The 144179-nt window shown below is 39.0% G+C and overlaps 1 protein-coding gene across 2 annotated transcripts; it reads right to left on the bottom strand.

Moving 5' to 3' along the window:
* Positions 1-24405: 24405 nt before the first annotated feature.
* On the bottom strand, positions 24406-109026 carry LOC149206249 (protein decapping 5-like). 2 transcript variants are annotated; one of them, XM_089395371.1, is made up of 8 exons: positions 108629-109024; positions 81406-81506; positions 76694-76771; positions 75639-76550; positions 47524-47589; positions 25814-26008; positions 25578-25682; positions 24406-25413 (listed from the first exon to the last, which is right to left on the bottom strand). In XM_089395371.1, the coding sequence occupies exons 1-8, from the start codon at positions 108804-108806 to the stop codon at positions 25270-25272; spliced, it is 1779 nt and encodes a 592-aa protein (XP_089251497.1). In that variant the 5' UTR covers positions 108807-109024; the 3' UTR covers positions 24406-25269. The 2 variants fall into 2 exon arrangements, with proteins under 2 accessions (XP_089251497.1, XP_089251498.1); XM_089395372.1 differs by lacking the exon at positions 47524-47589 and having other exon boundaries at positions 108629-109026.
* Between the last annotated feature and the right edge of the window lie 35153 nt (positions 109027-144179).

Below are 144179 nucleotides of genomic sequence, written 5' to 3'. Positions count from 1 at the left end.
GGAAGGAAAAGAACTTCTTCCCTACCAGGCCATCTAACACTTGATCTATGAAAGGCAAAGGGAAATGGTCCTTCTTGGTGGCCTTGTTGAGTTCTCAATAATCTACACAGATTCTCCACTTCCTGTTTTTCTTTGGCACTAGCACCAAAGGAGAAACCCATTCGCTGTCAGAGATGGGGTAGATGAATCCTGCATCCAGCAACTTTTGCAGTTCTTCTTTGACAATGTCCTTAAGGGCTGGATTCATCCTCCTTTGAGGCTACCTGACTGGTTTACAATATTATTTAATGTAAATGTGATGAGTACAGACTGAAGGGTGGACTCCCTTTATCTCCTTATAGCTCCAAGCAAAAGAATCCAAATGGTTGTTCAATAAGCTACACAGTTCTTTCTCCTAAGAGGTGGAAAGGGATGACATGATCTTCAAGGTTCTTTCTGGGCCAAATTCCACATTCTTAACTCGGAGAGAGGTTGGATCAGCCACACAGAGATCAACTAAAGCATTGGCTTGGGTTTCTTCCACCAACTCTTCTAATGGCAACACACTGGGGGGTGGATTTTGAATCAAATTCTCAATAAGATCATCCTCAGTTTGAGGACCCCCCTTGGTAGCTTCCACTATACACAATGGTGTGGAGTAGACTTCATCCTCATCTTCCTCCTCCAACCAGAGAGGTAAGTCATGTTCTAGCAAAGGTTGGGCAGGAGGATATAGGACTAGTTGTTTGGACATATGCCCATTCTTGATGGTCATGCTCCCAGCTCGACAACTGATGTAAGCATCTGCAATAGCTAACCAAGGTCTTCCCAAGATGAGAGGATACCCAATGAGCTTTGCCTTTGGCTGAAGAACCAAGAAGTCAGCAGGGTACTCCCAGGAATCAATGGAGACCATGACATCTTCCATAATCCCCTCAGGGGTCACGGTGGAGCGGTCTGCCAATTGCAATATTGTTGTGGTCTTTCTTAGGGAACCCTGAAGATTAAGTTTGAGCATAGTGTCCTTGGTCATTACATTAATGGCAGCCCCTAGATCAATAAAGGTGTGCGGGATTATGGTGCCATTGATGTGGACATCGACTACAGGACTTCTAGGGTCCAGATATTTCGGATAGATTACCTACCCCAACATCAGGTCGGACAGTTGTCCTATGACATTGATAGTTGGGGCATCCCTCTTGCACCTGCCTGGGTGCCTGAAGCACTTCTCTTTGATCAAATTGTTGTAGATTGGTACATCTTTTATGGCCTGGAGAAGTGGTATTTTTACACATAACTGTTTTAGTTCTCCCAGAAGTTCAATTTCTTCTGGGGTTGGTTGTGTGGTTCCAGTTAGTCTCTCAGGAAAGGGTGGAATGGTTTTTGGTTCACTTTCCTATTTCTCTTCCTCGTCCTCTTTAGGAGGAGGTTGGCTATCTGGGAGCACCTTCCCAGATCGTAGGTTGATCTCCTGAATCTCCACAGCATAGGTAGGACATGTTGTTTCTCCAGTATATACCTGTTGGGCCTGTCTGTTATTAGGGTTCGGGTTTGGTTGAGCAGGTATTTGGGGTTGTCTTGGAGGAGCAGGAGGTAATGGTTGTGGTTGAGTAGGTGGTGGAGGCAAAAGAGTGGGAGGAGAGTTGTATTGGGGCCTCCACCCCTGATGAGGTGCATTCCACTGAGGTTGTGGCTGAGCATGAGAATGAAACAAATGAGCAGCTGGTTGAGTATGGTATTGAGATGGATACGACCAAGGAGGGGGTGTGGACCAGGAAGGATGAGCAGAGGGACCCTAAGAAGGCATGGAAGTGGCTTGATTGGGGTTGTAATAAGTCTGGGATGTCCCTTGCATTCCCTGCTGGTAAGGTTTGGGTCCATGTGGCCTCCTTTGGTTCATGAAGTAGAGTGGTTCAGTGGCTCCTTCAGCCCCTTGGTACATAGCTTTAAATCTGGGTAAGGAAGGGCACTGATTTGTAGGATGGTCTTCTTCACAGAAAAAACACACTTCTACGAAGTGCAATGGACATTCGTTCCTAGGATGCTTTCTAGTGCACCTGGGACAAAAGATGGCCAAAGCCCTCTCAGCTTCCTCTTGCTTCTTTTGGATTCGCAAGGTATCCATTTGCATGGCAATAGTCTATCTCATCTCACTTTTGAAATCTTCCATCTGATTTGAAAATTTGTTTTTAAGGAATGAACTGGATAAGGGGGTACTGGCTAAAGGTTGACTTCCCCTACCTCTCTTTCTGGCTGCCCTAGAATGGTTTCTAAACACAGTCTTTATGTCATCATAAGGTAGCTGGTAAATGTCTCCCCCAGCCAGCAAATGGAGGGTATCTAGAAGGTCTTCAGGGACTCCTCTGAGCAGAACCAACTTCAGAGATTCGGGATCAAGTGTGCACCTAACCCTTTTATAACTAAGTTGAAACCTCTCTTCATAGTCTTCTAAAGATTCATCACTTCTCATGGTCATTCAGAATATTTCTTCCTTGGTGTCCTTTGACCTACAGTAGTTCGGTACTTGTTGTTAAAGGCTTGTTGCATCTGATACCAAGTTGTGATACTGTTTCCAGGTAACCCCATGAACCAGCGTAATGTTGCATCCTTGAGGGTAGAGGGAAAGAGTTTCAACTTCTCCTCATCTTCTGCACAGTCATAGGTTCGACAGAGAACATCAAACTCAAACAAGAAGGTATCAAGGTCTTCGGTAGTCAATCCATGGAAGTGAGGTAAGGCTGAGGGACTTATGTTTTTCATATTTGTGTCTCCATTGGTCTTTCGGATAGGAAAGGCACCTTCTATTCTCTCCCCATTTCCTCTAACGTTTATGTTTTCAGCCATGGTCTCAGGAGGAATGGTTTCTTGTTCTTCTTCTATTTTAGGATCTTCATATAACTGTGGAGGTTCACCTATAGGTGCTTCTGAATCACTGCCACCAAAGAAGAGAGAATGGTGACTTAGTGATGTGGTGGGGGTGTTGGGTAGGAATTTTCCTGAATTGTCTATGTTCCTATGAGGCATGAAAGGAAATCTCCCTTCTTTTTTTGGGTGATTTTTTTGTTTCTTTTTCTGCTTGTACCTGCAAAAACTGAAATGGATTAAACAGCAAATTGCAAATAACTAAAATAAACCTTACTGAAATGAAAATTGCAAAATTGAAAGGAAAGCAGGAAATGACTAATCTATTTTGCTAAAATGAAATTGCAGAATTGAAATGAAAGCAGGAAATGACTAAGTTATTTTGTTGAAATGAAATTGCAGAATTGAAATCAAAGAAGGAAATATCTAATTTATGCTTGTTGAAATGAAATTGCAGAATGGAAATGAAAGCAGGAAATGTCTAATTTACGCTTGCTGAAATGAAGTTGCAGAATTGAAATTGCAAAATTGAAATGAAACAACTACTCTACTCTTGTTGAAATAAACTACTTAGCAGAATGTTACAGTGGAAAAAATAGAAGAAAAGCAGTAATCACAAAATACTTTGATGCTTCCCTGGAAACGGCACCAAAAATATGGTGAACTACACTATTGTATCAATAATGCTACAACTCCTGGGGCTCCCTACTTTACTTTCATCAACCCAGTAGTTCGTAACAAACTTGGAAGCGATAGTGCTATATGCACAAGTACTAGCTCTTACTGCAAGCTATCACTTGATTAGCTAGCACAAGTTTGCTAGGAGCTTAAGCCAACTTCTATGAGTTCTCAGAAGAAGCTTTTAACTATTATGGAAGAAAGCTAACTCAAAAGAGGCTATTCTACTTGCAGAAAGAAGATGAAAACTGAAAGGAAACGCAAACCCTAGTAAACCCTAGTTTTACCCACTAACCCTACTTTTGCAAGAAAAGAGATGGAAACTACTGAAATGGATGCCATTGACTACTGAAAAGGTAAAATGCATGTATTCAAGCTACTTCTGAAGGAAAAAGGGAAAAAAATCATATTTTTGTACTTTTGAGCATTTTCATGTAGAATTATTATGCTTGTGTTTTAACTAGTTGTGACTGTGCAGAGGTTTGGTGGCGAAGGGAGATGGAGTTGGCTTTTTCAGGAGGTGGGGAAGGTGTGGAGAGGTCCTAAGAAGTCCCTAGTACCCTTCTAGAGACTTCCATTGTGATCAAACTTCGAAAAATCACTCGCATGAACTTCTACAAGAGGCTGCAGGGGATCTACAGGATGTTCTACAGGAGGATCTACAAGAGGAGGCCGAAAGTGGTTTTTGGAGGTTTGAAGGTGGAAAAACAGTGGGAGAAGGGAAATGAAGGCTGGATGGAGATGTTAAGGGGTCTAGGACTTTGTAAATGAAGATCAGGAATGAAGGAGATGGTTGGATTTGTTCAAAGGTCAAGAAAGCAATTTTGCACAAAAACGCAGAAATTAGGGCAGTTTGGGAAAGTATGGTGAATGAGTGGGGGAAAGCTTGAGAGATGGACTGGAGCAGGTTGTGTGATGGGAGAATGATAAGCTGGAGTGTTCTACAAGTGAGTTGCACACTTACTTTTCAAAACTGTCCCAAGCAAGAACTAAAAAATAGAGTTTTACCTATTTTAACCTAATTCTGACCTAAAAACCAAAAAAGTGTTGAACAGAACTTTATGGATAGGAAGTTATGCAAGAAAGCCATGGAAACTAAACAAGAAAGGATCTAAGCATGTGAGTCCAATTGATATCAACTTCTCCAACTTGAAATCTCACACTAGCAATTGCATTGGAAAGCAAAAACAGTGTTTTTGGTGGCAGCAATAGTGCCTTGATCTCAAATCATGGTCCCAAGGAGGAAGAAAGGAGATCAGGGCCTACTTGGTAGCCTTTTTGGATCTTTTTCTATTATTGAAGCAAACTATCTAATCAACCTGAAGCAAGAGCAATTATTCTAACCATCAAAAGCAACCTAAGTAACAAAGCAAGATTTAACCTAAACCATAGAAATTATTTCATGAATGCAAGAAAAATCATATAAATACACAAAGGAGGTGTTGGGCACTTGGGTTGGGCCCAAACCCAAGAGCTACAGCCCCCTAGGAAAGATCAATGCTGGTTCAAAGCTGGATTCATCTTCATTGATCAAAAAAATAATAGTTACATCACAAAGTTGTCTGCATAAAGAGCTCAAAAATGCGTTGAGTACAGGGCTGCACTAAAGTGTGAAAATAGACTATCAAATGGCTAACCTACTGAGGCTTGAAGCCTTCTTATTTATACAAGTGAGGACTCCCAACAGTCCTCCTAAACTTTAGGAACTCAGCTGCCTAAAATTGCAGATAACAACAACTTCACTAGACCTGCTCGGCTACCCCTTGGAATCATCATTTGTGGGCTTTTGTACTCCGAGCTATTGATGGAGAACTCGAGGAAGGAGTCATTAATGAAGGAGACACCCCTCCTATAATTCCTCAGCCCTGTTTCCTCGAGTTTGGTTGCCAATCTTCTCATAAATGCCTAGTCTTTGTCCAAAACTGTCCAAAAATCTGCAATAAACACTCATTAGACTATGTGGCAAAGTGACTATCCCCATTCACTCTATTGACATATATATATTCAAAAACATGCACAAAACTATGGAGAATGGTGGATTAAATGAAAATAATAGGCGAAATGAGCCCATATAGTTACCCATTTCTGGGGTTCATCAGCATGTGAAGCCTGTAAGCTGGTGATGAGTTGTGGGAGTTCCTCATAGTTTTGGATCTGACTCCGGATGTGTGCCTTCAACTCCATTGCCTTTGGCTTCATCATATTTGGAAATTACAATGGGTCTCCATTGTACCTCATTTTCCATATCTGCATGTGATCGATAGCAGTGTGTATGTCTGACAAGATGTGTGCTCTCCTAGCATAGCACTGCTGCCAACCGCTAAGATGGACAATTGACCTATGCATGGTGACAAACCTAAAGTACATCCTCCACATGATTGTCTCTAGAGACGATACTTCATCAAGTATCACTTTCTTCAACTTTGCTCTAGCAGATGTTGTAGCTTGCTCTTCTCCCTACTTGGCCACTTATAGCTCCTTAGCCATGCACTTGTTCTCAACTATCAAGAATATCACACTTGAGCTGGTGGCTTTGACATATGACTTGGTATCATCAGCCAATGCAATTGGATGTCTGCACACATCAGACATGATCACTCATTCTTCAAAATTCACAGGAGATACATGGACATTCGAAATGGGCACTCTACATGACTGCATGACTCTATTTCGTGACTCGTCAAAGGATATGTGGTGCACATCTACTTCCAGATTGTCCTCAAGGATTTTCGTGTATCCTTGATTGCTTGGGACTTGCTCTACTTCTAGATCTAGTGAAGCTGGTGGGGTGACCTCTTGTTTCTTATGCATGAGGTCAATGTCCCAATGTAGCTTCGGTTGAACCACGTCTTTGTCCATCTGTTCAATCTCATGAGAAAATTACTACTCTTGCGACTGCTCACCCTTTTTGTTATTTTCCAGCTATTCGGATGAATCAATAACCTGTATGGGTGCAGTTTCATCAACATGTGCATGATGCGCCTCCTTTTTTTTCGTATTCCTATTGGGCTTCCTTCTCTGTTTTGCATAGCTCTTGTTCTTCCCTTAGTTTTTGCTTCAACTCCTGCAACTCTTTTTCTGCTTCTCCCTCTGTCTTTATGCAATCCTTTTGTCGCCTCTTTGCCTCAATTTCCAAAGCTGCTTTTAACACAAGTGGATCTACTTTGAACTTGCATCTTTGCTCCACCTTTGTGCCGTCGAAAACCTTCCTCTTGCCTTTTTCAAGCACAGTTCTGCTTCCCTTTACTAGTGTTGATGTTGTTTCTCTCTAAGATGTCATTTTCTATTACGCTGCTAACCACTCTACATCCATTCTAACCAGTTCATTAAGCCTTGAGAAGTTATAGAAATATATCCATGGGTCTTCCTCAGGCCAATGACACGCCCCATGGATCCAAGGATGATACACTCTCGTATAGTGGTCTTCTACTAAGCGATGCAAGTCATATGGATTGAAACTTCTAGTGTCGAAGGTGAATCTCTTGAATTCCTCCATATCGGCCTCAGCATGCCTAAGATTCTAGATCTCATACAACAGGATCTGTAAAGGAAGATCGGGCCAAGGTTCCTTCTTCTTCCTGTGCAGTCTTGTTAACAACTATGTCGAGATGTGGTATGAAACCTCTTGCATGACCATCTTGTCCATGGAAAACTTCAGTAAAACATGTGGAGCCTTCTCTGCATTGTACATTCAGACGAAGGTGCCAAGGGGTGAGGCATACCAATCTGCTATGTTTACCAATGCCTCCATCACTACCTGTGACATGAAAGGAGGATCCTGCTCAAAGATCATCCTGTACACCGGGGTGACGAAGTAGTCTAATAATTGTATTATAACTCCATGGAAGTTTCATTCAAAGAACAACCTGTGATAGGTGTGCACAGAGGTTTCTGAAGGTGTCCATGCCCAACCCAAGCTAGGGAGTTGCTGATAGGCACAGTTTGCATCAAGTATGTAAGCAGACATGAATAGATTTTCTTGCTGACCCTTGGGTGGATGTCGGGCATCTGTTACTTGTCCCTTTAGCTAGAGAGCCAACATGTCGGACCAATTGAAATGTCTTCCTTCGTTCTCCAGCTGATCCAACACAATCACCCAACTCTACGGGAAGGTCTTTATGCTCTCTTGGACATATTAGCGAAATGTGAAGATGACCAAGAGTTGATAAGCCTTCTGCAGTATCCTTGTCTTGTAAACTTGGTTGGGTGTTGTCCTGAACTTAGATGGATCTTTCACCTAGCTCTTCAAGATGTCTCTTGAGTTTGCACTGTTGTTGGGCCTGGTGAAGGGTGCATCCATTGTGATCACCAGCTACGGCAAGTGATACATCTCCTAAAAGTCCTTTTCCCTAAAGGTAGAAAGTTTTGTTCCACTGACACTGCTCAACACCATTGTCTCTGGATCAGTATGCGAGACAATCTAGTGGATCATGTCCATCCATGGAAATGCGAGATACTTGCATGCAATCCAGTATAAGCGAGACTTTTTTATGTTGACATAGACTCTGCAGTCCTCCAGATTCTCCTCAAATGTGCCTAAAAAGATTTCATTGATGCCCTGCCATTTTATCATGATATCTTTGTCTATGAATAGCTTAGTGTCTTCATAGATGGGCAAGCTCATAGACATTTGCTCGACCACATCTCCAGTTGCACTCTCAATGGTGTCCTTTGACCCTGCTCTCTTGGAAGCCATTGTACCTATATTATTGAGAGACTATTGAACACCTATGATACCTGGAGACAAAGAAACACTCATGGCAAGAACACTGTTAGTTGAAAACCAAAATAAACTTGAGGACTGACATGCAACACACCTGGGTGACTAACTGGAAGATTTGCACAATTTTCACTGGGAGGCTAGGAGACTGACTGTCAGAACTGCGCAGAACATGGTTTAGACTATCAGTGAGTTAACTGACTACTAAAATTGTGCAGGACATAGTCCATCTTGACTTTCTGGGACTGAAACTGCGCAATGCAACCCGGGAAAACTACATTGCACAATTCTGGGGCCAACTGAGGCATTGCCTCTCAGAATTGCGCAGAGCATACTTTGGGAGGCCAGTGTGAGGCAAGATCTATGAAATTTATGGTAGCAAGGCAAGGCCTTCCATCCTAGAAATGCGCAATGCAAGATGGGCAAGACAAGGTTCGGGCCAAGGTAGCTCAGACCCGTCGACGGGTGACTGAAAATAGTAAAGACCGAATGCATGTGTGAAATTGGGTGCAGACATGAGTGAATGAAAATTCATGCAATCAGTGAGTGCAGGATTCAATAAAATGGGAAAAACAACTAAATGTGTGAAGCGAGTCACCGCAACGGTGACCGTTAGTGCATAAACAGTGTCATGCATGCGACAACAAGGAAATGCAGTGGAAAACTTGAAACAGTGCTTCTCCAAGCTAACATTCATTAAAACGAAAGCAAACATTCAATGAAACCAAGAGAAAAACACTCACACGAGCTAAAATACAAAAAAGCAACAGAAAAGCAGCAAAAGACATGAAAAGCGGACTTACCCAGAAAAAACTTAGTTGAGTGTGTTGAAGGTTCCAAGATGTGATGGGGAATGCCAGATCTCAAAGATAAAAGTGAAGAATGAGCTCTGAAGCGTCGAATAAATATTTTTGACAAGATTGAGGGTTATGACCCACATGCCACAATTCTAGGAAAAAGTGACATTTAGCAGGAGGTTTTTAAAAAGGCTTTTGCACGTAACTCCCAACTGCTAAAAATAGATCCCTAAAATCTAGGTATGCTTTTTTTCTTTTTGATTTTTTCTTTTTTGGGAAAAAATTGCCCATGCATGTAAGAAAATATTTCTCAGTCTTAGATGGAACCGGCCAACTTGGGAGCACATGCAACGGACATCAAGCCTCTATATGACTTTTGCGCAGTTTCTAGGTTGAACGGCTTTGGCTGTCGCTCAAGCTCTGCGCAATTTCTGGACCGAAGCCAAGGCTACCAGCCACAACTGTGTAAATTCTAAGATCCAGCCCAGTGATGGGCTACTCTGCGCAATTTTCAAGGTGAAGGCAATCTGCTTGCTCTGCGCATTTCTAGAGAGCAACGGGTTGCCTTGATGCTCTGTGAAATTTTGGAGAGCAAGTTTGGTTTCCCTCCAGTTCTTTGCAATTCCCCAAGTAAGCACAAGAGTCAATTGAAGACCAATTCGCGGGATGTTAGCTTGCGGGTGAAAGGAAAACAAGTTAGCAAACACAAGTTTATAATCCAAGAACTCAACTGAAAGCATATGTGCCTAGGCAATGCAAGACATGCTGCTAAGGATGGTTGGTAGGGAGGCTCCAAAATGAAGCTAAGGAAAAATTTTGGAGGATAGTTGTAGCCACTACAACATTGGTGATACACTGGTAGAACTCCATCTCTCTAAATGGACCTTATTTCGTGAAAATAAATTCTAACTCCTCCGGAAGTATTGTTCGATTCTCTGATCATCATGGTTTCCACACTAGCTTGAGTGAAAGATGTAGCACCTGCCCTGCTCTTGATCAGTCAACACACATTCCAAGCCAAGTCAACTTAGTTTTTTCAATTGGGGATGAGGGGTATATTGGTGCACAAGTAATATGACTGTCAGAGTTTAAGTTTCATCTCTGGTGTTGCTTTGTTGCCAGCAGGCCTAGACAATACCCCGGTAGAGTCATGCAAGAACACAAGCATCGCTCTACTGCCAGCGAGCTTGATCAGTACTCCGACAGATTTACTTTCATCACCTCTCTGCGCAGGAAGCCTTTCTCTTCTTTCGCCTTATTCACTTTTTCAAAAAAAATCATTTTGTCAAAAAAATTCATTTTTTCATGTTTTCAAAGAATTGTGCATAGGCACTTATTTATTTCAGAGACGAAAGAGGGATCCCGACTTATTGAGAGCATAAGAGGTTGCCCCTTCAGAGAAGTATGTTATATATACCTCTAACATACTTGCTAAGGTTTTCCCCCTCACCTTACTCTACTTGACTGAGCTGACAAGGATTAACCCAAAATGACTAACTAGAGTAGGTGGTACTACTTAGAGTGCAAGTGTTGTGTTTTCACCAACATTCACTTCGAACCGAATGTATTTTCCATTGGTGTATCATTGACTGAAGACAACAAGTTATGCATAAAGAGAGAGGACAACAGATAACCAAGTGTTTATATTTATACAATTCCTCTTGTACTTTACCCTGCTTGTCTTTAAGAGTCGCACACGGTTTCATGCAAAACTAACCTACAGACGTAAATAATCAAACAAAACAATAAAGAAAACGGCATAAGTAAATGCGAAAGAAAAACAAGTAATAAAAGCAGGCAAGCAAACAAACAAACAAACAAAGCAAGAAATCAAGCATGCATGCAAGCAAACAATACATAAGGCAAACACTACTCCTACTCCTAAGTTAACAATGCATGGGTTTTCTCACGTGAAGTGATATTTTCAATGCAGCCATCGGCGCATTGGTTGATCCATGTTGGTGAATGCATGGTTCATGAAAAGAACAGTCAAGCGAACCAATAAACAAGAAAGATATAATGATGAAGACCAACACACTCTGAGTTTAAACACGTCCACAGAAAAGAAAAGAGTGAAAGCACAAGACAAGCATTTTATGGACTTGACATGGTGTTATGACACACTGCGTGCAAATGATAAGCATATGCACTCGCTTGACTGTGACGGAAAAGAAAACATGAGAAAGAGATACAATTTACGTCTTGCAAGTGTGCTTGTTGTGTATGATTCCTCCAATGCATGAGCGATGGGATCATGTGATTCAGGTGGAGGAAGCGAAATTTGTGTGTTGGATTGATCTTCAATGTATACAGATGAGTGATGAGGAGCCTTGGGTAGTTCAACAATTTCCTGATCAGAAATGAAACTAACCTTAGGATAGCGAGGGCCTGACATAACCATCAACTCAGGCTAAATTGCATTGACAGCCTGCGGGGTTTCAACTTCATCGATAGATATATCATCATAAACAAGTGGCTTTCAAAGATCAACAACAATAGAATCAACATGATGATCGAATATAGGAGTAAATATATCACGACAGCTACGATCAGAAAATTCAATGAGTTCATCGGCATCCTCATGGTCTGATGAATCATACAGATGGGTAGATGAGAAGCAAGAATGTTCACCCTCTACGTTTCAGGAAAAATTAGATGAAAAATCTAGTGGATTTTCAATGAAAGATTTGTCCTCTTCGTTTTCGAATGATGGACTAACATCGAGTGTGTTCTGTGAATGATCAAAAGTAGATGCACTCGTGGATGGATTTACGCAGGGAAAATTAGAGATAGAAGAATCACCAAAGATGTCAAGAAAAAGTGGAGGAGGTGCGGACAGAAGGAGGTCATCCTTCACCGCGAATTCATTCGCGGATTCCTAGTCATACTCATCGTAAATGACAGTGCAGGTTGTTTGTCCAACATCAAATCCGTCGATGGCTTGATCCTCGTTCAAAACAACTGTAGAGTCAGGAACTGAAGAACACAAGAGAGTACAATCTAGAGGATCAGCAAAACGCGGGGATGGAGGTTGAGGTAAAAAGTGCATATGACAACCCACATGCATCCCAACCAAATTTGTGCAAAAATTAAGAGTAGTGGGGGTGGGAGAATGTACCAGTTGAATAGTCTTGTGTGCACGCTCTCCCACATCACCCTGTGAGGGTAGATTTGTTTGATGAGGGGAAGGCGAACAGTCACTTGTTACAGCAATTGTGTCCGCTTGTGATATCGCAGCTCCATCACCGAAGTATGCTAAGTGGGGTTTGATATTTTTCTTCACTTTGGGACAGAGTGATTTGTGACAGACATATTCATATATGTCCATAAGATATTGGAATTTCATCTGACTTTTCGGAGCTTCAAGAAAGAGTAGACGTAAGTACTTCCAAAAATCCATAAGTGATTCATGCGGGGCCTTCCGTTCTTTTAACATTTTTTAATCAAGTTCTTCAGGATCAAATGATGAAAAACGGATTCTATTAGATCACGGAACTACTTGAATGAGTGCACACAAATGAGAGGCAGTTCGCGGCACCATAGTGATGGGAATTCGCGAAGTGTGTGTGCAAGCAGCATACTGACCTCTACTTCATCAAAACCTTCCACATTCTCCATGAATGCAAGGAATTCATGCAATTGCTCAGTCCATGCCACTTTTCCTTCACCATCATACGTGAGTTCAGAAAGTGATCAAAGAAATCCCTCATGACTTCAAAGGGATTTCCATTGGAAAAACATTGCAGAGGGTTAACTATAACAATATCCATGATAGGTGTGTGAATATTCAAAACAAGATGTGAGGACTCAGCTTATCATTTGGCCCTCCTTCTAGCACCAGAAATGTTGACAGTGATGGACCCACAAACATGTCATGGGATCTCCCCGGTAAGAAGTCCCAACTAGACCTCACACCGTTTGGAGTAGGAGTCCTAGCAGTGGGTAGTATGGTATCACCTTGACTACGGTTTCATGTAGAGGTAAGTAAGATGTCCTTGTTCGAATCAAGGGTGTGACCTTGCAGCAATTCAAGGAAGGTGCATGAAAGGCTCTAACACATGGAAGGGGAGATAAGTGTGCCCCTTAGAAGCCTATGATAGCACGCATATTGAAAGGGAACACACGAGCTGAAAGACATCACAAGATGGATAGCAGGATAGCCGACGATCTGAGGTGATTAGTTATACCAACAACACACTTCAATAAGATTCATACAAACACATGCGGAATAGTCCATACATGCATGCGTAAATTACAGCTACATACATCATTAGAGTAACTAGGATAGTCGAACTACAATAACAATATATGCATGAAACATGTTGGATATGTTATATTAAAAGAGTGAAAGATCCATTCATACATACAACCATGACAACCACTATCCTTGACAACAAAATATTACAATCATTGTCGCCTACTCCTCCAAAGAGATGTACTAGCTCTGCACTATGGAGAAGCCAAGGCTTGTTACAATACACTCCAAGCTTTCTCTAAGTTATACCTATCGGAATCTTGGCTCCCAAAATCCTGTATAATGAGTTATGAGGTTCTATATATAGCAAAGGGTGGGGTGGCCCTTGACATTCCCCTTTGTGACTCTTCAACTACCCTCATGACTCTTGAACTTACACATGATTGTTCACATTCTACTATTGACACTTGGTCTTTCACTTTACAATATGTTTACATACAATCTGCACATATGCCCATGTGAGACAAAAATGGTCTTGAGTAAGCCATACATCACTAGGACTTGGACAGCTATGGGAAGACTAACTCGTCGACATCCTCTTGGTGATCGATGCTAGTGAACGGATGCCAAGCTTGGTAGTTTGTTATGGTGTCCGTGTACTACATGGTGACATCCTTCTGAAAGCAAACTCTTGCATCTGTTGCATCCAGGTACACTGGTTTGGCACCTCTCTCCAACTCGTCAGATAGCATGTGCATCATGGTCTTGAGTACAGCCAGACCAGCAACATACTAGTGCATATTGTCTCTGTTCATCTATAAGTTTATGTTGGTGGCTACATGCATCAACTGCTTGAAGTACATGTCCAGCTCCAGTCTAACTTGGTTCTTTGCTTTTTCCTCGGTGAGTGTGCCAATGGATGGGATCACATGCACGCACACAATGACATCCATGCTCCTGAACACTCGTGCATGTGAAGCATGTAAGATGGTGATGAGTTGTGGGAGTTCCTCATAGTTCCAGATCTGACTCCAAATGCATGCCTTCAACTCCACTACCTTTGGCTTCATCTTCTTTGGAAAGTACAATGCGGATCCCTTGTACCTCATTGTCCATATCTCAATGTGATCAAAAGCATTGTGTATGCCTGACAAGATGTGTGCTCTCCTAGCATAGCATTGCTGCCAACTGTTAAGATGGACAACTAACTTGGTAGGAGATTTCTAAAAATGATTTTTACATGTAACCCCTAGCTGCTAAAAATAAATCCCTAAAATCTAAGGATGCTTTTTGCTTTTTACTTTTTGGGGAAGAATGTCCCATGCATGCAACATAAGATTGCTCAGTCCTGGAGGGAACTAGTCAACTTGGGAGCACATGTACCAGATAGCAAGCTCTGGATGACTTCTACGCAGTTTCTGGGCTAAGTGGCTCTGGCTGCCCCTCAAGCTCTGCGCAATTTCTAGACTGAAGCCAAGGCTACCAGCCAGAACTGTGCAAATTCTTAGAGCAAGCCTAGTGATGGGTTGCTCTGTGCAATTTTCAAGCGAAAGGCAGTCTCCTTGCTCTGCACATTTCTGGAGAGTAGAAGGCTACCTTGATGCTATGCACAATTCTGGAGATAAAAGTTGGTTTCCCTCCAGTTCTGTGCAATTGCTCAAGTGAGAACAAGATCCAATTGAAGACCAAGTCGCAAGATGTCAGCTTGCGGGTGAAAGGCAAACAAGTTAGCAAACACAAGTTGATAAGACAAGAACTCAACTGAAAGCATATGTGCATGGGCAGTGCAAGACATGCTACTAAGGATGGTTGTAGGGAGGCTCCAAAATGAAGCTAAAGAAAAATTTTGGAGGATTTTTGTAGTCGCTACAACACAAAGTCATAACCCAACATCCTTGTGACCCATTATTTTTTCTCTTCTGAAGATAGTCTTTACTCCAAGAAGTACTTCAGACTATCATGATATGTTTTGAATTTGAAGGGTCTTCCTAGGGCATGGACACAATTTGTTAACTATTTTTAGTATGGCCAACATTTATTTTTCATAGATGGGTCTGAGTAAGTTTTTTTCCTTTAAGTTTTCTACTTTCAAAAGCAATTTCCCTTCCTTCTTACATCAAAACTACACCAATGGCCATGGCTTGAGGCATCACACTCCATAATGAATATTTTTGTGAAGTGAGGTGTCACCAATATGGGAGTTATACACATAGCCTCTTTAAGTTTTTCAAATGCTTTGGTTTCTTCTTTAGACCAAGAAAAATGCTTCCTTGTTCAATAATTGTGTTAGAGGTATTTTAATTGGACCATAATTCTTGAAAAAAAATTGTAATATCCTAGCAATATTAAGAATCATATGAGTTTCTTTAAGCTATTTGGGATTTTATATTCCCTCGTAGCTTTGATTTTGTTAGGATCCACCTCAACACCATCAAGTGATACAATATGACTCAAATATTCCACTTAAACTCCAAAGGCACACTTGGAAGGCTTTGCATACAATTGTTTCTCTTCCAATAATGTCAAGACCCTGTCAACATGTTGTACATGCTTTTCCCAAGATTTATTGTAAATTAGTATGTCATCAAAAAATACTAGCACAAATTTTCTAACGAAGGGTTTAAAAATAGAATTCATCAATATTTGAAATGTTGAAGGTGCATTTGTGACTCGAAATGGAATAACCAAACACTCATATTGACCTCCATGTATTCTAAAGGTTTTTTGGGAATGTCACGTTTCCTCATTTTGATTTGATGGTATCCAGAACAAAGATCCAACTTATTAAAGAAAATTGCTCTATGCAATTCAGCTAACAATTCATCAATCACAAAGATTTGAAACTTATATTTGATTTTCATCTTGTTGAGTTGTCTATAGTCTGGACACATACACCACAAACCATCCTTTTTTACAACCATCACCATTGGTGAAGAGAAATCACTATGGCTAGGTTGAATGATATCTGCCTCTAGCATGTATTGAACCATACAGTGAATCTCACTCCTTTGTGCATGTGGATATATGTAAGGCCTAATGTTAGGTGGTACACTTCCAGGTTGCAAATGAATAGCATGGTCATGATCTTGGATAAGTGGAAGACCCTTGGGCATTTCTCCAAATGCGTTAGTATGATTGTTGATAACTTTTTGAAGATCCACTAGAACAGAGGATATAGATTTTTGAACATCTAATGAACACAATTCTCCAACTACACCTTGTTCCTTTTTTAGCAATTGTCATGTTATTAGAGCTTATCACTTTACAGGTTTTCCCTTGGTACAAGCTCAATTTCTTTTACTTTTGAGAAAATCCTTATGAAAATATCTTGGAAATTAAGGGCCATTATTCTAAATGATTGTAACTATTGGACCCATAATACAACATCAACACCACCCATTTAGATTGAAATCATGGGATTAACCATTAAATACTCCCCCATATTTAGTTTAATATTATTTCACTTCCCTGAACAATTTATGGGACCTCCATCTGCAATAATCACTTGAAATTTTGGTGTTGGATATACAAGGAAATTAAGAAGTTTTGTCAATTTGTAATTGATGAAGTTATGGGTACTACCTGAATCAATCATTACTGATACCCTTTGACTTTTGATATATCCTTCTATCTTATGGGTTTTTGGAGTACCGCTGTTAGCCAATGCATGACAAAATATTGTTGGAATAGTCTCTTATGTCTCTAGATCTTGTGAGATTTCCACTTCTTCATCTTCTTCATCTTCACAAACTATGTAGAATAATTTCTTATCACTACATTGATGCCCTTTTCTATACTTGTTGTCATAGTTGAAACATATTCCCTTTTCTCTTGTTTCATCCATTTGTTGAGGAGTCAGCCTTGACAATTTACAAAATGGAGCATGAATTTCTATATAGTTACTGGTGACCAATTTTATGGTGGCCATATTTTTTCTTTCAACTTTCCTTTCCAAACTGAAAACATGCTCTAGATATCTGGACATCCTACTTCTTTTAAGGTGTCAGAATCAGGGAGAGCATTTCAGGAAGGCTCTAGAATGGCCTAATTAGATCGGATTTTCCATCTTAAAATTTTCAGTAGATAGATTATACCTTTTGAAAAAATCCGATCTAATTTGGTATAGAAATGCAACTTTTTAAAATACGACGTAATTTGGGCGAATTAGATCGGATTTTTTCAAAAGGTTCAAAGGGACACACCTCATGTCTAACAAGGTCTAACAAGTTATCCTCTGTAATATTCTTTACTCTAAGACTCAACGTTTGGAATTGTTGAATGTGCTTTGTAATTGGACTTTTTTGCCAAAGATTTACCAATTGACTAAAGAATATGTTGCTCTTAATATCCCCATAATGTGCTATCAATTCCTTTGTAAAAGTAGACTGAGATATAACAAAATCCTTTTTTAATTCACAAATCCATTAATACAATACATGTTGGTCTTGTTCTAAAAACATGGATCAAATATTTACCTTTTGTAACGATTCCACTTGGTGTAGATCAAAGTATATCTCCATCTGAAATATCCATGTTACAAGATCATTACCATCAAATTTATCCATATCAATCTTTAGAATCTAGTAGTTCCTTGGTGTTGACTTGAAGTCTTAATGATGTGGATCTTGGATTGAAAATTCATGATTATGGTTCTGCAATTGAAAATTTGTGCTCTCCAACAAATTCTCAACAACATGCTTCTCCTTATGTTCACAGTTTCCTTAAATCTCCACATTCCTTTTAGGAAGCCTCTCCAAGAGAAGATTTTCCATGACAATCATGGTTTTTTGTATTTCTTCCTTATTTTCATTCATCTTCATTTATATTCCTTCCTTATTTTCATTCATCTTATTTTCCATTTCTCTTTTAATTTTTTCTTGAGAATCTAAGAAATCCGCCTTTTCAACATACTACCATCCATTTCATTAACTTTCTTCTCTAATTGAGATAACCTAAATTCTAAGTCTTCACTTTCTTCATGAGTCTAGGATGGGTCTTCAGTAGATTTACTTGGTATAGTACCTTACTTTGTAGGCATGTTGGAGAATTATAATAGCCCACATCTTTATTACAACCAAAAAAGGGGATCTTCTAATGAATAGTTAGATCACTAATAAGTTATGTACCTTAAATTGGAGGATATCATAATGGTTGAAACTTTATTGATATATCTATGATATTTGAGGCCTTTTGCATCTAAAAAATTGTTATGCAATACTTTGAATGTAATTTTTGCAATTCCACACGTGTGAACTGAATCTAATATGTAAACTAAAAGTTATATTAACATTCCCAAAACTTATTTATTTTTTTCTTCTTCCCACGAGCAAAAGTGTATAGCATGCCATGTTTCCAATTCTAGAAATATAATTCTAGAAATTGTATCTGAGGTACTTTTGTATGTCTCCTGAAATGCCTATTTGAGACTGGTTTATGGAGTGTAAATAAACCCTAACTTCCTTGGAGCATATCTCCAAACATATAGTGAACCAATATTTGTAACTTGGACCATATGTTCAACACAATTTAGCCTCAGTGTGGTCCAATTTCCATGATCTGGAGCCTTACAAAAAAAAAAAAATTATTGTGAGAATGTTGAACTAACCTAAATTGCTTAATAAATAAGCAATATTTGAGTCTCATAAAGTAACATAAATTGATTTCAAAATTGGAGTTCTCAAATTCAGCAACAATTTTATCAAGAAAGGATATATTTGAGTATGTTTTATCCATGTAGGTGCTTAATATATTCACAATTAAAATGGATATGTCCTTATTAAATATGAAGGCATGAGGAATCCAATGTCAATGAAGCCCAAGTCAAAAGAAATTTATGGATGCATGCTTTTAGCCACTAGATAATAAAAATATAACACATTCATTGTGAGTGGCTTGTTTTTTATGTATTTCATGTAGCAAAATATTAACTAAAATTATAGTGTTTGTTGACCCATTAAGTTCATTTTATAGCATTAGGCTTTTTATGCATTAGCATAGAATTTGGCATGTATATGGATTTACAATATTTGTATAATCACTTATTAACACAACGTTAATTTATATTACCCTTCTCATCTTTCTAAATATGCCATTGAATTCATATTATTTACTATACAAATCTAATGACAATGTTCGTAAATCATAATGTATGCTTTAAACTCTTTATACATGAGAGAAAAGAAAAAACTCACAAGAATGTATAAACTCATGATCATAATTTTCCATAGCAATGTCATGATCCACCTAAAATATGGGATGTATGTACTCTATCAACCAAATGAAAATCAATAGGTTCTTGCTACAAACTTAAGTAGACCCAAGGTTTCACTCAATCTGCACCAAAATACTTGAAATGAACTAAATTGTTCTCCTCCATCCCTAGTTACCTTTACATGTCCTATGAACAGTGGTTGTTGAATGCCCCTTCTGTGCATATACTTACAAGAGCTATTAGGGGGTATTTGACATTTTTAGGGTTTAAGATCATAATGTGATCATTGATTAGCAATGGCAACTTGGGGCAAGTGAGTCAAGAAGCACAAAGGCATTATATGTCAATAATGGGGTATCACGATGATCGTGAAAAGGTGATGATGCCATGGAATATGTGAGGATGAATGTGATAGAATGTGGCATACAAGAGTGAGGATAAATGGCATGGCATACTGTAGATGAGTCCTTTTCCAAGAACAAAGAGTGTTTTTTAAAGAGACTGCAGTTTGGTTCATACTGATAATTATCAACATAATCAACCTAAGTGTATCTTTTTCATTGTAAAGAGAAAGGAAAACACTGAAAATAGGATAAGAAACATAGGAATTCACATAATTGGAATAAAAGTAAATTGATTCTACAGAAAATTTGAACATTTTTCAAAATTTCATGAAGAAACCCTCAAAATCCATAGTATAATGGTTTAAAAAAATAAGTCTCAAAACCCTTACTTTATTCGAGAGGGAAAAAAGCACGAGATGATAAAAAGGACTTCTTATTTGTGGTCGCACAAACAAGCAATTATCACATCAATGATAATTGGTAATTAGATTTGGGAGAAACCATACATACCATTGGGTGTAGAAAATTGTTTCATTTAGAGCAAGGACCCTAACACCTATCCATTAACAAACTCGTCTTAAATGTGAGTTGTCAAGTACAATCCCTCATGTACATAGTTTCGCCAAAGGTACGTCAAGGTTTCATATCCAATGCTCGTTCTGATGGAACCTTGACGTACCTTTGGCAGAGCCATGAACAATGGAACCACACACTAACAACTCGCATTTAAGGTGAGTCTGTATAATGGATAGGTGTTTCCCTATGTCAATTGTTAATGAAGCAAAGAAAAAATAAAGGGAAAAGAGAATCAATTTGAAAATGTCAAATGGCCAAATCAAAAATATAAAAGATGTTATTGTGAATGTGGCATTAAAAAAAATGATATTTGTACATGATATTACCAAACAAACTTTCCTAGTGATCTTTGATGATAAGAAAGATAAAAAAAAAATATGAACCAAACCTAAAATGATCTTGTGGGAAAAGGACTAGAAGAATATATTTTGTATAGATTGGATGCAATCCCATTCATTGGAGAGATTTTAGTGGAAATTGAGCAACAAATAAACATCAAATACATAATAGCATGAAAGTTATGAGCACTGCATATCTTCAATGGTTGCATAAGATGCAAATCGTTAAGGGCTATCATGGATTAAGCTAAAAAATGCAGTCTATGAAGGATGATGTCTTACATCAAAACAATGCAAAGACCATTGCACAAGACAAGCATGGGGAGAAACAAGGTTGTTGGGCCTTATCCTTGATGACTTTTGGCCGTCAATGCCAATATAAGTAATTAGTGTCCACAAATTTCATTACAATCATTGATGCTTTTTCTAGAGCAACTCAATTTACTTCTCAAAGAATAAATCAAAAGCATTTTCATGTTTCAAGGAGATTAACAATGAAGTCAATTAGGGAAAAAAGTGTCATAAGAATCAACAGAATTGGTAAACGTGGTCTTAGTTTTTCCACATTTTGTGAAGAACATGGCGGAAAATACAGTGAATCTCACAACAAAATGAAGTGGTTGAGCAGGAAATCACATTGTAGTTAAACCAATAAGTGTATGCTTTAAGGCACAAGAACTGTAATAATGTTTGGGTTGAAATTGTCAATGCAATTGTCTATGTATTAAAGAAATCCCATAAAAGCCCTTGAGGAGATGTGGTTAGGTGAAAATATGATCTCCAATACTTGAGTGTTTGGGTTAATGTATTTATTTACATTACAAAAGAAAAGAAAAAAGGGAACAAGTTAAATATCTACAATTAATCATGTATATTTATCGATGGTTGCAAGAAGAAAAAGAATAAAGTAACATTTAATGCCAAGATCACCCAAAGTTAAAAGATCCAAAGCAAGGTTGAATCTACTTTTGACAATTTTATTTCAAATATGGAAGTTGAGAGCAAGACTCCAAATTTGTATTGTTATGTCATGTTTTTGTCTAGTAATTTTTTCAAATTGTAGTCTACAACAAATCTCCAACACTAGATTCCAATATCAAGTAAAGGTTATATAGATAATTTGTTACATTACAATGTCTAACCATTTTCAGATTTAATAATAGGATTGGAAGTAACTATGTATTGTCTAGAGTGATAGCAATGTCGTGGATTTCATAATGCAGTGGAAGCTCCCTTTTAGAGAGCAATATTACATATAAAATTATTTTCTTACAAAAAGCAATGCCCACCTTACCCATTTAACTTATTGACCAATGTGCATCCTACTAATTTTATCTCAGATAAATCTTACCTATGATCTGATAAACACATTTGAAGGAATTAAAAACGCACATCCTAATGCTACCATGGTCATAAGGGTACACACTAACAACCACAACTCCAACACAAAACCCTTCTCAAAATCACACAAAACCCTTCTCAAAATCACACTCAAATAAGAAATGGAGACAAATTGTTGATGCATATCACTCCACAATTAAAATGAATAATAATAATAATAGATATGTATTGATCCATGTAAATCTATTAGGCGAGAAGTGATCATTTATGAATGCAACAGCATAAGCATAAAAGTGGTTTTCTCCAAATTTACATAAAATAGTGAAACCATAGGATAGCTTATTATATTCACCTCCAAAGCAATGACATGATGGAGTATGACATGGAGTATAATATGATAAAGGAGCCTTTGTATTTTGGAAATTACCAGATAGCCTTACCTCATTTTCTATGAGCACATTTTTCCTCTATAATTTTTGAACTCTACATCATTTGTATCATTTATTAACTCTAACATTAATTCTAACCACATTTATTAAGCGTCAAAATGAATGAAATGCCTTCAGATGCAAACATTTTTAACAATGTAAAAGGGGTAGTAAGATTTTCAACAAAATTTCTTTCTCAAGTGTTTGTTAAACCAAAATTTAATGTTTGCCCTCTATAATTTTTGAACTCTACATCATTTGTATCATTTATTAACACTAACATTAATTCTAACCACATCTATTAAGCATCAAAATGAAGGAAATGCCTTCAGATGCAAACATTTTTAACAATGTAAAAAGGGTAGTAAGATTTTACACAAAATTTCTTTTTCAAGGATTTGTTAAACCAAAATTTAATGTGAATATAAGTCAGTCCAATAACATTAAAACATTAAATTTTTATATGACTACTTTCCTTAATATTGCATGCATTCCTGTATATGATTATTTCTATATGACTACTTTCCTTAATATTGCATGCATTCGTGTATATGATTATTTCGAAATACAGAAGTGATTGTAATGTCTATTTATGATGATAAACCAATTATATATATATATATATATATATATAATCACATTTTATTGGTCATATGAATTTTATTCTTATTATATTTATATATATATATAGTATTATTACATTTTAAATATATATATAATCACATTTTATTGGTCATATGAATTTTATTCTTATTATATTTATATATATATATAGTATTATTACATTTTATTGGTCATGTGAATTTTTTATTTTTATTCTTATTTTTATCGCATCATAAAAAGATAAATGAACATAAATTACAATCACCACTAATAAACCTTAAAATACTTCTCAAATACAAAATAAATAAAATAAAAATATCATATAATTTTCTTTACATGAAAAAAAATATATATATATATCTACATATATAAATCATATAGAGAAATTTAGATACATATATCAAATATAGTTATTTGTACCTAAATAAATTTAGATACATATAGCAATTGCAGTTATTTGTAGTTATTTGTATGTATTGAATGTCCTACTTATTTACACATGTTAGCTCTTTTGCAAAACTAGGATCCCTCTAAACTCACTGTGTCGATACTGTAGCTAAAAACTAGCCCTGAACAACAATATGAAACATACTCAAGTTCGGCAATCTTAGATTAGTCCACAAGTGTTTTGGTTTTCACTAAACTATTAAACAATTTTTCTTTTAAGTCTCACTGATCACCTAGCATCAGAGTCGCAATATATATACATATAAAATTATTTTCTGAGAAAAAAATGTGTCCGCAAGTATATTGATTTGATTTATCGTCCAGGTTATCAAATGCAAATCAATTATGGGATTTGGCAGAGAAAGCAGTTTTAACTCTTTTTATATGCTAATCTATACTTCAGGACACCCGAATGTCAGGTCAGCCTTACGAAACACAACCCGCTTAATAAGCCCACAAAAATTCATAAATGCCGTCAAATAACTCAAATCACAAAACTATTGTGAAGATTCACAAGACAAAATCAAAACAAATGCTCAATATCAAAAATCAAAATGACCTAGATGGTTCGAGAGGAGCAATAACCCATCAAGTCAAGTCCCATATAATAGGTAGATCTTTGTACAAACAGACAAAACCATAATAGCAACAATAACTGCCCAAATTAAGCTCTCTCACAAAGATTCATGGCAAATCAGAGAACACATCAAAAATAAGAGCTTCATAATGGACACATCGCAGTATATTACCTACTAACTGTTACTATTTCTAAAAGCTCGCTGATAGCAATTCTTCAATTTACAAGAGAATTTGCAAAAGGTTAGTAAGAATATCAATTACACATCTTGAATCATATCACATTCTTTTTATGTGTAGAGACAGGAGATGCGTCATCCTCAAAGAAAGCATCAACAAAACATTCAATTATTTGTTAAGTTCGTCCCAGACTAAAATGTCTGATCCACTATTCAGAGTTTATTTTTTAAGTTCATCCCAGACTAAAATGTCTGATCCACTATTCAGAGGCCCAAACTATCTAACAGGGATAGAGGCCCAAACTATCTGAGATGTATAGCCAAAATCAAAAGCCTCAGATACGGGAAAGTACAGAGATTATTGATGCACGGAATAGGGATTAATCCATTTTGCCAAGACTTACTTTTTACAGCTACAAAGCTGACACAAATCAAGCTTGAAATCCATGTGGGTCAGCACCACTTCATAGTTTTGTCAAGGAGACCAATCGTATGAAGTTGCCCTTTTTAATTCAGACTCTATTGCATTGAGCATTCACCAGGAGGGGCCAACGGATCTCATTGTGAGCTAATTAAAACGTAGCAGATGGATAGGAGAATCCCTCCATTACGTGGCCATAATAGACTTCAAGTGCCAATCTATTCCCATTATCTACATATATATGGCAAGAAAGACTCGATAAAAAAACAGAGCCTCTGCCATCAGCAATAGCACTGAAATACGCTTTGCAACAAAGCTGCCAGAAAGTGTTACCAGATATTGATCAGGATTCTGTGATTAGAAAATGGAAAGCTTTCTGGCCATGCTCAGTCTGCTACTGAAGTTAATTGGATAATAAAGGTTGCCAGTATATTCACGGGAAATTCATCTTTTCTTCAACGAAATCAAAAGTCCAAAATACTCCAAGAAAATTTAATAACACGTTTAATGCACCCACTTATCAGCACAAAACAACTAATATGTAAACTATCAAGCTTCCAGAATGTGCACTGATCTACAAGAACGTCCGTCCTCCCCCACGGCCTCTACCAATGTAGCCATTTCCTCTTCCACCATAATATGATCCTCTGAAATTTCCCCTGTAACCACCGCCTCGACCACCTCGTCCTGATCGAGACCTCGGCAAACTGCCAAATGTCTACACAACCAAAAAATTACATTAGAACGTTCATACTACACATTCACATCTAGTAGCAATAATAAAACAGTGAAGCTTTTTCCTGAAATTGAAGCGCTAGATTTTTCAAATTCGCCAACTGTGGTTTTCGAAAAATTCAAATTAATGGGAGAAAACTGATGGACCTCTGTGTCAATTTTACGTTGCTCTGAAAACCTCCTATCATTTCGAGATCGATCCAGAGCATCACAAGAAAGGGAATCAAAAAAGTCATCTTTCACATAGACAGGCTGCAGAAAGAACAACGGACAGCCATTTCAGTACAATTGAGATTTTAATAAGAAGAAAAAAATCTGAACCATCAAACTTCAGAAGCAAATTATTTGAAAATTGTGGATTGAAGATCACTGCTGTTCCTTACCTTAGCGTTAGAAGACTGTCTCGAGTTCTCTTCATCGTCACTATTTCTCTCTGTTTTCTCATCATCCTCTCCCTCCTCAACCTTATCCTTTAATTCACTTTTTCCAAGATGGCCCCATACTTCATCCTTTTTAAACTTCTCATTCATGGCTGTAAAATCAAAATCTTCTGTAAATTTTGTTGATGCATGCGGAGCCTGCACAAATAAATAAAACTAGTGTATAACAAAACAGCAATCAAGAGTCCGAGAATAAGCTCATTATAATTAAAATGTGTAACAATACTACTGAAATAATTTCAAATAATAATAAATGTAATCTAATAAGTTTCAACCCAAAAGCTTTTTCATTTTGGATTACCAAAACAAAATTCATATACAAAAAATAGCACAGTTCAAATTACTAAAACATGAAAAATTAAAAATAACACATTATAAATCCACCTATAGGGACTGAACATTAAAAATCGTTTTTGGAGCTCCCCTATTTGCAAGAATAGACACAATTTATATTTATTTTTCATCTTAAGCCTATTCCAGGTAAAGTATACAAAATGGCTACAGTAATATTTGGTAGTATATATAATGATGATGACGACAACGACAATGACAAAAGCGTTACCATCCATTGCAACCAACATTAATCTATCAGACCTTAACAAAGAAAAGTTTATTATTTTGACTTATGATGTTGCTTCTATGATCAAAAAGCTTGGAAAAAAAATTACAAAGTTCACTTTGGTTTTCATGGTTTAACACATTACAAATATCAATGGTTTTATAGATGTGTTGAAAATGAGATCTAATATTCATGTAGGATGTACATTCTAAGAGAATTATTTTCATCTTCTACTTCGTTAGAATTGCAAACTCTACAAATTCTTTCTTCCCAGGTTATTTTATGTTTTGTCCATTTCCCAGTTTCACTATGAAATTCATTGGAGTTTGCTCTTATTTTTGCAATATTTATTTTATTCTTGACATGGCCAACAGTAAAGACATAATTTTAATCTTCTAACTTGGGATTAATTAGCCTCTTTGTTATAAACCAACTATTTCTTATTATCAATCTCCTTGTAACACCACAGTTTTTCTTTAAAGTTAGTGACAATCATAGTTTTTAAAAACTGGACAGCATGAACTGTAACTGGTCAAACTGGTTAGTTTGGTACCTAACCAATACAAACCCGCACGAACCAGCTAGTCACATTTCACATGTGCAAGGGGTTGTCCAAGACCGACGGCAGTGGTTTTGGAGAAAATCAGGGGCTGTTTCCCTCCCAAAACAGCCCCCTCGGCCATAAAACCAACCCTCCCCTCCTAAACCTAAACAAAAAAAACCTAACTCAACCCTAGCAATGCTGGTAATCAATGGTAATATTAAGTTCTTAAAATAAAAAAGATGACATTCCTCATCTTTTTTTTATCCTTTTACTTTAAGTAAAAGTTGATGTTTCCTATCAACCTTTTGATAGGAAACGTCAACTTTTACTTAAAAGTTAAAAGTATAAAAAGGAAAGACAACAAATGTCAACTTTTTTACTTAAATTTTTTACATTGCTAATAATTGTTTCAGGATGTTTGAGAGTGGTTCCAACCTTATTGGACATCGTATAGAGAAACTAGAATTTCATATCCCACTCAAAAATTAGTAGACTTAACAGCTTTCAAGATTTTAGGTTTTGGTAGGATTGCAACATTTTCATTGAATTCTATCATGTATGAGAGTATGGGATTGGCTTTTAATCAAGATTGAGCCTCGTTGATTATGTATTTTGTTGGTGATATGTATTGCACTCAATGCCATTTTGATATATTCACCCTTACATGGTATATAGTTTGGCAGTATAAATGATGATGACGACGATAATGACAATGGCATTACCATCCATGCAATCAACATTGATCTATCAGACATTAATAAAGAAAAGTTTATTATTTTGATTTATTATGTTGCTTCTAAGATCAAATAGCTTGGAAATAAGATTGCCAAGTTCACTTTGGTTTTCATGGGTTAACACATTACAAATTGAAATATCAATGGTTTTACAAATGTGAAGAAAATGAGATATAATCTTCATGTAGGCTGTACATTCTAAGAGAATTATTTTCATCTTCTACTTTGTCAGAATTGCAAACTCTACAAATTCCTTCTTCCCAGGTTATTTTATGTTTTGTCCATTTCCCAGTTTGACAATGAAATTCATGGGAGTTTGCTATTATTTTTGCAATATTTATTATATTCTTGACATGGCCAACAGTAAAGATATAATTTTGATCTTCCAAATTAGGATTAAATGGCCTCTTTGTCACAAACCAACTTTTTCTTATTCTCAATCTCCTGTAGCACTGTAGTTTTTCTTTACAGTTAGTGGCAATCATAGTTTTGAAAACCGGCTAGTCTGAACCATAACTGGTCAAACTGGCCCATTGGTACCTAACCGATACAAACCAGCCCGAACGGCCAGTTAGATCTCACATGTGTAGGGGGAGCCCAAGACCTACAACAGCAGTTTTTCAGGTGGTTTTCGAGAAAACCAGGGCCTGTTTCCCTCCCAAAACAGCCCCTTGGCTATAAAACCAGCCCTCTGCTCCTAAACTTAACTCAAACCTAGCAATGTTGGCAATCAACGGTATTGCTAAATGATTTAAAGTTCACATTTCCTATATTTCCTTTTTATTCTTTTACTTTAACCCAATGTTGTTAAAAGTGCGAACGGGATTAAATCGGCGCCGGGAATGAAGCGGAAAAAATCGGAAAAAGCGGGAAAAAAGCAGAAAAATGCGGGAAAAATGCGTTTGGTACAAAAATATTCATTTTTTTTCATTTTTTTTCAATTTTTTTAATATCTAAACCATCTACAACATAAATAAATACATTGACACATAAATATGATAAGAAAACTAATATATAAGATGTTTAATATCATTTCTAGCACTAAAATCACACATAACATTGAATCATGTCCTGAATAGTAAGTCATGACCCCTGAGTCCCAGCTCAGCCTCAAAATATCAACAAAAAATATGATAATGTATCTCATCATGTCATAATGTCATAGACTCATATACAATAAAATGAAAGTCTAATCCTATTGATTTCCTCTGCCCCTCTTGCGAGAAAATGTCACAACTTTCTCTTTCCCTCTAGATGTAGACGCTAGTGCCTGTGCTGGTGGAAATGGCAATGGAGTCTGATGTGCTCTAGAAGCTGAAGAACTAGAAGTATGAGCTACAGGAGGTAGACCACGTCCTCTACTGGTCCTAGTGGTAGCCTGGGTAGGCAGTGTCACCTCCTCCTCCTGCTCCTCCTCCTCCTCCTGCTCCTCCTCCTCCCCCTCATCCTGCACTAACCAATCATCAGTAGAATCCATGAGAGGCCTCTCGGCCTCAAACCTCCATGCAGCAGTGGTGTCAATCCCATCCAATGAGATGGCATCCACATCAGGTGTCCTCTCAAGTTGCCTCACCCACAATCGAAGATTGTAGTAGACGTAGACCATGTCATTAAGTCGTTGGGACTCCAACCTATACAAAGATCATGAAATAATAATTAATAAATCCAAATTTTCATTATAAATCGTGCTGCCACGGACCCCCGAGCTTTTTTACGAAAAAAGCGCGCTTTTTTCGAAAAAAGCAACAAAAAAAAATTTAGGTGCTTTTTTCCCATAAAAAGCGCGATTAAATCGGCTTAGGGAAAAAAGCGTGATTTAATCGCGCTTTTAACAGCACTGCTTTAACCAAAAAGATAAAAAGTAAAGATAGGAAATGTCAAAATTTTTACTTAAATTTTTAGCATTACCATTAATTGTTTCAGGATGTTTGATAGTGGTTCCAACCTTATTGGACTTCGCATGGAGAAAGTAGAATTTCATATCCCACTCAAAAATCAGTAGACTTTACAGCTTTCAGGATATTAGGATTTGGTAGGATTGTGTAATATACCCCTTAAGAAAATTAACCTTAGGGCACAATTCTAATCTAGGGTTTTCAATGAATTGTGTTTCGTAACAGCATTACAACACTTATTAAGCTATGAAACAGCGGTGCTCAAAATTGGATACATGGTAATATAATGAAGAATTCAGGCAATCAACTGATTCCACAAACTAGGGCTGATTCAATACAATTACAGGCTTACAAGTTCCATAGATTACAGGATATTAGGATTTGGTAGGATTGTGTAATATACCCCTTAAGAAAATTAACCTTAGGGCACAATTCTAATCTAGGGTTTTCAATGAATTGTGTTTGGTAACAGCATTACAACACTCATTAAGCTATGAAACAGCGGTGCTCAAAATTGGATACACTGTAATATAATGAAGAATTCAGGCAATCAACTGATTCCACAAACTAGGGCTGATTCAATACAATTACAGGCTTACAAGTTCCATAGATTATAGGATATTAGGATTTGGTAGGATTGTGTAATATACCCCTTAAGAAAATTAACCTTAGGGCACAATTCTAATCTAGGGTTTTCAATGAATTGTGTTTCGTAACAGCATTACAACACCCATTAAGCTATGAAACAGCAGTGCTCAAAATTGGATACACGGTAATATAATGAAGAATTCAGGCAATCAACCGATTCCACAAACTAGGGCTGATTCAATACAATTACAGGCTTACAAGTTCCATAGATAACATTATAAGCTTAGCTAACTAAACTGTAACTAACCCTCACAGATTTAGAGTCCAACTCAACTATGCTGTCACAAATCACATTAACAGCCCTCATTGGTTTATCCGCACTATTTATTTCCCTGGCTGCCTCAGACACCAATCAGCCAGCACCCCCTTAAACTCTTGCAACCCCCTGTTTGTGCTTTTAACTACAATCCACAGCCTCAGAAATAACCCTTCCATCTTCCACCGGTACAGGGAATTGGTTCCCAGCTGTCTTCTACCCCAGAGTGGTCTGTATGGGCCTCCTGCTGCCGTAGATATAACCTCCACAGTAGTCTCCAACCTCGATGCCACAGAAGATGGGGTTTCACCCTTCTTGCTGCCTAAAAACAAAATCTGCTGACTCTCAAGGTTGGTTCCAACCTCGCTGCCTCTGGAAATAACCTTCATGTGCCTCAGAATTAACTCGCTGCCACAGATGATGCCTCAGAGATGGTCCGCTGCCACAGATAATGCCTTGGAGACAATTCGCTACCACAGATAATGCCTTGGAGACAATTCGCTGCCACAGATAACACCTCCGTGATAGCTCACTGCCACAGAACGCTGCTCAGAAGCCCTCGCTGCCACAGAATATGCTGCCTCAGGAAACCTCACTGCCACAGAATGGACAATTGCTGCCTCAGAAATTTATGCTAAGCAGAGTTCATTCCTGTAGTAAGAGGGAAGATAGAATTGGATAGGGTGGAATATTTTACCACCAAAACCAATCAAAGAAAAAGGGGTCTTAAAACCCTCCAAGAGCCTCAGCCCAAAATCAAGAAGATCAACAATCCATGATGCTCACAATGAATCTCCTCTCTCCATTTTATAGATTCCCTTTGGGGCTTCCTTCCTAAATTTAATTTTGAGTGGCTAGCAAGTTTCCCGCCCTTTGACCCAAATTTGACTTCTATTGCAAGTTTCCTTCCATTTGCCCCAAAGTATCTAATGTTACCTAAGTAACATCAAATAATGCCCTCCTCCTCCTCCCCCCATACAAATGACTATAGCCTACGGGGTTAAATAGGCTACTACGTCCTCCCTTGGGCGATTTAATAAGAAAAGGACATTACATATTGCAACATTTTCATTGGATTCTATCATGTATAAGGGTATGGGACTGCCTTTCAATCAAGATTGAGCCTCATTGATTATGTATTTTGTTGCTGATATGTATTGCACTCAGTGCCATTTTGATATATTCACCCTTATATGGCATATATATGAGCAAACTTTGCATATTTAGAATCATAAAAGAATTATTTTCTTCAAAAATTGATTGTTTTATGTACTTTTTAAAAACTAGTTCAATGAATCCAGTTCGATCTGGTTCCAGTTCAAAACCTTGTTAGATAGGTGGTTGGTTCAATGACCAGTTAATTTTTGAAGTTAAGATAGGAAGCCTCTTTTTCTTCATGTTAGCCAACTTGTACTTGTACAATAATTTCCTTGGTATAGCCTTATTCTTCAAAGTTCACAGGTGGGGGCCGGGGCACCAGCTTCTAAAATAGCGATAGATAGATAGGGTGGGGTATATTGCCTTTAATTCTGACAATGTTTATTATAAAAAGCTTCTAGATTTGTTCAATTTTCCTCCAAGTTTCCCAAGAAATATTCCAACCCCAGACTTCACAACATTACGGAATCACTGGGATAACCAGCATGTCAAAGAGGAAAAAAATGAGACAATTTCCTGGGTTACCAGATCTGTCAGGCCTAGGGGCTGGATACCCGGATGGAATATGGCAATGTTGCGAACATCGGCATCGGAATAAAACTGGCGAGGGTCCAGAAAACAAAAACAAAAAATCGTAAAAGTTGGGAAAATATCGGTAAAAATCAGCAAACATCGACAAAATTAAGATACCATAAAAATATCTTTAAAAATCACATCGGCTAGGCCAAAAAATCGTGATTTCGAGATAAAATCAGGATGTTATCGAGATGTTCGCATTGCGCAACACTGGAATATGGATCTGGATCCAGCAGGATCTGCCCAGGATTCATCCATGACAATGTCAAAACATTAATGTCAGCACCTTATGATCCAAAATGTCAAGAACAGGAAAATTGATCAAAAGTGATAACGGATTTTCTCAGGTTACTGATAATAAATGGATTGCTCAGCCAGCAAGTATTAATGGTTAAAATCGACTTTAATGCATATGCTCTGAAATATATTGAAGGTAAAGTTTATGAACAAGGACCATTTACATATTCTAATTAAAAGTAATGTTTATAAGCCCCTTATAAATACTTATAAATAATACATTGTGTGCGTGTACTCCCCGGTAAAAAAAAATACATTGTGTGTGAATTTTATTTTTAAAAATTATAAATATTAATTGATATTGTTCTTTGTCCTTTCCTTGCTGCATATCGATCCTGGCATTCCATATCCGGATACTAATCATGAAAGCCTCTTAAAAAAAGGCAATGGAAGATAAATATAGTTAAATAGTAAATAGGAAATTGTAAACCTAGCTAAACAGTGAATATTATTAATTAGTTAAAGTTTACATAATATTTCATCGAATTAAATAAATTGTTTTTCCAAAGTAATATACAAATTTTCTTAGTATTTTTCTTTCTCCACATTTTAAGGATGTTACTTATGGTCATAGTATTCAAAACCGGAACCAGTGACTAAACCAGTCCACCTATCAAACCGGAACCGGTCAAACCGCGACTGGTCAGACCTCAATGAACTAGTCTTCAAAAAGATACATGAAATAATTAATTTTTAATGAAAAAAATATGTTTTTAAGATTTCAAACCATGGTTCCAAACCAATAGAAACAAAATATGCAAAGTGTGTTCATCTATATACCATGTAAAGGTGAATATATCAAAATGGCACTGAGTGCAATACATATCAACAACAAAATACATAATCAATGAGGCTCTAGATGGCTTCTAGAGTCCAAAAACAGTGCTACAAGCTATGGGGCCACTGACCTACTACAAATCTACATATCAGTAATCAACATGATCACTCCTCATCATGTTCAAACTCATCACCACTAGTGGACATGGGATCATCAACATGAGCTGCATAAATAATCTGGCTTAGAGTTTGAGGACTCCTAAACTCCTCTGCAACCTCAGTAGTAGCAGTATTAGTAGCAGCAGCAAAACTAGACATCAAAACTACAAATCACTGATCAAAGAACACTCGTGAAAGTCATCATCTAGCTCAAAGTCTTCAAACTTGGATTGCTCAACCATATAATATGATTGAAATTGAAAAAGTTTAACATGCCTAACTAGTGATTTTGGTTTGAGTGAAGGGTTCATCTCCTCAAAGGCTCAACCTTATAATGTGGTAGAAAAAGCTTCGCATGCCTAATCAGTTATTTTCCTTTTGAGTGAAAGGTACATTTTTGTTAAGACCATGGTAGATGAGTTCAACAATCAACACCACCAACATCAACAAAGTATCAACAATCAATGCCACCAACATCAAGGTTCTTAAAGGGCTTCATGCTCTTGATCAATTGTCAATTTAATAACCCCACGCATGATAGAATCAAATGGAAACATTGCAAGACTCCAAACCATGAAATCCTGAAAACCATTAAGTCTGCTGAATTTTGAGTGAAATCTAAAATTCTAGTTTTTCCATATGACATACAATGAGGTTGAAACCACTCTCAAACATCCCGAGTCATTTCATGGTAATGTTAAAAATTTTGGTAAAAGGATGAAAATGAAAAATAAAGGAAATGTCACTTTTACTTTAAACATTACCATTGATTACCAACGTTGCTAGGGTTGAGAATCGAGATGTGTGAGGAAAATGAAAGGGGGGACATGCTTTTCTTGGAGGAGCTGTTTTTGGGGGAAACAGGCCCAAGTTTCCCTCAAAACCACTTTCACAACTCACAAAACCACTTTCTGTCAGGTCCGTGGCTGGCCTGGTAGTGAACCGGCCAGTTTATGCCCGGTTTGACCAAAAAACAGGTGAGGAGGGCAGTCTAACAGGGTTTTCTACCGGTCCAGTGGAGTTTGCTAATGAACCAGCTAGTTTGACCAGTTTCCGGTTAAAACTGGCCAGTTTTGAATACTGTGCTTATGGTAAACTAGATTCTTCAAAACAAAAAGCCAGGTCACAGATGCTCAAAATATTTTCCAATTAGTTCAAGGAAAATCAGATTTATTTTATAGAAGCTAGGATTTATTTTATAAAAGTTAGAACTAAGGATTAAAATTAATATTCAAGATGACATGGAATGTTTGATCTCATGGCTTGAATTTAGCATGGGACTTGAATTTGTGAGGGGTAAAAACTGAGGCAAGAAACCATAGCTTAAATTCTAGTGCCATTAATGATTAAACTTTCTAAACAAGATCATCTAATTTAAGTGGTCAAAAAATGAGGGACCTGACGAATATATTGCCAACATGGAATACAAGGTAAAGATGGAAGAAGAAATGATGAGGGAAACATCCCCATGGTGGCACTTAGTTTTAAAGTTAGAAATTCCTCTTAAAGCTAAAATCTTTTGCTAGTAAGCTTTAGACAAACAAAATTTTAACTTGGGATAAGGGGGTCCTCGAAGATGTCTTTTGTGTAAGACAAGTGAGGAATCCATGGACGACTTGTTTGTTTCCTGTTTTTAAGCTCACCTATGGATAGCCTCTAATATATTATTTACTGAGAAGCATGAATAGAGTATAGTACCAGTCCATATGGACACAGAGACGTTGGCAATGATAAGAAAGCTAACAAGTGACTGATTGGTCCCAGATGATGAACCCTCAAATAAAATTTAATTCATCAATCAACCAAACATAGAAGTTAACAGGAAATAAATCAATTGTGAAAAGGTAGGATCATGAATAAAATAATGGTATGATCTCTATGCCGCTCAAAGTTAAATGATTTGGCAACAATACAGCGAGCTAAAATGTGAGTCAGCTCAATACTCAACAATACTTGACATACTAAACATATATGTGCTCATATGTAATGATCCCAATAAATGTGTTGATGCATCTCAATCATAGTCGAAAAACTCGGCTTGGTGAACAACTAGATTATGCTAAAGTGTAAGAGCTCGACTTGGCTAGACAAAACATAGGTAAAACTTCGTATAAACTCGGAGAAAAAATTGTTCAAGATGAGGGGTTTTATTTTCATACATCAAATTTATAAATGGTTGCTGCAGGTCTGGCAGTGTGAGTACTGGTGCAGAGCAAAGGCGGCGCTTCAACTAAACGAACGCCTTCTGTTGGGACTCGGACCAAGAAAAAATTTCTTTCGCCCCGCCCTTAGTAATCTTACTCAAAGGCCAAATAATATGGTTGAATCCCAACACGAACCTTCGATAAAAATTTGCAAGACCCAAAAAGTTGCGAAGCTACGTTAGAGTGGTCGGGGCTGGGAAATCCCGAATGACTTGGATCTTGGTCGGGTCCACATGCACGCCACACTCATCTATGATCCCAAGTATTGGACCTAGCTCATGCAAAAGGTGCATTTCTCCAAGTTGGCACACAGTTTGTGCTGTCGAAGGGTTTGAAAGACTTGTTGAATGTGTTGCAAGTGTTATTCCCAACTCTTGCTTAAGATGAGGATGTCATCCAAATAAACCACCACAAACGAGTTGGTGAAGGGCTGCAAGATGTCATCCATTAGACTCATAAAAGTAGCGGGGGCATTTATCAACCCGAAGGGCATAACCAACCATTCAAAAAGGCCTTCCATGGATTTAAAGGCAGACTTCCATACATCTATGGGCTCTATTGGAACTTGGTGATAACCAGACTTCAGATCGATCTTGTTGAAATACTTGGTCCCCTTGAGTTGGTCCAGGAGGTCATCAATCCGTGGGATTGGATACCTGTTCTTGACAGTGATTTTGTTTAATCCCCGATAATTAATGCAGAGCCTCCAGGTTTCGTCCTTCTTCTGTACCAATACAATTGTGCTCCCACAAGGCAAGGAACTTAGTCAGATGTGCCCTTTTTGCATCAACTCCAGGATTTGCCGCTTGATCTATTCATTTTCCAAAATGGAGCGGTAATATATCGGCTCGTTGGGCAGAGGTTCTTCGAGAGTCAAAACAATTGAATGCTTGACCTAACAATGCAAGGGTACCCATGTGGCTGAGGAGAAGGTGTCTTTGTATTCTTCCACTACCGCATCCACCTGCTTCTACTGCTTGCAAGAACCCTTCCCGATGGCCATGGACGTGGCTACGACCTTCCCCTTACTTTGAGAGTGAATCAGAAAGAAAACAAATTTCCCAGTTTGGGAGATGACCTTACTGCATTGCTTAGCAAAGATCAAAGATATGGCGATAGGTGGGGCTACCCCTGGTATCCTATATAACATGGTACCCAAAGAAATAATAACAAAGCGAGGGCTAAACTCATATACAGCATGTTGCTTCCATAAGTATGGTTGTCCTAATAATACATCACAAACTTCAAGAGGAGCAACATCACACAGTACCTCATCCATGAAGGGCTTGATGTTGTAGGGAAGGTGGCATTGTTGGCTGACGTAGAGATCTCATCCTTGGTGAAGCCACCCGATGGTGTACGGTTGCGGATGTGTTGTAGTCGGTAGGCCCAACCGCTTCACGACCTCTGTTGAAATGAGGTTCTTTTGGCTCCCGTTGTCGACAATGAACTGCAGCGGAGAACCCTTCACCCACATCTGTGAGTGGAATAGGCACTCCCCCTCTTCTGGATCTTCAGGCTCAATCTTCTGGATCTTGGTGGTGGCCACAGTGGCACTGGGCTCCATGTCAATGATCTGCTTCCCTTTGTCATTCCCCTTGTCGAGTTCTGACTCAAAGTCGAAACATGCGTCGGACTCAGAAGCCTTCAGCTCGGCCACCAATGACTGCTTGGCCCGACACTCACTTGTGTTGTAAGTGGAGCTTTTATGGAACTCACCACTTTCCTGTGTCCTTCTTTGTCTTCGTGGTGTTTTTTTGCTTGCAGCTTCGGCGGGTTGTCCTAGGTCACCCCGCCTTGGCTTTGCCCCTTGCTCTACGGTTTGGGGGCGCCTTTCCCTTGCTTCGGATTCACAGATCCAAAGTCTCGGCTTTTCTATTTAAACTTATGCTCAATCCTGACAGCATATCGGTACGTCGTGCCAAGCGAGGAGATGTCTAGGAACTCCATCTCATCCTGGATGTCCCAATGTGAGCATTCGCGGTACTTAAGTACTAAATGTTTCTCAGAATCCTTGATACCCAACTTCGTGCTAAGGGTATGAAAAACATTGGTAAACTTCGGCACGTCTTGGTCCCTTCCCTATCGCAATGTGGTCCACTTTATGTATTTATCCTCATAGCTTCCAACAGGGTAGTATTGCTCCTTGATGGCGTGCCGAAACAAATCCCAAGTGGGTACCGCTGAAAATAGTGAGGGTGTACTTTCATCATTCTACTCACAGTAGGTTTCACACCAGGCCTTGACATAAGGGGTGGCTTTGAGAAGAGCAAAAGTGATCTTTTCTCGCCTTGAAAAATCATTAACAGCAAAATATCTTTCTAACAAATTTAACCATTTATCTACGGCGTCCGCATCTATCTGACCCTCAAATATGGAAATGCCAAAGTTAACTTGTACCTTAAAGGGTGTGGCACTTCCAGAGTAGGTGTTGGAAGTAGATGCGTCGCCCCTGGGTAGCTGTTGAAGGATCTAGGCAAAGTTGTCCATCATCGCGTTCCTTTGTCACTCGAGGGCTTCTTCGAGCAAGATTTTGATAGGATCTCGTGCCCCCTCATCTTTCTTTTCTTTCGCCATGGGAAGCCGTCATGATTTGCAAGGTTGGTCTTGCAAAGGTTCAACCAGTGCAAGCCCTAACTCCTTATATCCCAACCTCGTTGGGGACATGCAAAGAAAAACAGAGAAAGAGCAGATCGCTCTGATACCACTGATCCGAATTTAAGCAGAGACGCAACAAATTACAGATATAACCATAAACACAAAGATGCAGCAAAAATAACACTCTGTTTCATTAATATCAAATACTGAAATATGCTTACAAGTAGAATGGAAATAAAACTAGCTCAGGTGATGGTAGCATATTTTTGAGAAGAAAGGTGGAGGCTACATACCTCTGAACTGTGTTACAATGAGGCTCAAGGGCCTATTTATTACTGAAAAACATGAGAAAACACTAAACAACCAAAACCCTAACCCCAGGAAATGAAATGCTAAGAGTTTATGGGCCCCGTTGGGGTTAGTTGGGCAACCAACTTTCCATGGTCGTAACTTGGTCATATTATCTCTGTTTGGCGCGCACGATATCTTATTGGAAAGGTCTCTCCGAGTACTACAAGTTTTGCCGTAGGGCTGCCTACAGCGACGAACTTGTAGCAAACCTCAAAAAAAATGTCGTTTAGGGGGTCAAACCTGCTCCAAAAGTTCAGGACTCGAAAAACTGCTAGAAATAGTAAACGCAGAAATAAACAAGGAAACAATTGAAACCAACTAGAGGTCTAGGTGCAATAGGTGGGTGGCCACCAATATCCACCTGGATCAGAACCTTTCAAATATATTTTTATAGACATGAAGATCGTATACTAACTACTATTTTTTTCTATTTATTGGCTTAAGTAAAAATAATTCCAAGTTATTGTAGCATAATAAAAGTAGCACTGGATCAATATTGAAATTTATTAAAAATGGCAAACAATTTCAACTAACAATAAAACAATCTTACAACAGAGTACACTTGACAATGAAGGACAATGATGAGCAAGAAGATAAGAAAAGACAGAGTAGTGTCAGCATCTAGCATCCCAACGTTTATGCAAGTTCATGTTCAGAGTAATGGGAAAGGACTGAGGCTTCAAAAGACATCAATGTTTGGAATGGAGGATTACAGGACACTTAATGAAAATAGGGAGCTTATGACTATTACCTGTTCCTGAGGCACAAGCTAAGGATGAAAATCCTGATGAGGATTACACAAATTTGGAAATGCAGAAGTATTTTGTGAAGCCATGACCAGCTCCAAGGAAGCTTTGTTGGGATAGATTCTTCTTTGTTGTCAAGAGGATATGCTCACTTTCCTTGCAGAAGAGGCCAAGAGAATCCCTAGCCAAGCTGCCCCACAGAGCTGCCTGGAAAAACATCTTCAAACTGAAAAATCCAAGCAGATATGTTGCAGAATGAAAGATTCCTGGTTACATTGCATTTGAGGAGTTTCATCTGCAAGTTTAAAATTATTTAACCCTACGAACACACCTAAACAGTTGGATTCAGGCAAACTGGCAACCCCAGGGAGGTTTCTCAGCATCACTATTAGTGCAAGGCAATGTTTTAAAACTCCGACTCCGACTCCGACTCGGTCGAGGGTTGACTACGACTCCGACTTCGACTCGGTATCGACTCGGCCGTCTTGATTTCAATGACTCGGTCCTTGTAAAAAATACATTAAATATTTATTTTTTATAAAAACACATAATTTTAAAGATTTTCATTCATGTTTCCAAACACACAACATTAGAATATAGATAGAAGACAACATATGATCAAAGTAGGCTCATGAATATATCCATTATATCAAAATGGCACCCAGTACATTGTCCAATACATACACGATGATGATATAGAGATCAAAACAAAAACACATAACCAAGGAGGCTATAAATGGCCTCTACAACAAAACTCTGTGACCAGTACTACTGGCTACTGCTAGAGTTGCCAACATCATCTGGCTCAATGTTACTTGGGAGCAAGAGCGAAAGTGGGGAGCGAGAGCGAAAACGGGAGCGGGAGCGACATTTTGAGAAGCTCTTGGTTTGGGAGCGAATCCCAGAGGAGTTCGACAACCAATGTCACTAACATCAAGGTACATAGAGGGATTGGTGCTCTTGATTAAATACGAGTTCCAGAATCCATACCCTAATACATGACAAAATTCAATGGAAACATTGCAATCCTCCAATCCTGAAACCCTGAAAAACTGATAAGTCTGCTGGATTTTGAATGAAATCTAAAATTCTACTTTCTCCATATGAAATCCAATGAGGCCGAAACCACTCTCAAACATCCTGAGTCATTTCATGGTAATGTTAAAAATTTAAGTAAAAGGATGAAAATGAAGATTAAGGAGAATGTCACTTTTACTTTAAGAATTTAACATTACCATGCAAATTTATAACTGCTTGGAGTCCAAACCAACCAAAAAACAATTTAAAAATCCATTAAAATTTTATTAAATCGCAGTTTGACGTGATGCTGGGCGTTTTTTTGTGACTCGGCCGAGTTGGCCGAGTCAGCCATGACTCGGCCGAGTCATGGCTGACTCGGCCATTCGAACCGTTCCAAAGGCCGGGTCATAGAAAAAGGTATTGGCTCGGATCAACCCGGCCGTTTCGGTTTCAAAACGGCCGTTTCTTAAAACAATGGTGCAAGGGTATTTTCCAGTCAGTTTGGAGTCAGAAAGAAAGCATGACCATTTTTGTTTATCTGGGGCCTGGGCCCTTGGTTACTGAACTGGGCTGCTTTGTTCATGAGGGTTTTGGTCAAGCAGATTTGAACTGCCCCTAGAGACTCACATTGTTACCCAGCTGTGGGTAAGACTAACTTTCTTGCTTCTGGTATACTGAAACAAATACAGATTCAAGCTAATCAGAGATGAATTGGGCTCCTACATCAAATCATCAAAGATGACTCAAGAGGGAAAGATGGCTACATATGCCCAAATTTGTGTTAGCTTGGATCTCAGTAAACCCATTCACATGCAGGTAACAATTAAGCTTGGAGAGAGTTCTCACTGCCAATCCCTGGATTACAAGGTGATCCTGTTTAAGTGTCAGACCTGTTATGAGTATGATCACCAGGAAAGCAATTGCCCATCGAGGCCTCTGAAGAAGGTTGCACACTTAGATAGTTTCTGAACTCAGAAAGGTCTGAAGCATCACATTGATGACCAGCAAGTGGGAGCTCCAAACAGGCAAAAAAAAGCCTCCCAGTCTTGTACATTCCAGTCATTTTGTTGCCCTTGATCAAGATCCTGTAATGAATCTTGGGAGGATAATATGGGGTAATTAGGGAGGTATCCAAGAGGAATAATGAATATAATGTGGTAGTATTCATGGAATAATCCACTTAGAATTCGATGAGTAATATATAGGAAATGAATATAATAATAAAGAGTAGTTGCCATAGACCCTGAGGTATACTCATGAGAAGGTATATATACAGAAGTATCATTTTATTGGATATGTGAAGTATTGTATTGTAGCCAGAATGGCTTGTGGAGTGAATCTTCCATCAGGAGTATTTGATAGTTTTACCATACCTTAAGGGTTCTCTCTGTATTATTGTGTTCTCCAATGCATGGATGTACTTTATCATTTCTGAAAGGGTTATGATGTTATCTTTTATCTATTAAGGTTCAACACAGATCCTCTGGATTAGCAAGGGGCGTTCACAAGGAAGCTATTCTACCAAAGGCTCCTCCCCAAGGACCAAAGTATCTACAAAAGAATCGAGCCCTGAAGATCCTCAGAGAGCTTGAAACCATTGAATTTGGTTATGAAACATTAAATGGTAAAAACAATCTCAAATACTACTGGATCCAATATTGCTAGGCGTAGATCTGAAGGACCAGTGTATGCTCCTCAATCTGAAGGCTCAGAGATGAATCCAAGAGGACTCTCCACACTGTTGTCAAACAAGTCCTGCCCAAATCTAGAAGCACCAGACCTACAGCAAAGTTGGACTTTGGTCAAGGAATGCTTTGGGTGTAAGAGTCACAAAAAGAAAAGAGATGACAGCACGGATTAATATAGCAAATGAAACCCAAAAAATGATCAAGAATTTCGTGATCAAGCCAAAATCCTAATTTGACTTGGGATCCCACCAAAAGAGATGACGAAGCACACAGATTAATTTAGCAAATGAGACCCACAAGATGGTCAAGAATTTTGTGATCAAGACAAAATCCTAATTTAAATAGGGATCCAATCTGGATCCATAATCTGTGTATAATCTCATCTAAGGGGAACTCCTTTTTCTTGGTTTTGATATGAAATTCCTCTCTTGGAGTATAAGGGGTATGGTACCAGATGCCAAGCAAAGGACCTTCAGGCAGATGATTTCTCTTGAGCAACCCAATCTAGGTTTTATTCAAGAAACAAAATCAATCCGAACTGATATGGAAGACCTTAGAAAGGTGATCTGGCCTCAGGCACCTGGATTTTCCACCACTCCAGTTAGCAACAGTGAGGGGATTACAGACTGGTACAATTCTGATGTGATTTAAGAATAAGAGGTGGTCCCTAACATATTCTGGACAACACTGAAGGTGAAAGAACAACTTTGGGATCTCTCCTTCTCAGGAATGTTCATGGCCCTCTCTTAGCCTTTCTGAAGCCGTCTTGTTGGAACCAACTTTTTCAAGAAAGAGAACTCCTCTGATATTTCAAGAATTATTGGGGGGTATCAACCTTATTAGAAATTCCCATGAAAAAAAGGAGGTTGTTAGGGTCATTGGAGCTCCATCCTCTCAGACTTTATTCAGGAATACAAGCTAATTGACATGGAGAAAGGGAAATGGAGCTTCACTTGGTATAATAAGATAAAAGATAATTTTATTAATGTCCAACAAATGATCGTAAAAGTCAATGGGACTGAAGAGTATTGCCAGCATGCACACAATGTGGGGGTGCAAACGCAACTCCTAGAAAATGCCAAAATATAAAGAGAGAAGCCTACATAAGTATAACATCAGAATTGCTTGTAGTTTTGTAATGGAATGTTGGGACAGATTTTTGGCTAGTATGGGTAGGAGGGACCTTGGTTTCCTTTCAGAATCCTTCAGCGTTAAGGGTGCCTCCTCTGATCATTGGCTGATTAGCCTGAAGATTACAAGAGAAGGAAAGCACCAAACCATTCCCTAACATATTCTGGACAACACTGAAGGTGAAAGAACAACTTTGGGATCTCTCCTTCTCAGGAATGCTCATGGCCCTCTCTTAGCCTTTCTGAAGCCGTCTTGTTGGAACCAACTTTTTCAAGAAAGAGAAGAACTCTGATATTTCAAGAATTATTGGGGGGTATCAACCTTATTAGAAATTCCCATGAAAAAAAGGAGGTTGTTAGGGTCATTGGAGCTCCATCCTCTCAGACTTTATTCAGGAATACAAGCTAATTGACATGGAGAAAGGGAAATGGAGCTTCACTTGGTATAATAAGATAAAAGATAATTTTATTAATGTCCAACAAATGATCATAAAAGTCAATGTGACTGAAGAGTATTGCCAGCATGCACACAATGTGGGGGTGCAAACGCAACTCCTAGAAAATGCCAAAATATGAAGAGAGAAGCCTACATAAGTATAATATCAGAATTGCTTGTAGTTTTGTAATGGAATGTTGGGACAGATTTTTGGTTAGTATGGGTAGGAGGGACCTTGGTTTCCTTTCAGAATCCTTCAGCGTTAAGGGTGCCTCCTCTGATCATTGGCTGATTACCCTGAAGATTACAAGAGAAGGAAAGCACCAAACCATTCCCCTTCGACTTGAAATGATGTGGATTCACATCCAGATTTCCTGGCTCACATCAATGAATGGTGGAGAGAGTACAGGGTGGCTGGTTCCAAATTATTTATCTTTCCCAAAAAATTGCAATATCTAAAAGCAAAGCTGAGGGAGTGGAATAAAGAATTGTTTGGTAACATTTTTCAAGGAGAAAGAGGATCTGGAACAGTAGATGGAAGCCATTCAACCAGCTAATGAGGTTGAAAGCCTTACTGAAGAATTGTTGAGTGAAGAATCTAACCCCATAGAGAGGGAAGACGCTGATTAGAAAAGGAAGACATTTTGGTATCACGAATCAAGGATACAATGGCTCAAAGATGGTGAAAAAAATACGAAATTTTTTCACAAGGTGTGCTCAAGTACAAGATCCACAATTCATATCACAAAAATCATAGATTACATTTTGGCATCAGAAATCAAGGAAACAATGGCCCAAATATGTTAATATAACTACAAAAACAATTCATAAGGTGTGCTTAAGTATGAGATCCACAAATCACATCACAAAAATCATAGATTAGTCAGGGATTTTATTAGAAGGGCACAAAAATTTGTGTTGAAGCTGTAAATTATTTTGGCAAGCTTCTCTCTGATCCAGAGGGCCACTCCTTGTCTTCAGATGGTAATGAAGGACTGATAGCTCCATAAGAATTGTATCTCTGAAGAAAGAGACAGCACCTGAACCTGGTGGCTTCCCTCCTGATTTCTTTCAAGTGGCTTAGAAGGTCATTAAATGTAACGAATAAAATATATAAATAATATAAATATAATGTAAATGATAATAATCATAAATAATAATTAGTTAAGTAGTAATTAGGTTGAAGAGGCATGTCTAAATGAGACATGACTCTTCATGAAGAGACACTTGCTTGATATATAAGCAAGCCTCTCATTCTCATTTGTAAATCATTCATTCTTATTCAGACATAATAATATATGATATTTGTATCCTTATGGATATCTTGAAATTCCAAGTCTTTTGGAGTAATTAATTTATAGAAGGAAGTTTATTCGCTTCATTTGGTATCAGAGCCACATTTAGCTGATCACCAGGCCTTTGGCTATCAACCTATCATCAACCTTGTTGCTGTTATAATTGAAGCGGTTCGCCACACATTGGAGATTCTCCACTTTTTAGGTCTTTGGCCATTTGCTACTATTGAAAAAAAAATAATAATAAAGAATAAAGAAGAAGGATATATAAAAAAAAAAAAAGAGGAAAGGAAATAATATATTCTGAACAAACAAAAAAAAGTTATAAAAAAAATGGAGCGATGGGCTGAGGAGAGAAAGAGAATGGCTAAGGAGAGAAAGAGAATGAATTCCTTCTTCGATTCTCTATAGGAAAGAAAGAGAATGAATTCCTTCTTCGATTCTTTATATCGATCATCATTTCCACAGAATGATGTTATCCAGTGTACCGAGAAAGTGCAGCTAAAAGATCAAGAGAATGACAAAATAGCCAAGATTCAACAAAGCAAAGAAGTGTTAGAATGCGCACATAAAAATCTTGTGGATATACATTACAAAGAAATAATGGAAAAGGACGAAGAAATTTCTCGTCTCAAGGACCACATCGAAAAATTACTGGCACAAGTAAAGAAGACTAAAGTCTCAAAGAAATAACTCAAGCATCACTTATGAGGAAAATTTGCGTTTAAAGAACTTTAATAAAAACTTATTAGAACAAATCAGAGATCTAAAAGATGAAAAACTTAAAATTCAAAACACTGAAAATAAGGTTGATGAATCAAAAACCGAAGAAATTTTACATCTGAGAAACCATAATCAAAGTCTGTTCAATCAAGCTAAGAAACTTAAGGAGGATATGAAAGCATTAAAAGATAAGTTGGAACAAGTCACTCAAGTAGGAGTATCAGAATCTCCAATCGCAACCGTTCAAGTTGAAAATAAGGGAACAAATACCGATCCCGTGAATATGACAACTCAAGAAGACAAGTCAGTTGAAGAAACGACACGCTTAGATGTTGCAGTTCAGACAATGGACATCCCAAGTGAATGTTCCATAACCAATTCAACAACATCTTCACCAAAAGAAAATCTAAAAACTTTATATCAGCATCTGAATCATGAGAGTAAACAAATCAACCAAGATACGTATCAGGACCATTCAAACCAAAGACAACAAATTAATGTTTTAGAGAATAATGACGTAACATCCATCCAGTCTTACGCTAACAAGTCGTTACAAAATTCCAGTGATCAGAATACTATACAGAAAATTAATCTGGGATGGTCTGATCCCTTCTCAGTGCGACAATTCTGTTTGTCACTAAGAAGATCATATCAGCTTGTATCGACAAAGATGACTGTTCCAAGAAGAGAAAGACTTTCAAAACCGAAAAAGAGATCAAGCCTTTTCATCGACAAGCTTTGAGGACAAAGCTTTTTGAGGAAGAAGGCAATGTAACGAATAAAATATATAAATAATATAAATATAATGTAAATGATAATAATCATAAATAATAATTAGTTAAGTAGTAATTAGGTTGAAGAGGCATGTCTAAATGAGACATGACTCTTCATGAAGAGACACTTGCTTGATATATAAGCAAGCCTCTCGTTCTCATTTGTAAATCATCCATTCTTATTCAGACATAATAATATATAATATTTGTATCCTTATGGATATCTTGAAATTCCAAGTCTTTTGGAGTAATTAATTTATAAAAGGAACTTTGTTCGCTTCATCAAATCAGATTTACACAAAGCAGTGGAAAAAATCTCAATTATTAAGTTAAAAGCTCTAAAATTCTACATTTCTTACCCTCATTCAAAGAAAGGAAATGCAATTTCATTCATAGTTTCACCCTATCTGTCTTTTTAATACTGTTATAAAATTATAACTAAAATCATGTGTTCCAGGCTGAAACCATTAATACAGGAGCTCATCTCTGAATAATAAGGCAGTTTTGTGGTTGGTTGTCAGATTTTGGATTGTTTGGTAACTGTTAAGGAGGTAACTCATTCTCTAAAATCTCAAAAGCACTGCATGTTACAGAAACTGGACTTGGGCAAAGAATATGACTGTTATGGGACTTTCTTCGAGAGGTGCTATTTAAATTTTTCATGTTTCAAAATCATATGATTGCATTATCCAAGGAAATGTTATTACACTATAGTGTCAGTCATCTTAGATTGCTCTTGGGCCATGGCTCAGTTCTTGAGAGAGATGCTTTCTAACAAAGAGAAAATGTGTGCACATATATACTTCAGATGTTTGCCTCTTGCATATGAAAAACAATGTGTGCTAACCCCTATCATGGTTCTTAGGATGCATGGATATTTTTACAGCTAATTTTCAATAATTTTTAGAATTTGCAGTATATGTATTATGAATTTTGCATACCATTGTGAAAAATTAAAAACCCTATAATTCCATAATTATAATAAAAATGAAGAATAAAAACCATAAGTAAAATGTTGGCAAGGTATATAAAGGATAGATGTCCTGTCAATCTTCCTCATAATGAATCAAGAACCTAGGTCATTACCATGCGCCCCCTGCCTCTTCCACGGCCCCTGTGATTGTTACCAGAATGCCCAAAGGCGACATTAACCTGAACACATGATAAATGCCACATTTAGGAAATTGGTACGGAACCCACAGATCATATGAGTGAATTTTAGAAGCCTAACGCTTGGCACAATTGGATGGATGAACCTTGAGAATCATCGAAACACATCTAGACATATCGTCATCCTGATCAAGTTCTTTCATTTTAATCAAATATTTTGACTGAATGCTTTACATTTTTAAGCCATTAAAACCATAAAGGAAACATTAATTTGAACAAGATGGTTTGCAAATATACAGATATTACAACTAAAAAAATATAATAAATATGTAGGTCACAACAAAAATAATTATTGACTACATTCCATTCTTCTTAGAAATATAATGAATGTGTGAATAGAGAAGCTACATCTACAAAAGTTATGCCGAGATTTCTGTTCCATAACAGCTGAAATGTATTATTTGATTATATTTACTACTAACTTTTATAGACGACAAATCAGAAAGCAGTCTCTTTGCAAGACTAATCAACAACCTACAACCTAGTTGCAAGTCCTATGACTTCTTGGTAAGTTGCACCTAATTTGATGCGTACCTGGTCAACCTACTCAGCTCAAAGAGCATTACTTAAAAGCATCCACCCACAAAGGAAAGAATTAAGCAAAATATTAAGAACTGATACATAATATTCAACAAGCACAGTCCCAATTTTGGCTTGCCTTCGATTAAATCCACAATAAGTTCTTCTATGATAAAACTGTTGTTATTGGTTTAGCTCATGGTTCGCACAGCCCAGATCGAAAAATTTCAACCATGTCTCTCCTGTTCTCAAAAATTGCCGACTTCAGACAAACCTACTCATAATAAAATTTGTCGGTAATATTAGGCTTCGACGTTCATCCCAACCAGCAATGTATTTATTGATATTTTGTACAGATTTTCCTTAATAAACCATAAACTGGGTTGATTAAGGAGATTGATAATGTTATTCAAGATGTTATAGATTATGTGTATTTAATGATAACAAGGCTTATGCACGCCATAATGTTTCCATCCTAGTTAGTTAACTTTTGTATATAACACCCTAAATCAGTAGTTTTATCATGCAATTTATTAACTGTCATACAAGCACTCCCTTTTATAAGTTAGGAGCACCTATGGTCCCTACAGAACCTTCGACATAATAATTACAACAATACAAACTTTGATCGAGATCTATAAACTGCCATGCATAAAATAAACTGAAATCTATTCAGTGAGGGTTAAATTCCTTTAGATTCCAGATTTGTTAATTATTTTCTGCTTATGCATGAAATAAATAAAATGTGGAAAATAGGGAACAAATACAATCACGCACCATCTACAGTTAACACAAGGAATTGCTCGGAAAAACCCTTATAGGAGAGAACCTAGCGGGAAGGTAATGCTTCTGTGCTGTACAAAGAAGAAGGCACTCACTATGGAGTTACCTGAGACTTGTGGCCTGTTAGGCTACAATAGAACACTAACCCCTTCTGTTATGCTCTCTAACTCCTTCAACTCCCAAATAGAGTTATACATTGACCATTCTAGAATCTTCTTCAGAGTCCACACATGGCTAGCCCCTTTTCCATGAGTAACGGTGGCTGACATGGCATCCTCTCAAACCATGGTGATCAATCACAATAGGTCAACTTGCGAGAGGCGTATTTTTGGAAAGGTCTCTAAGCGTAGAATAGTGTCCCGAAATCCAATGCTTAAGCAAGAGAATTTTTATCTCAAAACAAAACATCATTCAATGCCTCAAAATGGCCCCAGAAGGTTTCGAACCCCAATTCTCTAAACTGGGACCTGTCGATAAAAATGATGCCACAAGCTAATTCCTCCTATTATTTTTACTTTGAAAGAATCGATATGGACGACAAATAATGTAATGATCCAATCCGAATCAAATCACACAAATTTTCATGCACATATTCTCAAAACCAACGCTAATGCAAGCTATGTTCTATGAAGGCAGATATATAGGAGCTTTCAACATTTTAGTGCCAATTCTATTATATGTTCAAAGCCAAATACTCGCAATTTCTTATGGAAAGGACAAGGCCACCCTCAAAATGTAAGAGCAAGTCTTACAAAGGTGTTCTAGAGGCTGCAACACCCTTCAAAATTTTGGCCTGCATCCAATTTCAGAGCCTTCCTTGTTTTTTTCTTTGATGTTTGCGAACACTCGGACTCATCCCATGAGCTCATGTCGAGTCTTGGCACCCTCCTCGTTGGACCGTTCCCTGGACATCTTTTAGCATGTTGGTCGCAATGTCATGCATTCGGTCATGTTTTGGCTATGTTGAAGGTCTATCTTCGTGTGTACGAGTTGTGTTTGCTATGTAAGCATCTGTCGCACTCACACACGAAGTTGTATACAATGTCGCGCAAGTGTCGTCGCGGTCGTTCAGCCATCTATCTCAATGTTGCACTTGTCGCTCACACCCGTTGGTCAGTGACACTGAACATGGTGTCTTGTTGGTTCGAGGTGTCTTGTCGTTGAGTCGTGTTGAGTGTGTATTCGCAAGGTCATTAATCCACAAGTTCACTCACTCACACAATTAGTCATTTTGCTGAAACTCTGTTGACCGGACCACCCTCCCATAGTCGGACCTCCGCCAAGATGCATTGTGCAGTCTCAGCCCTCAGTGATCATGTACTGCTACCCAGAATTGCGCAAAGCTTGAGGTTGCCTCCCAAGCAATCTGCACCGCAATCATGGAATCGACTCGACTTACTGTCACCCAAAACAGTGCAAAAGTTGCTCAGCAAGCCATCTCAATCTGTGTTGCCCACATGCAAATCTATCAAGCTTCTCGTTGGTCAACCAGAGAGTTTTACTGTGCAGTGACCCCGGGCTTCACTCCTCCAACAAACTGCACAGAAGCTGCCAGCATGCCCACCTCCGCTGACTGAAGAAATTGCGCAAACATGAAGGACGAGCACCCACTGCCTATCACTGCAATGTCCCCGAAATTTGCGCAATTCTGTCAGCAGACCTGCTGCTCCTCGTGAAAACTGCGCAGTTTTCTTGGGTTATCCTCCAGCTGCCCGAAACCCTACTCAGCTCAAAAACTGCATAGAAATGTCCTGCAGGCCAACCTCCCAATTTTGCACAGTTTTGGCTAGCAAGCTCCCGCTACCAACCTCCCCAGAGAATCTGCGCAGTTTTCACTACCAGTGTCCTACATGTTGCTTGCACTGCCTCCCTAGAAAATTTGTGCAGTTCTTCCCTCCAAACAAGCCAGATCCGGCAGATGGTCATTGATGTTCCAGACTCCTCATCTCAGCCTCCCAGTGACCTCTGCACAATTTTCCTTGACAGCGCCCCGAAGCCTGCATCACAGCCTGAAATGTGCTCTATGCAGTTTCAGAGCCTTGTCCTCTCTCCTGGTCACCTACCCCTAAAAATGGAAGATGATGCACCATAGTGGACTAGGAGATTTCTAGATTTGATGTCGTCTTGTCATGAGTGATTGTAAACATAGGTACATGGATGAGACATGGCGGGACAATGAACAAGATGAACAAGGAGCACATGCTAAGAGACTTGTTCACAAACAGATGAACACATGAAGCATGCCAAGTGCCAGCGAAGGGGATACATGCACGTGCAACATCAAGCAAAAACCAAGACCATCGAAGACTCCACACACCTTACCACGCGGACGTGAAGCTGTGATACACCAAGAGCACACTCATCACTCAACAGCACTACAGCTCGACATGGACACCACCATCAGCGTGAACATACCAGCATTGTCGTGTCGAGTCATGTCATGAGTCATCTTGGCCACATCACTACTATGGACCATATTGTTGTAATCAATGTAATGTATCGTGGAATTCAAGGTACCCACATGTAAAGTTGAAGAGTCATGTAAGTCAAACAGTCATGAGGGAAGTCAAGCAGTCACAACGGTCAGTTTCACCCTTGCTTATATATACCCCTCATTTGTACATGCATAGGACTTTTCACCTTGGCTCCTCCCACATAGCGTTTAGAGCATGTAGTATTTTCTTTGAGGAGCGAGCAGCGGCTCCAACGCCCCGCTATCGGGGTTAGTGATATATGGTGTACCGATGTGTCTTGGAACTTTCACTTAATCCAGAAGCCTGTTAACAGGGCAGCACGTTTTCACACATATATTGTATTTGTTTGTAAGACTATTCTTTGGATGCTTGTAATGCATGTTGCTTTAACCTGTATTAAGACAGTTGAACTATTTCGGTTGTTTTAGTACATATGTTATTGGAAATGTGTTGTATCAGTTGTTAATGTTGTCTCGCCCGTGTGGACTATTCCACCAGACACTCAACAGACTCATTTTCGTAAACTTGTTATAACGACCGTCACACTCGTGTGGACTATTTCGTTGGGTGTTGTACGTGATATTTGCTCACCTTGTGTTTGTGATTGTCGCATCCATGTGGACTACTCTGCCGGAAGCTGCACATGTCTTGTTGTGTTGTGTGTCTCTAACAGAGTTGGGACTATTCCCTTTCGACTTGAGACTCACTCTCACCCTCTCCCTCTACAGTGAAAGAACCTTGACACAAGTGACACTAAGCACTCAACAGGCACGCGAACCTCATTGTTCAAAGACAAAGCAAACCACTCTCATGTGCTGACAAGCAAGAGCTAAGGAAAATCTTTAAGATAATAGAAATTGGGCCATCATATTGGATGGGACTCCTACACCAAACGATGTGAGATCTAGTTGTGACTTCATACCGAGGAGATCCCCTGAATGTTGGCGGATCCAGCGTCGTCAACAAAAGGGTACACCTGTTGAGAAACAAGCACATTATAGTTAAATTTCAGTGATTCCATTCACCCTTCCACCCAAGGTTCTGCCAGCTTTTGTGGACATAGGGATGTAGAGGCATGGACTCTAAGTGAAACTACTCTGCCCAAGTCAAATTATTTTGGGTTAAATGTTTTTTGATAAGTAGTGCCAAGGCCTTATAGCCAAAACCTTGTAGAAACCATTTCGTGATCGAATAGGTCTCCATCCTATGTTGAGATCAAGATCTCTTCCATAGGAATAAATTTGATAAGACCTTATTGGATGTTGATTTCCAAACATTGCTTCTCACTAGTCATATTGTGAAATTGCAAGCAATTGAGCCAGACATAATACCATGTTAATTTGTGAAAATAATACAAGAACCCATCCAATCTACGGTCCTCGCCATCAAAATCAGCCATCACTCAAAGCACCGCTATCAACTTTTCCAAAGAAAATGCCTAGTTGCAAGTCCTACAATTTTCCTCCAACAACCAAGTCAACAGTACATCCAAACCTCTTTGCATGGTCACATCACATTCCTTAGTTTACTCATGAGATTAAAAAAAAGTATGTAGCGATAATAATCCACTTTCAATCTCTTCTTGGATAGCCACTCAACTTGTAGTTGTTTTGAGAGTAGCAACTCTTTCACCAACCTCCTTAATGACCAATACCTTGAAGAATGCTTCAGTTGGTTCATCTTTTGCCCTCAAAGAGTGCAAGCACACTTAGATCCAAGACCCTTTGGCATGATGAGCTTCATCAGATCCAAAACTTTGGCATGATGAGCTTCATCAACTACGACGAAATGGCAAGTTTGGCTAACACAAACATGCTTTTTGATGTTATGAGGATAACTTTGGCAAAGTTGAGAACCATATCCAAGCTCTTCCTCAATAATTTTTTTCATTTTCAATGGACCTCTACAATTTAGTTCTATGTATTTACTAAAATTCATTAAGGTCACGAAGCCCTATTCTAGCTTTGAGAGAAAACCACGTTTCCTCATCTTTGGGCAGAGCTTGCACTAGTAATATGCCTTCATTACCTTTGTAATTCTCAACCATATTAAAGTAACCACAAATAGTGTAGGCCTTCCTGTAATTCATCAACAATGCATATCCAAAAGGATTCTCTTTCCTCTAAACCATTGGAAGCATAAATGTTGGCCAAACCAAATAGCCAACCATCTAAATTAAGCAAATGTACAAACAAGCCTCTAACTAAGATTTGTCCCCCACACCACAACTACAAAGCTAATTAAGGAGAGATGAAAGTAGCCATCTAAATTAAGCAAAAGTCCAAACCAACCTCTGAGTTTTTTGCCCCCACCCAACAACTACAAAAGCTAACTACTAAGAGATCAAAGTAGCAATACTTCCTCTACCTTCACTATGACTACAATGATCGCAAACATTGTCACTCATAAAAAACACACAATTTTTAAATTCTTAAAACCACATAATATCAAGTTCACAATCAATGTTCAAATTTGTCGATCTCAATGCCTTTTGCCAAAGTCAATCAAACCTGAAATATTCCACAAGCACCTTTCATTTAGAAATGACAAAATGCCTTCTATCTCCTCCTCATAGGCATCAAGCTCATCTCGCACCTCGTAAGAGTTTAAAGTTTTTAGAATATCATAAAATAAAAATCACTAGTCTAAAGTCATGGCTCTCAACCACTTAGAAAGAACATCAATCATATCATCCATTAAGGTATTGGGTGGCCCGAAATGGATCATTATATTGTTTGTCATCTAAGTCACCTGACACGAAGACATGGGACACGAAGGACACAGGGATTTGAGTGTCGGACACAGACACGTTGACCCCCCGGAACAGGACGCATTAGGACACGTTATATATTATTTTATTAATATATATATATATATAGAGAGAGAGAGAGAGAGATTAAAAATTAGATATTTCTTACACAAATTCTCATTCATGATACAAATTCGTTGATTCAAACATAGATCTTCATCTAGATGTAAGTTTTACAAAGTAACATTATGCATACAAATACAATTGTGACATAAATGATAAATCATAATACATATTCATCAATGATCCAATAGGAGAAAGACAAGATACTGTAGTTTTCTCATTAAGTCATCAAAATCAAAATGTGTACAGTGTTACATAGGTAGTAGCAATGCCAATGGCAAATAGAAATAGCAAATACAAAACAACTACAAGCCTGAAGGCAATAGGTAGCTCATGAGTCATCAATCCTCATAATCAAAATCAGCATCATTGTACTCATCATCATGGTCACCATTGCTCTCCTCTGCTGCATCCTCCTCCTCTATATCCAATGTCATCTCTGCATATGTTGGTGTGGAGGATGACCCCTCTACAATATCACCATCATCAAAAGTGACAGGCTCTAACACTGGCTCATTAAGATCCATGTTGGCCAATGCCAACTCAACATTGTTGTCCAAACCCATATCATCAGGAAAGACATCCCACATCTTTGTCTTTCCCTTCAACCACTCATCCCTTTTCCTGTAAATAAGGCGAAGGTTGATGTGAACATAAACCACTGTCTCTGCCCTGGACTGCTCAAGTCTGCTCTTTTTGACACTACAAATTCCCATATGTGCTCCAATTCCTCTCGCAACAAGAGGATGAAGTCACCTAAGAAAGGAGCCTCATGGCTAACTATTGTAGAGGAGGGCTTGTTGCCCCATGAGTTGCCCCCAAAGAATAGAGCTTCTTAGCCCCCCTGTCTATAATCACATCATATCCTGCAAATCGACCAATGTTAGTGAAAACTTTGCAAAGGCATCCTCCACCTCATCAAGGGATGCTCTATCCTGAAAAATCCGCCTCGATGCAACTTTCCTACCCTGTGAAATTTCCCCATCCACGTGAGGAGGGAATCTGCAGGAAGGTCCACCATTCAGCCACACATGGCTGTAGTATTTTGGGTTCAATGAGTGAGCCAAACAATGTAAAGGTGTGCAATTCTTATCCCATCTGCTGACAAGAATATCATGTATGATGGTGAAGAAGGCCTCTAATGATGTCTCATACTCAGGGCACTCACTCTATAAAATAATGCTTTTCACAGGCTCAATCATGGAATCCCATCCCTCATAAACCTCTCTTAGGATGGGTTGGTCTGTATCTACAAATCGAAGCAAAGAAATGATAGGGTCTATGATCTGAATAAGTAGATCTTTTCTCTCTGACCAAGCATCATCTAACTTTGTATCCTTCACTCTTTTTGAGGCTACTTGATCAGTGTTTCTCCAAAAAGACCAAAACTTTAAAATAACCATGGCCCCAAGAGCGGTCATGACCTCCCTCAACCTCTTCAACACGATGAATGAAGAGGCAAACCGTGTATCCGCAATCTTCAACAATGATAGATTGGTGTACTCCTCGTAGATAGTGAGGGCATTTGTATGATTCTGTACAAAATTGCAGATATGTCATGCATCCTCAATAATGCTCCCAATCCAAAGCACATCAAAAGCAATAGATTTAAGTACTAAATTCAAATAATGGACAATGCAAGGTGTCCAAAATACTTGTGGATATTTAGCTTCCACAATCATGCCAGCAGCATTGCAAACAGGTGCATTATTTGTAATGATTTGCACACAAGAATCAACCCCTACATCTTCAATAACTTTAATAAACAACTCACCCATTTATTGTGCATCCTTGTATTGTCCAAGTGCATCCACTAATTTCAAGAAAACTCGCCCATTCAAGGAAGACACCATGAAGTTGATGAGTGGGTGTCGTGTTGGATATGTCCATTCATCCAAAACAATGCTAACCCCAAATGTTGGCCATGCTTATTTAATAGGCTCAAACATTTTGTCCACCTATTTCTTTGCTTTCGTCAACAATGTAATTCTAACTTCTCTGACCCAAGAGGCATATACCTTGATGGAGCCCCTTGAGTTAGAGCTAGGTACATCTCAATAAATAAAGGTGAGCATGCAACATTAAAGGATATGAAGTTCTGATAGAATTAATTAAAAAGAAGAAGAAAAAAAAACGCAAACTTCTCTGACCCAAGAGGCATATACCTTGATGGAGCCCCTTGAGTTAGAGCTAGGTACATCTCAATAAATAAAGGTGAGCATGCAACATTAAAGGATATGAAGTTTTGATAGAATTACTTAAAAAGAAGAAGAAAAAAAAACGCAATGGTGAAATCAAGCTCTTACCGTTTCTATTTCTGAAAAATCTTGTCCATTGGACCAAGGGCCATTACCTTTCTTTTTGCTACTTGTCCCCCACCAGAACTCTCAAATGGAAATTTGTTGTTGCTTTTCCTCAAGAATGGAAGGGGGTCTTCCTTCTTTTTTTTTTAGATCTTGCAGCCACCTTTGCCATACCAACATTGGCCTCTTTTTCCATTTCCTTCCTCTTAGCTAAAGACACCTATGTACATGTTGCAATTCCACAACTTAGTAAAGCCAACATATGAGCTTTCACACGGAAATATGTGCTTATGAAATGAGTTTTGTAATAGTTGCATTTCCAAGCAACATTCCCTCCTGCCTTCATCTTGTTGCCTGGCACTTACTCTCTTGTGACATATTTCCACAAGGGATATTTGTTATCTTGAGGCTATTGTCTTCACTCAACATTTGAAGTTGTTGTTGCAGCCCCACTTGTAGACCCTGATGAAATTGGAAGAGGAGGGACATCTCTAATGGGGACATTCTTCACCTTCCTTTGCCCCTTCCCATCTGCCCTTGATTGAGCCATGAGTGTTGTAAAAACATAAAGAAAAAATGCAAAAATTTGTAAAACAAATGCACATGCAAACTGTCGTGATAAAAATGCAAAAAAATAGAGAGCAAATGCACTTACCTGTTGCTTGAATCGCCTCCAAAATTCTCCCGCACCCTTTGCTCTTAGCTCTCACACCCACAACAAAAGAGAATGACTTTGGTGAAGTTAGAATGGGCCAAATCACACTTTTATAGCTACGCAGAGGGCAAAAGATTTGTGACATGTATCATGGAGTCAGGACAACATTGTGTCCCATCGAGATACGATCGGACACGATCCGGAGGACACATGTCCCACCGAATCATGTCTGATTCGGCCGATTCAGGACACGTGGGGCCAAGGGAACGAATCCGGTTTCTTAGTTTGTCATCCATCTCAATGCTTTCAAAGTGGAAAAAGTGGAGGAATCAGCTCACAAGACCATTTTTATCGACGTGGCCCAGTTTGGAAAATTTGCATATGAAAACTTTCAAGAGCATTTTGAGGCATCAAACAATGTTTTTTGGGGGTAAAACTTTGCCTCTTTAGTGTTACACCCTTTTTCCCTATTCTACACACAAATACATTTCCAATGACATAAGAATCGTCTCAATCAAAGTTTGTATGCAAAAGTTAGGCCACTCAAAAGTTGTATTCCTATTTTCACCACTATAATTCAAGATGATGTCACGCCAACCCCCAAACTCATGGAAAAGGGGCTAGCCACGTGATTAGGATGAAGTGGACTCTAGAAGAGTCCATCTTGTAACTCTTGTTAAGAGTTGATGGAGTCAAACCTAACCACCAGTAGACTATCAAGTTGTTTATAACCGGGCCACCAGGAGGAAACGGGGTTCCATTCTTTTCAAGTGCATTTGTTCCATAGCAAGCACAGTAGCTGAGAGGGATAGAGAGAGAGTACACAGAGAGGATTTGTGCATTGCAGTAGCTAGCAGGCCATGGGCCTTACTTCTTTATACTCGTAGCCATTTTCTATTCAAAGAAAGAAAGCAAAGCAATCTCACCTTCTAGCTCGATTTTCTCCCGAAAGGTTTTCTCAGGTTTATGAATTTTTATTTTTTTGTTCATTATTTTTTGCATAATTATAATTTGCATGCATATAGAAAACAAAAATTTACAGCTCCAAAATCTAAAGAAAAATAAACCCTCATAGCGTAGATTTCAAATATTTAAGCATAATTTATCAAATATGTTGTGACAAACTATTCAATGGAATATCCAAGGTCATTTATGGATCATATTGGTGTCAAAGTAGGTTTCTTTGGGTATGCTGTGGAGAATTGCAGGAAATCTAGATCGGCGAAGCCAAAAATCAGAAAACCCTAGTCATGGCCAACAAATCTATGAATATGTAATATCTCGAAAAATACTTTCACTAAAACTTCAAGAACTTTACTTCAAAAAAATACACCATAAATTTATTTTCCCAAAACCTATCAAATTGCACAATTTGCACCATTAAAATATCGATACAACAAATAAATTTTGCAATGTAAAAGCCCAATACTGCAACTTGACTTACAGGAGAAAAAGTAGCAAAAAATCAGCATTATTGTATTAATATGAAACATAAAATTACATGCCAATACTTCAACGTCAGAACCTAGAACAAATCTGTAAATGTCCCCTGCTACATGGCATGCTTGGCCGGATAATAAGTTGATGCTATGGCCTCCAAAGATGAATGCAACAACACAATACTTGGCCTCCTAAATTCTGCTTCTCCAAACGTTATGCACCTCTGAGAGATCCGACTAATCTTCTCTTGTGATCTCCACGTTAAACCCCAATGAGTGGATCTAATTTGATCCCTCCTCTTTGAGTGGCTAAGGTATATGATCTCAATAACGAAACCCCCTTGATTGGATCAACTAGGTTGGATTACTTACCACCGAAACTAATCCTTTACATAATGTGGGCTCTCACGCAGAGAATCTCCAAGAGCTTAACTCAACAACAAAAAATCAATAATCCAAATGCATGCCTAAGGAGCAAGCTCTCATTCCCTTTAATAGTCATGGACTATTGGAATAGCACATGTATATACCATGGGTCATCTAAATACCATGGATCTTTTTCTTCTTTTATTAAAGTGACTTATAATATTGTTTTTCCTTAGTCGCTTTTTAATTAATTAATTCCTAGATATTACATCATTACTTTTTTATATATAGCCTATGGGAAAGGCTAGGCAACTGAGTTAGTCTCTATTCCCAATGCTCAGAAAAAAGAGACATTATAGTCCTCCCTTCCCGAAATTGATTGACCCCAAGCAATTCTAACCTCAATACCAAGATCCCAAGTGAATCTGAAGAATTCATATTGCATTAGTGAAATGGAATCCAAATTTTGTATGCCAGGACCAATTCACAAATCCCAAGTGAATCTACGGAAGACTCTGCTAAACCCCTGTTGCAACAATAGGATCCTATCAATTCTTGTGCCTCTTTCCTTCTAGTTATGTTGCCCTACTTGGTCAAGCCTTTCAATATGAGAGGATAATCCACCTGGATCCCACTGTGAAATAGGGAATATGTCATCATCCCCAATGCATGAACACTCCCACTGCGATGTACCCCTAGCTAGAAAGTATTCTCCCATAGACTTTCCTTCTGATAGGGAACCAAATCATAATCTCCCTCTAGTCTAACTACTAGGGACCTCTATCATAGTAGATGTCAACTACCACCATAACACATCTAGAGTCCATGACTTCCCAGAGAGTGTCTCTCCCACCAATCATTAGCATTCCTTGAAACAAACCACCATATAGACTTTGTGCTACTTTGATCATATATGAGATGCCATTATGTCGTACTTTTGAGCATGGGCATATCATCTACCATTAAGGTAGTCACCTATCAACAAGCTCCCACCATCTACTCACCTTTATGGGCCTAGGAAACCCCCATCTAGGGAAGTCTACCTGACCAAGGCTTTCGTACATGGGGTAATCCTTAGAGTCTTATGGCCAAGTACCAGTCTGGTGTGATCCACTGCACTACTCATGGAGTCTTATTGTCAAGGTATTAGTTATGACTTGCTCCAATGAGATAAACAAAGTGCCACAAAGCCGTAATGCGATCAAGGCAGTGTTCTTTCCAGAGCTCCATGCTCCATTATTTAACTTGTGTCACAACATTTATTTTCCATGAGAAGTACTCAAAAATTTCAGCCCAAAAAATTTAATTGCCCAACTTTGCTTCATTTAGAAGTTAGATCTCATAAGCATAAAAAATTTAGTCATGTTGTTGGGCTCCTTTGCAGGTGTTGTTAATTTGTCATGGTGGATTTGATCTCACACCCTATTCCAACACTTTACCTGCAATTTGATCTTTCAATCAACCAACACTTGTTGGTGCTTATATCAATGCAATCTCCTTATTGCAAAAATTCACAACTACCTGAAGTGACCTCAGAAATATTATACTCGTAATAATAATAATAATCCAATTTTAAAGTCACGGCCAAGCCAAACACCAAAATGGTGTATGAGACCCCCTTGTTATTAGACAAGGGACCCACCTCCACGCAGTGATTTGATTGTTAAAATCTACAAAGGCATACATACTCTACCCCCCTCTAGCTTTGAACCTATGACCACTTAGGAGGAAACCAGTGTTCCACGAGGACTCCCCCCCCCCATGGGTCGAGTTTCCTAGCTCCCCCACGCTCCAGGGACTTGGGGACGAGAGGAGGTCATTTCCCCACGCTCCCAAAAAAAAGGTATAGGGGGACGTGCCAAGGGGTCGTTTCCAAAAAAGGGGTCGTGGGGGGTCGTTTCCTTTTGACCAAGTCCGATTTTTGTAAATGAAATTTTTTTTATCATAAATTTAATTTTTGTTTATCGAGCAAGGATTTCGTTTAACTTTTAAGTGTGTTTGGCATTTGCTGCCCGCCCTCCCTCACTTCATTCGCAACACTCGGACGCCATCATGCTGTCGAGCCCGATACCATTGTCGCAGCACTCCTCTGACACCATCACTTGCCCGTCGTCATCCCATCACCATCATTGCTAGAAGGCTGAAGCCACGCTGCACCTGAAGGCTGAAACTTCAAACACTGTGGACATCGTCCCCTGAACGTTGAAGCACCGTGGAGTCTGGACGTCGTCACCTGAAGCTTCAAGCATCGTGCTGATTGCTGGTCGACCATCGCACCATGTTCACTACTACTGCTACCTGACCAGTGACCACCGCACCGTGCTAATGTTGCCTCTCCATCCCCCATCGACAATCCTGAGTCAAGCTGTAACAGCAAGTACCCACAGTCCACTGTTGTTTTTAAAATTTTCCCATTTTTTTTGTAATTCTCAGTCATGTAGGCTGCTTTTCTTTTTCATTTTCTTTTAAACTTGACTGTGTTTTAAAAAAAAAAAATTGAAACTTGACTGTTTTTTTCATTTTTTTTGTAAATTTTATTTTTTTTTTATTTTTTAGAAATTAGTTTTGATTGTGTATTAATCTTAGGCTGCATTTTTTTTTTCATTTTTTTTTTCAAACTTTACTATGTTTAAAGGAACACAAAAAAAAACAAAAAACAAAAAAATTTGAAACTTTAACTGTGTTTTTCATTTTTTTTGTAAATTTTAACTTTTTTTTTTATTTTTTAGTTTTGACTGTGTATTAATTTTTATTTTTTTCTTCTAAATTTAAGAAACTACCAACATAACAACAAAAAAAAAACAGTGTTCAATGTGTGTGTTGTACCCTATTAGTATTAGTCAGCCTGTGTAATGTTTTTAAATTTTTTTATTTTCATTACAAGCTGCAACCTACATTTTGATTTGTCATTCAACTTACAAAGTTACAACTATGAGTCAGAGTCAGAGTTCTTCTAAGAACAGTGACAACAGCTACAGTGGTAGTGAGCCACAAGATGCACAAGAAGAAGTTGAAAGCAGTCACAAGGGGGCAAGAAACCAGAGTAGGCATGGTGTAGATTCTGGAGGCCCGCCAAGAGAGCTGGAAAAATTTGCAAAGGGGACATTTAATCCTCTAAAACCACTTCTAATTTATGCAACCAGACTACTGAAAAAAATCCAAGAGTTGGTGGTGGCTCACGTGATTGGGTCTGCAATATTTGTGGGCATCACTTTGTTGGCAGCGATACCAGGGTGAAGCAACACATTTTGGCTATTACAAGTAAAGGAGTCAATATGTGTCCCTCAAAGAACCTAAATTCAGCTCAAAGAGAGCAACTTTGGAGGCTAGAAAAGGCAGCCACTACAAAAGGATTGTTTTCTAGTAGACATGTTGATCCATCCACAAATATTCCTCCATCCAGTGTTTCATCAGAAAAGACAAAGGTTTCTATTGGTGCATCTCGTTCTTGTGCAATGGGTGGTACAATATCTGGGATGTACAACATTCTAGATCAAGATGACACAGATGATGCGATTGGCAAATTTCTTTTTGCCAATGGAATTCCCTTTCATGTTGTTCGTTCTCCTTATTACAAGGAAATGGTCCAAGCAATTGCAAGAATAGGGCCTTCATATGTACCACCCGGAGAACATAAACTACGAACAACAATTTTAGATAGACAAGTGTCCAAAATTAATGTGCAAAAAAAGAGAATGAGACAAACATGGTTGAGGTTTGGTTGCTCTATTGTTATGTATGGATGGACTGACATCCGAAAACACCCACTAATCAACATCATAGTGACGTCTTTAGAAGGTCCATTCTTTTTTAATGTTGTTGACTATTCTAGAAAGCGCAAGGATGCATCTTTCCAATTTGAGCTTCTTCGAGAAGCTATAGAGGATGTTGGGCCTGATAATGTGGTGCAAGTTGTGACAGATGCAGCAGCGGTTTGTAGATCAACTGGGTTATTGATTCAAAACAGGTATCAACATATTTTTTGGACTCCTTGTGTGCATGCACTCAATAATGCATTGAAGGACATTGGCAAGATTTAGTGGATATCAGACTTTGTGACAGCGGCAAGAGATGTGCAGATGTTTATCTGCAACCACCACACCTCCTTGGCTATGTACAGAGCTCACATGGGGAAAGAATAACTCAAGCCCACTGATACTAGATATGCCAACTATTTTCTCTTATTGGAGAGGATGCTAGAGGTACAAGCACCTCTACAATCTTTGGTTGTGAGTTCAGAGTGGGGAAGGTGGTCAGAATCAAAGACAAACACGGAGAAGAAGGTCAGGCTTCAGGTGTTGGACAATGATTGGTGGGCAGATTGTTCTTATTTGGTGTCATTCTTGGGGCCTATTGTGGAGGTCATTCGTTACACTGATTCAGATGCTCCTAGTCTTAGAGAAATCTATGAGACCTTTGATAGCATGTTAGGACGTGTGAAGGTAGCCATTTAGCAGAGGAAGCCCTCATTAGAGTTCTATACATCCCAAATTCGACTCATCATTCAGCGTAGGTGGGATCGCATGAACACACCTTTGCACATGGCAACATATGCACTAAACCCAAAATGATATGTTGAGTGACAAAGTGGTCAGAATCAAACACAGACACGGGGAAGAAGGTCAGGCTTCAGGTGTTGGACAATGATTGGTGGGCAGATTGTTCTTATTTGGTGTCATTCTTGGGGCCTATTGTGGAGGTCATTTTTTACACTGATTCAGATGCTCCTAGTCTTGGAGAAATCTATGAGACCTTTGATAGCATGTTGGGTTGTGTAAAGGTAGCCATTCAACAGAGGGATCCCTCATTGTAGTTCTATACATTCCAGATTCGACCCATCATTCAACGTAGGTAGGATCGCATTAACACACCCTTGCACATGGCAGCATATGCATTAAACCCAAAATGGTATGTTGAGAGACCTGGGAGGGTGCCTCCTATTGATGATCCTGAGGTAAAGAATGGCTTCCTAGATGCAATTGCAAAGATGTACAATGACGAGGAGAGGGCAAGATCTCGAAAACAATTTGTTCAGTTTGCATCTCTCAGTGGCCCCTTCAACACACGTGGTGCTCAGGCAGATGGCATAGATCAAGCCCAAGATGACCCGATTGGTTGGTGGAGAATGCATGGGGATGGTGCTCCAAAGCTCAAAGATCTAGCTATGTGTTTGTTGTCTCAGATTGCTAGTTCCTCTGCAGCAAAGAGGAATTGGTCCACATATAGCTTCATCCACTCTATCAAGGGGAACAAACTTACCTCTAAAAGAACGGAGAAGTTAGTTGTTGTGCACATTGCCCTACGTCTTGAGCATAGGAAGACACCTAAGTATTTGAAGGGACTAGCAACACGATGAGATGTTGATCCAGAGGATGATGCACAGGTAGATATGGAGGAGAGACTTGATGAGAGACAGATGTGGTTGGTTGGTGTGCCACTTAGCATGTTTGAGAATGCTAGTGATTCAGATTCAGATTCAGATGGTGATATGGTGGATCCTGATTTATTCATGCAGCAACTGGATGCAGAGACTAACGGGGCATTACCTTGAGGCTTGAGCAAAATTATGCTCGTTTATCTTTTGATATGTTGATGTTCTTATGTTATTCTGACTCTCTAAAATTTTGACTCTTGATGTATCAAAATTGACTTTTATAATTCTATAAAATTTTGACTCTTGATGTATCAGACTTGACTTTTATAATTTTATGTCAATATTCACTGTTCAATATTCAATGTTCATAGTAGGAAGTGGAACATCAATATGGTTTAATCATAATGTATGATGTATGATTATAAATTAGAATTTTAAATTTATATGATAATGATATTCATATCAATGATCATGCTTTGCAGCTTTTCAAACCCAATTGTCATAGTGGACTCAATTTATAAATTATATTTTATATTTATAAGTTTTTAAGACCCTAGCGTCCCCCCTCGTTTCCTAAAAATTGGTGGGGAGCTTTTGCATAGGCCGCTCCCGCGTATCCTCGCCCCCTTGCCCAGAACCTTGGTGGAAAATTGGAGGAAACGCATGCTCTTAACTATTAGGCCCACTCATGATTTTATCACTCCAAAATTAAATTGAAATGACAATGCCATTGCACTGTACATGTGCATCACATTTATTCAAAGCATTTCTTGATGCAATTAAACATTTATTCCAACAAACCAATCAGTCAAAAATGAGAAATGCATATCTTTAAATTCATTAACATTTTAGTTATTCATTTCATTCAGCTTGCTTTAAAAAAGTTGTTGCAATGTTTTCAGGTTGAAGGCTTCTTGCCTTAACCATACCATTTCTTGGTATCTGTGCAAAACATACCTTAATTTGAAACAATAGTTTTCAAATTCAACTGAAGGAATTATTACCCAATACCTTTCCTTTACCCTTTTTACCTTGGCTTATTGTTTGCCTTATTTAATTGGTTATTACCGCTAGCGCTTTCAGCTGAAGCATTTTTAAGGGGTTCAGTTGCTTGGTAGAATACCTGCTATTGCATATTCAACAGTTCCCGAAATGGTCTCAGCCTCACATGTTAGTCATAATTTATCAATTTCGCTATTTATAGATTTCAATGAAAACTTCATAAAGGCTTTTACATTTGTATCCAATTTAAGCATGTGTTCATCCATGCTCTCGAGCATATGCACATTCATTTGAGAAGCATGTCACACATACAGACCTTCCATGTTATGCATACAATGTCAATTTCCAGTGTTTATTGTTTTCATTCATGCACACAACAAAGGTCAAAAGCATAAGCACATTAATAATGGTATTATACAACAATAGGTCATGCTTGCACACTTGCCCAATGGTTCCTCCACTTGACATGGAATCCATTAAATAACCTCATTATGTTACTCAAGACATGGCAAGTACAAATTTTATTTACATATCACTTGCACAGTCATAATATTTTTAAACATTAATCATTTATCTTACTACTATGATGGTTCTCAACAAATGACCTTTCAAACTAAATAACATCATTACACCTTTATTTCATTTTCTCATCCTTCTCATATTCATAAAATATAGAACATATATCAACCATAAACAGTTTTTGGTTAAGGAAACTTCCTTCTTATGCTATTTTCATAGTTATCACATCTTTGTTCATTTGTTTAAGTGGACCCAGCCAAGTCCTCTTAGCTGATATATTATATCCTTCTGCCTTCTACTGCCATTTATGTTATGCACATGGTTTAGCTAGGGTCTTGCACTTTTGGTTGGATTTTATTTAGCTCTTCTAGCTCCTTTCCTTTCATTTCCCACACCCAATAAACTATTTAAGACCAGACCACAAAAAGCAAGAAGAAAGAATGAAAAACAGAGAAAGACCACAATAGAAACACACAACAAAATATAAAGCAGCATGGCCATGTTCAAAGTCAACAAACAAAAGCAACAACATTCCCTCTACACATCATTCATTAGTCCACAAAAAGTCAATCCCTTGAGTTTTGGTGTTCAGTGTATCCATCACCAACATATGCACAAAATTTTAGTCAGAGTCCTTCCCAAGGTTTATAGCAACCTCAAAATTCCAATATCCCTCTAAATAATTCAAGAAGGAACTTTTCAGTATTTCAGAGAGCTTGAGGGGATGCTCCCTCATCTCTCTTCCTACATGAGTCACTTCCTTCAGTGTTGTCGGTTGTTGTTTCATCTGCCTGGAGTTCACATGAATTATTCTTCTTTTCACTGTTTGTTAAGGCAATCTCCCTTTAGATGTTCCTCTTCATAGCTCCAACATGTCAATGATTTTATTTTCTCTCCAACCTCATGAGGTTTCTTTCTAGTCTTGTCAGTATGGCACTCTTCTATATCTCCCGAGGTTGATGCATGTTGTAGCAACCCTTGCATGTATTTCAGGCTCTGTAGCAGCATTGTGTTCAATTATTTTTGTTCTTCTTATCTTCTAATGAGCCTTTTAGTCTTTGCTTTGCAACTCTTCAACTCAACTTTCAAGCTCCTGAAGGTTTTTGTTCTATTAAGGAAATTTCTCACTTCTTGCTCGTGGTGGACTTGGTCCATGTTGTGTTGTACCATACTGCTTCGCATCCCTTTACCGCTCGTTGTAATTATGTCTTCTTATGTGTTGTCACACACACATAGTTGTTAGTTATATCAAGCATAAATAGATTGACTTATTACCTTGTCATGCCCATACTATACATGCTGGTCTGAAACATGTTGCCTATTGTTGTTCACATATCTAAAACCCATGTAAGTGACATATATAAAAAAAAGGACACATCAGCATGTTTATAACTAAGTTGCAGGAAATGTTGGAGAAGGGTCCGTTTCCGACCGGAAACGAAATGGAAACTCGTACCGTACAGCGTGGAAACTTGTTTCCGGCCATACTGGCCCATTTCTCGAGGAGGAAACGTGGCCAGTATGGCCGGAAACGCGTTTCCAGACCGTACAGTGGAGTTTCCTCTTCTAACTTGACTTTTTCTTGTATTTTTTTTTAAATTTTGCTTCTAATTTTTTATTGGGCAACTAAGATATCTTCTGGATGCTTGTAGATGCCTCTCAAGTTATAAAAAAGGATTTTTTGGGTGGGGCAGAATAATGTTCAAGCCTATGGCCCTAGTGTTGATATGCAATTCATGGTAATGTTGACATTCTCCTTTATTTTTCACTTTCATCCTTTTACTTAAAAATTTAACATTACCATGAAATGACTCGGGATGTTTGAGAGTGGTTTCGCCCTCATTGGATTTCATATGGAGAAAGTAGAATTCTAAATCTCACTCAAAATCCAGCAAACTTATCTGTTTTTCAGCATTTCAGGATTGCAATGTTTCCCTTGGATTTTGTCATGTACTAGGGTATGGAACTTGTTTTTAATCAAGAGAACCAAGCCCTCTATGCAGGGGAGACTCCCAATAATCAAGAGCACGTAGGGTACTAGGGTGTGGAACTGGTATTTAATCAAGAGCACTAAGGTCGTTCGACTATGTAGGAGGAGACTCTGAATCAAGCACGAGACAAGAAATTAAAAATTTCAAGTGGCTGATTTTGGATATTGCTGTTTTCATTATGTGATCATTCATGAGTAAATGTGATGTAAATTTAAAAACTTATAGTTTATGCATTGACAATTGACAATTTAATCATAATGTAATAAATTAGAATGTATCATATATGCTTTATGAATGCACATATTTCTTAAATGTCCTAATATATATATATATATTGTGTTTCCCCGTTTCCAAAATTTGGGGGGGTCACGTTTCATACCCGTGCCCGTTTCGGAAACTCTTACCCATTTCTCCGTTTCATGCAACTTAGGTTTATAACCATATCATCACTAGTTATAAAATCAACATTTTACCAAGTTTAGCAGCCATGACATATGCAAGTTTAAAGGTGAGCATATACATATATATAGCAAACAACTTATCAGACTAAATTTTAATCATCTATGTGCAAGCCTCTTCAGGTCTAGTGTTGAAACTTAACTTTTCATTTCATCTATTTCTGAGCTCATACAATCCAAGTGTTGAACCACGCTTTGATTTTAACTCTCTCTTTCATGGCCCATTCAGTTTAAGTGTCAAACCTAGGTGCTCTAATACCACTATGTAATGCTCACCTCTGCCCCCTTGTACTATCTTGAGTTGTGAAAGTTGTTACATAGAACTTAACCCGACCTCCATGGTCTCAATATGAAGATGGGGTTACAAAAATTCTTCTTTTCCAAAGCTTGCAAAATTAATTCTAAACAACTTCATCGCACTTAACTTGTCAAGAGCTTTCCAATGATATAAACTTTACCTCAATCTGACCCCTGAATTGAGAGACAAGCTCGTTCAATGTTCAACCAATCACATGGTGCCACATTAGCATCGCACCACCACGTGGCATCCACGCGGACTCAGAGCCATAGGTCCCATCAAACCCAACCCCACAGTGCTTTGCACAACTATACGTTATATCCGTCCTCAAAGGTAAATATGGTGCGCATAATATTTCCCACAATGCATTATTTCTTTACCCCCAGATCGATTGGACACCAGATCTCCACCTTCGTGAAACCCACTGTGGAGCCCACAATACTTGCAAATAGTCACCACAACTAGCATGGTATCCTCCACCTCATCTCTCCTTGTAGGTCCCATAACCCCCACGACCTATATGTTTTACATTGTTTCCACACTATATCCGATTGCGGGGAAATCTAAGTGCACCAAAATTTGCACTCTGGCATACTCCCTGGACTCCAGGATCACTTGCACGCTCCAACGATCATTCGGCTTCGTCCTTAAGCGGCGTCACACTATATATGCCACACCTCGCTATAGTATTCGGCTCCGTGGAATTATCCACCACAACAAACCCACCCTAGACACTTTATACAAAATTTGGCACCATCGAGTTCTGCACAATTATTCCACCTTGTGCAAACACCTGAATACATATGCGAAGCTCAAAGTGCATCCGGCCCAAATACATGGCCCTGCCAAAAATACGTCTAGACCCGAATACAAATCTGATGTCCTCAACACTTAGAGATTCTAAGAACTTCAAGGGACTTTACCCATTTTACAGAGATAAAACCCTTATTCTGATGATGGATCCACTTACGGACCCAAAACGTAGACATTCCTACAAAATTACTATGGTTAATCCGAACTTCAAAACTATGAATTCTACTCATTATATTCAGCCACCATACAATCCATGGATCTATCAACATGCCTACTACCAGGCATCGAAACAAGCTAAGCCATAGCTAATACTACTTGATAAACTCAAACACAACAGCATCATGTTAAACCATAGGAATGGATCCCAAACAACACTATCAAATCCATTGATATATCATATGTTGCATCATTCTCAGTGCTTTACTAGGAAAGACAATCAACAGCTTTCAGAAGTCAAAGATCCATGATATTCACAACACATCAGAGAATGGAATTTCAAATACTGCAATAGTCTAGCTAAGCAAATTAAACAGTGATACATGAATATGGATATAGTTTTGCATTTGATGATCATATTAGCAAACACAGAGGCCTCCAAGCCCCTATCAACAACCACAGGTCCTTCAAGCCCCTCGTAACCATGAAGACAGTCCCACACAACATTTCACTATAGACAAACAAAAATACCACATTCATGCATTAGCAGTGCATATCAGGTAAGTTGAAGCATATCAAGCACCCATGCATATTCATGTGAATAGCTCTATAAATCATGGGGATATCAACAAACACATAGATCCATATAAGTTAAATCACGACTATGAAGGTATCTAAAGCAAAGCATTCGCCATGATCATATAGAGACCTTAACAATGTTCCTGAGGTAGAGTTATTCCATATACATAGCACATAAATTGAACTCCGAATAAGATAAGCCACCATCATGGATATGGTAGTGAGTTGCCCGAACTTATGAATATATAAAGGCATTGAAACTTATGCAATCTCAGATTAGTCCCTAGTGATTTTAGATCACCAGCCATTGACATACCAAACAACTTGCAAATGACTAAGAAGGTCGCAACCAAAAAACTCAAACAACTCATAATCACCATAGATATACAAGTTAGTTGGTCAACCATGATTAGATAGTGAACCAGGCATTCTTACATAAATGACACAAAATTAATCATTAGTCATAAGCACAATAAGGCATACAATAGCTTGTAGTCTAACATGCATAACCAAGAAAATTTATCTGTGTATATGGATTTAATTGGCAACTAAAAGAGGGACTTCCACTCTCCACCCAACCATAGGCCAACCACACTGCAACCTTTCTTGTAGTTAACCATCCCCGAGTCGAATCCTAGGTGTGGGGAAATGCTTGCACAGGGAAAGGGTTCACACCATTGGTTTGAACACAATTTCAAGAGATGGAATACATAGTTCCAATGCTTTAGCAAATCAACAACAAGCACATAGTGGTCCATTCACTCACTGAAATTCACATCGACCACCCCAGCTTAGACAAGTACTCAATGGTTATAAAACATAGCCATACGGATGATCACCCAAGTCACAGAGTGTAGGCGATCAATCAATGGCAAACACATCAGAAAATTGGGGAATACAAGCCATCTAAGGCTGACCACCTCTAATTGCCTCGCATCCAATGCACCTTCTTCTCTTTTTCATGTGGCTATTAGAGCTCTACTTGACTCTACTTGACTCTTCAGTTCGTCCTCTCCTCCATCTACAAGAGAGAACCCCCTGAATGGGCACCGCCTGCCCCTTTGTAACACTCAATCCAATTGCATCCCTTCATTTGTCAAGAGGTAGTTCGATCTGTTGCGCCACCTCCTCACTCTTCAAGCGAGGGTGTAGTTTCCACTTCTTCACTTTATAATGCTCGCCAATGAGCTCTACCAACTTCAGAGCAGACTCCATCACATCGCATAACACCTATCACACAACTGACTCATCGAGTATACAAAGCAACTTCGACATTTATTCAACTAGTATGGATCGTGGTTTTTCCAGCGGGATAAGTGGGCAAGCAAGCTTTAGGCATTAAAGCGACTTCACGTAAAATAGATGAGCAAGCAAGTTTCCCTCAAGCCAAGGATCCGTAAGGTAGTCAACCTTCAATTGTGTTAATTAATTAACTAGTTTTTGAATGACAATTAGCATATGTTTAATTAGAGGTCCAGCCAGTCATGGTCCTTCCACATTGGTGATTCAGTCACAATCATCATTACAATAAGCAAGGGTAGAACTGGGGGTTGTTACACATTCTTTTCGAGTGCATTTATTCCATAGTCAAGCAAAGTAGCCAAGAGGGATAGGGAGAGCACAAAGAGAGGATTTGTGCACTATAGTAGCCCACATGCCACAGGCCTTACTTCTTTTTACTCGCAACCATTTTCTATTCAGAGAAAGAGAGCAAAGCGATCTCACCTTCCAGCCAAGTTTTCTCCTGAAAGGGTTTCCCAAGTTATATGTTATGTCAAATCATGGTTTGCTAGTTTTTATTTTGTTGTTCTCTATTTTCTGCATATTTATAATTTGCATGCATATGCAGTAAACAATAATTTGCAGATCCGTGAATCTAGAAAGAAATAAACCTTCATAGCCTAGATTTCGAATTTTTAAGTATGATTTATTGGATATGTTGTGACGAACTCTCCAGTGGAATATCCACGGTCATTTAGGGACCATTAGGCAACGGAGTGGAGAGCAAAGATTATAGCTACCACCTTGCAATAAAGGTGTTGGGGTAGGGTTGACTACAACTCTTTCAATAAGGAGTTTAAAGTTTGCTAGAATCAACTACCATAGTGTCCATTTTGACAAGAGCTTTTGAACCTCCACTTGACTTGTTATTCTAAATATTACTACAAACCTCTTTGGTCCACCCACCATCATTGTCAACATTGGCATATGAACCATTTTGTACTTGACCAGCCTCAATAGTCAAGGCTACTTAGGGTTCAAATTGGGCAATCAACAAACATTATATATTTTATGATTCAAGCCTTGGAAACAAAAGCAATTGTTTTGTAACTCTTTAGCCAAGATGACTATGAGACCACCTCCTAGAATGTAGCAAGGGGTCATGGCAAATAAATCCACTCCTAAGTACAAAAATGTGCTCAAGGAAAGGGCAAGGAACTCTAACCATAACAAACAAGATAATAGGGTTGTCTAGTCTATCGAGTAATAATACTATTGATTTTGTTGACCCTATGTTAATAATTGACTTGAAACATCTACATGATGCATCCATGGGGGGACAGGATATTTTCTTCCTTCATTGCAATTATGTGCATAATCAATGACAACTTAAACATTTTCTACATGTCTTTAATTACTTCCAAGTTGTTGCAATGGTAGTAGAGGAGGGGAAATGCAACATTCTTCCACTTTTGACTTGGTCAAATGAACATGTCAACGATGGACCACATTCAATCCTTAAACCAACATTCCTACACTTCAATAAATTCTTAGATGGATATGATTGTGCTTGTGTTTAAAATTTAACCAAAACTTTTTCAACACTCAAATTATCATTGCATCTCCAAAGGGGGGGAGATCCAGATCGCCAACTCGTATAGATATTTGAGGGTTCAATGCTCAAGGTCTCGTTTCAATTAAGTCATACCCTTCAACCCTATGTCAACAAGGGCTACAAATCCTTAGTCCTACACAAGATATAGTGCTTCCAACATCATTTCCAAGACATCTCGCCCAAGATACCTATCATGGATTCCATTATCTAGCCCATAAATTATTATAATTCAGATGTTTAGGCATCTCATTTGTAAGAATCTTACTAATAATAATAATATCTATATTTAAGGTCACAGCCAAGCCAGACACCAAATTGGTGTATGAGACCCTAAGTCTAAGTCTATGAAGACATACATACTCTACCCCCCTCTGGTTTTGAACCCGTGATCTCTTAGGAGGAAACACACGCTCTTAACCACTAGGCCACGACTAAGAGGGTGTAAACCCTTCTCCTTTGATACTTAATCAAATGCATGCAAACAATCTCCGCGACCATCTCGCCCAAGATGTCTATCATGGATTCCATTATCTAGCCCATGAATTATTATAATTCAGATGTTTAGGCATCTCATTTGCAAGAATCTTACTAGGCCATGACCGAGAGGGTGTAAACCCTTCTCCTGTGATACTTAATCAAATGCATGCAAACAATTTCCACGACCCTCATCCTTTCTGACTTTAGTGCAAAGAAATTTTCAGTGGGATAAAAGAATGCTTGATTAAGATGAGCCTCTTAGCTAAGTGGCTTCTTCCAAGGTATCACCGATGTTGGCAACAAATGTTATGTATACAATACTAGTTCTTCACCCAAACTTTAAACATCACAAAGTTTGATGGACCAATCTTAGGCCCTTCCAATCAAGACTAACAATAGAGTTAGCGTAGTTCAATAATCATATCATTATGTTTATTGGTTGATTAGATAACAAAGGAACCCTAGGCATAATCTAATTAAAACACGTCATAAACAAGATTAAGACATGTAGACCTTATTTAGCTTTTAACTTACATCCTAACATGATGATGTTTGTCCAAGTGGTTGCCTCTCTCATGAGACATCATTGTTTATGTATCACATTGACTAAATCTCAAGAGAGAGAGAGAGAGAAAGAGGGGGAGAGAGAAAGACATGAAGATGATACAACTTAGATACAAACAACTAAGAACCAATTCTATAGGCTCCAACAATAGTTTGGATGTTAGAGGTCACACATAGTTTGGTTGTGTACCACTATTGATGCTTTGGTCTTCAACTTAATTTGATTAAATATATTATTGTTATCACTTTCTTTTGTTGCACACATTGATCTAGATTTCAAAATAGTTCATTCTATTATAAACCTTGTCTCATAAATTGATTGATCCCATTGAAACCGAATAAAAATTAACTCTCTCCCCCTCTGCAATTTTTTTTATTTTTGTAACTAGGCTGAGCCTAGATCGAGGCCAGCCCATCTAATGGACGAAAGAAAGATATACCCACAGTGGGATGCTATCACCAGGATAGTGTGAAGCTCGGTCAAAGCTTGGACACCCCTTGGGATAGTTTAATTCCCCCAAAGTGGCTTCCATCCTCAAACCCTCACAGTGGGATACTATCACTAGAATTGTGTGAAGCTCGATCAAGCTTGTACGCCCCTTGAGATAGTTTAATTCCCCCAAAGTGGCTTCCAACCTCAACCCTTCCCATGACATTTGACCTTGAGACCTGGAGGGGACTAAACCCCACTCAAACCAACTCCACAATTGTGTGAAGCTCAGTCAATCTTGGACACCCCATGGGATAGTTTAATTCCCCCAACGTGGCTTCCATCCTCAACCCCTCACAGTTGGATGCTATCAGTAGGATTGTGCGAAGCTCGGTCAAGCTTGGACAGCCCTTGGGATAGTTTAATTCTCCCAAAGTGGCTTCCATCCTCAACCCCCGCCCATGAGGTTTGAACCTGAGACCTGGTGGGAATTAAACCCCACTCAAACCAACTGGTCTACACCTCATGGGTTCTCTCTGCAACTTTATACCTTATATGTGCATAAATTAATAAGTAAGGCATGTCACTTTTAAGTGCTGAAGGAAAACCCATGAAAACAAGGATGTCTTTTAAAGAGTGACTGCCAGCTATTTGAACCCTCTCCCTTTTATTTTTCCGTGTTTTTGCTGCCATTTTTACTTTTTGATCACCAACATTACTTATTTCTAGAGATGTTGTATATTTTTTATCCCGTAAAATTTTGGGGTGCCTCTCCAGTCATCCCCAAAATTCATCCCATCGCCCAATCCTATAAACCATGTGAAATATAGGTTTTCATGTACACCTTCAAGCTTGTCAAAAAGACATCTCAAATTTTCAGTTGAAATTTTACTCAACACAATAATAATTTTCAAAGCCAAAAATAGAACTTTTTGTTGCTTAGGAATGAGAAGAACAGACTGAAATGACCATCAATGCACTAGTATTTGGCATTTGCCTTTGAATTAACACGGTATGAGATCATACGAACAGAAGGATAAAGTATGTGGTACTGAGAATTAAGTGATGCAAGTGCTACAAATTGTAACTGTCATACAAAACTACAGACTATAAAACTTCAAACCTGTTGAGATGTTCTTAGTTGACTCGACGTTGTTGGAAGTGGCAACAATGGCTGAGTTGACACTCTCTGAGGCTGTGAATCGGGTGCTGCTGGAATCACAGGTTGAGATAGCAAATTTGAATTTTCTGTGACTTTAGGTTCCTGCGTTGACGATTGGCTTTTCAATGAAGACACAGACCCTCCAGGTTGCAGTAGTTGTCCTGGAGTCACTAGAGTAGGTGGTGCTGAAGTTGACAGACTTAATGGAGTAGACACTGAAACAGTTTGAGATATAGACTGGAGGGAAGAAGTTGATCCTGTCACAGATCGAGGTTTACTGGTTGCTGCTGTTACAATAGCACTAACATCATGATCTGAGGAAACAATTGGTGCCAACGTTTCGCTAAGTGGTAAAGACATAGGCATAGCATTGGACAGAGTTCCAGCTGCAATTGTTGATGAAATTGAAACCACAGGAATTGGAGCTGCCGCAGTAGACGATTCACTAAAATGCAGTGCCGAAGCAGGCGTCTGTTGCAAAGAATTGATGAACTCTGAAGTAGTTGACAGCCCTGTAGGCAATGATGAAAGAACTGCGGATTGCTGCAAATGTTGCTGTACAGTAGGTGGAATTGGCATTCCAGGGGGTGGCTGAAAATGCAAAGGTTGCTGCTGCACATGAGGAAGCCCAGTTGCAGGCCCATAATATCCCTGCCAGTACATTGGCATTGCAAGACCTGTTCCATTTGCACCTGGGGGAACAGGTGAGGAACCCCATGATCCTAAGTTCCTTGTAGCTTGGAACAATGGAGCGCCGCCTCGAAATGGTGATGAGGGTACACCAGAATGTGCACCATGAGAACCAAGATCTGGTAAGGACCCACTTGCAGCACCAAATGCATTAGATGCTTGAGATGGCTGGGAGTACTGTGACTGTTCAGAAAAAAAAAATCCAAAAACCAACTTAAATTTATAATCAATTTAAAACCCAGCAGAAGTTAAACAAAGCATCAATCACTTCTTTACTATAAAGCCGGAAACAGCATCCTCCTATCCAAAGGATATGAAAAGCATACCTGAAGGGAGATTATTGCTGGGTCACTGTGTATCTGAGAAGTTGTTTGAGCTGGTGGAGAGGATTTCACTTGCAAGTCCTAAAAGCAAAAAAGACAGTCATGTCAATCTGTGCTCTCTCTCTCTCTCTCTCACACACACAGATGCAAGACATGCACATTAACACATCTAGTACATCCCAAAAAAAGATTTGCAACAACAAAACCATATAGATCTGTTTTTTTTCTGCTGTTGAAATGATGGTGCATAAGTTAAGATACATTGGAGGCATATCAAACAGCTAAACAAACAGCAGTAAACAAATAAAAGTTGCAGATATTTATTCACCTCACAAATTAATTAGTTGTGAGATCCTACCCAACCAATCTTTTCATTGCAGGCACATCCACCTATTTAAATTAAAAGCAGTAAACATATAAAATTTACATAAATTTATCCAGCTCAGAAATTTCATTTCTTACAGCCTACTCAACTAGCCTTTTCATTGATAATGTAGTCTCATATCACTAACAGAGCAAACAATATAATATTTTATCATAATTCATGACATTTATATTTGGAAATGTAACTTTTAGACTGCTTTGCAAACATGCTATCACTCAATTTTACGACACCTAATCCTCTTAAAATTGTCTGGTACTATTTTCATTTGAGCAAAGGAAGCTATTGATTGGATCCACATCATGCTCTAGTCAATTTCCTTCACAGCCTTCCAAGCCTCTGTGAATCCATGATACTTTCACAATAAACCATGGTCCAGAATCAGCCTCAACCCTTCAGTTCTTTCCAAGCCTCAAATAACTTGATACCATCTCCCCTGATAATGTCTCATATCAATCCATAATATGAAGCTTAATTTGCATACCCACGTGTTGTTGAATTCCACTGTTGACTAAAAACTTCTTGCCATTATTTTACAAGTGAAGCCTTCAAAAAGGAATACTTCAATATTTTCTTTCCATAATAAATTTCTCGTTTTCATTTCACTCCAGATACTAACTGACCTGTCTCTGATTGTTGAGAAGCATCGAAAGCCAGGTTCTTCTAAATATTTGCTTGGCATTTGAAATTATACTCATTTTTTACAGTGCACATTTTTTCCCTTCTGCATCCTTCTCTACAATCATGGGTTCAGGGAAAAATTTTCAATATGGCTGTAGACATTCAAACTTCCAAATCTTAAATGAACCCCAAGCTGGAAGTTTCACTTTTTAAAAACCGTTACTATATTTTGTAATGAAAATCACATAAGAAGAAAAATAATTCCGGTCCTCAGGAAAGAACACAATATTTGTAGTCATCCTTTAATGTTTAGCTACACCAAAGTATGGCATCATGCTTTTAGCATACTTGGCGAAGGAGATGAGATAAGATAATTTCATTAACATCCAATAAGTGGCCATAAACAAAGAAACTGCTACATACATTGGTAAGGGAGTGCAAATGCTGGTCCTACAAAAGCACATATATCCCCTAAGGTCAAAGACCTAGAGTTTCAAAGTTATTGTCAAAGAAACAAAATGATACAAAGCTGGGGATCCCAGAGAAGAGAAGATCACTCTCAAGAAGCAGAGAAAAATGTATTGACTGGGGGCACTTGGAGAATGTGCTAAAGCCCTAGAGAAGCCATCGTCTGATAATGAGGAGGGGGAAAAGCTGCTAACCTCCGAACCTGCATTAATATTAGGTAGATCTCCCCTACCCTTCAAGGCCAAAGTAAAGAAACACTTAAAGGAGGACTAACCTAATGAACTGGAGAGTTAGAAGTGCTAGAAGATCTGGATAGAACATGCTGCCTGGAAGAGGCTACTCTCTGCTGAGATCTAGATGAGTGGGAAGAAGGTTGTCTGCTGTGAATGGAAGAATTATGTCAAACTCAGACTGACTGTCACAAAAGTCTCATGGGTGGACTCTGGAAGTCGAGAGTATCCCCAAGGTCTCATGGATCTAGAAACTAAGGTGGTGGAAATTCTCTTTGTTGCCTCTTGATGCCTCTATTTGTAAGCATCGGTAAGAAGAAGATGATAACCCAAAAGCCACCCTTGTGCATAAATTTACACAGCTGGTCTAGATATCAGAAGAAGATGAAGAGAGAGTTACGGAACTCCATGAAAAGGCAATGCCATCTACATTGGATCTCGTAATAGTTGAGGCGTCAGAAAATGAAATGCTCCTCTATATCGATCTCTTGTAGATGGCAGAGTCAACAAGCCCTACCTACTCATGAAATTTGGTGATAAGCTTCCACCCAAAGCTGAAGAGAACCACCTTGGAATTGGCTGAAAAGAGGGCATGCACATGTGCACCAAAGCAAATGAAATTTATATTAATGTCCACAAAAAACCAAATAGGTCAACAGGACTAGGAAAACAGGTTTTGGTACAAATAAGAACAAACTCACAAAGATTAAGGTATCAAACACATAAATCAGTCCACGAATTTGCACCAAAAACAGTGTTGTTGAGCCATTTTATTATAAAATCAAGAGAGTACAATATGGTGCTGGAATAAGCCCAAGTGAATAATAAGAAGTCCCTCTCACATCTGCTGCTGCTCTCTCCTGGCTCTGCGATGAACTACCCAGAAAATACGCTGTTGGCTGTGAGGAACTGCTGCTAAGGCCTCCTCCAGTAGTCAGAAAATTCCAAGAAATTAACCCCAAGCTCTCCACCAAATACCCATAATAACCCACGAAAGATTTGGCCTATGGTAGACCTTGGAATTTCAACCCTCTTTTCCCTCTAGGGCTCTGCTGCTGGGTAATTTGACCCACCTGTCAATTCTGCTGCAAAAAGTCCTCCAAATAGCTGCAATCTCCAAGCAAACACTCTCTCGGGCTCCTCCTCGAATCTCAAGCCCAAACTCCCTTCACTCCTCAACCCCGAAGTGCGCCTCCTCCAAGCACTGCACAGTCCCTACGCTGCTGCTAGTGAATCCTCCCCACAAACTCGCACTCCCACTGCTGGAACAAACTGAAATGGATGGAACTCCCTCCTTGGGCTGGAACTCGAAGTCCACCGAAGCAAGGGTTGAGATTTCCACTCGGAACCACTCGTGTGCTAAACAGCGCTTGCAGACTTGGCTTCAGCGCAAGCGTGCTATGTCAAAGATGAATGAATGACAAAATGAGTGTCATTCCTTCCTTTTGTCAAAATGCCTCCAACATGCTCATGTGGGCCCAACTCGATTTCCTCCCACCGAATTTCCTCCAATGCATGCATACTTCCCATGTGGGCTGCAATTCTCCATGGGTGGCCCCCACGCTCCACTAGAGGCTCGATATTTCCCTTCCATCTCTAATGTTTGGGGACTTGCTTTAATCAAAAATCAATGTGGGGCCTCTAAACCCACATTTCCTAAGTGCAAACATGAATTAAGACAAAATTGGCCAAAATTGATATTTCACTTAGCAATAATGCTAAGTGGGAATATCACAAGAGGTGGACAGCAATTGGGAGATGGCACTACAAGAGGGCCATGCATAACTTAGAAGACACGGCCAAGAGAACCTCAAGGACGAGTAGTCCAGACTCCAAACCTTCTTAGTATAGTCCCTCCCGTCCACAATGGCATTTCTGAAATAGTTACACATTTCTCATTTTAGTTAACATTGCCATTAGGTGCTTTATTGTCAAAAGCCAAAGTGACCCTAAGTGACTTTGATGGATAAATTATTAAATATTCCTCGCTTGTAGATTCTTAAGCCAAATGACCAGATTCTAACGCATAATGTGCAACAAAGTTCTAAAGTCCATATTGAGGTCTGGTCATTTCCAGTTTTAAAACTCAAAATGAACAAAAGCAGCACAAATTATAAAACATCCATGTTGTACAACTTGCAAATTGTACTCTTACATAACAAAAGAATGCTTCAATCAGACAAAACACATAACTATGAATAAGGGTAGACAGGTATTCCTTTGCAGGATTTACACAAAATCCAAAAGAAGGCACTGCCAGTTTTAAAAGAGTCTTGCCCTCTTTAACTATTACAAAAACACAAAATGGAGTCTTTACGGTACACAATGACAGATATCCTGCTTCACATGAAAAGGATAGAAGCATGAGAGCCTCCAACCCTGCTGCACGGATACAATTTTACAAAGAATTTTGTGATAAACACGTGCAACAATAGAGACTCCTCATCACAAATCCTCTGAAAAACAGTAAAATGTAGCTGTGCAAATTTTGGGCAAAAGCCACAGAGCAGTTGAAAAGATGTTGGGAAAGAACTGGAGCTGGACATAGTTTATTGAATAGCATACCCAAATTAAACATCATGCAAATGAAAACACATACAATGTTTTTATGAGAAACAATTTTATTAACAAAAGAACCTTACATGAATATACTCAAATGTTACAAACAGGTAAACTTTACAAAGATATATTACCTCCTTGTATGTAACATGCATAAAAGAAGGAAAATGAAGGGAGGATGATTGAAGTTTGAACAGATTGCCACATAGATTAAAACCCATCAAGCTAGAACACTGGCCAAAGCTGACCATTAGATATATTTCATTATAATTCAAGATTTTATTTGCATTTCAACTTTTACCCATAATATTGGAATTAATTTCACTGGCATTTATTGAATTAGAAAAAAGCAACAACAAAAATGATAACACTGCTTGGGCTGTCTCTAATATCTATATGCTTTCTATGTGAGAACAAAAGAAAGAATGAACGATGAAGAGATGCATTCTGGTTACCTTTATATCACTTCCACGAAAAATGATATAATCATAAACTTTGTCACTAGGAGGAATTTGTGGACCATCTTTCTTTCGTCCTTCTGTCCCAAAGGACCGCACTGTAACAAGTATAAACAGACCAATAAGAACAGGTAAGTACTATAAAGTATTACTGAAGATACTTTTCTAAAAAAAACCTTCTTTGCATTAGAAATAACTGCATACAGTGTCCAAAATTCACAAGATGATAATCACAAACTCTCAGAAATTGAAAATAGGAAGATAGTGCTTAAGCTTGTAAAATGTCATATAAATTGTTTATTATAGAAAAATTGTCCATTGTGTCAAAGTGTTGAAGAATGACAACTATTCAATTGAGTTTTAAATAGCAATTTTATTTTCTCACGCATCCCAACCAAAATACATATCCAACGGATATCCAATGTGTATAAATAAACTGTCAAATTGGTCAATGGTATTGTGGTTCAGTGGTGAAGATAGTCAAGATGGCAGCAGCATGTCAAGCCACCAACAAGGTCCAATTCCTGCATATGAATAAGCAATTGGGCCAGGTGCACCGTCCAAGTACTGGATGAGTTTGACAGCTAGTACCCCCATGTAATGACAGCTTAACCAAACAAACATGCTTGTGATCTATGGTTCACCCCACGAGGGTGGTTTCACCTGCACAAGAAGGCCTTCCTCTGCTGCCTGACTTCTTTGGGCCAGTTGTAATGCTACTGTTGAGTTTAATTTAAACTAAGCACTCTCAAACAAAACTACCAAATTGCATACTCACTTTAACAGGATCACCAAATCATAGAAAACAGAGTCCTTGCATTCTCGCAATTGATTATAAATGAATAGTTGTACAAACTACAGCCTCCCTAAGCAGCATTGACAGATAAAGTTGAAATCAAGCTCATGTTGATGTTTTGTAGCATCGGAAGGTATTCTTGCACATGCCATTGGTGTCGGGCATGTGAGAATAAACTTGAGACACTCACATTGTGATTTTGCCTTGCAAATCCAATGTGGATGATGTGTGGGGAAAGTGGGCTGAGTGATGGGGCTTTGCACCCACAGTATTCTAATTTAATGATGAGATTGCTTAGGGGCTTCCTATGAGAAGTTAGGGGCTTCTAAGGCACCCTTTGAAGTTGTATAAGTACATGAGCAATGTGAGAGGTTTAAAAAAAAAAATTGAGAGTTTCATTATTGTTTTGGTGGCAAGAGAACGTCATGTGGAGCTAGGCCGAGTAGGGCTGTTAAAATTGGAAACTAGGGCCAAATTCCACCTTGGGACAGCTCATTTGATGGAGATGATGATTGCATTGGATTCATCTTTTCGAGAGGTCCAAGATTGATATAAAGATCATCTCATTCCGAAAAGCAGAAGTGTGATTTTGAATTTATGACCACACATGCAAATTGTTCAGGCCGGCCTCAGCTAAATGTAGGCTCAAGAAGCCCAATGGATGTGTCTCTTCACCCACAACAGTGTATAAGTAGAAGAGACCTCTCACCTCGTTTGGACATCCATCACTCACACATTTTCCCCTCTCTTCATCAGATTGGTTCATACAGCTCTTCAGAAGCCTCTTTCTCCCACACATGCGGCTAGGAGGACAGATTTTCTGGGGGAATTACAGGTTGAATTTCAGACTTCAGGAACAAGTTTGACCAGCATTGACCACGGTGCATTTTCACTGAGTTTGACTTTGGTTTTTGGGTCAAAGATTCAATTTTCTCAGGCCGCATTGCTAGGCACAAAAATCAACAAATTCTGGGCTGGTTGGCCTGCATTGACTTCAGGTTTGACTGCTGTTTGACCGCAGAAAATTACAGCAGTCTTCTCTCTCCTTTGACCGAGTTTGACCAAGGAAGACCGGGCTGCTTCAAGGAAGAATTGCTGCTGTTTTGACCAGCATTGACTTTCTGGTTAGGCCTGAAGTTTGACTGCAGAAGTTGACAAGGCTGATTTGACTTTGGATTGGGCTAAACAATTTGACTTTTGTACTCTCTCTCTGTGCTGAACTATTGAATAGTAATAAGAAAATTTGATCAAAGGGTTTTCCCCACATTGGAATTTTTCCCTGGCGTCCACCAAATCCGGTGCTCTCGTCTTGGCTTGCCCTCTGCAAATTTTTATGTTCTATCTGCATTTACTATCAATGCGATTAATGGTTAATGTGATTGCTACTGAAAATAATTGGAAATTGTTATTGGGCTGCTAAAGGAACATTGAAGTAAATTGTGCTAAGCATAGAACATACCATTGTTATCTAAAATTAACATGGTATCAGAGCCCAGGTGAAGACAAAGCCCAAGCAAGAGTGAGAAAAGCAATCACTAAGGAAAGTTGTTAGACAAGAATTTTGAGCTAGCTTCAATGACGACTACATCATACTTCAAATCCGAGGACAAGCTCAAGGACAAATCTGACTATCATGCATGGAAGATGTCTCTGGATTTGACTTTGGAAGAGAATGATGCTATGGACTATGTCAAAAGAAAAGTGGTGGAGCCTCCTTCAAATGCACCCGCTGCTACAAAAACAAAGTACAAGAAAGGTGAGGTCAAAGCGAAGAAAATTATTGTAGATTCCATTCACAAGCCTTTGGTTGCCTATAATTCTGATTTGGAAACATCTAAGAAGATGTATGACAAGCTGGTTGGATGTTCAAAGTAAACAATGCAAATCAAGTCCTCTTTCTCAAGAGCAAGTTGAAAGACATCAAGATGGATAGAGGAAAGTCCATTCAATCCTACTTCATGAGGATTACCAAAATCAAGAATGATCTCCTATCTATTGGAGAAGTTGTTGGTGACAGGCAGCTCACTCTTTTTGCACTTGGAGATCTTACAAGAGAATGGGATGTGTTTAACACCACCATCCTCGACAATGACAAGATTCTGGGTTTTGATGAATTATTGGCTAGATGCACTCAAGAAGAAATAAGGATGATGGAAAGAGATAAGCCCTCAAATGGAAATAATCCTACCGCTTTCTTTGCTCATGCTAAAAAGAAAAACAATGTTGGTCCAAGAAGACAAGGTCAAGGATTTAAGTCGAGATTCAAAGAAGGAAGAAAAGGAAGATGTTACAATTGCAACAGGTTTGGCCACTACGCTAAAGAGTGTCCTCACAAAAAGGATACTCCAAGGGATGATGACAACAACAACCACAACAACTACAAAGGCAATGGCAATCAAAGGAACAACAAGTTCAACAACAAAGGAAAGAGGAATGCTCTCGTTGCTCGATATGGAAATGGTCGTCCTCCCAAAAGGTCAAGAAACTCCAAGTATGAGGAAACTAATGTTGTAGATAAGCAAAAAGAATTTTATCTTATTTCTGCCCTCACCACCGTCTCTCCTCTGAACACATTGGATCATTGGTTGATTGATAGTGGTGCCTCAAGTCACTTCACTAGGTACAAGGAGACCCTCTCAAATTTGGTTGAAAGGAAGACAAATTTGGAGATCATACTTGGGGACAATGCCACCTACCCCGTGAAAGGGATTGAGACTGTTACTCTTCACATGAATCAAGGTCAAATCCTTCATCTACAAGAAGTATTGTATGTACCTGATTTGAAAAAGAACGTGTTATATATTTCTGCGATGGAAGATAAAGGCCTCAAGGTAACATTCGTTGATGGGAAGGTACATGTTTGTTAAAGGAACCCGAAAGATGCATTTACACTTGGATTTAGGGTTGAAGGTCCCTATCAGGTTGGAGGAAGTCCTTTGGGAGCTATGACTTGCGATACTTCTCTTCAATCAGAATTATGGCACCAAAGACTTGCTCACCTTCATTACAAAACCTTACCTGAATAAGGAAGATGGTCACAAGTATGCCTGAATTCAACGTAGATCATAAGGGGTTTGTCAGGGTTGTGCAACTAGAAAACATATAAGGGTACCATTCCCTTCAAGCGAAAGTCAAACTACCGACATTCTTCAATTGGTTCATTATGATCTATCAAGTATGTTTGCCCGTAACATCTTTGGGAGGATACTTGTACTATGCAATTTTTATGGATGACTTCATTCGCAAAACATGGATCTATTTCTTGAACTAAAAGGACGAAGTGTTCAAATGGTTCTGCTCTTTCAAAGCCTTGGTTGAAAATCAAACAGGGAAGAAGATCAAAATATTGACGACCAATAATGGAACCGGATATGAGTCAAATGAATTCAATGACTATTGTAGAGAAGCTAACATTAAGAGAGAGACCACTACTGCATATACTCTTGAGCAACATGAAGTTGTCGAGAGGAAGAATCGAACAATCATAGAAGCTACCTGTTGACCACTGGAGTGGCACCTGATGATTATATGAAGACTCCATGCCCAAGGATGATCCAAAGGACACTTGTACCATCAGATATCATCAGTCAACAGAGTTTTTTAACTCTACTTCTATCTTTTCATCATCTTTCTTGTACTCAGATTCCACAACTTGCGGGGAATTGTAATAAGTGATACTAGTAATGATGAGTTTTTGAGTTTGTAAGAGACCTAGAATGTTGGGACTCGATCAGCAAACGAGTACACCTTGGAGTGTTTTTTTATCCAGTTAATTACCCCTTCTCTTTCAGAGGCGGATAATTTTCTAGGTTTGTTCACCTAAGTCACCGGATTCGTCCTAAACCCCCTACGAATCCCGAATCCAGTGAATCCGACACGATTCGGTCCGGATTTGTGTCCAAATCATATGACACGTCGAATCTGAGGTCGTGTCACGATTTTTAAAAACGTGTCGCGATTTTGGGACACGTGTCATGTTTCCAGGACTCGCTAAGCTCAGTGCGGGAATGAAAAGGGTGTGTTTGCTCATTAATATTTTCATTTGGCAAGTGATTTGTGCTGTTGCAGCAAGGAGTAGAGCATTTTGGCAGCTTCATGATCAAGTCTAGGCCCTAGTATTGATATGCTATTCATGGTAATGTTAAATTCTTAAAGTAAAAGTGACATTCTCCTTAATCTTCATTTTCATCATTTTACTTAAATTTTTAACATTACCATGAAATGACTTAGGATGTTTGAGAGTGGTTTCGGCCTCATTGGATTTCATATGGAGAAAGTAGAATTTTAGATTTCATTCAAAATCCAACAGACTTATCAGTTTTTCAGGATTTTAGGATTGGGGGATTGCAATGTTTCCATTGAATTTTGTCATGTATTAGGGTATGGAACTCGTATTTAATCAAGAGCACCAAACCAAGAGCTTCTGAATATGTCGTTCCCGCTCCCGTTTTCGCTCCCGCTCCCAAGTAACACTGTTCCTGATGATATGGGTCTGGACACCACTGTTGAGTTGGCATTGGCCAACATGGATCTCAATGATCCAGTGCTAGAGCCTGTTAGATTTGATGACTTAGAGGGGTCAACCTCCATACCAGCAGATGCAGAGGCGACTATGGATACAGGGGAGGAGGAGGATGCAGAGGAGAGCAGTGGGGACCATGATGATGGGGATAGTGATGCTGATTGATGCCTTGAGGCTTGTGTACCTGTAGTTGTTTTATATTTTCTATTTCTATTTGCCATTGGCATTGCACCAACACTACCTATGTAACACAATTTGATTTGATGACTTAATGAGAAAACTACAGTTGTCAGTGTGTTTATCTTACTATCTTGTAGTTGTAAGTTGTCTTTCAGTTATGAATTATGAATAATGATTTAAATTTTTTAAAGATTTATCATTTATGTGACCAGTACCACTGACATTTATTTGAGTTTTGTATGTACTATGCATGCTAATAGCTATAGATGAAGATCTATGTTTGAAATCAATAAATTTGTATCATTAATTAAAATTTGTGTAAGAAATATGATAATATCTAATTTTTAATATATATATATATATATATATATATATATTTTAATAAAATAATATATAACGAGATTTCGGGAAACAGCGGCGAAAATGGAACTCGCTCTGCAAAACCCTAGACGTGAAAGATTGATCCCAGGCATGGAAGCGGCGCCCCTGCTCTGGTTTGGGGCTGCTCATGGGTTTACAATGGCGCCTCCGCGAAGGTTTAGGGCTGCTGCCGCGGCTCTGACAGAGGACGGAAATGCCAAATGGGAGAATGATCAGGTGTCGCCGGACATGAAGCCAGAAACCGAAAATTACAGGTCCCTGCTATGGTTCGAGGCTGCTTATGGTTTTACAATGGCCCCTCTGCGAAAGTTTAGGGCTGCTGCCGCGGCTCTGACAGAGGACGGAAATGCCAAATGGGAGAATGATCAGGCGTCGCCGGACATGAAGGCAGGAACCGAAAATCACACGACCGGCAGGAGCGTTCAGAGGGATTTTATTGGGAGCTCAGGCGTGGAGAAGCGCGTCGATGCCAGTTTGGTTTCCAAGCTGCTGAATGAGCCAAATATACCCATAGGCAATCTCGAAAGGGCAGAGCTCAGAGTGAAGCCCTCTCTCTCAAAACAGGGCTCGGCTATCTCTGCTTTTATTAGTGAAGGCGTCAATCTCCAGCAAGCGAGTTTTCAGATACAAATAATTCTTCTAACAGGCAAAACCCTGCTCCTGGGGGTCCAACCATCTCTTACAGTGCGCCAGCTCTCAAAGATTCTTGAACAGAGGTTGGGGATCCCTTCCTCCCTTCTGCGGCTCCTCTTTGTAGGTAAGCAGCTTGACAACAATATGCCTCTTTCGTTTTATAATATTGAAAGAAATGCCACAGTGATCCTATCACTCCGACTTCGGGGAGGTGCAGTTGGGCAATCCTCTGCTTCCAAGGGCTTCTCCTACAAAGATGCAGTACATGCACAGCCGGCCAAGGAATCTGCCCAATCTACCGAGGCTCCCAAACCTTTCTTGGTGGACAAAATGGAGGAAACCCCTGCCATTGAAATCAATCATCCATCTCTGGATGATCAATTCCAGACATTTGCAGAAAAAGCCCTCATTTGCAGATTTAATGGCCTTTGGCCACGCACTGCTGATCTATACCAGTGGATCCATTCTAATTGGACCAATAACTGCAAAGTCTTCTTCTGCTCGAAAGGCTTCTTTATTGTAACCTTAGCCTTCAATGAAGATTACAAGAAAGCCTTAACGGGGGGCCCCTGGTTCTGGGGTTCAGCGGGACTTTTCCTCTCCCCCTGGTTCCCAGACTTTGACCCCTCCACTGCAGTCATCTCAAAGCTCCCTATCTGGGTTAGGCTTCCAAATCTCCCTGCGCATCTTTGGCATTTTGCTGTCTTTCAAGGAATCGGGAACACCCTAGGCCGCTTCCTGGCAACAGATACCACAAGGGGGGAGAAAGGAATCTATACCTACGGCAGAATTTGTGCAGAAATAGACATTAGCAAAGGGCTGCCGGATCAGATCATCCTCAAAGTCGGGGACTTCCATTGGACGCAAACTTTGGATTATGAGAATACAGCCTTCAGATGTCGCCACTGCCATCAAACGGGGCATCTCCAGAACTCATGTGCAGCATTCCTCGACAAAAAGAAAAATTTCACTCGCAAATCCAAATCCAAGAGTTGGAAACCTTGTGATAGTCCCCCTATGGATGACATAGAGTCCTCTAGCTCTGATGAGGAGGACATTGAAGTGGAAGAGGAGAATTTGGAGCAACCGGAGGCCTCTCCCTCTGCCTGCGCCAAGGATCCTTCTGCGCCTTTATTCTCGCAGAAACGTACTCATGAGTCTTCGCCTTCTGATTCAGATAAGGAGTCTCCTCCTTCAGCTCAGATCTGTCTACAAGTAGTTCCGGTCCAGCCAGATCAAATTGGTTGGGTCAAAGTCAGTAAAAAAAAGGGGAAAAAATGTAGATTGGAAGATTCAGCCCATGCTGGGTAGACTTCCTAGACCAGCTCGTTTTTTCTGTTCTCTTTTGCTCATGCCGTGTTAGCTCTTTGGTACCGAGGTTGATTTCATATCATTTCCGGCTCCCATGCTCCTTAGCTTCGCTTCTTTGCAAGCTTTGTTTGTACCATATTTCTTTTCTTAATAGAATTAGTCTCAATTCAGAAAAACAAAAAAAAACAAAAAAAAAAAAATAATAATAATAATATATAACGTGTTCTGTTTCGGGGGGTCAGCGTGTCCGAATCCGACACCACAAATCTCGAATCCTACGTGTCCCTAATCCCCGTGTCAGGTGACTTAGTTGTTCACTCAATTTTTACCCCAAAGTCGGGGTGACGGTTTAAAGGTTGAGCCCCTAACACATCTTAATGTCTAGAGTCGGTGTATATTACTATACTAGAACACACAAAAAAAATCGTGGAATTTGGCTAGGTCTAAGTAGGATTTTTTAATAATTAAAAATTTCCCGCAAAACGGGATTTTATAATTATTTTCCTTGTAATGGTGTAAATAAGTGGCCTTAGGAAATGTTTGGGGCGTGTGACTACTCGAAATTCATCCTCAGAGACCCAACATTATCCTAGGACCCACTTTGACTGTCAAAAAATGACTTATTGTCCCTCAAAAGCCGATTTTTCAAATGACAATAGCAAAAATGAGGAAAAAAATCAAAAAAATGAGTAATTGGAAAAATTTATAAATTTTTCCAAAGTCAAAATAAGTAAATTTTGACATGGGAATTATGTGGAGAGTCAAGGATAATGTGGCAAGCATGTGGGGCCCACCACATAAGGTACAAGTCAAAGTCAATATGCCAAGTATCACGTTGGTTGCATGAAATGCTAAGTATGGCTACAAATTTACTTTGGCTTTAATTTAAACATGGTGGAATTAAAGTGCAAGGCATATTATAAAGTTGAAACTTTAACAAAGTTAGTGTGGGACAAAAGGTGTGACATGGAAGCCACATTGGAGCTCAAGTCAACAAATCAGTCAAGGAGGCCCACAAATCATCAAAAAATGCACTTAGAATCAGTTAATGGATTTGTAAAAGGAAAGTGGGGACAAGACTGCCACATGGGACAGACCTTGTCTCCCAATTGTTCCCCACTAAACTCCACTCAATTGGTAGTCCATTGAAAAGGTAGGCAGATCATTTTGATATCAGATTTAGTTGGGACAGCTCTGACACATGGGACAGAAGCTTGTCCCCTATTCATTGGAAAAATTTGCAGTTAACTCCACTAAGAAGATATACATAGCATGTCTGGCAGCCCATACGCACAGTTCACAACAGTTACACATCAGTCCTCAAGCATCAACGCTGGCAGATTTTTCAGTGTATACGCAGGCCTGATTTGGAGGATACACAGAGGATAGTTCGCTGGCAGTTTGACAGGGAATTTACAGGAGTTATAAAGGAGACTTGTCCCCCTTATCTTCACACATGTCACACTCAACAAAAACAAGATTTGTACGCTGCTCCTCTCACTCAATTATACGCAGGCCTGATTTCTGAGTTCAACGCAAGTAATGAAGAGACAGTATTTTGGGACTGTGACATGGTAATTTGGGGCTGCACATTTCATGGGATATTGCTCCCACTTACTTCCACTCTTCTCACACATGTTTCTCAAGAGCATATGTACAAGAGATTTGAGGATATTTGAGGAACAATCAAGGTGTAACTCACTGCCACCTTCAGCACTTGACATCAGTTTTCATCAAGTAACTCAGCCACTTGGAATTTGACTTGCTAGCATTGGGATCTTCACCCTTCCACTTGTCACTTGCACTCACATTGGGATTGACTCCCATTTGCCTATTTAAATGAGCTTTGGCTCTCATCTTGGTATATTTAGAACGAGTTGTTGGGCTTGCAGTGACTCTGCTGGATTTTGTATTCATCTTTCATATAATAAAAGAGACTTTGGGGTACTATTGTGTTGGTGTTCACCTTCCATTTCTTGAGGTGATGTTATTTCAATTTTTGTGCTTTACATTCTACATATAATTTGAATTATGCTAGTTATCATTCTGCCACTTGTTTGGATTAACCTTTGCAAGCTATCTTGTAAAATTTTTGGGTTAGAGAAATACTCTAGGAAGAGGAGGACTAGAATATTTTTGGTGAAATCTCTAGCTTTCCCCTCCATTGTATAATCTAATCTAATCCCTTATGTCACTGACATCTTTTTCCAAGTGTGTAGAGATCTTTAAATTTGGTTGAAGGATTTACTTGGGCGTGGGGTAGCTCTCCAATAGACGAACTAACTCCCAAGATCAAGAATAGAAGGACCCAATCAGTTTGCCTCAAGGACCTCATCAAACGATTTTGAAAGAGGGAGTTTCCTTTCCTCTAGCTTATTAAGATCACATAAATTTAAATTAAATATTTTTCTTGATCAATATCTTGTGTTTTCAAAGGGTTTTATTTGCTACCTAGAGCATTGTTTTAACTAGACAAGTATGGAGTTCTACTTGCATGTCTTGATCTAGTTCTTGTACACACTAATTGTAGATTATCATTTTGACTATTTCATGTCATCTTTGTCTCCATTTCAGGATTGCTCTGCTTTCAATTTTTTAAGCATTCTACTTTTGTTTTAAGCAAAATAAAATTTCATTTTTTAAAGAGCAAATACTTGGAAGGCACTCGTTGTTTATATATTTCACGCTTATCTTATGATGGTTATTGCTCTTATCTTATGATGGTTTTTTGCTTATAAATCTTAAAGAAATAATCTATTTAACTCTAACAATTCTCCTAGAAACTCACATCTCTTTTTTAACTTAACTTTTCATTAGAGACCACCCCCCTTAGCTAACCTAGGAGATAGCTTAAACGGATAGAGAAGGGATTTAGTGTGATAGCCCCTTCTCTGAGTTCCCTACCACCAACCACACCTTGTGGGGTTGAAGGCTTTTCTCATCGACTTGTAGGTAGGTGTAGGCGGCAGGGTCAACACTACCCATGCTATGCTTCATGACCAAGTCCTATCGATGTTCTTATGGGGAGAAGCTGCCAACGCTATTGTATATGTGTTCAAAATAGGTGTTCGCGTCAAGCATTGGAGTTAAAGACACCCAAAGAAGTTTTCATTGGTAAGAAACCTGATGTTTCTCATTTTAGAATTTTTGGTTGTCCCATTATTTTCATGTGCCAAAAGAAAAAAGAAACAAGCTAAATGCATCTGAGAAGAAAGGAACTTTTGTGGGCTACAATGAAACTTCGAAAGCATATAGAATCTATGTGTCGGGTCAAAGAGAAGTGGAAATAAGTCATGCTGTCACCTTTGATGAAGATTCTGCACTTGGGAAAGTCAAAGATCTTCCTATCCCTAGGAAGAACAATGATGATGATGCAGGAAAGAAGGATGAATCTCCGACAGATGATCTGATGCCCGGTGTTGAAGGCCCAATGGATCACATTGATCCACCTCCTGGTGACCCTCTACTTCAAGGAAAAGACCTTTGTGGCCCAAAGATACTCTCGAATATGGTGAAAGACATGTTGCACCAAGGGGGACATTTCGTGAAAGCAAGAAGTCGAACAAGTACCAAGGGTAATTAGTTGCTATGAGTACTGTTGTTCAATCTGAGCCATGTACATTTGAAGAAGTCGTGAAGCACCAAGTACGGAAGGATGCGATGAATGAGGAATATGAATCAAACATGAATAATGATGTCTGGGATGTGGTTCCTAGACCCAAGGACATGTCGGTGGTCACTTCAAACTGGATTTACAAAATCAAACATGGAGCTGATGAGAGTGTTGAAAAGTTCAAGGCCAGATTTATTGCTCGAGGATTCTCTCAAAAGGAAGGAGTGGACTATACTTGCACCGGTTGCCTGATACACCACTATCTGATCCATCATTGCTCTTGCTACCTCTCAAAGATGGAGCCTACACCAAATGGATGTCAAAACTTCTTTCTTGAATGGCTCGCTTAAGGAAAATGTCTATGTAGAGCCACCTGAGGTGTTTGAAGTCCAAGATGGTAAGACACATGTATGCAGGTCGAAGAAATCCTTATATGGGTTGAAGCAAGCCCCTGGGGCTTGGTATGAGAGGCTTGATAATTATCTTATGAAGTTGGGTTTTATAAGGAGTGATGATGACCCGAACCTATCCTTCAAGGTTGAAAAGGACAGGCCTCTCATTCTGGTCCTTTATGTGGATGATCTTTTTCTAACAGGTGCAGACCCTCTCATTTATCAATGCAAGAGGGAGTTGGCTTCCAAATTCAAGATGAAGGACCTAGGTTTGATGCACTACTTCCTAGGCTTAGACGTCTGGCAAAGCCAAGTGAGATTTTCCTTTTTCAAGGAAAATACATTGTGAAGCTACACGAGAGATGTGGAATGGTGGAATGCAAGTTTGTGTCTACTCCGATGGAACTGAACTTCAAGAAGCTATGTGGAAGTGTTGTTGGACCGAATTGGAAAATCCTTCTGAGTATCAACAACTTGTGGGGGCCCTGATGTTCTTGGTAAACTCTCGTCCTGACATATGCTTCGTTGTGAATATGTTGAGTCAATTTATGGTCGAGCCTCATCACATACATTAGATTGTTGCCAAGAATCTTTTAAAATATATTCGTGGAACAATCAATTATGGTTTGAGATACACTGCCAGGAATTTGAGGTTACATGTATAGACTGATGCTGATTGGGTTGGCAATGTGTTGGATCGTAAGAGCACTTATGGGTGTTGCTTCTCTTTGGGGTCTGCTTCAATATCTTGGATGAGAAGGAAGCAGAAATCGGTTGCTTTAAGCACTGTCAAGGCCAAATACATTACTGCTAGGATGGCCTGTTGTGAAGTTGTTTGGTTGAGGAAGATCTTTGATAATCTATTTGAGCACATGTTGGATACCATCGTGATCTTTTGCGACAACCAAAGTGGGATTCGCCTTTCAGAGAATCACGTGTTCCACGACTGCTCCAAACACATTGATATCAGGTACCACTTTATCCGGTATATGGTACAACGAGGAAAAAAATAAGGCTCCAACACATCAAGATAGATGAGCAGGTCACACGCATTCTCACGAAGCCCTGAGGGAAGGTCAAATTCTTAGCCTTCTGTGAGGCTTGGAGTCGTGAAAAGACCCTCCTGTGAGGGTCCCGCATGAGTTGGACACTGAGCTTTGGGAGCTCCTGGGGGCTTAGGGTTTATTGGTTTACCTTTCCCTGTGATACCCATGATGGTTGCCATGTGTGTAGGGTGAGTGATTCACCTTCCCCTACGATTGACATATGCATAAGATGAGTGGTTCACCTTCTCCTACAGCATATGAGCAGGATGAGTGGTTCACCTTCTCCTGTTGATGCCCCAGCATACATCCTACCCATGTAGTCCGAGACTCACAGGAAGTACCTCTCATCTGGCCAATGAGTTGGGAAACGTGGATAGGGACGATAGCACTATCGATGGACGCATCGTGTACTGCCATACTCCCTATGTCTAGAATGCATGGTGTTCAACAACTTGATATGGGATCCACTGAGGACTGACCTTTGTCAATGGAGAGTGGTAAGGTCTTGTGAGTCACTCTCGATGATAGAGATGGTACATGACGACAGGGTGGCATGATGACAACAGATGGATTGACATGTGGAATTCTCCCTAGTTGAGAGGGAGTGTTAAAATTGGCAACTAGGGCCAAATTCCACCTTGGGACAGGTCATTTGATGGAAATGATGATTGCATTGGATTCTTCTTTTCGAGAGGTCCAAGATTGATATAAAGATCATCTCATTCGAACAAGCATAAGTGTGATTTTGAATTTATGACCACACATGTGCAGATTGTTCAGGTCGGCCTCAGTTAAATGTAGGCTCAAAAAGCCCAATGGATGTGTCCCTTCACCCACAACAAAGTGTATAAATAGAAGAGACCTCTCACCTCATTTGGACATCCATCACTCACACATTCTTCTCTCTCTCTTCATCAAACTGGTTCATATATCTCTTGGGAAGCCTCTTTCTCTCTCACACGTGTGGCTAGGAGGACAGATTTTCTGGGGAGAATTACAGGTTGAATTTCAGACTTCAAGTTTTACTGTTGTTTGACAGCAGAAAATTGCAGCAGTCTCCTCTCTCCTTTGATCGAGCTGTTTTGGGCTGAATTTATCCTCCTAATCAGGCCAAGTTTGACCAAGGAAGACCGAGCTGCTTCAAGGAAGAATTGCTGTTGTTTTGACCAGCATTGACTTTCTGGTTACAACTGAAGTTTGACTACAGTTGACTGCAGAATTTGACAGGGCTGATTTGACTTCGTATTGGGCTAATCAATTTGACTTTTCTACTCTCTCTCTGCCAAACTATTGAATAATAATAAAAAGATTTGATCAAAAGGTTTTCCCCACATTGAAGTTTTTCCCTGGCATCCGACAAATACGGTGTTTTCTCGTCTTGGCTTGTCTTCTGCATTTTTTGTTTTATGTTCTATCTGCATTTACTATCAATGTGATTAATGGTTAATGTGATTACTACTGGAAATAATTGGAAATTGTTATTGGGCTGCTAAAGGAACATTGAAGTAAATTGTGCTAAGCATAGAACATACCATCGTTATCTAAAATTAACTAGGCCTCAGTCCTAGAGCAGAAAAGGGAGTTGTTTTGAGGAGGCCAAGTAAACCTTAGGCAAGGTAAGTTGGGCAGGAGGGAGGCCAAGTAGGCCTCAGATCTGGAGCAGGCCAAGAGAGCATTCAAAGAGTGAGCAGGAGGGCAGAGTAGGCCGCATTACCTTAAAGGGAAGGCCGAGCCCTGTGGAAGGGCTGGCACACTAAAGGAAAGGGCCACAGCCCTGTAGACAGACTGAGAGTCTGTAGTGCCTGGCCACAGACCTAAGGAGTAGGCTGCAGCCTTTGAGAGGGAGAACAGCAGCCCGAATTGTTGTCACAGCAAAAGAAAAGGGGGGCCGAGTAAGGGGCCAGACCCCAGTTTCTGAAAGGAGGACAGGCCGAGGCCTGTAGGGAGCTAGCAGCACCCAGTTCAAGGTTTAATACGGCTGAGGATAGCCCAGAAGGATGCCGCAGAAAGAAAAGAGGAAGCCAAGACCCTTAGAAGAGGCTGTGAGGTGTTCTGCAGCAGAGTTTTTCAGACAATTTGAAGGGCTGAGTTTACCCTTGAACTCCAGTGATTGGACCGCTACCGGAGCAGCCAACAGTGAACAGACTGTGGCAGGTACAGTGAGCAGACTGGCAAGGAGACCGGGGAGGATTTCAACAATAAGGGCAAGGGTTTTTCTGTGTAAATTTTCCCTTGTATTTGGCATTTTACTGAGCATTGTCAAAGGGCAATTTTCCCTGGTATGGGAGCCCTGGATTCTTGCTGAAGGACTAGTGAGAATAGTGTTTTGGGCTGAAATTTTGCATTTACTATGCTTGATCTAATTGCTGGTTTTATAAGTTCCACTGTGCAAAATTTGTTTCTGGTTAGGCACATCAGTGTGTTTCAGTTACTGTTACCAGAACTGGTGTGTATGTGTGCACTGAGCCTAATGCCCAAGAGCTTAAAATCTAACATGGTATCAGAGCTTGGTATCTGAAGAGCAATTGGATCAAAGATTACACAGGTGACAGCTCTGAGAAGGCGCTGAAGTGACTGTTTGCTGGTGGCAGCAGTATTGAGGAGCTGTAGCAGATTTGACAGCTAAGGATTTCTGAGTAAGGGTCTAGCAGAGACAGAGAAGATGGTCTCTGGTTTGAGGATTGAGGACAGGTTGGATGGGATATCCAACTACAGAACATGCAAGGAGAGAATCAAGTTGATTCTGAAGGAGAATGATCTATGGGAGTTTGCTGATACCAAGATCAATCCACCCACAAAGGCTGCAGAGCTGGTTCAGCACAACAAGCAGGATGTGAAAACCGGAATTATTATTTTAAATGCAGTGAAGGACCATTTGATGCTGCATCTATCAGGAAAGGACAAAGCATGGGGCATGTGGGAAGCTCTGAAAGCATTATTTCAGAACAAGAATGAACACCGTAAGATGTTGCTAAGAGAGAAACTCATGGAAACCAAGATGACCGGTGCAGACAATGTGGCATCCTATCTAACTGGGATTCAGCAAGGTCGTGATGAGCATGCAGCTATAGGGGAGACTGGCAGATCCAGAGTCCTTGAGAACAGCACTAAACAGCTCCTCAGAGAAATGGAAGCCATTCATCAAAGGAGTGGTGTCACAAGAACATCTCCCAGATTGGAACAGGTTGTGGGATGACTTTATCCAGAAAGAACTTCGGGACAAGGATCTTCAGCAAAGGAACAGTGATAAGATGGCCTTTGCCAATACGGTGAAAAAGTGCAAAGGGAAATCCAGTGATGGTAGCCAGAAGGATATGGGCAAAGTGAAATGCTCTGCTTGCAAACAGTTTGGTCATTATGCCAGCCAATGTCTGAATAAGAAGAGTGGGAAAGGAGCTCAACCTAAGATAGCTGCAATGGCCAAATCCCAGGATGAGTTGGCAAAGATGTTCAAAGAAATATTTCTTCTCTTCTCCCACCTTTCAGAGAGCACTACTTCAAATGGTGCATAGTTCTTAAAAAGTGGGGCATCCAGGCATATGACAGGGACACAAGAAGTGTTTGAAACCATGACTAGATGGGACTCAGATCTGCATGTAAAAATTCAAATTGGTGTGGGATTTAAACATGTTGTGAGAGGAGTTGGGACAGTACCATTCAGGATGGAATCAGGTGATATGATTTGAGTAAAGGATGTGCTATAGCCTATGGGTACCAGTGCTCATATGCAGTATGCTCTCAGTCTCAGCAATTGAGTAGAAGGGGTACGAAGTAGCATTCCGAGAGGGAAAGGCACTTATCAGACCCAAAGGACCTAGCTCAGACCAAGGGGCAGTTCTAGGAGTTAGGGAGAGCAGTCTATATAGATTAGTGGGCAAGCCTATACTGGAGAACAATGAGAAGAAGGTTGAGTCAGGCTTCAGAGGGAGTCAGGATTCAAAAGGAGTCACAGACTCAGAGGGAGCCATGGAGCCAAAAGATTCAAAGGGGGAGTCAGCAGCCCCGGGAAAGTCAGCCTTCAAGCTCAAGAGGAAGAGAGGAGTCTTCCAAAGCCGTCAAGAAGATGTCATGGTACGAGATGGCCATGCAAGATGCTCAAGCGCAAGAAGCTTCGAGTAGCTAGGTGTCTTCGAAGAAGAGTCCAAGTCTTACAACAAGATATGCTTCAGTAGCCAATGATGAGGAGTGGAGTGTAGCTGTGGTAGAGGATCAAGTGTGGGAAGAGCCACTTCCAAGTGGAAGTGTAAGAAGTACCTCCCTCTCTAAAAGGGAGTGTTGATGTTTTGTAGCATCAAGAGGTATTCTCACACATGCCATTGGTGTTGGGCATGTGAGAATAAATTAGAAAGACTCACATTGTGAATTTGCCTGGGAAATCCAATGTGGACGATGTGTGGGGCAATTGGGCTGAGTGATGAGGCTTTGCACCCACAAAACATTCTAATTTAATGTTGAAATTGCTTAGGGGCTTCCCATGAGAAGTTAGGGGCTTCTAAGGAACCCTTTGAAGTTGTATAAGTACAAGAGCAATGAGAAATGTCAAAAAAATAAGTTTGAGAGATTCATTCTTGTGTTGGTGGCAAGAGAACATCTTATAGAGCCAGGCCGAGTAGGCCTCAGTCCTGGAGCAGCAAAGTCAGCTGATTTGAAGAGGCTGAGTAAGCCTTAGGCAAGCCAAGTTGGGCCAGAGGTAGCTGAGTAGGCCTCAGATGCGGAGCAGGCCAAGGGGGCATTCAAAGAGTGAGAGCAGGAGTGCAGAGTAGCCCACAGTACCTTAAAGGCAGGGCCAAGCCCTGTGGAAGGGCTGGCAGACTAAAGGAAAGGGCCACAGCCCTGTGGAAGGGCTGGCAGACTAAAGGAAAGGGCCACAGCCCTGTAGACAGACCGAGGGTCTGTACTGGCTGGCCGCAGCCCGAATCACTGTCACAGAAAAAGAAAAGGGGGGCCGAGTAAGGAGCCAGGCCCCAGTTTCTGAGAGAAGGACAGGCTGAGACCTGTAGGGTGCTAGCAGCACCCAGTTCAAGGGTGAATAGTGCTGACTCCTGACTATAGCCCAGAATGAGGCCCCGGCAAGAGAACGGGAAGCTGAGGCCTGTAGAAGAAGCTGTGAGGTGTTTTGCAGCAGAGTTATTGGGACAATTTGAAGGGCTGAGTTTGCCCTTGATTTCCAGTGATTGAACAGCTACAGGAGCAGCCAACAGTGAGCAGACTTTGACAAGGAGTCTGAGGCGGATTTCAACAGTAAGGACAAGGGTTTTTCTGTAAGTTTTCCCTTTTATTTGGAATTTTACTGAGCATTGTAAAAGGGTCATTTTTCCTGGCATGGGAGCCCTAGATTCTTGTTGAAGGACCAATGAGAATTTTGTTTTGGTGCTGAAATTTTGTGTTTACTGTGCATGATCTAATTGCTGGTTTTATAATTTCTGCCGTGCAAAAATTGTTTCTGATTAGGCACATCAGTGTGTTTCAGTTAGTTAGATGGGTTAAAGTTAATTTGAGACTGTCACCAGATCTGGCGTGTGTGTGCGGGCACTGAACCTAGTGCCAACGTTCCTAAAATCTAACAGCTCAGTCATGTGCAAGCAAATCCAAAATGCTAGTGGTGTTTACTGAAAACCAGAGTTGCAATGACAGACCAATGTCATAAATGTAACTATACAGTCCACACCAAAAACAAGCTAACAACCTAAATAAAATAAAACCCACAGGTATGTAAAGAATAAAATTATATTCCGTAACTCTCTACTCATGCTCATTGGTGGTATTTGTTTCCCCAATGCATATTAAGTGCAACATTATTAGACACCTTATTAACGGTTCAAGGAGGATGTGCATTAAGATAATCTGGGAAATGTGTAAAGCGACGGACTCAAAAATGACTGACTGTTGCCCTATTGCCCAGATACCAAAAACTCAAGAGAGTAAAACCGTGTCCACATCTTTTGCCTGACTTACAGCTAAAAAAGAAAGTACATAGAGATATCAGAAAGCTAAAAGGAAAGATTTGTCGCCATCAACTCAATCTCCACACCATCTGCAAATTCATGCAGTCCTACCGAGCCTACTGGAAGTTGGAGAGCTTCCTTCGATGGACCATCCACTTCTATGTTGAGCTCACGTAAAATATGACAGAAACGGATTTGCTGAGACGAATTCTGAACAGCCCTGATGTCTGATAATAAAGTGTCCAGGCCAATTATGTTCACTTGTCGTAGCCCTAGCGACGCTTGAAAAAAATTGATGGGACCCATTTATCAGGACTGCAAAGGAGGATGATTGAACACAACCCATAATCCAATTGATCATATGCAAATCAAACACCAACTAGATAAAAAAATGATGCAAGAACATCCAATTCACTCTGTCATTTGCCTTTGAGAGATCCAACTCTGTGGATGGCAAAGTGTTTCATTTATTGTACCTTAGCACTAAGTTGATGTAGTTGCCTAGCCACCAGTAATATTTTTGGCCTACATGTCATTAATGATTGACTTTTGACTTATTGATGTATTTGTGGTCTATCATAATTAATAAGCCTTCAAGCCACCCAAAGATGCTCCTTTCAAAGGGGATTTCTTTTTTTAGAAAAGCAAAACACACACACACACACATTTGTATATATCATCCATTCAATCTCCCCTGAACAGATGAGAGGAACATTATCCTTTCTACCCAATTTCAATTCTGTTGTAGCGGCTACAACCACCCTTCAAAATTTTGCCTATGCTTTGAATTTAGAGCCTTCCTTCTTATACACAAGAGCTCATCTTGCACTAATCCAAGTATTCATGCTTCGACTAAGACTTATCCTTTTCATTTGTGCTTATGCTTGCTTGTTTTCACCCAACTTATATTTCTAAGTCACAAGTTGATCTCCCAACTTGGTCTCACAGAAATTCGGGGCTTGCCTCCCATTATTGCGCAATCCTTGAGGGCAAGCAGCCTTGATGATAGGAATTGCACAATCCTAACTGACAATCAGCCTTGAGCTCAAAAACTGTGCAATCATGGAAGGTAGCCCAGCACTGAGTCCAGAAACTACGAAAACTCTCACTAAGCTTAGAAACTACGCAGTGCACTAAGCCAGAAAGTTGCCCAGTTCCCCATAACTGCGCAATCTTTCCCAACAGTGTGCATGGCAAGTTTCCCCAAAAAAGGCAAAAAAGCAAAAACATCCCTAAAAATAGGGATCTATTTTTAGTGTCCCAAAGGAGGCACTTGCGCTATTTTTAGAAACTTCAGTCAAGTGTCGTTTTTTCCTTGATTTTAGGCATGCGCGTCATAAACCCTAATTCGCCCAAATCTATTTAATCGACACTTCTAGAGCTCATTTGCACATTCGATCTTGGAGCTCTAGCATTCCCGAGGAGATCAAGGAACCTTCGGTGCGATCGTCGTCACTTTTCTCGATGAGTTTTGTTTTTGTCGTCTTTTGCCGCATTCTCTGGCGTTTTTTGTCGTTTTGCTTGTGTGAGTGTTGTTTCACTTATTTCTCTTCATGATTGCTAGTGTTTTAACTTGTAGAAGTGTTGTTTTAAGTTTTAGATTATCTTTCGCAAGTGTCGCATTAGTTTTCCTGTTTTTGCACCTATGGTCGTCGTTGCGGCAACTCCCCTCACATACTTGATTTTCCTTCCGTAACATTAATTGTTACACTTGATTCACATGGATTTATTCATACTTACTCAAATTTGCACTCAAGCTCACACTATCTCTTAGATCTACTCGTTTTCCACACATCCCTTGGGAAGATCTACACTTCCCTTGGCTAGTTTTCACTTTGCCTAGCTGGGCACTGTGCAATCCTAAGGCTCAAGCAACAAGCTTGGCCTCTAGAAAAGCGCAGTGCACAATCCAAGTTGGATCCAACTACATATTGTGCACTTCCAAGAGCCAGCCTGTTATCCTGGCCACTGAGACTGCGCAATGCGCAGCCTCTCCCAAACTAAACTACGCATTGCGCAGTTTCAAGCCACAAGCTTCGACCTTGGCTGTTGGGATTGTGGAATGCGCAGCTCCCACAAGCAGCCAATCCCTCTTGCCGATGAGAATTGCACAATCATCCCCATCAGATGCCCGATTTGCTGCTTGAACTTGCCTTGAAAGTAGATTTGCTTAACACTGATATTTGCTTGCCATGAAAGTCTTTTTTGTCCCACAGATACAACAGTTGTTGAGCACCTCTCAGCAATCACTGTTACCATGGCACTTAAGAGAGTTGTTTCAAAAAAACCACTGAAAGCAGTTGAGCAAGCGTCGGTAGATTTGCCGTGTATGCAGATACTTAGTTGTTTATAGAAAATGGATCATCACTAACATGGCAGCAAGTTAAAGATGCTTTTGTAAAGGACTTTGAGGTAGACTTAAAGGACCGGCGGGTGTATCTCAACATCCGGCAATCAAAATTATACAAGGTTGCATGCAGGTATCCAACCTTCCCGTGTGCAGATGTCATCAGCTGGATTGTCTCACAGATTGATAAGAAGACCATGACATTGAACAGTGTCAGCAGACAGAAGCTTGCCACCTTCCGGGAAGAAGACTATCAACGCATGTATCACTTGCCCGAGCCAGTAGAGCACATGGACTCACTTTTCTATGACACTCATAGCTATGTGAACACAAGAGACATTAACAAAAGTTGGACGAAGGAGCCATCGAAGTTTCTACAGACACCCACCCATGTCTACAAGACAAAGTCTTTCAGGAAGGCCTACCAGCTCTTGGTTATCTTCGCTTACAGGATCCATGGTCAGCAGCGCACAGAAACCTTTCCTGAAGGGTGGCAGTCTTATTGGACCAAGTGGTGAACGAAGGGAAGTCATTCAACTGGTCAGATTTGTTGGCTCGACAGCGGAAAGCCCATGTAGCACAGGCTCGGAATCATCCTGAGAGCGAGAAAGCAAAGTTCTATATGTTTGCATACTTACTGGATGCAATATGTGCACAACAGCAGTTCCCTAGCATGAACTGGACATGGACACCATGAGACCCTGTCGTGCACATCTATTGCAAGTTGCTTCGGATTGAAGTTATCAAGGAGTAATGGCACAGCTAACTAACCACTTCAACATCCCGTAGTACAAACTCATCTTTGAAGAAGATCCACCTTGCATGTCACGAGAAGCAATGGAAGCGATAGTAGACATCGCAGATTGGTATGTCTCACCAAGTGGCACCTTCATTAGAGTGTTTGGCAGAGAGAAGCCTCTGCATGTTTTACCAAGGTATGGCACCGACAAACTTATCATGCAAGAAGTGTTGTATCATCTCGACACAAGGTTGTCAACAACGGTGCACAGGAAGAAGAAAACACCATGGCCCACTCTTCCTTTGCAGACTAGATTATACGAGATAAAGAACTTGAAATTCGCAGGTGCCAAGGGCAAGGAGATAGTGAGGTTTGAATTCAGTACTCGGGACTTTAATTCGTATGATCCCGGTGGTATTTCTAAAGACCACTGTGCGAGAGTTTACTTTCTGTGGATCAGTGGGGCATTCCATTGGCCAGAGAATGATCCATGGAGGTATTGCTACAATGCCTCCAGACTCCATAAGCCAATCAGTCTAACAGGGACTTCACAGGCTGCTCCACAGACGGCAGCAACTCCAGAAGCAAAAGCAGCAAAAGGTAGCAATCCCGTGCGGGACAAGGGAAAGAGGAAGATTGTTGACAATCCAGAGGGAGAACAAAGCTACAAGATGAAAGCATATCCTATTATCATGAAAGCAGCTTTGGCAACAAAAGCAAAGAAAAAGCAAAAGATAAAGAGCGCAGAGCAGAGGAAGAGAGAAAAGCAGAGGTGGCAGGAAGCAGAACTAAAGATGTAGGAGACAGAGCAAAAGTTGAAGGAAGAACAAGAGTTGAGGAAGAGAGACCAAGAAGAGAAGTGGAAGCAAGAGGAAGAACAAAGGCAAGGCACAGTGACAGAGGAAACAGTGTCGATACAAATTGAAGAGCAGGAATAGCACCAGCCGACAACTGAGGAGGAAGGTGAACAAATGCAAGATCAGGAGCTTGCTCAACAAATTGAGCAATTGATTGAAGTGACAGACATCGAAATGGAACAGGAGCCGCAGAATGAAGATGTTGATCTGATGTTGAGCACACCACAAGTCATCCTTAATCTCCACCACCTCCAACAGTAGAGCCAGCCCTGAGCGAGGAAGGGGGTGTTGTTTCCCTGGATGATGATCCGATAATGGATGTGTACAATCTATCATTCGATGAGTTCCAAAGGAGGATTGTAAAAGCACGGAGAAAGCATTTTTGGATGATCACACATCACCTGATTCGTTAGAGAAAGGGTGATAGTGTCAGACACCAAGAAGCATCCAAATTCCATTGTCAAAGCCAACTTGGCCTATGCAGGAGCAACAACATCAACTGTTCAGTATTTGACGATTAAGAATGAGCAAATGGCACAAAACTTGCAGCCTATCAAGCAAGAGGCAAAACAACTCCGCGCAGCAGCGATAATTGTTGAAGTATCAACACTTGGAGAAACAGTGTGGAAGCGCTACGAGGGGTTTGTCACTATACATAAAGCAATTGTCTATTTGCATGGCTTATAGCAGCAAAGCAAAGATTTTGTTAAAACTCTCAAGAACATACAAGCTGCCATTGCCTATGTGCAAAAGTGGACAATGCGATACAACGGGGCACCGCTTGACTTAGTAAAGAAAATGAAGCTACAGGCAGAGCTGGAGAAAGCAAAAGTTCGAATGTTTATTCAAAAAAACAAGCAGCTCGCCTCATTCATTGGTAGCATCCAAGCCTCATATGTACGATTGTTCAATAGTTTGGATGTCTTGGTGAGAACACACCAGATCCCATTAGTCGGTTCACTTACCAAAGCCAAAGCCAAAGCCAAACCCAAGAACCAAATCCGACAAGAGATCAAAGAGTACTTGGAGCAGCTGAGATAGAGTGCCACCGGGGAAGACTTGGAGTTGAACAAACAGAACATGCAGAATTACATCAGTGGTCATGTCCAAGTCAAAACAATGTTGCTCATGCTTCAAAACGAACTTGAAATGGGTTCCAAGACATTGTACTCGGATGCTATGGAGGCCAAAGTACGCTTCCAGCCAGACTCCATCACGCAGTTTGGGGACATCATCACACAGTATCAAGCTTGACACCAATATCATATATGTGACCGAGAAGCAGCAAGTGGAGGTTGTTGAGCTAGACTTCTCCCAAACTCAAGCATCATAGTGTTGTCTTGTTATGCTATCAAGTTGTCTCTACCCTATTTTGTTTCATATGGTAAGTGTAAAATGTAATATTATTTGTAATTATGTTGTAAGTGAAATTCCAAGTGTCAATCTTGGAATATGAAGAGTCATCATGTAATGTAATGAGTCGTTTTTGTAAAGAAGTTGAAGAGTCATGAGGGTAGTACAAAGGTCACAAAGGGGAGTTGAAGAGTCACCCACTCTTGTTATAAATAGAACCTCATAACTCACGTAAAGGGATTTTGGCAGCCAAGATTTTGGCTAGGATTATGCTTAGAAGGAGCTTGGGAGTATTGTGAAGAGCTTTGGCTTCTTCATAGCGTAAAGCGAGGATACTTCTTTGGAGGAGCTGGTGTTCTTGACTTTAATGTTCCACTATTGGGGCTAGTGGTCATCAATGGTGTATGTATGAATAGAACTTTCACTTATAATTATAAAATCAAAGCCAGCACGCTTTCATGCATATGTTGTGAATATAGTAGGACTATTCTTATTGTATTTGCAATGTATGTTATTTAACTTACGCTTATGCTTATGAACTATTTCGTTGCATTTGTATGAATCTTGTTGAATGCATGTTGTTGTATTAACTCATCACTTTAACTTGTGGACTATTTTGCATCTTAGCTTGTGATGTCATTACGCTCGTGTGTTCCTTTCAAGCTACATACTATTACAGGCTTCCAAGGGGCGCACTTCATTTTCCCTTCGTGTGTTGGAACCTTCATGCATCACACTTGACTCTCCGCAGGGTCACACACTTGCTCTCACCCAAAGTTATCATACTTCACTCTACGCATTTTCGCAGTCAAGGCATAACATTACCACCCACTATTGGGACTCCTACTCCAAACGGTGTGAGGTCTAGTTGGGACTTCCTCTCGGGGATATCCCCTAAATGTTGGCGGGTCCAACACATCAACAAATTCCTACAAGTGACATGTTGCGCTCTTAATAAGTATTCTTTTGTAATAGGCTCGAGCCATGTGTTGACAAAGCTTAGACCTTCTAAAATATCCGATTTATCCTTACCCTATGTGCCATCCTCAAGATGAGGGAAGTGCCTAGAGGGATTCCTCATGATGTGTATTTCATTATTCAATAAATAAATGTGTGCATGTATATATGTATTTGTATGTATGTGTGTGTGTATAGAGAGAGAGATGTGTGTGTATATATATATGCACACACACACACACAAATAGAGAGAGATGTGTATGTGTTTGTGTGTGTATATATGAATATGTGTGTGTATTGTCAATTGGCTCTCTTAGGTGGTTGGGACTTGGGAGGAATGATTGGTATCCTTTCCACCCAAGTTCAATTCTCGCAAGTGATATGATGAGTTTTGTTGTAATGACATGTATATTCCTCATATGGAATATAAAGATATTTTTCATGTGTGTGTGTGCATAAAATCCAAACTCATCCACTACAAAATTCAATAATACATAGATATAAGATCCTGCCCTTCCAAGATGTTGAAAAACCACTCATTTATTATACTATCTAGTTATTTCCTACAACGTAGCTTTTATATAATACATGTACTAATAGGGCCAAACCTTTATTTAAAACAAAGAGGTGAACTAATGGATTTTACTGTTAAGTCTTCTAAAGTGACAAATTTAAATCAGTACTCCATCAAGGTTGAAATTTGAGTAGTAACAATACCCATCATAGCAAACTTTACTTTAACTTGCACTTTGCTATTTCTCTTAAACAAACAAATTTTATAGATATCTACACATTAAAAATCATATGTATATATGTGGTAATTACACTATATTTCATGAATCATTCAATATATGAATGTACTTCTCTAAGCCATGCAGTCATTATAATGTAAACAACATTACACCTCCATAGATTTATTTATATTCTAACTTTCTGAAGAATATATTTCAACATTTTCAATCTCTATTTTTAAGGCATATATAGTTGAAAAGTACGTATTTCAACATGGTGAAGTTGGCAGGTAGCAGTTGCCTTCTGCATGAAGGTCAACAACACACTGCCTCTCTGGGCAAAACATAACACAAAATTTAAAATTCCTTTCAAGATGAACACATGATTGCCTGCAGAAAATATAGAGGGCAAAGGATTATTTTCATATCCCCATACCCTGGAATAAGCAATTAGTGGCACTGCGCACAAAGTATTAAATGTACACCATTCTGTACATAAATCTATCCCTACACCTTAATACTGCTAATGCAAAGGACTTGAATCCTTGCTGCCAATTGATTTGAATATATTCTGAAATATACATTATCTACACGCACTCTTGAGTATGTCACAAGAGCCGCCAAAATTAGTCTCGCTTGCCTCTGCCGTTACAAGCATAGACCAGTCAGATTCCTTTAACTGTTTGCATTGTATTAAAATCTAGCAATAGTCCATGAATGACTCTTTCATAGATGTACAATAAAAATAAATATTTAACCAAAAAACGGAGGATGATGATGAGATTTTTTTTCTTTTGACAAGATGTTCCTACTATTATTATCTTGTGGCAAGCATAGCAAGTTTATAAGACTGTAGAAAGATCCCTTCTGTTGAAAGGCGGTAAAAGGGATATCTAGTCCACCAAATTCACCTGAGACTTGCAACCGACAAAACTGCAAGAAATGGCCCACTTGCCCTGGTGAGATAACCCACAACGGACAAAACGTGCCCCTGGGAAATTTCAAATGGGAATTGACTCTAAAAATAGCCAAAAGATCACCAGCAGAATACTAAAAAGTACTGTACCAGAGATCCAATTGAACATAATCATCAGTATGTATCAGCAATAATAATATGCATAAATCATCAGCCCTGACGGCCACCCGAAAAATCGTCCACACATATCGATGAAGCTTAACAAAAAAAAACACGAGGATGTGAATCCAACCCAAGCGTGACAAAAAAAGCCCGAAACACGAAGTGAATAAACCTAAAAACCCTCGAAAAAAGTAAAAAACCTGATCGCATCCATAACTTTGAACAAACCCCAATCCCAAGCCAATAGTAGGTACTATTGTCGGTTCAAAGGGTTTTTAGGTTCTGATATTATTTGAAAGATTTAAACTCTCGTACAGAAAAGATATAGGCAAAACTTACCGTCTTGAAGAGCAATGTTGGAGTTTTGGGTGTCGATGGTGTAAAGAATGCCCTCATAACGTATTTCGCTCTTTGATGTCAAGCTGATGAGACTGCCAATGTATGAATCTGCTGTCGTGCCGGTGGCAGAACCACCATTACCACTCCCACTACCGCTACTGCTGCTCGGCTCCCCCATTTCTTCTGCGTCGTTGTCTGCACTGATGATATTATCGTTTGCTCTACTTTGCTTTCAGATCTAACTTGGGCCTTATGCTTATATATCTTCCACACAAATTTGAAGTTTGCTCTAAATTCCTATTCAGTTGACCCTTGGGATAACATTTGTGACAAGGCGCTCACTCTGTTTTTTGTTCGTTCATATTCCCCTTTAAATACATCAAGGGGGTCGAGTTCTGTCCCTTTAGAAGATGCTACAAGCTTTACTTCAATGGGTCGATTATTTCAAAGCTTTACATTGGTTTTGGGTTTTTTCTTTATGGATTGTTTTATGGAATTTTTTAAAGTTATTTTATTCTTTCTTTTTCCTTTTTCTGACTTGTTATGAAAAAAAAAAAATTAAGTACCATTTGCCTCAGAAGTGTCAATTCTTATTTTGAAAAGTTAATTAGGTAAAATCAAATAAGAGTATATTTAATGTGAAGCAGTTGTTTGAAAATGTTAATTGGTTTTTTTTAATAATTAGAGTATATTTAATTATGTGAAGCTTCTCAATTGTTTGGAAGAGTAGTAATCATGTAATAATGCTTTTATATATATATATAAATAAAGATATAGAGAATTCATTAAATGGATCATTTGAATCTGAGAGATTTTTAGTTTCACTTGATTTGTGGGTAAGAAAATGTTATTGTATGTGTATTTTAGTTTTATAAATGGGGAATTGATTATGGATTCAATAATTTGAAATCTTTAACCTTGATAATTGATTTATTTATGAGCTTTGATTTCATCAATACATTGTTAAATTTTATTTTTTTTAATTTGTATATGTGAAACCTAAATTACAAGTTCAATCATATTGATCTAGTGTCTTGGTTGGTTCTTCTTTTAGTTGAAGTCTTGATTTTTACTAACAATGGATCTAAAATTTAACCTTTTCTACATGCATCTAGAGAAAGCCTAACAACAAATTAACCTAGAATTTACTAGTGGGCAATTAAAGTGATTCACTAATTATTCTTTAAATGATAAGTAAGTTACACAAAAAATGATATGTGAGTTAAATATGGGTAGTAGCTCTACAATGGCTTTAAGGGTTTGAGTTGGTTGCATGCACACCTTCCTTGTCCATATCACATTTAACATCTCATATTTATTCATTAAATTTCACCCTAGTTAACCCTTTATAGTCATCAATGTTGAATGTGAGGTTAGAAGGAGACTTAAATGGGCTTCATCTGCTTAATAATGGGTTTATCCATCTAATTATTGGAGGTGTTGGTGGCAAGAACCCTAGTGTAAGCAATAGCGATGGCACCCACAAAGGCATTGAAGACGCTTGCTCGAAAATTCTATCACATGGTAACTTTAACTATATTGAAACTTTGTCCACTTGGGATAGCTCAATTGGAAGTGGCAATGGAAATGAAGTCTCACCAAACCAGAAATCTTGTGTTATCCCTCTCAATTGGGGTGAGAAGTTGGACATGATGAAGATGTAGTCATACCAAGCTTACAAAAAAAAAACTATATTGAAACTCTAATTGATATCTCAATCTCTAAAAATGATGAAACCAAACCCTGATTAATATTTCAATCTCTAAATACGATCAATTTTTTTTTATGTTTTTCTATAATAAACTTTAATGAGATAGTTTGTGGGTTGGGTCCTGCATGAGTCAATGAGTGGGACCTAGGTGAAGAAGTTTTGAGAACCACATGGGTGGTATTGTATCCACGCATAATGCCTAAACAAGAAGCTCCTTTTTATTTCAATTTATTAATATACCCCATGTACTTTAAGTTTTATGGCACATCCTGCATGACTACTCTCGACCACTTGTCCCTGCTTCAGCTTTGACTCATTGTTCAAACCCACAGGAACTGCTACCTAAAACATATGGATGATGTGTTATAGTGCTCAAGGTCAGTTGAACTATGTATAGTGCTTGCATCCACACTCTTGACCCAATCCTCACCCAAGGGCTTAACCCGACCTCCTATGATCCACAATCACGTGACTCCTTGGTGTCCAAGCGCTTTTGTCACACGGGATTGGAAATCAACAATTGCAATCAAATAGGAGAATCAGCAACTCACAAAAATTGCAAGGGGGTTACTCCCTTATGTTAGCAAGGAGGGGGGGGCAGTTCTGCACTAGCAGTTCCTAGTGGAGGTTCAGTGTAACAGCGCTAGTTAAAAATTCATGTAGGAATATATAAGACCACGGTCATGTGACATGTATTCCAAGCTGAATGGTGGGAAAAACATATTAGTGGGTGTTCATTCAGTTTATTATGGCTAAGGAAATTGGCAAAGGCGATGGAAAAGGCTTTGGAAAGACAAGAGGCATTAATTGGCATATTATTTGTGGAAATAAAGGAAATTAGGAGAAAAGGAAGGTGAAAGGTCACAAGTTGCATGTGAGGAGGAAAATGAAGAAAATAGAGGCCTCATTGATAAAAGGGCTTCTAAGGATCAGTGGGTAGGCTCGGTCATTTTAGTTTTGGTGGAGCTCTCTTCTATTCTCTCTCTCTCTCATTCTTGGACACTTATAATTTTCTTGGAGCACTCTTGGAGGGTGTGGCATACTTGGAGTTTTGGAGCAAGAAGGCAAAGGAAGAGTAGAAAGGCACAATAAGGCATTAGGATCAGCAGCTACAGTAGGTTTGACTTGTAGGTATCGAGTTGCATGTATGTTTTCCTCACTAGTTTTCGCATGCATGGCATATACATGTGGTTTATTAGTCATGATTTGTCACTGGCATGGAGGATTGTCTGGATTGACAGTGGTTTTTCCTAGCCTTGCCATTTCCTGGATAGCCATGGTGATTATGGATTTATTTGCTTGTTTTGTTTTGGTTGGTTCTCATGTTTCCTTTAGCTTGGATTGAGTTATTAGTTCCTGGAGCCTTGGTTGGACAAACGCTCTGGAAGCCCTGTAACGGCTTGGTTTGAGTTATTAGTCCCGGAGCCTTGGTTGGACAAACGCTCTAGAGCCCCATAAAAGCTTGGGTTGAGTTACTAGTCCTGGAGACTTGGTTCGACAAACACTCTGGAACCCTTGGTGGGTTGAGTTACTAGTCCTGGAGCCTTGGTTGGACAAACATTCTAGAGCCCTGTATAAGTTGTGGGTTGAGTTACTAGTCCGAGAGCCTTGGTTGGACAAACACTCTAGAGCCTGGTATAAGTTGTGGGTTGAGTTACTAGTCTTGGAAGCCGAAATGGAACAAACCCTCTAGAGCCCTAGAAGGCTTGGGTAGAGATCAATTTGATGATGGTGTAGTGATGTCCGACCGTGAGGTGGAATCACTATTTCATGGGTTGAGGTGGTTGGCCTCTGGAAGCCCTGGATAGTTTTAGATTGATGTGTTTTATGAGATCCCACATCCATGTTTGGAATATGGGATGGGGGTGAATGGCTGAAGAGAGATTTGGCTCAGCCATTATAAGGTCAAGTGGAATGTGGTAGTCCCATACCGAGTTAGATTTTGCATCAATAATATGATGTTATTTCTCCTTTTTATCTCATTATTATTATATTGGTTTATTTGTGGATTATATGGTTGTTGTTTCCTTGGTATTTTTGTTGTTATTATGTTGATTATGAATATGTATTATAACAGTGGCTATGTATGGCTCTCATCATGTATTCACTTGTAACTGAATGAAAATTGTATATATGACCTAATGGATGAAGTTGCAGCTAATAAGGAAACAATGCTTCATAGTGAATCTCAAATAAGTATGAGACCCCTATGCTTAGATTTGTTGTTTACACCTATAGATTACATTGATGCCAAGTGTCTGACAAAATGTCAATTTGGTTGGGGTTGGTCAGGCCTAGTCCTGGAGTTAGATTTTGGTTTATTAGTCTTGTCATCATGTGTTTAATGGGTTACAACAAGTTCTAGGAAGTGGCCGAAATTCTAGGCTTGAAAAGTGCCTTAAATTCCCCAGACTCTGGCACAGATTTGTTGGAAATAGTCCCTGGACGCAGGCATGCCCATAGCATGGGAGCGTCCAGAGGTTTAATAGCTTAAAGACTCAATGGGACCCAGGGGCTGGTTAGCAGAAAGGTTGGGATGGTTCCTAGGGGTCTTATTGTTGATGTTGAAGGTCTATATGGTGTGTTTCCATTGGTTCCACTTCCTTGACATGAATTAGGAGGTCAAATCATATCATAGTAACTTTTCATCACATGTTTACCCCAGTTGGTTGATTGCTTGGGTAGATGTGGAAGGAGGGTGTTATAGAGTGGTATCAGAGCAAGTTGTGCTCTCTTTAGGTCATATCTAATACCACAAAGTGGTATCAAAGCATGATTCACCCCTCAGACTGGATGGGCGGTGTGTTGGTCATGCATTCATGTCAGTTGCATATGTGTTGCTTATGCTTGTAGTCCATGTGCTTGTTGCATTTGCATGGTGTTGATCATGGTTGTAGTGAGGTCGCCATGTAGAAGTTGATGATGTTATTGTTGGGTTGTGTTAGTAATTAATGCATGTCAGTTGTATATTCATTTGTTATGCATGCATTGTCATGGTTATGGTCACATATGTATGGTAGGTTATACATGCATTGTGAGGTCATTGCATGTAATTAGGTCATCAAGATGATATTGGTATGTTATGATGCTAATGTGTTGAATGAGGTAAAGCAGGAGATGCAAGTCATCAAAGTGAAGTTACAACATTGGACCTCAAGGGAAGAGCATGTCATCATACAAGTTTGTATGTTGGGCATGCAGGTATGTAGGTTAAGAATTGTTATGTGCATTATGGTTACGTGTATGCCTTAATTCTATTGATGTTATGGTTACATACATGATAGATGCTAGTTGATTTGTATAGTTATATGCACATGTGTCGGATAGTCATGAATGATGGTAACTTGTGGTTGTATGCATTGTTGTTGATTGTTTTATGTTAGTTGACTTGATGGTTATGCTATATGTGGTTGATGAATATGTTATATGTTAACTTTTAGTTAGATGAATGATTATGTTATATCTTGTTGATGAGTATGTTATAGGTTAACTTGTTGTTGTTATATGCTAGTAACTTGATGATTAGGTCATTACATTAAGAGATCTTGATGTTATATGTATCATGCTAAATTAGATTGGCCTATGCAGATGGTTAGGGTTATGACATTCAAGTATGAGTCAACTTATTTGTCACATTGTGTTGTACTAATCTAGATTGACTGTGCAGATTTGATTATCATGTATGAATGATAATTGTTTATGAGTTTATGATGTGAACATGTTAGTTAGTGACTATTATGTATATCATGACCTTAATTGTGGTTGAATTGATATGTTGTGAAGTTATATCGTGCTAATTTGGATTGGTTGTGCAGTCAAGATCGCCTCCCCTTAGATACATTAAGGTATGAACTTGCTTATGTTGTCTCCTTTGTGCTTGACTGTTTGATTATGACGTCTATTTGGTGTTTGAGTGTTTGGTGTCTATTATGTCGTTTAGTCGATTTATTTAACATGGTATATTTGGAAGTTGGTTGAGTGTTTGATGAATTACATAATATGAGTATGTGTTCCAATGATCTTGATTTAAGACGATTGTACTAATACATATGTGTTGAGATAGTTGATATGTACTTGAGTGTAAGTAGGTGATAGTTGTAGCATTATGTCTAATGACTATGAGTTGACTACGGATTATGACATGATTGTTAGTCTTGGTAAAGGTTGATTTCAAATTAATAGATGTGATTGTCTTGGTATTTGGAACATGTGGTTGACATGTGTAAACAGTTGGAAGAAACATGTTTGGTATTAGTGTGACAAGGTAACAATGGATGTGTTTATATAAATAACTGTTGGGTGATGTGACAATACATAGTAAGCCTTGTTTGCAACAAGGTAAAAAGGTAAAAGAAAGGAATTGGACAAGAATTCCTTTGGCTATATTTGGAAACCCTAATTCCAAACGAATGAATGCTTTGCATACAGGAAGTCTTCTTAACCTTAATCTTGTCTGACATTATGTGGATATGTGTTAGATTCATGAGCATGTACTTGACAAGTATATTAGCTAGTCTCTAGTTGTAGGTGGATCTGTCAAGGGAATTGGAGTCCCTTGAGAGATGGCATGGATGTGTTCAATTGCAAGCAACGTGCTTGGCACAACAAGGTAAGGTAACTAGTATGTTGTTATGTTCATTTATGCACTGACAATTATCTGTTCATGGTAATATGATGCAGGGGATTGCATGGCTAAGAGACTGCCATGAAATCTTAAAGAAGGCTCACGTATAGATTTCACTTGGAGGTACTAGGAACCATGGGATTGATTCATGGTGCTTGTTGCCAGTCTTGTGCTTTTGGTCTTTTGTGATTTGTTGCACTTGATTTGCAGTTTTGTTATGTCTAGTGCATGATCATGCCACTTTGTTTGCGGTGTCGTATTGTTATTGGTGTTCATGTTTTTCTTTTTGTTTTTTTCTTGTGCTTACCTTTTAAGTTTTGAGTCTTCGGAATTGGTTGGTAAAGAGGAAAGTTAGTGGAGCTCGGAGAGAGTTGAATGAAATATAGTATGCAATGTAAGACTCAAATGAAGTTGGTGCATGTATAAAGGAAGTTGAAGGCAAGAGTATGACATCCAGTTGGACTAGTTGGGTCCATTGGTGTAAATTGACGATGACGATATAGTCATGGGAAAGGTAATCAAGAAAATGTAAGGTGAATGGATTTGAGGCGTCATATACCTTGGCTATTTTGAGAACCGTTGTTCTCGATGTTACACATGTGTTGCATGCATAAAGGGAGTTGTCTTAATGATCTGAATGGGAAAATTAGTTTTGTTGTGCTAAATTCCTCTTCAGAATATGTAAAAGTGCTTAAGGATTCATCAGGTTAATTGCAAGTTTTATCACGAGTTTTTGAGTGTTTTTATGTAAATTTCATGTACAAATTAACATTAAAAAAAATGATTGAACAACAACATACAACAAACAAGAACATCACCAAAACAGTATCACAACAACACATCATGAAGGAGTTCACCCCGCCTGGGCTACATCTCCTTGGCCCAACTTCCAATGGATTGGCCCTCTCTATTATGCTAAAAAATGTGAATATATCAGTTTATAATGCTCAAACAGCTATGAAACCTACTCTAATGGCTCTATAATGCCCAAAAAAGCCTGTCTAGCCTCTTCCTGCTTCCAAATTGGTCAAAAACTGAAGAAGTTATGGCTTCCCCTAGCTCTTGTAATATTCACTCTACAATTTCCCCAAAATGTGGCACCATCCTACAAATTTCCCCCAATTTCCGCTAATTGGGCGTTGATTCCACCAAATTCTGGGCGAATTTGTCGGAGCAATTAAATGCCCAATGTAGCCTTATTTCTAAAAATTTAGGCCACATGGAGGGCCATGCGCCCGAGGCTAAGTCCAATAGCCCACCCCTGCTGGCTGGGCCTCCACTCCGCTCTGTCCACGATGTTATTGGGTTGCACACGCCCAAGGCTGGCCCCTTTCCTAAATGGCACAAAACCTTAAGTTTAAATATGTTTGGCATGACATAACATAATAAGAACCATATTGGCGCGTTGGTAGTTGAAGATTTTTATTAGAGGGAGGCCCGGTGTTCAACCCCTACTCGGTCCATTCGGCCCTTAACAAGTTTTTGGTGGCCCCCATGCTTCCACGTGGTGGCCTTTGGTTGGGCCACGTGGCAACCTATGGTTGGCCACCAACCCACCAATGAAAACCAAATCAACACCAATGAAATCATGCCACTTGGCACAATCTAATTCACGAGAGGAAAAGCGTCAGTACACAGTCACCCTGCCACGTAGGCATTCCTAGTTAGCGCCATGTTGGTAGTATGGATTGTTGACTAGAATGTCATAATTTTTTTTTTTACAAAAGATCGCCTATTTAGGAAAACGAACAAAACATGTTTCTAGGAGCATACGGAGTTCGTTTCGTGCAAAACAAGTTGCATCGGATTCAAGATGATGAGCATTACCCGGTCGTTCAGGTTCCACACTGATCTGACAACTTTGAATTTTGAGCAAATTTTTGAGCACCTGATCACTTAACCTTGACCTTATGTTATCTGGTAATTATGTTATGATCATGATTATGTTGATTTCTATATGTGTATATGTGTATGTATATATGTCATGTCTGACAGGGTCATCATGGATCACGATTATTTTATGCTAATGTTTGTATTTACATATGTATGTATGTATGTGTTACAGATCCATTTGGGCACATCAACCTCGACTTACAGATCAGTATTATTAGGGCCCATCAAACCCTAATTCAGTTGTTACATGCCCTAAAGAAGTCAACCATCAGAATGTCTAGCTTCCCAAGAAGTTCTATGACTAAAATCATCCAAAAATTATCTCTAAGAGGATCAGTGCAGGTAGATACACTACTAGGGTGCGTTGCAGTGCAGCCTAGTACACTACTAGGGTGCACTGCAATGCAGCCCAATACACTACCAGGGTGCGCTGGGCAAATTTGAGCGAAATTTCATTGGGGTTTGGGAATATTCTTATCCATTGGATGCATCTAGAAGCTTCCCAAGTTTATCTACTCCTTTGGGCTCGAAATTGGATGAGGGATGAGTTAAGGAACATCAATCCCTTTATCCCTTCCTCCATGGAACTAAATCCTAAGTTTGGGAGGGCATTCATTATGACCATTTATGGCATAGCTTCCTTCATTCACCTATAAAAAGACCACTCATCTAAGTGATAAGGGGCTGGAAATCATTGAATTATAGGGAGATGTTGTTAGTATGAGACTTGAGTTGATTTCAAGTATTGTAATAATGTCAAAATGTCTTGCTTGTTATGAGGAGAGGATGGGATTGAACTAGAGTGACACTCAATCAAGCAAATTGGGTTGTAACTCTTCCTTTTGACGCTTTCATATGTGTATTATGAACTTGATTCCATTCTATGTTTAATCAATAGATCATTATCATATGCTTTGATCGATTTTTGTCTTTTGTCTGTGTGCAGGTACTTTTCAAGCGGATTAAGTACGGAAAGGAGCGACAGATTTGGTCAAGGGAGATAAGGAGTAAGTTAAAGCTACAGGTAGGTTTCTTTACTATCTTATTTAATCTATTAGTTATAGAAAAGGTAGAGAATGCTTTGCACTGTTGTTCTAGACTTAGCTACTAGTCTAGGGATTTAAGCATTTATCCATAGACACTAAAACTTCCCAAAACAGTATGTCGTTGACTAATTAGATCATTATTATTTTATGTTGATGTTTATATGCATGTATGTGCATGTATGTATGTTGGTGTCTGACAAGATCATGATTGCTTTATGCTAATGTCTATATGCATATATGTATGTATGTCGTTGTCTGACAGGATCATGAATATTTAATGTTGATATTTATATGTATGTATGTATGTCACTATCTGATAGGGTCATCGGGAATCGTTCTTGTGGAGGAATGATTGCTTATGCAGGTGAATGGCATGAAGAGATTCCTAGTTCATGAGGAATCAAGTGAGAAGAGTAGCCTGACAGATCTCTGAGGTCAGTATCATGAAGATATGAATTGATATTATGTGATTCTAGTATGTCTATGTTTATGTTATGGACGAGCTAATGCTGAGAGATACATCAACAAAATGAAAACAATGTGCTTTGCAGCATGCTAGGATAAGCATGGATGGCATAGAGACATTGAGAGCAAGGTTGCTTAGTAAAGACAATGTGGTTTTGGATGTGTGGTACTACTGTTGTGCATATGTTGTATATGTTGTACATGTTGCATATGTGATGTTGTGCACATGCGGTGTTGTGTATATATAGTGTATGTACATGTTTTTTATGCAATGTTATGTACAGGGTGGTACAGATAGTGTTGTGCGAATATTGGATATGTAGTGTTGTGTACAGATGATGCTATGTACATGTTGGATATGTAGTGTTTTGTACATGTGGTGTTGCATGCATGTTATACATGTGGTGCTATGTACATATGGTGTTGTGTGCATGGTTGTACAAGTGGTACTGTGTGCATGTGGTGTTGTGTACATGTTGTACAAGTGGCGTTGTGTGCAGGTGGTGCTGTGTACATGTCGTGCATGTGGTGTTGTGTACATGTGGTGTCGTGTACATGTTGTGCATGTGGTACTGTGTACATGTGGTTTTGTGTACACGTTGTGTAAGTGGTGCTTTGTACAGGTGGTACTTGTTGAAAAATGTGCAACAAGAAATGCTAAATTTAGAAAGTGCTAAAAATAACATGTCTAAAAATAGCAGTTTGGCCAATGAGCATTTTGGCCACCTTGGGTGAGAGGTGAAACTGCTAAAAATAAAATCTTCTAAAAATAGCATTTATGAGTCCCTTCCTATTTTTAGTAGTCCCTAGTCTAACTATAGGAAGTAAAAACAAATTTGGTCTTAACAGCAGTTTAAAATATTAATTAATTAATCTCCATGAGTTAATTAGTTATGGAAAATCAAACTTGAAGTCTTTGTGAGAAATTATGGAATGTGTCCTTGATTTGCTTCATTGATTGAGGAATTAAGGATGAGTTTTATATTGAGAGGATCAGTTGACTTGGTTTAACTTAGTCAAGTTCAGTTAGATTAATTTAACAAGTTGTTAAATTAATGAGATATAGTTTGTTGATGCTTGCATGCATGTGACAATTTTTATTTTCAGATAACTGTGTATTCACTTATGGATAACTGATGCATGTCAGTTCTGTTAGAGACCCAGTTGAGATTAGAGAAGGGACAGTGTACTATCAGTTGGATGAATATTTTTCCTATAAAGGAAGCTCATCCATGATGAGGATTGATCTCCTTCAGGTTTGTGTAGTTATTTCAGAGGTCAGTGTTGTGTGTGAGGTGAGAATCACACAGGTTGCAGCTGGAGGACCCAGGAAAAATTGTGCATAGAAATAGGAGGCTTGGAGGGCAGAGGATAAGGTTTGTGAGAAGCCTTTCACTGTCTATGAGCAGCAGAGGGATTGTACTAAGAGCTAGATAGCTTCCGAGCTAAGGCTTTGTGTAATCTGGACTATATTTCCACTTGTATGATAATACAGAGATGGGGTTTTAGGCAGGCGCTTTCCCCAGGTAAATTCTTTTGTGTTATGTGTGATTGATTCCTTCTTATCAGTTATATGTGTCCTTATTGATGTTGCTCATGGTTGATTAAGCTTCCGCTAAATTGTTTATAGAAGTAGATCAAGTGTTTTGCTTTAGTACATTGCATTACCAGGTTGATATATAGGTGGGAAATTTCTACATGGTATCAGAGCTAGCTGATTTGTAGAAAAAGTTCTACATGGTATCAGAGCTAGCTAATTTGTAGAAAAATTCTATAAAATTCTACATGGTATCGGAGCACAGGTGATCAAGGAGAGAACAATATACTGAGAGGAGATTTCAAAGTTTTGAGTTTTGGGCTGAGAGTTTGCGGAGCAGATTTGAAAATTTTTGTACAAAATTTTCATAAATAGCAAATTTGGATTCCTTGTGGAAAAATACCCAAAAAAAAATCGGCTGAATCGAAGTTGGATGAGGGAGATATCGTTGATTTAAAATAAGCTCTTTTTCCAGAAAATTTCGTGACGGCAGGAAAGTGGAAATAGATTGGTGTGCTAGCCAAGAACCTGTATGCGCTTGAGGTACAAGATGCATGCAAAGCCTTGAGGAGCAAGGCAAATATTAGAGACTTGGTGGTTGAGAGGGAGAGTATATTACCTCTCACCATGTAGCACCAGAAGAAGTCTCAGACAATTTTGGAGGAGCTACGATTGGTGTAGCAGCTTCAAGAGGTTGTGGAGCAGCCACAACAGGGGAAGCTGAGAGGAGATCAAGTAGAGACATCTACTCATGCAGAGACCTCCAGTAGGGGGAAACTTCGAGCCAGGTGGGCAGAGGGATCACATGCAGCCATACCTCCAGGTAGGAGGTGGGGCAATGTAGAGTGATTGTCCCAAGGATGAAGGGTAGGATCCTTGAGGTACCCAACCTCTTGGATGAGACCTTGCTACAGGAGCCTTGATGTGGAGTAACAGGAACTTACTGATTGGGTAGATACAGATGCGGATGGAGGGGCAGAGAGAGCTACAGTGCAGGGAATCCCAGGACAACGCATAGCATGCAGGTTGCAACAATGCGAGAGGCAAAAGTGTGTTGCACAGTGCTAGGTGGCACAAGAGTTGTGCAATGGTGCGAGATGCATGGAGATGTTGCAGTAGCACAGATATCAGAGAGGGAGCACTTGTCAGCAGCAGGTAGAGCTTCAGCATCAGAGTATGTTTCTAGCCCAACAGAGTGGTCAGTTGGGAGTGTTTTTGTTCCAAGAGTTGTTGGAGCAAGCGGATCGGGTAGATGTGTTGCATGCAGAACATTCCAGAGTTACAGGATCGGGTTCGAGAGGAAACCATTCTTGTTGAGAGGGAGTATTGAAAAATGTGCAACAAGAAATGCTAAATTTAGAAAGTGCTAAGAATATCATGTCTAAAAATAGCATTTCTGAGTCCCTTCCTATTTTTAGCAATCCCTGGTCTAACTATAGGAAGTAAAAACAAATTTGGTCTTAATAGAAGTTTAAAATATTAATTAATTAATCTCGATGAGTTAATTAATTATGGAAAATCAAACTTGAAGTCTTTGTGCGAACATGCAATTATTTCTCCACTAATTGGGGAATGTGTCCTTGATTTGCTCCACTGATTGAGGAATTAAGGATGAGTTCTATATTGAGAGGATCAGTTGACTTAGTTTAACTTAGTCAAGTTTAGTTAGATTAATTTAACAAGTTGTTAAATTAATGAGATACAGTTTGTTGATGCTTGCATGCATGTGGCAACTGTTATTTTCGGATAACTGTGTATTCACTCATGGATAACTGATGCATGTCAGTTCTGTCAGAGACCCAGTTGAGATTAGAGAAGGGACAATGTACTATCAGTTGGATGAATATTTTTCCTATAAATGAAGCTCATCCATGATGAGGATTGATCTCCTTCAGGTTTGTGCAGTTATTTCAGAGGCCAGTGTTGTGTGTCAGGTGAGAATCACACAGGTTGCAGCTAGAGGACCCAGGAAAAACTGTGCATAGAAATAGGAGGATTGGAGGGAAAAGGAGAAGGTTTGTGAGATGCCTTTGACTGTCTATGAGCAACAGAGGGATTTTACTAAGAGTTGGATAGCTTCCGAGCTAAGACTTTGTGTAATCTGGACTATATTTCCACTTGTATGATAATACAGAGATGGGGTTTTAGCAGGTGCTTTCCCCGGGTAAATTCTTCTGTGTTATGTGTGATTGATTCCTTCTTATCAGTTATATGTGTTCTTATTGATGTTGCTCATGGTTGATTAAGCTTCTGTTAAATTGTTTGTAGAAGTAAATCAAGTGTTTTGCTTTAGTACATTGCATTACCAGGTTACCAGGTTGATCTACAGGTGGGAAATTTCTACATGGTATCGAAGCTAGCTGATTTGTAGAAAAAGTTCTACATGGTATCAGAGCTAGCTGATTTGTAGAAAAATTCTATAAAATTCTACAGTAATGTGTACATGTTGTACATATAGTACTAGTGTACATGTGGAATTGTGTGCATGTCGTACGTGTTGTGTTGCGAGCATGCAGTGTTATGTATGTGCATTGTGTAGTCTTGGTATCGTGACATGTGTACTCGATGTGTTGTACTCTATGTAGCGCATGTATTGTGTTGTGTTGTATGCCATGTGTAGGTACATGTATTATGTGGTGTTGTACATCGGGTATAGATGTATTCATTATGTTGTACGGTATGTACATATATGTATTATGTTGTGCATTGGGTGTAAGTGAATGTATTATGTGGTGGTGTACACCGGATGTAGGCGTATGTATTGTGTTGTGTTGTACACTGGGTGTAGGTGTATATGTTATATGTCAGGTGTAGGTGCATGTATTACATGATGTTGTATGTTGAGTGTGGTTGTATGTGTGTGATGCACACTATGTGTATGTGGACATGGTTGAGGAGAAGGCACTGGGTGCTTGTCGGGTGTGGCAACCGATCTAGAGTGCATATAGAATAAAAACAAAGGTAGAAGCCAATGATTGATCAAAGGATAAGTATCAATATTCTATTTCAGTTTTATTATGCATGAGATTTATGATTTTTGTCTATGATGATTACATGTGATCTATGATTTTGGTTTATGATGGTTACATGTAATTTATGATTTTGATCTATGACGGTTGTGTTTTGAGCTAACCTGATATGATATGTTTATACATGATGATTTGGACAAAGATGCTAGTTTGACTTGTTGTGACAGGAAACAAATAGAATGGCAATTATACCTTATTAATGGGCCACTAATGAGGTTTGAGGTGAATTTATTTTGAATCTAATGGAAATTACGTTCTTGGTACAGAAAAGCATGAAATGCCTGGGTGGGTGGTTGAAACTAACTACAAGAATTAGGAGCAATAGTGAAAGGAATTGGAACATGCAACAGTATGCGGGTAAAGCACTTCAGGAGCAGTGCCATTGTGGGACACTGGTACCCAATAACGTCCATTGATTGCCATGAGCATGCTATGACCAATATGATGGTTTGAAGCAGGGATATGCCTTGGTTTTTGTATCTTCCGTTGTGAGGAAGCCTTGCCAAGGGATGGACTGCTCGGGATGGGGGTGCCAGCGGAACTTCGAAGGTGAGTGACTACACGGAAGGGGGTGACCAGATTGCCCGAGGGACTGTGTAGCAGAGAATGGATGGCCGAGGATTATTTCATTTGGTCATTAGCATTGCCAGATGGAAACAAATGCACATTGGGAGTGTGCCCTGGAACAATGAGTCAGTAATTGTTCACTAAGAGGACAAGTGGCATTGGATTGTAGCACTGGACATTGGAGGCAACTTTGACTTTAGCAATGGATTTAGGACTTCCTGGGAAGGAGGTGAATCCTAGTATTACTTTGAGGGTGGAGGTGTGAACCTCTAGATTCCCTTGTTGCAGATGTAGGAATCATATCCTTTTATTTGTTGGTCGAGCAAATGTATATATGTGTATATTATTGTAAATACCGTAATGAGCTATGTTATAAAACCCCTGTAAATGATATGTTTGTCATTTTTTAACAGATGGTCATTGTAAATACTACAACGAGATATGCTATAAAGCTCCATGGGAAGTATGTCTTGTTTTCGGTGGTCTTGTTTCTTATAGGTATCATTGAACACCGAGGACGGTGTTCCCCCAAGGGGAAGGGTTCTGTAACAACCCTGGTTAAAAATTCATGTAGAAATATATAATACCATGGTCATGGGACACTTATTCCAAGTTGAATGGTGGAGAAAACATCCTAGTGGGTGTTCATTCGGTTTATTATGGCTAAGGAAATAGACAATGGCGATGGAAAAGGCTTTGGAAAGGCAAGAGGCATTAATTGGCATATTATTTATGAAAATAGAGGAAATTAAGAGAAAAGGAAGTTGAAAGGTCACAAGTTGCATGTGAGGAGGAAAATGAAGAAAATGGAGGCCTCATTAATAAAAAAAGGCTTCTGAGGATCAATGGGTAGGCCTGGTCAGTTCAGTTTTGGTGGAACTATCTTCTATTCTCTTTCTCTTTCATTCTTGGACACTTATAATTTTCTTGGAGCACTCTTGGAGGGTGTGGCATACTTAGAGTTTTGGAGCAAGAAGGCAAAGGAAGAGAAAGAGGACATCGGGATCAACAACTACAATGGGTTTGGCTTACAGGTACCAAGTTGCATGTATGTTTTCCTCACAAGTTTTGGCATGCATGACATATGCATGTGGTTTATTGGTCATGATCTGTCATTGGCGTGGAGGATTGCCTGGATTGCCAGTGGTTTTGCATAGCCTTGCCATTTCCTCGACAACCATGGTGATTATGGATTTATTTTCTTGTTTTGTTTTGGTTGGTTCTCATGTTTCCTTTAGCTTCGGTTGAGTTATTAGTTCCTGGAGCCTTGGTTGGAAAAATGCTCTGGAATCCTTGTAATGGCTTGGGTTGAGTTATTAGTCCTGGAGCATTGGTTGGACAAATGCTTTGGAGCCCTGTAACAACTTGGGTTGAGTTACTAGTCCTAGAACCTTGGTTGGACAAACGCTTTAGAGCCCTTGGTGGGTTAAGTTACTAGTCATGGAGCCTTGGTTGGAAAAATGCCCCAGAGCCCTATATAAGTCGAGGGTTGAGTTACTAGTCCTAGAGCCTTGGTTGGACAAACACTCTCGAGCTCGGTATAAGTTGTGAGTTGAGTTACTAGTCCTGGAAGCCGGGTTGGAACAAACGTTTCGGAGCCTTGGAAGGCTTGGGTAGAGACCAATCTGATGATGGTGTTGTTATGTCTGAGTGTGAGGTGGAATCACTGTTTAATGGGTTGAGGTGGTTTTCATATGGAATCCTTGGATGGTTTTGGATTGATGTGTTTTATGAGATCCCACATTCATGCTTGGAATATGGCATGGGGGTGAATGGCTGTAGAGAGATTTGGCTCAGCCATTCTAAGGTAGGGTGGAACGTGGTAGTCCCATACCGAGTTGGCTTTTGCATCATTAATATGAGGTTATTTCTCCCTTTTACCTCATGAGTATTATATCGATTTATATGTGGATTATATGGTTGTTGTTTCCTTGGTATTTTGTTGTTATTATGCTAGTTATGAATATGTATTATGATAGTGGCTATGTATGGCTCTCATCATGTTTTCACTTGTAATTGAATCAACATTATACTTATGACCTAATGGATGAAGCTGCAACTAATAATGAAACAATGCTTCATAGCGAATCTCAGATAAGTATGAGACATTGATGCCAAGTGTTTGACAGAATGTCAGTGCCGGTTGGTGATGGTCAGGCATAGTCTTGGAGTTAGATTTTCGTTTATTAGTCTTGTCATCACATGTTTAATGGATTTCGGAAGTTACAACAAGTTTTGGGTAGTGGCCGAAATTCTAGGCTTGAAAAGTGCCTTAAATTCACTAGACTCTAGCATAGGTTTGATGGAAATAGTCCCTGGACACAGGCACGCAGGTTTGTGGGAGCGTCCAGAGCTCTCTCGATGCTAGCATGTCCATAGCATGGGAGCATCTAGAGGTTTAATAGCTTAAAAACCTAGTGAGACCCTGGGGCTTGTTAGCAGAAAAGGTTGGGATGGTTCCTAGGGGCCCTATTGCTGATGTTGAAGGTATGTATAATGTGTTACCATCGGTTCCACTTCCTTGACGTGACTTAGGAGGTCAAATCATATCATAGTAACTTATCGTCACATGTTTACCCCGGTTGGCCAGTTGCTTGGGTATATGTGGGAGGAGGGTGTTACATTCTTCTCACTTAATCGAATGGCAAAGAATTCCCAGTGGAATCCAACAACTCTTGTGAATTATGGGGGGACTCCCCCTGTGACATAAGAAAAAGGTGCGGGCAGGGAGCAGGGGCGGGGGTATTGGGGTCCGCAACCTATCTCCACCGTCGATTGAATCTACGCCTTATATTAATTATTGTGCAGTGAAATTGTAAATTCCTCCATTCTCAAATTGCTACAAAACCTCTCTTTCTCGTTATGGTACCTCCTCAAGTGGCTTGTTTAGTAATGGCCCAACTACGCACCTTTGCCATTGTAAAATCTCTCATACTAGCAATGTCAGCAATTTATTAATAGATACTCTCAGTGTTTGGATTGACACATTGGTTGAACACATGGGTTTCAACCACTAGGAGGCTTCCTCTCTCTCTCTCTCTCTTGTAGTATCAACATCACTCAGCCTCGTTGCAATTTGGTTCCACACTGCAAATTCCAAGTGCAAAGACAAAGAATCCCTTGTCTCTACTTACTACAGGATGTTACATTGAATACAGGGATCAGACGAAACCAGTATACATAAGACATAACACAAATACATAGAGTATGTAGAGATCAAAATACATAATGCATGTACGACATATCGTAATCATTTAATTGCTCAAAACAATATATTAACAAATATTTCTCTATATAAGCCTTTAGATCTCATACTCCCATTCAATCTCTCTTTTCCTAGACTACTCGAGCTCTGCTTGTTATGAAACCAACTCACAAAAAAGGTAGAAAAGAAAGATCAATACCTTAGAGTTCAACCTCTTCTAGGGGGCAACCTCCTTTACATTACTCAAATGAACAATTCTTGGACGATACAAATGACAAGACCTCCTTTCTATATATAGGAGTCTAAGGGGTCATAATATAATCAGAGCCGACATAACAATAATAATGTAAGGGCGCAATAATAACAATAGTGGGCTTCTATGGGGCACAATAATAACAATATGGGGACTACATGAGCACAACAATATAATAATGGGGTTGTACTAATAACAATAATGGGTTACATTAGTAGTATAGGGACCTAACATGCCCCTCTCCTTCAAAAAGTGTTGCCCTCAACGCTTGAGTAGTTCTTGATTCTTATGTATAAATTCTTGTCCTCCCATGTGGAATCTTCAATGGGTAAGTTCTTCCACTTGATGGGATACTTTGAAATTGATCTATTTCGTAGCTGTCGATTTCTCGGTTCTATGACTGCTTCAGGTTCCAATATGATTTTTCCTTCCTTGTCAAGTTCTCACAATATTGTTTGAACTGGGATCTTCTACAACTTTTGAATGAATTCCCACTCCTTTGGGCATATGGATATATGTAAGGCCTGATGTTTGGAGGAACACTCCCTGAAATCAAATTAATAGCATGATCATGATCATGAATAGGTGGGAGGCCTTTGGGAGTCTCAAATACCTTGGAATGCTTGTCCAAAACGTTTTGGAGATCTGGAGAAATACACGATTTCGATGTGGGATCCTCTAGTGAACATAATTGTGCAATTACACCCCATTGTTATTTATTTACAAGCTTTGTCATGATGTTAGAGTTTATTATCTTTCCTGGTTTCCCTTCGATAGCCCTCAATTCAACTTCCTTTCCTTCCAAATTTTTTTTCAAGAAAAGTTATTGAAAATTAAAAGCTATCGTACCCAAAGATTGTAGCCATTGGACTCCTAGTAAAACATCAACACCAACCATTGGAATGGAAAGCATTGGGTTATTCAATACACATTCTCCCATGGATAGCTTGATATTATAACACTTTCTAGAGCAATTTATGGTTCCTCCACTTGCAACCATCACTTGACACTCTAGTGTTGGATATAGGAAGCAATTCAATTCCTTGGCTATCTTACAATGAATAAAATTATGGGAACTGCCTGAATCAATCAACACTATTAACTTTTTCTTCTTGATATGTCCTTCTATCTTGATAGTTTGAGGAGTGGTAATTTCTTCCAATGCATTACAAGATATGGTCGGATTCATTTCTTGATGCTCGATGTGATCTTTCACTTCTTGAGCATTTTTATTCTTGATACGTCCTTCTATATTGATAGTTTGAGGAGTGGTAATTCCGGCCAATGCATTACAAGATATGGTCGGATTCATTTCTTCTTTCTCGATGTGATCTTTCACTTCTTGAACCTTTTTCTTCTTGATATGTCCTTCTATCTTAAGAGTTTGAGGAGTGGTAATTCTTTCCAATGCTTTACAAGATATGGTCAGATTCATTTCTTCTTTCTCTCGGGTGGGTTACTAGTGTATATCCTCTTCTTTTGATGTTCCTTGATCCTTTTCTTCCTCCTCTTCATAATCTATGTAAAATAATTTATTCTCAACACACTTATGACCTTTAGTGTATTTGCTATCACAATTGTAACAAAGCCCTTTTTCTCTTTTTTCTTTGAATTATTGTGGTGTAAACCTTGTAGGTTGTGGAAGGCTAGGAGAAAAAACACTTCCATAATTATAGTCGTGAGTGGTGGGATTCCTTGTTTCCATAATTTCACTTTCTTTTTTCTTTTCAACCCGAATGCCTTCTCCAATGAATCAGGTTCCCAAAGACGAACCTCGTGTTTAATGTTATCCTTTAAAGTCCCTATGAAGACCTCAACCATTTTCTTTTCTAGAATATCATTTACCCTTATATTCAATTTTTGGAAGTCCTCAATGTGCTCTGCCATTGAACCCTTTTGTTTGAGATTTATCAATTAGCTAAAGAAGGTGTTTCTCTTTGTATCCTCATAATGTGCTATCATTTCCTTTTTGAAAATTCACCACGTGACAAGTGGTTTACAAGAACAAAGCCCTTTATACCATAAAAATTGATTTGGTTCTAAATAATTATATGCAATATGTACCTTTTGTAACAATAGTACACCATGTAGATCAAAATATTTCTCCATATGTAGTATCCAATTTACCGGATCCTTGCCATCAAACTTCCTCATCTCACTTTTTCTTGATTTTAGGAGATCGATCTTGAAACGTTTGTAACTCTGTACTTTTAGATCTTTAAGTTCTGAAATTTTGGTCTGTAATAGCCCTCTAAGTCCTCTTTCTGACTCCACAAGTGTGATCGCAACTGGATTCCTGAAGAAAGATTTATTTCCAATCTCCCGCGATGACCTAATTATAGACTAGTTCAGTAGAGTGAACTTGTACGATGTGCCACGTGTCACTGCTTCAACCTTAGGTTTTGAAAATATTACCCAAACAAAATACAGTTCGTTCTCTTTCTGTAAATTCTTACGAAATTTCAATTTGATCCTCAGAGAGAAAGTTATGACAATTTTCCCAAGGTCACCTATTTAGGATGTAGTTTGGGAGTCTGCAAGAACCCTAAATTCCTTAGATCATATTCGAAAATATAGCGAAAAAAGATCTCAAATTTGGACCCATGGTTCAGACCAATTTTTTCTCAAATGGGGTTTTTGTTTATGTTATGAAACTTCATAGCGAAAAAGTAATAGTGCATATTCCACAATGACCTATTTTAGATGAAATTCTAGAGCTTGCAAAAACCCTAACTTCCTCAGATCATATATCCTAAAATAAAGGGAGGCAAGATTTGAAATTCAGACCTAAGGTTCAGTGGGATTTCGTCTCAAATGGGTTTTTTTTAGCTTCTGAAACGTCGCAGAAAAAATGTTATAGCGAAAATGCCACGATGCCCTGTTTGGAGCAGCGAAACCCTAGAATCCAAAGCTCTGATACCAAATGTTATGAAACCAACTCACAAAAATATAGAAAACAAAGATCAACGCCTTAGAATTCAGCCTCTTTGAGGGGGCAACCTCCTTTACATTACACAAATGAACAATTCTTGGATGATACAAATGATAAGACCTCCTTTCTATATATAGGAGACTAAGGGGTCATAATATAATCAGAGCCGACATAACAATAATAATGTAAGGGCACAATAATAACAATAGTGGGATTCTATGGGGCACAATAATAACAATATGGGGACTACATGGGCACAACAATATAATAAGGGGGTTGTACTAATAACAATAAATGGACTACACTAGTAGTATAGGGACCTAACACTGCTCTTGAGTTGTAAGCTCTAATCCCCCTTCGCCTAGCTTGAGTCCTAACTGTACACATGTATATATATCTTGCTACAAGCATAATATCTTCTAACAAGACGAAGATGCTTCGCACACTTGTCCCAAGTTCTAAAACTATCTAACAACCCAGTTTGACACTTGTTATTGTTACAAAGGCCCACTTGAGCAACATCCATTCCCTTTAGGAAATTTTCATAACCCTCTTGGGTTTAAACAAAATTGATTGACTTGGGGGTTTATGCTCATGCATCAGACTCCCCAAGTAGAAAGATTTCATGATCATTACCACTCCCATTACCAATATTACCATTATTGTTGCTTGACTCCCCCATTTCTTCAGCGTCGTCATCTGCACTGATGATATGATCGTTTGCTCTACTTTTGTTGTCATATCCAACTTGGGTCTGATATTTGTATATCTTCCACGCAAATTTAAAGTTTCCTCCAAATTCCTATTTGGTTGACCCTTGAGATAACACTTTGTTACAAGGTACTCGCTATTTATTTTGTTCATTCACATTCTCCTTAAATACACCAACATATCGAGTTTTGTCTCTTTCTAAGATGCTACAAAGCTTTATTTCAATGGGGTAGTTTATTGTGGTTGTGGCTTCTCTTATTAACGTATTGTTATATTGGTTTTGGGTTTTATCTTTATGGATTGATTTTATGGACTTTTTGAAAAGTTTCGTATTTTTTTTTTTTTTTTGCCTTTTTTATTTTATGTGTTATGAAAAAAGATTAAGAATAAATTTGTGTTGAAGTGTTAATTGATTTGTCTTTATGATTTTCAAGATAATTAGGTAAAATCAAATAAGAGTATATTTAATTAAGAAGATTTATTATGTGGAACATTTGAATGTAAGAGATTTTGTGTTCCCCTGATTTGTGGGTAAGAAAATGTTATTGTATGTATATTTTAGCTTTATGAATAGGGACTTGATTATGGAGTACATGACTTGAAATCTTAATTCTTGATAAATGTTTTATTTATGAGCTTTGATTCAATCAACACAATACTAAAAACAACATTGGTCTAGTGTGTTGGTCGGTTCTTCTCTGAGTTGAAGCCTTGATTTTTACCAACAATGGATCTAAAATTTGACCATTTTTACATGCATCTAGAGAAAGTTTAATAACAAATTAAGCTGAAATTTATAACATGTGGGCAATTAAGGTGATTCGATAATTATTCTCCAAATGATAGGTAAGTTACAAAAAATATGGGTAGTAACTCTAAAATGGTTTTAAGGGTTTGAGTTGGTTGCATGCACACCTTCCTTGTCCAAGTCACATTTAACTTCTCATATTTATTCATTAAATTTCACCATATTTGACCTTCTTTAGTCATCAATGTTGCACACATGGTTGGCAAGAAGACTTAAATGGGTCCCCCGTGCTTGATAATGGGTTTGTTCATTTAGTTATTGCAGGTGTTGGTGGCAAGAACCCTAGTATAAGCAACAATGATGACACCCACAAAGACATTGAAGACGCTTGCTTGAAAAATCTATCACATGATAACTCTAACTATACGGAAATTCTAATTGATATCTAAATCTCTAAAAATGATAAAATGCAAACCATGGTTAATATTTCAATCTCTGAATACAATCAATTTTTTCTATGTTTCCTAGAATAAACTTCAATGAGATGGTTTATGGGTTGGATCCTACATGAGTCAATGAGTGGGACTTAGGTGAAGGAGTTTTAAGAACCACATGGGTGGTATTGTATCTGTGGCTAATGTTGAAACAAAAGCTCTTTTCTATTTCAATTTATTAATATACCCCATGTACTTCAATTTTTCACTCATGGTGCTTGTGTAAACACATCAGTTGTGTTTTCCTCAAGAGATGAGGGGTTCTCCAAATGACCTAGTTATTTTATCTAGTTCGGCAAAATTCCCTAGCCATTGTATGTAACTTCGACCTTTCCTCATCTGCATATGTCTGCATGTCAATGGGACATGATTGACTCGAGTATAAAACACACAGTATGACATATTTAAACATCAATTAATAAGCTTCTATTATGTTTTTGCAAGAAATTAAATTATGGGTTTTTTAAGGGCAATCGTTCTTTTGAGTTATCTTAATGTCATTTGTTATTATTATAGTCACGATGAATGGGGGGGGATATGTCGCTACTTTTATCCATTCACAAAATGCTTATATATTCATTAGGTGAGGGATAAACCCCATTTGGAGGTTTATATGGACTTTTGTTAATTTAAGTGGTCAAGTCTTGGGACTCACCAACATTGATTCCTCCATTGATTCAAAGGGACAATAATAGGCTCAATGTGGATGGTTGATGATTCGTACGAAATATAATCACCTACTTGATGAGAAGCTTGGAGAGTTCTCATTTTTTTAAGGTCATATTATATGGTTGTGTTTACCCATGTTTCAAAAAGAGGTGATACTAGTGTCACCCTTTTTATTCTAGCCTTAAAATAAACATTTTGCATTAATACTCTTAATGCCCATAATGTTGCCTTAAAATCACCCCTTGAATAAAAAAGTGGGGCTACTAGTAACACATTTTTTCATGGTTAAAAATACAACTTGTTTGAAACCATGGCCTTGATAATTGATATTGTCGTAACCAAAATCTCAAAATCTACCCTCAATTTGAAAAGCGGTGCTACAAGGTGCATCCTCTTGTTTCAAGTTTTAAATTACAAGATGTTTGAAATGATGGCATTAACAATTAGCATTTTCAACCGAAATCTTTAAATCAACCATTGAATTAAAAAGTTATGTTACCAATAACACACTTTTTTTGTGGGGGGAGGAGGGTTAAAATCACAATTCATTTGAAAATGATGGCTTCAATCACTGACATCATTACAACCAAACTCTTATAGTCAACCCTTGATTTAAAAAAAATAGCTACCAAGAAAACCCATTTTGGGGGTTTCAAGTTGCGTCATTTTTTAAACCATGGCCTAAAAACCAATATTGTTAAAAATAAAACAATTAAAATAAAAAAATAAAAAAGAGAGGTAGAGAGAGATAAAAGTTGTAGGTCTAAGTAAACAAGGGTAGAACCGTACAACTAGATAAGGGTAGACTCTCTAGCAAAGAAGTAAGATATGCCCAATGAAATTATTGTGGGGGAGGTATGCCCACACTCAAACGGAAAGATACAAAAACCAACACAAACACTAAGGCTTATAGGAACTCTCCAACATATAGTATTGCAATAGATACATACATTTTTTCCCTTCGAAAAAAATCACTATAATCTAAAATATGATTTTACATATTATTGTCGCCCAAAAATGAGACATCCCTATGAGAGTAGATAGATCAAAGAATTCTAAATCAAACTCATAAAAATCCCCCCCCCATTATCCTTATTAGAGCTTCATAAGTGTTAACCATTCAATTATATAGAAAATGTTGTTATTAGTATAAAAAATGGTGGACAAACCATCTCTAAAAATTGCAAGTACTTCCAATACTATATATTGCAGTTCCTTCTATCCAAAATAAAATTTAAAAAGAAAAAAGAAAGACATAGATAGAAATCATTAAAAAGGTACACACCAACATAAATACATCTTAACCTCGGATCTGCGAAGCACTGGGAGGGATCAAATCACTTGAGGTGTAAACCTCTTTTTGAGTGAAAAAGTTCAAGAAAGGTTTGCACCTCAAGATATTTGATCCCTTTCAATGCTTGATATATTTGAGGTTAAGGTGGAATCTATGCTAGCACCAAGTGTCGTGAGAGATCAAATCTCTTGAGGTGCAAACTTCTTTTAGAGTGAAAACTTCAAGAAAGGTTTGCACATTGAGATATTTGTTCCCTTTCAATGCTTGATAAATCTGGGGTTAAGGTGGATTTATGCTCTCTCTCTCTCTCTCTCTCTCTCTCTCTCTCTCTCTCTCTATATATATATATATATATATATATATAGCTCAAGTGGTCTGGAGCCAGACGTGAAGTTTTTTGATACACACACACACATACACACCATGTGTCAACTCCATGTTTTTTTTTTTAAATGAGTAGTATTAAGTAAAATATGTGTCTGGTCATAGCAAAAGAACTCGGGGGTTACATCTTCTGAATTCAAATCTGACTAAGAGCCATGAGCATCACTAACCATCTACTCATAAGGGAAAACTAACCCATTAAGACAGTCTGAGAACAAACTTTGTACATATCTACATGTTTACATGTAGAAATCCAAACAACAACATAATACTATCTACAATCTCATCAACACAATCACAATATACCTATGACTACTACATTCTATAGACCATAGTGATTCAGTTCTTCACTTCACAAAACAAAAAACAAAAAACTTCCCAATAGAGCATGAAGGAGTAGTTAATCGATGGTTGAAGGTGGCTTATTCAAATCAATTTTGCGACCTCCCATGTTATCCTCGTGCTTGACTTGTTCTTATGGTGCATCTTTTCTCAATTTGAGTTCCATCACAATGCCCCTAAGGGCATCTACTTCATCCAACAAACGAGAGAAATGGAATTGGAGAGGCAAGAGCTTCTAAGAGAGCTCGATTTGAGAATGAGACATCTGGTAAAATTTAACTTGCAGGTCATAATCGACTTTGTGTAGAGCATCATAAGTGGATAAAAAATGGGAATAGGAGTTGTCAATTGTCGAAGACACTGAATCCAAACCAAAGTTCATTTTGATGATCTTAAAAATATCTAGGCGTGGACAAAGGATAAAGGAAAACGACCTTGGACAACTATTTGTGTTATCCCAAGAGATGACATTGGGCTGCAAGGAATTAATTTTTCGAAGTGGGCTAGCATGCATCCTCAAATTGAACTAGTTTCTAAATAGATTTCCAGAAGATACCCATCTCCTAAAGTACCACTTAATTACCTTTCCATTCTTTGTTCTGCAACTCGGGAGAGGTCTTGTCTTTAAGGAATTTCCAATCGAACACAAATTAACAAAGCAATATAATTGGGAATTAATAGTTCCTCCTGAATATGATGATTTGATGAGCTCAGAGCGAGATCACCCCAAAAGTCTTGTATTTTCCTTTAAGCCAACAAGCCCCAGGTAATGCACGAATAAGGATGTTTAAGTCACCTTGTCACCAAGCTAGAGAGTTGAAGAAGTCTAGATTGGAGCTCTTTGTCGAGATGCCAGGGAGAGATCTGTTTTAATGCCACAACTGAGACAGAGAGCCAAACCAAAGTCAGAATCGAAGCCAATTGAGAAGATAATTATTTTAACGAAAGGGAAAAAGAGTGGAATGGGTCTGAAAGGATGCATCTCATCAATTTAATTCTCCAATTCCTATCAATCAACACGAGTTCTACCTCCCAAACATTAAATTTATCCTTGTTTTGTGTGAAGCATAATTTCAATGCTCGGGCGGATCAACTTTGATAGTTCGAGCATGTGAGATCAGGCATAATGACCTTTGTAACAACCCCTTGTTGATTTCCTACGTAAATAAAAATAAGACCAAGGTCATGGGACACGTATTCCAAGATGAATGTTTGACAAAACATAGTGACGGGTATCACTTGTGATTAATTAATGGTTATGGAAATTGGCAAAGGCAAAGAGGCAATAATTGACATATATTTATGAAATTAAAGGAAAGTAGGATAAAAGGAAGGCAAAGAGACACAAATTTGCATGAGAGGGAAATTGAAGGAAAAATGAAGGAAAATGAAGAAAAAAAAGACCTCAATGATAAAAAGGCTTCTGAGGATCAGTTCACAACTTTTGTTAGTTGAGCTTTTAATTCACTTTAGTCTCTAGCTCTCTCATTCTCTCATACTCTTGCACACTTAAAGTATTCTTGGAGAATTTTTGGAGCACTTTGGCATACATTGGATTTGGGGAAAGAAGGAAAAGGAAAGCAGGAAAGCGCAAGGGAATAGTTGGATCAACAACTACAACTAGATTGCTTTGCAAGTAACAGGTTGCATGTGTGATTTCCTTGTTGATTTCTAGATGCATGTGATTTTTTGGTTGTGTGTTGTTATTGGCATGGGGATTTTCTTGGATTGACAATGATTTAGCCTTGCCTTGCCATTTCCTGGATAGCCATGGTGTTGTGGGTTTTTCCACTTGATTGTTTTCTGATTGGTGCTCATAATTCCTTATGGTTGTGGGTTGGAACAAATGCTATGGAAGCCCTGGAATAACTTGGGTTGAGTTACTAGTCTTGGAGCCTAGGTTGGGACAAACTCTCTGGAGCCCTTGGTGGGTTGAGTTACTAGTTTCTAGAGCTCTAGACAACTTGGGTATAGATCAATTTAGTTGGTGATTAGTGATGTTTGGCGTGGAGGTGGAATCATTGTGGTTGAGGGTTGAGATGGTTTGTCCTCTGGAAGCCTTGGCTTGGTTTTGTTTGGTTTACTCCATGAGATCCCACATTCATGCTTGGAATATGGCGTGGGGGTGATTGGTTCAAAGAGATATTTGTTTCAGCCCAATCTATGGTCGGGTGGTACGTGGAAGTCTCTGACTTGGTTAGTATTTTCATATGTTAACATCAGACATTTCCTTACTGTGATCTATGAGCATTTGTAGTGATTATGTTGGCAATATTATGGCCGAGTTTCCACAATTTTTATGTTAGTTATTTGTTGGTTATGTGATGTATATTACTTATGGCTCTTGATATGTTTGATGAATATATGAATAGTTGATGAATGCATGGACTAACTAGTGTTTTTGCAGCTATGTGGAGAGGAAATAAATCCTTCTTGGTGATTCTCAGATGAATCTCATACTCTTATGATCATATATGCATTCATGACATGTAGCTTACATGTTTACCATGCATTTGATGAGATGCCTAGCTTGTTCTGGTCAGTCTAGGTCAAGTTTTTGACTTGAGTTTGAATGTTTAGACTTATTTTCATGCCATGTATCATTCTAGAAAGTCGTAGGCAGTTTTGGGTAATGGTCTGGAGGCTGACTTGGAATTGTGGCTCAGATCTTAGGACCAAACCCTCTGAACTGGGCAAGTTGGGCCACAACCACACTCAGACAATGTTGTGCATGTGGTTAGAGGCCTTCAATCGCACCCATGCCTTGTCATGCACACAGTTGGGGGTCTAGGTTAGTGAAAAGGAGCCCCAACTTAGGGTTTGGTCACCTAGGGCAGTTATTTGGCCCGTGAGTGTCCTGGATGTTGTAAGTTGTCATTTTGTAGACCCCACTTCCTTAACTGGGGCTTTGAGGACAGGTCATGTCATAGTAAATCTTCATCTCATGTTTACCCTTGCATGATTGTGAAATTGGGTAAGTGTGGGAGGCGTGGTATTAGAGCTCCTAGGTTCAAACACTTGGACTCGATGGGTGAAATTTGTTTGTCGTGCATGCATGCTAGTTGTCTATGAGTTGATATGCATGCATTGTGGTAGTCATTTTCGTGGTCTTGTGTCGTCATGATGTTGATGTCGAAATGATTGATATGTTGATTTTATTATATATACATATGTTAGCATAATCTGGATTGATTGTACAGACGAGATAACCTCCTCTAAACTTCACTGAGGTATGTTTGATCATGTTTATATTTGGTTTATTTGACACGGTAAGTTTGCAAGAAGAAGAAGATCAAGATGACTAGCAGAATAGTGAACTACAGTTCTCATGATTCTCCCTACAGATCAGATGAACAACATGGTGATGAGTACTCCCCTAACATAGTAGATACATTGAGAAGTTTGAAAGTAGAGATCAGAAGTTGTAAGGTGAATAATGACAAGATCATCCAGTCACAAGAAAGATTTGCCAGGGCATAGGAGAAGCAATTAGAAGTCAATGAAGTCATCCTTCAAATTCTATTAGATTTGCAGAGACATGGACTGCATAGGATCAACGATGGATAGGAGGAAAGGACCAATGGCGCATATGGAAGCAGTCTCAATGAGGATATAGGTTTGACAGGGATGACATAGTCGGAGATGGTAGGTTCTTGGATACACCTAACAAGAGGGGTAATGACCATGGTTTCTATTCTAGTATGGTTTAGAGAGACATCATCGTCATCACTGCCACCATCTGTATAAAAGGAGTGAGAAGCAATACTTTCTAGAGGAGCTCAAGAAAGCAAAGTCTCCTACACTTAATGGTGAAATGAAGAAGTCACAAGATGCAAGAGCTTGGTTGCTTGGGATGAATAATTTTTTCAGATTACATGATTATTTAGAAAATATGAAAGCCGAGATAGCTACTTTCAGTCTTAAAGGAAAAGTAGACATTTGGTGGGAAGATGTGAAGAATTTCAGAGGCATTTGAGAAGAGGAGTTGACTTGGAGTGAGTTTGAGAGACTTTTCAGGAAGAAGTATCTATCTGAAAGATACTATGATGATAGGGCAAAGGAGTTATATGAGTTGAAGATGGGATCTATGACCGATGAGGAGTATACTAGCAGATTGTTGGAGTTGTTGAGATATGTGTCTTATCTTAAGGAGGAGAAAGCAAAGATTCAGAGATTCATCAGTGGGTTGTCAATATCATTCAAAGATAAGATTGAGTTTGATGAGCCTAGATCGTTGGAGGAAGCCATAAAAAAGTTGAAGCATTGTTATGAGCAATCGAAGCGCAAGACTGGGTCTAATCTAGATTGGAAAGGTAATGAGAAGAATAAAGGAAAGTGGGCTAAGTAGAGAGGAAAACCTCAGGATACAAATAGCAAGGAGAATGTAATGCCACATAATAAGTTCAATGCAGTTGACAGATGGTATGGATTTCAGTTTGAGGAGCAGAATAAGGGTGATGGCAAGAAGCCTTTGTAGTGTTGGACTTGTGGCAAGCATTGTTGTAGGAGACATTATCCACAACATCATGTTGGAAAATTGGAAATTTACAGTGCTTCGGAGGCACAAACAGTTAGGGATGTTGGAGAGAGTATTCCTCTGATTTATGAAGCATTGGATAATAGGCATGTTGATCATTAGGTATCTATTATAGAGATGGAATGTAAGATTTATGATCAAGTTGTTTCTATTTTTATTGACCATGGATATAACTATAGTTATATCAATCCTGGCCTGGTGGATAAGTGTTGCTTGAATAAATAAGTGCATGAACATTCATGGTTGGTGCATTTGGTTATAGGTACCAAGAAAAGAGTTCATCATTGGGTAAGATCTTGTGCATTTGAGTTGAACAACATGTCTACATCAATGCATCTAAATGTGCTTATGTGTTGGCATTATGATACATATGTTGTACTTGATGGCAACCCACTCATCTCAGATGATAAATTATAGTGCAGCAAAGTTCACACACTTTCATGAAGATAAAAGTTTCTTTCATGTAGAAAAAAGTTCACCCACATTAGGTTTCCACCTTATATCTTGTGTTCTTGTGTGTGACTATCTTCTGTTCTGTTTTACTAGTCTGGTTACTGTCTATTTCACTCAGATACACAGATTAATAATCAACATCTGAAAGATAAAGTAAATCATAAGTTTGCATAGTATACGTGGGTTTCCTTCTACATAGTTGCGTATATGTGCGGGTTTTACTAACTGAATTAGTGTATATCCTCTGAATTTTAAAAAGGGAATATTTGGCTTGATAATACTGATTCACCCCCCCCCCTCTCAGTATTATTTCCAACAATTGGGATCAGAGCAGGTCCTTCTGAAGAAGCTTGATCGCTTGGAGGAAGATCCATCATCATGAGCAACTACGAGAGAGAAGCATCTATCAGGCCACCGATTTTTGATGGGACAAACTTCGTATATTGGAAGGTAAGAGTTACTGCCTATCTTCAATCTCTTGGTATAGAAGTCTGGGATATCATCGATACAGGGTACACTTTTCCATCGGCAACTCCTACAGATCCGGCTGAGAAGAAGAAATATGAAACAAATGCAAAGGCAGTCAATACCCTATTAGGATGCTTATCTCAATCAGAATTCGTCAAGGTTATGCAGTATAAATCCGCAAAGGAAATATGGGACAAGATTGTTCTGAGCTATGAAGGAGATGAACAGGTAAAACGAGCAAAGCTTCAAACCCTTAGAATTCAGTATGAAAATCTTAGAATGCACAATGATGAAAGTGTGGCTAACTATTTCCTTCGTGTAGATGAGATTGTTAATTGTATGAAAAACTTGGGTGAAGAAATAAAAGAGGTTGTTGTGGTTGAAAAAGTTCTAAGATCTTTGTCCCCTAGGTTTGAATCTAAAGTTTCTGCAATAGAAGAAAAAGAGAATCTACGAAACCTTACCATGTCACAGCTGCACGGGATTCTAACTGCTTATGAAATGAGGAAAGGAGGACCATCGGACAAGAGAGAAGCTGCTTTCAAGGCTTCAGGCAAAGGAGACTACTATGAGTCAAGACACGCGTCAGAAGAAGAAGAAGAATCAAATTTTGTCAAGAATCTTCAACGGGGTGCTGGAAGATTCCGAGGTAAGTTACCTTTCAAATGCTTTGCTTGTGGAAGAGTCGGTCATTATGCTGCCAAGTGTCCTCATAAGGATAAGATTGACAAAGGGAAGGAACCTGTTAGATGGAACAAGAAACATAATGCAACTAAGAAAAGTTACTACACTCATGAAGACAGTGATGGCCTATCAAATAGTGACGAAGACGAACGAGGTAATGATTATAAAATTTTAATGGCTTTTGAAGATGATGATTATATGGACGCTATAGATGTAGATGGTTTTTACGAAGAGATTTCTAGACTCCTTCGGTAAAGCATTTCAAAATTTTTTGAAGCAAATGCTATATTAAGAATAATGATGAACAGCTTGGCAAACTTGAACCTAGAGCAGATGAAGGCATTCTCCTTGGTTATTCTCCCCACAACAAAGCATATAAGTGTTACAATAAAAGACTTGGAAGAATTGTTGACAGCATTGATGTAGTGGTTGATGAAAAAGGATACATTCCTAGGCAAGTAAATTATGAAAATATCGAAGAGGATGAAGACTACTCTCCAAATCAGACTGATGATGAAGAAGAACCTCAAGAGGCACCAGAGGAATAGATAAGGATAGAAGAGAAGACTCCATCCAGGTACGTTCAGAAGAATCATCCAGAATCTCAGATTTTGGGGCAGAAAGAGGCAGGTGTACAAACAAGAAGAACAATTGCAGAAGCCTCAAGCTATTTGGCATTGCTCTCCTCCACTAAACCTCAAAATGTAAAAGAGGCATGCAAAGATGAATGTTGGGTCAAGGCAATGGATGAAGAACTTGAGCAGATCGAAAAGAATAACACTTGGGAGTTGGTTCCTAGACCAAAAGATAAGAATGTCATAGGGACAAAATGGATCTTTAAAAACAAGTTGAATGAAAATGGGGAAGTGATTAGAAACAAGGCCAGACTTGTTTGTAAAGGGTATGCTCAACAAGAAGGTATAGACTTTGAAGAAACTTTTGCTCCCGTTGCTAGACTTGAGGCCATCCGAATGTTCCTTGCTCTCTCAAGCTTTCAGAAGTTCAAAGTATTTCAAATGGACGTGAAATCAACCTTTCTAAATGGAGACTTAGAAGAAGAAGTGTACATTGAGCAACCAGATGGCTTCATCCTTGGGAATGATCCAAATCTTGTATGCAGACTAAAAAAGGCTCTCTATGGTCTTAAACAGGCTCTGGTTATGGTGGAGATAATCTGAATTGGGTTTGACAGAGACCTTCTGGCACAGGTTCAGGGGGAGCAGATAAACTTCTAATGATGCATTGTTGGCATTATCTTAGAAGCTTTTGATTCTAGTTCACAACTGTTGTTGGTTTCAGGTGGAACAAATGCAGAGAAAGAACAGAAGGAAATCATGGTTGCTGATTTGAATGGTGATTAACAGATGCTGCTGCTATCAGTTTTTGGTGTCTTTCATAAGTATTTCTCTAGATATGTCGTCTCTATGGTGTCAAGGTCGTGTAATGGCCTATCTTGGTTTCCCCACTATGCCTGGGATGAAGATGTAATGTTTTTGGTTGTCATATGTACATTTCTGATGTATCCCCACTTGGTTGGGTGGATGATCCCCACTTGGTTGGGTGATGGATGTATGTATTGAGTCTTTTGGTGATAGGATGGTCTTTTATGATGTATAAGTCATCGTTCTTCTTGTAAAACATCTTTTTGCAGACATTGCTTATAGTCAGGGGGAGCATGAACAACACACTTCAGCAGAGCAAAGACTTCAGCATGTACTCAGAGGAAGCATGGACAGAGTGGTACACCTTGGCATATACAAAGGGGGAGCTCATTCAGAGATTTCAGCAGGTACTTAGGGGGAGTATGGGCATCGAAAAGTTTATCTAGTAAAGAGATTATCTTGGTATGCCCTTTGCCCTTGATGACAAAGGGGGAGAGTGATTGGTTGTTGTTGCCATCAAGTCCAAAGGGGGAGATTGTTGGCATTATGATACATATGTTGTACTTGATGGCAACCCACTCATCTCAGATGATAAATTATAGTGCAGCAAAGATCGCACACTTTCATGAAGATAAAAGTTTCTTTCATGTAGAAAAAAGTTCACCCACATTGGGTTTCCACCTTATATCTTGTGTTCTTGTGTGTGACTGTCTTCTATTCCGTTTTACTAGTCTGGTTACTGTCTATTTCACTCAGATACACAGATTAATAATCAACATATGAAAGATAAAGTAAATCATAAGTTTGCATAGTATACGCGGGTTTCCTTCTACATAGTTGCGTATATACGCGGGTTTTACTAACTGAAGTAGCGTATATCCTCTGAATTTTAAAAATGGAATATTTGGCTTGATAATATTGATTCACCCCCCCCCCCCCCCCCCCCCCCCTCAGTATTATTTCCAACATTATGTTGGGATCATACATTATGCTGTTGGGTGTGGATTTGTTGTACATTCGTAGGGCCAAGGTAGATTACTATAATAAGGCTATTGAGTGCTTGGATGATGACGAAGAGAAGAGAATCTTGTAGGGTAAGAAGAAGCCTACATCAGTGAGAATGATTACGATTATGAGGGAAAAGCGCATTAGCGATAAAGGGTGTGTATTGTTTGCAGTTCATATTTCTAGTGACAAAGGGAAGGATGTTGAGGATGCTGAAGTCTTGAAGAGGTATCCGGTTTTACAACAATTTTTTGATGTATTTCCAAGAGAGATCTCAAAGTTACCACCTCATAGGGAAGTGGAATTTTCTATTGAGTTGACGCTGGGAGCAGCATCAACATCAAAGGCATCTTACAGGGTGATCATTCCAGAATTAGTGGAATTGAAGTTGCAACTTAAGGAAATGCTCAATAAGGGATACATTAGGCCAAGTGTGTCGCCTTGGGGTGCACCAGTGTTGTTTATAAATCAGAAGGATGGTACTCTTAGGTTATGTATTGATTACATACAATTGAATAAGGTGACAATTAAGAACAAGAACCCTTTGTCGCAAATTGATGACTTGTTTGATCAGTTGAAGGGAGCAACAATGTTCTCGAAGATTGATTTGAGATCAGGGTATCATCAGGTATGCATCAAAGAAGAGGACATTTACAAGACTGTTTTCTGAACCAAATATGGGAATTATGAGTTTGTTGTGGTTCCTTTTGGTTTGACTAATGCTCCAACTACTTTCATGTGTTTGATGAATAGTGTGTTACATCCTTATCTGGACAAGTTTGTGATAATATTCATTAATGACATATTGATATATTCTAAGAATGAGGAAGAGCATGCAAAACACCTGGCAGTAGTGTTAAGGTTGTTGAGAAAGCATCAATTGTATGCCAAGCTTAGCAAGTGTAGTTTCTTTTAGACAAAAGTTCATTACTTGGGGTATGTGGTTTCCAAGGATGGTATAGCAGTGGACCTAGAAAATATTAGAGCTATGATGGAGCTGGAAGCTCATAGGAATGTGGATGAAGTCAGATAATTCATGGACTAGAAGGTTACTATAGGCGGTTCATTAGGAGCTTCTCACAAATTGTCTATCCTATTACATCCTGGCAGTGACAAGG

The sequence above is a fragment of the Pinus tabuliformis genome, chromosome 1_2, assembly GCF_031772625.1.
Source record: "Pinus tabuliformis cultivar Carrire ecotype Pingquan chromosome 1_2, CPIR1, whole genome shotgun sequence".
Taxonomy (NCBI): Eukaryota; Viridiplantae; Streptophyta; class Pinopsida; order Pinales; family Pinaceae; genus Pinus; species Pinus tabuliformis.
Note: the sequence above shows the minus strand (reverse complement) of the source record. Positions and strands in the feature narration are given on the sequence as shown.

Excerpts from the sequence above, each read along its gene's own strand:
- LOC149206249 (XM_089395371.1), bottom strand. The coding sequence starts at position 108,806 with ATGGGGGAGCCGAGCAGCAGTAGCGGTAGTGGGAGTGGTAATGGTGGT. Across the intron at positions 26,009-47,523 it reads GAAGAGGCAGGGGGCGCATG|GCTCCGCATGCATCAACAAA; the intron begins GTAATGACCTAG and ends TTATTTGTGCAG. Across the intron at positions 25,683-25,813 it reads GACAGTCTTCTAACGCTAAG|CCTGTCTATGTGAAAGATGA; the intron begins GTAAGGAACAGC and ends TTCTTTCTGCAG.